This window comes from Podarcis liolepis (genome assembly GCF_965112155.1).
Source record: "Podarcis liolepis genome assembly, chromosome: 7".
Classification (NCBI taxonomy): Eukaryota; Metazoa; Chordata; class Lepidosauria; order Squamata; family Lacertidae; genus Podarcis; species Podarcis liolepis.
Window position 1 is genome coordinate 66961894 of NC_139561.1, and position 141701 is coordinate 67103594.

General features: G+C 44.8%; 7 protein-coding genes and 3 long non-coding RNA genes across 17 annotated transcripts; 3 read left to right on the plus strand and 7 right to left on the minus strand.

Moving 5' to 3' along the window:
- Nucleotides 1-4739: 4739 nt before the first annotated feature.
- PIGV (phosphatidylinositol glycan anchor biosynthesis class V) lies at nt 4740-22394 on the plus strand. Of its 3 annotated transcripts, XM_083511967.1 has the most exons (5): nt 4740-4897; nt 5947-6042; nt 11590-11749; nt 16162-17334; nt 21054-22394. In XM_083511967.1, exons 3-5 carry the CDS (start codon nt 11645-11647, stop codon nt 21354-21356), a joined length of 1581 nt encoding a protein of 526 aa, XP_083368093.1. In that variant the 5' UTR covers nt 4740-4897; nt 5947-6042; nt 11590-11644; the 3' UTR covers nt 21357-22394. The 3 variants fall into 3 exon arrangements, with proteins under 3 accessions (XP_083368093.1, XP_083368092.1, XP_083368094.1); XM_083511966.1 differs by lacking the exon at nt 5947-6042 and having other exon boundaries at nt 4753-4897; nt 21054-22392; XM_083511968.1 differs by lacking the exons at nt 4740-4897; nt 5947-6042 and adding an exon at nt 5176-5200.
- LOC310710861 lies at nt 4849-10335 on the minus strand. Its single transcript, XR_014528283.1, has 2 exons — nt 6874-10335; nt 4849-6826 (listed from the first exon to the last, which is right to left on the minus strand). It is a non-coding gene; the product is annotated as an uncharacterized lncRNA (long non-coding RNA).
- Nucleotides 22395-23687: 1293 nt separating the features above from the next.
- ZDHHC18 (zDHHC palmitoyltransferase 18) lies at nt 23688-57301 on the plus strand. Of its 5 annotated transcripts, XM_083511994.1 has the most exons (10): nt 23688-25915; nt 32808-32968; nt 39294-39443; nt 41872-42009; nt 42402-42450; nt 43364-43466; nt 45758-45867; nt 48465-48564; nt 52270-52365; nt 55642-57301. In XM_083511994.1, exons 1-9 carry the CDS (start codon nt 25650-25652, stop codon nt 52309-52311), a joined length of 1119 nt encoding a protein of 372 aa, XP_083368120.1. In that variant the 5' UTR covers nt 23688-25649; the 3' UTR covers nt 52312-52365; nt 55642-57301. The 5 variants fall into 5 exon arrangements, with proteins under 5 accessions (XP_083368120.1, XP_083368119.1, XP_083368118.1 ...); XM_083511993.1 differs by lacking the exon at nt 52270-52365 and having other exon boundaries at nt 23688-25923; XM_083511992.1 differs by lacking the exon at nt 52270-52365.
- LOC310710864 lies at nt 33879-38121 on the minus strand. The gene is made up of 2 exons (XR_014528286.1): nt 35111-38121; nt 33879-35072 (listed from the first exon to the last, which is right to left on the minus strand). It is a non-coding gene; the product is annotated as an uncharacterized lncRNA (long non-coding RNA).
- On the minus strand, nt 49348-68465 carry LOC310710838. Its single transcript, XR_014528256.1, has 3 exons — nt 68158-68465; nt 56485-56601; nt 49348-49700 (listed from the first exon to the last, which is right to left on the minus strand). It is a non-coding gene; the product is annotated as an uncharacterized lncRNA (long non-coding RNA).
- Nucleotides 63461-68156, plus strand: SFN (stratifin). Its single transcript, XM_083512042.1, has one exon. It carries the CDS (start codon nt 66670-66672, stop codon nt 67408-67410), a length of 741 nt encoding a protein of 246 aa, XP_083368168.1. The 5' UTR covers nt 63461-66669; the 3' UTR covers nt 67411-68156.
- A 26671-nt stretch (nt 68466-95136) lies between the features above and the next one.
- On the minus strand, nt 95137-104521 carry GPN2 (GPN-loop GTPase 2). 2 transcript variants are annotated; one of them, XM_083512016.1, is made up of 7 exons: nt 104387-104401; nt 103652-103701; nt 101962-102399; nt 100087-100243; nt 98758-98918; nt 97238-97368; nt 95137-95842 (listed from the first exon to the last, which is right to left on the minus strand). In XM_083512016.1, exons 3-7 carry the CDS (start codon nt 102376-102378, stop codon nt 95770-95772), a joined length of 939 nt encoding a protein of 312 aa, XP_083368142.1. In that variant the 5' UTR covers nt 102379-102399; nt 103652-103701; nt 104387-104401; the 3' UTR covers nt 95137-95769. The 2 variants fall into 2 exon arrangements, with proteins under 2 accessions (XP_083368142.1, XP_083368143.1); XM_083512017.1 differs by lacking the exon at nt 103652-103701 and having other exon boundaries at nt 104387-104521.
- A 3439-nt stretch (nt 104522-107960) lies between these two features.
- On the minus strand, nt 107961-116005 carry GPATCH3 (G-patch domain containing 3). Its single transcript, XM_083511969.1, has 7 exons — nt 115619-116005; nt 114505-114932; nt 112742-112922; nt 111759-111818; nt 110361-110482; nt 109953-110080; nt 107961-108257 (listed from the first exon to the last, which is right to left on the minus strand). Exons 1-7 carry the CDS (start codon nt 115986-115988, stop codon nt 108044-108046), a joined length of 1503 nt encoding a protein of 500 aa, XP_083368095.1. The 5' UTR covers nt 115989-116005; the 3' UTR covers nt 107961-108043.
- Nucleotides 116006-117834: 1829 nt separating this feature from the next.
- On the minus strand, nt 117835-122893 carry NR0B2 (nuclear receptor subfamily 0 group B member 2). Its single transcript, XM_083511332.1, has 2 exons — nt 122175-122893; nt 117835-119139 (listed from the first exon to the last, which is right to left on the minus strand). The coding sequence occupies exons 1-2, from the start codon at nt 122695-122697 to the stop codon at nt 118880-118882; spliced, it is 783 nt and encodes a 260-aa protein (XP_083367458.1). The 5' UTR covers nt 122698-122893; the 3' UTR covers nt 117835-118879.
- Nucleotides 122894-124549: 1656 nt separating this feature from the next.
- On the minus strand, nt 124550-137704 carry NUDC (nuclear distribution C, dynein complex regulator). The gene is made up of 9 exons (XM_083511331.1): nt 137326-137704; nt 134736-134813; nt 131915-132118; nt 131386-131472; nt 130896-131009; nt 130348-130542; nt 129711-129794; nt 128947-129065; nt 124550-125985 (listed from the first exon to the last, which is right to left on the minus strand). Exons 1-9 carry the CDS (start codon nt 137419-137421, stop codon nt 125934-125936), a joined length of 1029 nt encoding a protein of 342 aa, XP_083367457.1. The 5' UTR covers nt 137422-137704; the 3' UTR covers nt 124550-125933.
- Between the last annotated feature and the right edge of the window lie 3997 nt (nt 137705-141701).

Genomic DNA, 141701 nt, shown 5'->3' on the forward strand with positions numbered 1-141701 from the left:
AAATGGCCTTAAAACATCTTAAGAAGAGAAGAAGGTAATGACATAAGAACAGCCATTAGTCACCATTAAAAACCTTGGAGAATAAAAAGTTAGTTTAATTCTTGTAGCCACTTTTCTATTTAAAAACAACCCAAGTAAAATAAAATCTAGCAAAATGCAACCATTTAAAAATAATAATACATCCATTAAAAATGAAAAACAGGTAAGATAAAAGGAAGTGGCACTAAAATCCCTGCAGGTACAGGTCACTGATGGAAAAACTAGCTTAAATTAAAAAAATCTTAACCATTTTTTTGCAAGACAAGAGGGTTCCTGATGATTCTCCAGTGGGGGGGAGTTCCAAGTGTGTCCCACCACTGAGAAGGCCCTGTCTTTGCACTCTTTTGCCCATGTATGGACAGGACAGTAAATAGGTTTCTTATAGCTGATCTCAAATGTCATGTACAGCTTTAGATGTCTTAAATCAGGATTGGGGAACCTTTAGGCCTCCAGATGGTATTGGACTTCAACTCCCATCAGCCCCAGCCAGCATTGCCAATGGTTAGGGATGATGGGTGTTGTAAACCTGCTGTGCTAGCAGCAGCCAAATTGAATTCTAAACTGGGAGGAAACTGTTTTTGCACAAATTCATCCTGATTTGTGGGATATCTTGATATATCTACTGACCACAATGCCTCAGCCATTTGCCACTGGTAACAACATTCAGATCTAGTTCTCTAAGTACATCATATGAGGTGTTCTTCAGGGCCATTTCATCCATGACATTTTCCTATACAGGAAAGTGTTTTTTTGTGTGTGTAAAACCTTTGCAGTTTCACATATTGGCATGGTCTATTTTGCTTTGAGGAAATAGCTCAGGATGTTACTTGTCTGCTTCCCAATGTACTCTCAGCCAGCTCAAAGCTTGTGACTTGATATATAAAAAATGCAAGTATCCCTAAATTTAAGGAAAGGCAGCTCCACTCTGCTTTCTCAGCCTGGAAGCTTTTGGTTCTTGGAATGTTTCTTGTCTAAGTATATACCGTATTGGTTGGAATAGAAGCCTCACTTTCCCCCAAAATTCTGACCATGAAAAATTAAAGTGTGGCTTATATTTGTGACCTTATGGTATGCAGCCAGGAGCTTGGGGCAAACAGCGCCAGGAGTGCAGAAAAGCAGCACCCACCCTGTGCGTAGTCCCCCGTTCTCTCCCCCAAGGCTGGGAAGAGAGACAGAGAGAGAAAGGGGAAAGACCACTGGTAAACCCCCCGCCCCAGTATGCAGCCAGGAGCAGCAAGGAATGGAGCGTCTTATATTCAGTTATCCCCCCCCCTCCAATTTTAAAAGTGCAGCTTACATTTGGGCCAGTACGGTACACCACACATTTAAAGCACATAACTTACCCCCAAATAATATTGGTAATTGAATTATGTTAAGGGTGCTGGGGATTGTAGCTCTATGATGGTTCATGGGAATCTTTGGGGGAAGTCATGTTTTTTAACTGTTCTTTAAGGGGGAAATCCTATGGCAAGGTCTGCTGGAATGATCACTTTAGGATGCAGTGGATCTCCATCTCAGCTGGCTTATTCCTAGCTCAGCTGAGCACAGCCAACATTGTATCTTCAACCTCGTCACAGCTGAAGATGCACTGGCATGAGCATCCAGCTAGGATGGGGCTTGTATACGTCCCCAAAAAGAGACATGATGGGAGTGTAGCAGGGGCTGGACCAGAGGGGGTGGGGTACTTAGGCTGGATCCTAAGAGCAGTCAACTCATTTGTGTGAGCAGGCAACCCAGCATAGACCACTATTTCGTAGGCTTGTTTTCTCTCTGCCAGGCTTAAGCAGAGCAGCAGCAGCAGCCCTGCTGCTGAACAGAGTTTGGATCTGATATACTTGCTTGACTTACACTGGCAGGCTGAATGTCAACTTGCTGTGCATTTGCTTGCTAAATGTATGGTGTGTGTACGCCATCCCAGATCTGAAGACAGGCAAACTAATCCTATTGAATAGAATTGCTGGGGTCTGTCCATGGCATGTTCTAAAGCAGGGGTAGACAAAAATTTGATCTGGATTTGCTGGTAGATGACTTGGGTTAGTTACAGACAGGGTAGGGGAGAAAATCATTGTGCCAAATTTGCACTACCTGAACTTCAATGCAACTGTCTTTTGAAATTTACACTTCTTTGAATTTTGTGATATGCTTCGCAAACAACCACAAAAATGTTTAAAATGAATGAGAGAAAATTGCTTGCACAGAAATGTGTCTGCTAGGCAAAATGGCATACAAACATAATTATATAAAGATAAATGTGCATGAGCATGTGTGCAAAAAATACATTTTCATGTTAAAATAAATACATGAACTATGCAGAAATGGGACAAACTATTTAAGACTGACAAAAATTTAAATCGGAAATGGATAGATTTCTGCATCAGAAAGGATTTCTGATGCTGAATTGTTTGACAGTCTCAGCCACAATATCCCTCCCCATCGCTGCCCTCTGCCAGCCCACCCTAAAATATAAAATTAAAAGAGCTGGGGGGCAATAAGAAATGGAGTTGTATGTGGAAGGATTCTAAGCTCCATTCCATTCCAGTACTCAAAACAAATCCCTAGGTTCAAAATTCTTTAATGTTAGTATGAATGCCTTTTGCACATACTTTCCGTAGGTGGATCTCGGGTTTCTTGCAAAAAAACAAAGTAGATCCAGCAAGCATGAATTCTGTTCATCCTTGTTCTAAAGTCCCAAAGGTAGGTGAGGCAAGAATCCTAAGTTGGAACAGGGAGCGGCAACTCAAATGGAAAAATTAAAAGGCGGTGCATACCATGAGCAAAAGGTAGTTGCTCCACAGAGAAAGAAGGAAGGAAGGAAGGAAGGAAGGAAGGAAGGAAGGAAGGAAGGAAGGAAGGAAGGGGGGTTCATATATCTCCACTGATTGCTTATAAAGGCCCAAGTTGTGCTCTGAGAACCCCAGCCTTGTACTGAACCAACAGTCACAGGACACATGGGAGGTCATCTTTCTGTTGCCCTGTGACAGTTTATAATGGGGTGGCATACTTTTTCATTACAAGGACTGCATTACCTTCAGGGGGGCACAACCAGTGATAGATTGGGCCAGAGAGAAAAGGAGGCGAAGCAATTAGCGTAACTTTTACCTTCCCAAGTGCATCTGGCTGGACACTATATCAGAACAGGATACAGGACTAAGATGGGTCATTAACATGCACTTTGCATGATGTATAAGGTCCCAGGTTCATTCTCTGCCATTTCCTTTTAAAAAAGAACAATTGCCCACTAAAAATCTCCATGTTCATTACTGGAGCAGGCACATTGTAAAGAGAGCCAGTGGGATGTAGTGGTTAGTGTGTTCTACAACGACTGGGAAGACCATGGTTCAAATCTCCAATCTGCCAGGAAGTTCACTGGATGACCTTGAACCAGTCACAGTCTAACTCTAACCTATCTCACAGGCTTGCAAGAATAAAATGGAGGCAGACTATGCATGTTGCCTTGAGCTCATTTGGGGAAAGGTGGGTTATATAAATGTAATAAATGGAAAACAAAGCTAGAATAAATATCTCCAGTGTTACCACACACAAAAACCAAAGCACTTCTAGGCAGGAAGCTGAGTGGAATTCCGTTTTGCTGTAGGCCTCCGTGTCCAATTTGACTTTCTATGCATGCAGATTATGCTATGTGCCGGCTCTCCTCCCTGCCCCGAGATGGTTGATGTCACAGTCTCTTTGCAGTTTCCCTTGTGGATGTCAATCGCCAGCAGCTCGGTACTGAAGCAGAATCCTTGGCTTCCCTGTTTAACAAAAGCTGGTTTTCCTTCACAAAGGAAAGGTTGCATGCCCTCAGCACTCGGATTTTTTAAAACAAAAAATGTTGACAACCCACACCATTGGGGCAGAGTAGAACTAGTCCCATTGCCTGCAACATGATGCTAAACAAAGGAGCGACTGGCTGCCAGGAAATTATTCGTGAGCGTTTTCCCACTCACACACGTGTATTAATTATACACACGTACACGTGCATGCATCTACAGGCACACACCTAAAGAAACTCCAAAGTACTGGGTCTGCAGAAACTGCCTCAGCACACCTCACACTTTTGAGGCACCTTCGAGAGGCAAAATGCTACCAGTGAGAAAGGAGGGGGAGAAACTAGATTTTCTGGAGGAGATAATAATAAGGGAGAAAATGGTCGCGGGGCACAAAGGAGAGCAAAGAGAGGTTTTTCTTGCGAGACAACAGCAACTTTGTTTAATAAATGTGTCAGGAAGAGGGAAGCCATGTTCCGCCCACGGCAGCCCCACCCTGCGCAGCTAAAGGAGTCGGCACCGCCTGGCGCTGAGGGAGCCTTCGCAGCGCCCACCGTGTTGCCCTTAGCAAAGATGGCGCCTCCTCCCTCGCCCACGGACCGAGTCCTCCGCATGCGGCCCTTTCCCTATGCTTCACAAGGCGGCGGCAACCACCATAATTTTTTTTAAAAGTAGAACAGTGTCAACACGCTCCTTATTGCCATTTCCGGTAGAACATCGAAACTATTTTATTTGGTCCCAGTGAAAGACAAACGCATATAGGGCTTCCATCATAGAGATGCCAGGGGCTATGCAGGAGAGAATCGCGGCTAATGGCGGCTTCCAGTGTAGAACCATAGACTTGCAATGGCCTTAAAAAAAAAGTTTAAACGGAAGTCCCGGATGTAAGTCTATGGCGAGTCTAATGGCCCCTCCCTCTCTATGATTTCGCCTACGTTCTGACGCCGGAAGGGCGGCTGCTCTTGGATTACTGCGCAGGCGCCAAGGGCTTCCTTGCCAACGGAAGTGGTTCGCCGCGGGCCGGAAGTGGGAGGAAGAGCGGCTGTGTGTGAGAGAGATGGAGCCGTTGAGTCCCCGCGCTGAGCACTCAGGTTGGGGGGAGAAGGAGGAACAGCGGTTGTCTCCGGGGGCCGCCAGCTGAGGGAAAGAGGGGACTGGCTCCCAGACCCTCCTCTGAGAGGCTCGCCCCACAAGCGCCTCTTTACATGGGCTCATCCCATAGGCTGCCGCTTGCCCTATAAGCTCCCTTCTTCCTGCCGAAGGAGAGATGGGGACACGCCCCCACGCCTGACTCCCCCCTCCCGCCTCTCTTAGCTCTCATCCCCCATGCTGGCCCCCGCCATAGCCGCTGAGTAACCACATCTTGCCCCCTTTTTTGTTGGGCTCCTAAGCAGGTTTCTATGAACATATGAAGCCGCCTTTGAGAGGCAGTGTGGTGTAGTGGTTGGATTATGTTAAACTCTGGAACTCAGTCCCACAGGAGGCAGTGTTGGTTTTAAAAGAGAATTATACAAAGTCAAGCGATCAGTAGCTACTAGCCACAATGGGTATGTTCTGCCCCCGCTCTTAGAGGCAGTATACCTCTGAATATCAGTTGCAGGTGGGGCATGTTGCTGTTGCAGGGTTCCCAGAAGCATCTGATTGCTCACAATGAGAGCAGGATGCTGGACTAGATCTGCTATTGGCTTGATCCAGCAGGGCTTTTCTTGTGTTCTTACTGCTGACCTGGGTTCACAAATGTGTGACTGAATCAGATGTACATGCAAATAAGGCCAAGGGGTTAGTATTTGCTTCCATGCTCCCTCCTCTGTGACCAGTATGGAAATGTAAACTGCTGGCTTTTTACCCGGCTAGGTAAAAAAGAAGAAGCCTTCTATCATAGTGGGCAAGAGATAGAGTGAACTGGCTCACTTCTCAACAGCCTGCTTTGTTTCTGGGCTGACCATGGAGGAAGTGAATTTTCTTCCTCTGTAGCTAGCATAGAAACTTAAGTGGGCTGATGGAGAAGACAGATTGATGTGTCTGTACTCTTCCCAGTTTGCTCATTCATCCTGGAATTCTTGGTTGCCTATGGCTACCAGACAAGTTATTAAATGCAAGGCTTGTGTGAGAGGGGAGGTGCGTTTTTCTTTTTTCACAGTTATGACTTCCAAGGAGCTCAGGGTGACCTTTGTGGGTGGCGCTACCCCTTTTATCCTAACAGCCACACTGTGGAGTAGATTAAGCTGGGAGAAAGGTGAGCTTCAAGGTTCAAACAGGTTCAGATCCCTGCTCAGCTCCAAAGCTATGCCAGTTTACCCTGTCTTAGCCTGGCCTATGTTACATTGCACTCATCTTTCCCTCTCAACAGTCTTGATACTACTTTCAACGTTATGCCAGCCAGACACTATGAAAATGACACTGTCTCTACCTAGGTGTCTTACAGTTTACATTTTGACATAAAATGCAGGGATGGATGATACAAAAATGAGCAAAGGGGAAGCGCCTGAGGAAAATCAGAGCGACAGAGATGTTATATTCTGAGGGAGCTCCTGGTGGTTCATTCCTTTGTTGTTAAACCAAAAGTGGGATAGGACAGAGCTGCTATGCTAGATTCCTGGCAGATGGGTTGCTGTTGTTTTCTGGGAGGAAGAGGGACAAGGTGGCAAGGAGGTGGGTGTGGTTCAAACAGTCCAGCGATCCTGTCAATGTGTTTGCATTATGCCAACCTCCCTGCTTCCTTGCTTACACCCCTCATCTGGTAAGCAACAGTATCCCACTAGCCAAGAAACTAGCCTAGGGGGGTCTTGCCTGTCACCTTCTTTACGCAGCTTTAGGTGTCAGGAAAAAAACATTCCTCTTCTTTGGCTAATTAAACAGTCTATGGCCTTTTAAAACTGGAGGTGGGGGCATTGTTGTTGTTATGCTATGTATTTTTATATTGTAAACCATCCTTTGATCTTTGGATGAAGGGAAGGGTAGTATAGAAATGTAATTATTAATAATAGTGGCTTTGCCTCAGATGGTGAACTGTGTCTACTCTAAACCCAGGATTGCAGCTTTGCCTCAGATGGTGAACTGTGTCTACTCTAAACCCAGGATTGCAGTTTGTGTTAGAGGCAGATGCCTGCAAGTTAAATACAGTGGTACCTCAGCAGCTTCTTTTTTGTCAAGTCTTAAAATCTTAATCTGTCTTTACTCACAGTAGTGGAGGGACAGGTTTAATGAAGCTAGGGTTGTTAGCTAGGCTTTCCTAAAGAACTCTGTTTTCATTAAGAACTTCAGAGCAGGTGAGATTGGGAAGCAACAGCAAATAGAAGCTGACCCAAGCTGAAGAGCAACATGGGAGAAAGCGTGGGAGGCAAGAGAAGATGGTGAGCTTGTGTAGATGTAAGGAGTAAGAGATTTGGAGTAAAGAGAAGATGTATGATCAGAATGGGGGATCGCATTAATAGGGAGGAATAGAAGCCTGATGGTGGTGAAAAGTACAGTAAGAAGCCAGTGAAGCAACTTGATGTGTCTGGGGAGTGGAGAACAATTCTGAATTCTACTCTGTCAACTCCTAGGTATTTCTTCTCTTCTGCTTCCATTTAGTCTTTGAAGACTTGATTGCCCTCATCTTCTGACTTCAGTACATAATGGTCTCCTGTGTTCTCAGGTTTCCATGCATGAGTGAATAAGTCAAAGTTCAGAGGTGGAGTGCAGGTTTTTTATGTATAAGGTGTTAGGTGCCCTGTTAAAAGATCTTGGGCATTACACTTGGGAAGCAATTTTTGCTTGTTAGAGGGTTTCTTGGTATATATGGAAAGTCAGATGGACCACTGTTCTTGTGGTGCTGGGTATCTCCTTGAAAAAATGAACGCTTGAGGAATGTGTGTAAATGATCAAATGAGAAAGCAAGAAGTGATCCTCTGATTGTAGGAGGTAAAGTGATTTGTTTGCATGAATCTGCTTTTTGACCAGCTTTTTAGCCAGTTTGTTTTCACAGCTTTATAATCAATTTGTGTTCAACAGCACATCAAGGTGAGCTCCCTTTGGCAAAGAAGTCATGATGCTGAAATATCTCTTAATTTGTTAGTAGTTCCCCGCTCTCCCTGCTCTGGCTCAGATTTGGCCACCAGCCACCTGAATTATCAGCTTAGTGTGCATTCACATATTAGAACATATTAGAATATAATGAGTCTGGCACTGGAGGTTCACAGGCCATGTTTCAGTCAGTGTAGCAAGCACCAGGAAATGTGAGCAGCTGCCTGGATGAGTGGTAGTCAGGTGGCAGCCTTTTTGCTTCCTGCTGGTTGGGAGCAAGTGTATTCAGATTTAGCTAACCACCAGCACAGATTGTGCTGTTGCTCTGTGTTATAGGTCATAAAATTAGCTCTGGGAGGCCACTGTGTTACTGCTCTTTGGGATCATGGCCACTGTCTGTGCTTTGGGAAAACCACTTTCAGCCTCCGTTTCCCATCTGTAAAACAGGACTAATAGGGTCACCGAGGGTATGAAGCACTTTGTAAATTAAAAATGCAATAGAGATATAAAAGAGCATGGCTTTCAAAGAATGGCTGAGAAGCAGAGTTAAAAAGAAAATATAAAATAAGTGATCAATATTGCATAAGTTGCTTATGGTCAGTCTGAAATGATGTCAGTCAAAGACATGCTTGAAATTATACCCCAAAGGTAAAGCAGCATGGCTGACACAAGTGTGGTGCATCCTTAGTTTAGCAACATTACAAACTCATAAGAACATAAGAACTCTGTTAAATTAGAACCAGTTAATCCAATAACTCTCCCACTCAGGAATTAATGTTTAATTTGGAGCAACAGGACCAGTGGTACTATATATGTGAATGGATGCTGGCTGGGCCCTGACTCTTCGCTTCCAAATGTATTAATATATACTACACCAAGATCTTAACAGCATGTACTGAAACTGAGACAGCTATTTTTCACTAGTTCCAAAATAGGGAGAAACCATTTTTCCGTTTCTAGAGGGATATTTGTTTCAATAAGTGCAATAAAATAAAAATTTGAAAAACAATGCAAGAGAATGGAGATGTCTTCTAAAAGTCAGGTAGTTGTTTATAATTTAAAGTGAGATATAATAAAATAACAATACAATGAAACATAACTAATAGCTATTAAAAGTAGCAATAAAATCAGGAGCATACAATGAGGCCATTAAAACACTGGAAAACAAAGAAGACTTCCCCCTTGGTGCCTTAAAACCATCAGATTTTATGCCAGACAAATGGACAGGGGGAGAGAGTTCCACAGATGATGTGAGCTTACTCTTCCTGGTAGCCATCCCCACCTCCCCTCCAAAGATGGAGGCACCCAGAGCTGGCTCTGTGGTGAAGATGTTCATGATTATGCTTTGCCTTTCTGTGCAGAGCAGTTACAGTGCATGCAACCTCGCTCCACTCCTATGAAACAACATAAACATTTTTTTTAAAAAATCCATACAAAAACCCTGGTCAAAACCAATTGTTATTAAAGCACAGAAGTTTATTCCAGCCCAAGAGCCTTCGAGAAAGGTGCACAATTCACACACAAATCAAATATTTCTGTAGGTTTTTGTGGGGGGTGGGTGGGGAATGTTTTAAAAAACCTTTAATCTCAGACAGCAAGACTCATTTCCATTAAAACAGGTATATGTTGAAATGGAAACTCCTTTTAAAGAAAGAACCTCTGCAGAGACTGGGTCCAAAAAAAGGTGGTGGGTGGGACAGCATTGCAATAAGGAAATTAAAGTGACTCAAAACCAAGGGGAAACAAACTGCATCTTTTCTTTAGTCAAAAGAAATGGGCAGGTGAAGAGAATTATTTAGACTTATTAATAGAAGTATACAGTATTGAGAAATGAATTTTTGAGTTATTTTTAATATCTTAATCTACAGGATAACTGTAAATACATGGAGAGGTGCCTAAATCATTGCTTTATAGAAGAGTTCAATGCGTGCATTGCCATGGATTTTATCAGGGAATCCTGTATTATCACATATCTATAATTTGATTGCCTCAGCAATGCAAGGTGTGGAAAGGTACCAACACAGTGAGTGCCTGGTGCCCTCTGGTGGCAACTAGGCTACAGTGCAGAACTTGAAAACCATTTCATAGTTCCATTTTAAAGGATTTAAAAAAAACAAAACCTGCCGTCTGGCTTTTTAGATTTGCATGCTCTTCTTGACAGGAGGGGATAAAAATGGAGGTAGACTAGACAGGAGTAGTTCGTTATTGAAACCATTGACCTGACTAGAAATAAGAAATGTTGCCAGGCTTAAATTTGCATAAGTTTTTTTATTTAAAAAAGACACGCAAAGATTTTCTCATGTAGTGCTTCAGCCACAGATGACTGCTTGGCTGTACGCTTGGTGGAAAAGCAAGCCTGCTTGATAGTCTTTTGCTGATGTGGTGAGAGGTTTTACTTCCTTTTTCAAGAAGGTGTGTCTTTCTGTCCTTGGGGACAGCTCTAGCTGTTCCATCATGTTGCACAAAGCCTTTCTCTTTCATGCGCAGCAAGTTTCTGCTCTCTTTCCATTATGAGGGATAGGATGGGTATCCCCCACAAGCTCGAGGGATAGCAGGGTGGCGGAGCGCCACCACCCCGTTATTCCCCGACCTGATCTGGAGGCTGCGGGGGGAGAAGCAAGCTTGCTCCTCCCCCCGCCAGCCCCACAAACTCGGGGGACAGCGGGGCAAGCTGTCCCTGAAAGCAGAAGAGGGAGACGGAGCGCTCCGTCTCCCTCTTCTAGCTTGGGGATGGCTGCGCAAACCTGGGGGGTGGAAATAAATTTTTTTCCCTTGATTTCCCCCCCAAAAAACTAGGTGCGTCCTATGGGCTGGTGCGTCCTATAGGGTGAAAAATACGGTATATAAATATAATAAATAATAAATAGTAATAATAATAAAATATATCATTGCCAAACTTGGCACAAGAGTTCCCAAGTTAGGCAACTGTCTTTGTTGGTGTTGGATATTGAGTTCCATTTTGAATCAAATGTAACTTTGGCATGACTTTGTCCAATTTTCAGTGTGACGGGTCCAAACACACAAATTGCTGTATCCATTTAAAAATCATGATTTATTTTTGTTGTTTCGAAGAATTCCCAGGCAGTGCCAGACATTCCCCACAGGTATTTATGTAAAGAGGTTCCTGTTTATGTCTGTCATTATGATGGATAGTGTGTGTGCATGGAGGAAGCGTGCAGTTAAACTATGTCATTCCCTACCACATCACAATGATAACCACCAGGAAAATGGCTAGGTAGTGCGGTCAAGAGTTAGCTTTGTTTCTTTAGCTACAGTTAAAATCCCATCTTTATTCCAAGGAGTTCAAAGCAGCACATGTGGCTCTCCCATTTTATCTGTCTTAACAACCCTATTAGCCTAGAGATGGGGACTGCCCGAAGGTCACCTTGCGTAGTACAGCAAAACCAGAAGAAGGACCTGAGAGCAACAGCAATGCTCCCCACTTGTAACTCCCAGCTACTGATATTCAGACATATGGTGCCTTTGGCAGTGGAGGTAGAACATAGCCACCATGGCTTGTAGCCATTGATAACATTAACCTGCATGAATCTGTATAACCCTGTTTTAAAGCCATCCAAGTTGTTGCCCACCACTACCTCATAGCTGAGTGCAATTTGAACCTGTATCTCCATCACCCAGTGGTTAAAGTCTAGCCACTACATCACACCTGCTCTCTTAGTCCAGAGAATGAGTGTGGAAACCATTATTTGCCTGCTAGTGACCAACATGGTGCAAGTATTATCCTGCGTGATGTTGAATTTATTATTATTGATTTCAGGTTTCAAAATCTCTCTGTGGATTTTCCTGCATGGAAGGGAGTGGTGACCCATTGGATGACCTCCAAGGTCAGAATGCTGCAGAGGAAGGAAGGAGACCCTCATTGCCAAGAGGTGGTTCAGTTTGCAGTGCTTTGCAGAGTGCTCACTCTTTTCCTCCAGGCAAGTCCCCCAACACCAAGCACTGAAATATACAATATCACTGAAATATAACCCGCCTGGCATTCTCAGATCAGGACAGATGACATCAGAAATAAATACTGAGTTCTTTTTCATATGTTTAAAGTTCAAAAGGTAGTATACCTGTTCTAGATAGAGAGGGGTCATACCTAGCTCAGTGTTGGAGCACATGCCTTTCTTCCAGAAATTTGCAGGTTAAAACCCTAAACATTTCCAGTTAGAATGATCAGTGTAGAGAGTTTGGGACAAGTGGGATCCACCAAGGATCTGTATTATGGGGCTGCTGTTTTTTAACTTGCTCATAAATGATACAGGGTTTGGGGTGAGCTGTGTGTTGACCCAAGTATGCCAATGATACTAAAGTATTAAAAAAGGGATTGTGAAAATGATCAAGGAGCTGTAGCAAATCCTATGAAGAGGAAGGATTTCACCATTGGAGCTTTTTAGCTTAGAAAAAGGGTGAATAAGGAGGGGAGAGGACATGATAGAAATGTATAAAAATTATGCATGGCATGGAGAAAATGAACAGAGAGACATTTTTAAAGTACTTTTTCATCAGCACGTAGTTTGTTATTCTAAGGCATTTGCTGCCATGCAATGTAGTGATGGCCACCAACTTAGATGGGTAGTCCAGCTGGTCCGGCAGAGCCCTGGGACCATCTCTAGCCATTGCAGCTGAAGCTTCCTCTGTCTGCTAGCGTCCTTCAATGGTGCAGAAAATATAGTGACTGGGCCCTGTTGCTACAGTTCCCCATCTGAGACAGTTACGTAAATTATTTTAGAACTCCCCCAAAAGGTGTAATTTTTGGAGTGTGTATGAGTACGAATGGCATTCCCTCAGCGAATCCAACAGAAATGCAGCAGGAAGCTTCTTCTGCAGATTAGTTATTTGGATGCACAGAATTCACGTGTTGTGGCATAATAGTGTGCTCTCCATCACGTACTCAATAGTTTGGGAACCAAATGTAAGTCCACAGACATGATGTGGACTACACACTTTAAAAAATGAAAACAAAATATTCTCAATAATCCATATTCTGTTCTGGAGAGCCAATCCTATGCAGAATTTCTGAAGATTAGTAGCTGTGCCTTTGTAATCTCTGAGCAGGCAAGATTCCCCCCCCCCCCCCAGCTATTCTTGTGCTCAGAGGAACATGAAGCCAGCTGCAGGAGCTTTGTCTACATAATAGGTATTTGACATTTAAATTAGGCATATTTTTACTGCAATAGCAAGGGAGGCCCTGAAAAGAGAGCATCCTGTGCATTTTGCCAAAGATACCACTTTTTCTCACAAAATCTCAACCAACTTGTGAACCAGAAGCACTGCTTTCAGGCTGATAGGAATGTTGCTCCCAATTTCTCTGTGGTGATGGCAACCAGAAATTCAGCTAACCTATGTCATTGGCAGTGTAAGATGAGTCTTCACTAGGATTAAGGCATTAGGGTTTTGGGGTGGCTAGAACCAAAATTAAATGCAGCCTGTAGGGTTAAGGCAGCCTTCCCCAACCTGGTGTCCTTCAGATGTTTTGGTTTACAACCCATTATACCTGACCATTGGCTATGCTGGTTGGGGCTGACAGGAGTTGGGAGTCAGCAGCAGCTGAGGGCACCAAGCTTGGGGAAGCCGGCCTGAGTCAAGACTAAAGCAAACAGCACATACAAGTTCTGAGACTTCATACTTGTGTAGGATGAGAAAACCAGGGTAAACTGGAGCCAGAGTAAGCCATTACTAAGAATTCAGTTATGTGAGCGTGAATTGAGGAGAGATGGAAGAGAAACAATGCATTTCTGTGGCAGCCTCCCAACTATGGAATTTCTACCCAAAAGAAGTCAGATTGATACTGTCGCTGGTGGCTTTTGTGCAGGCAGTGAAACACTTCACTTTTTTCCTGGTTCTTAATCATGGCGTTACCGTATTTTTCGCCCCATAGGACGCACCGGCCCATAGGACGCACCTAGTTTTTTGGGGGGGAAATAAAGGAAAAAAATTTTTATTTCCCCCCCAGGTGTGCTGCGCTAATCCCGAAGCTTGGGGCGTGCGGAGCTCAGTGCGCCCCAAGCTTCTGGGTGCCAGCAAGGAGTCCACTAGCCCTGGGAGAGCCACGCGGCTCTCCCAGGGCTAGCGGACCGCTGCGCTAATCCTGAAGCTTGGGGCGTGCGGAGCTCAACGCGCCCCAAGCTTCTGGGTGCTGGCAAGCAGTCCGCTAGCCGTGGGAGAGCCGCGCGGCTCTCCCAGGGCTAGCGGAGCACTGCTCTAACACTGAAGCTTGGGGCGTGCGGAGCTCAGCGCGCCCCAAGCTTCTGGGTGCCAGCAAGGTCTCCGCTAGCCCTGGGAGAGCTGGGTCTCCCACAGCTAGCGGATAGCTTCCTGAAGCCTGGAGACCGAGACGGGTCGGTGCGCACCGACCCCCCTCGCTCTCCAGGCTTCAGCGAAAGCCTGCATTCGCCCCATAGAACGCACACACATTTCCACTTCATTTTTGGAGGGGGAAAAGTGCGTCTTATAGGGCGAAAAATACGGTAACTTCTCTATTCTCTTTGGTTTACAACCTTTGGGTTTAGTTTTGTTTAAAATTAGGTTGCAGGAGGCTAGCTTGGGAGATGGAAATCCATGGCATGTACTCACATGACTCAGAGGCTGAGGAAGTTCCCTGCTGGATCAGAGCAAAGCCCATTAAATCCAGCGTCCTGCTTCACGTAGTGACCAACTAGAAGTTGCTGGAGAGCCACCGCCAGTCAGAGTAGACGGTGCAGCGCTAGATGGACAAATAGGCTAAACTGTTATAAGGCCACCTCCCATGTCCCTGTGTTGTACATGGGGCATATTAACACAGTATGCTGGCCAAAGAGTGTTGCATATTCCAGCCTTAGAAGAACTTGGGGTAGGATGCAGTTTCATCTTGACAGCTACAATGGGATCCTACTAAAGTTCCTTGTAGGGCCATAGGTAAGTTCTGACACTGGGAACTGTGCCAAATACACACACAGTACATGCCAGACAGACTGCTAGCAGGAGAATTCCTTTTTGGTCCCTTATAGCTTGGGCTGGGTATTGTCATCTGGCCAGCCAAACAGCCACAGGGTTGTTGTTTTTTATGGAAAGGCATGACTGCCTTTATTGAGTTTGATTTCATTAGATGTGTGGCTCTCTATGTTCCTTGTGTGCCAACACATAATTGGATTGATTGCACAAAGGAAACCCCTGAGTTTGACATTTCTGTATGCTTCGTCTGGCTCGGCAACTTGGAATGACTTTTCATTTGGCAGATGATCACGGTGCACATTTAGAAATTTGCGGTCTTTGGCATGTTGCTCTTTTCTCCCACAGATTAACAAGAGGTACAAAGCATGCTCACTGATCAGTTGTTTTCCCCCCAGAGCACCTTCATCTTGGCATACAGGACTGCTGGCTTAGCATAGTGGCTAAGTTGCTGGTTCAGATGCCACCTCTGCCATGAACTCATGAAACAGTCGTCGTTTCAGGCCCACGTCTGCAATATGATGATAGTAATACTGGCACCCTTTACTTGGTTGTTGTAAGGATTGCAAGATACCGAGAAGACAGCCTTCTTGGTAGTGGTGCCCTCCCTGCAGAACACCCTCCCTTCAGATGTCAAGGAAATAAACAACTATCTGACTTTTAGAAGACATCTGAAGGCAGCCCTGTTTAGGGAAGTTTTTAAAGGATTGATGTTTTTATTATGTTTTTAGATACATTGTAAGCCACCCAGCGGGAAACCCAGCCAGATGGGTGGGGTATTATTATTATTATTATTATTATTATTATTATTATTATTATTAATTTACTTAACCCACTTCCTTAGTCTTAACAATTATATGCAGTTTGCAGTCTGTTGGAGAAAGTCTAGAAGACATTAAGGGTTGTGTCCAATGCTAGTCCTACTTGAAGTGGGCCCTTTGAGTTTTACTCAGAGTAGATACACTGAAATTAATGATGTGACTAAGTTAATTCCATTAATTTCAGTAGGTCTACTGTTGAGTGAAAAGTGGAAGTTAATGGACATGATTAACTTAGATTCATTAATTTCAGTGGGTCTACTCTGAGTAGCACTTAGTTGGACACTACCCTAAGGAAATAACATTGGTGGCTAAAGAAAAAAGTTCCCCTACTGCTGCATTTGCCCAAGTTGTCCGTTCTCCCATTTCCCCGCTAGAAATGCCTCTAAAACAGCTCATGCATGAGAAATCGCCCCAGACCCAGACGTAATGCCTTCAAGTCCTTGTTTGGGGCAGGGGATGACTTCCTGTGAGGCTTTGAATTCCCTGGTCAGGTTCTGGTCCCAAATTGGAGGGAACATGTTGCTTTGGGGAGGGAGGGGGACAGGACGTTGACTTGGCTGTCATTTCCTATCCTTTCTTCCCATTCTTCCCAGGCCCTTTTCAACCTCCTGATCCCCGACCATGCTGCTGATGCCTTCTCTCCACCCCGTTTGTCTGAGTACGGGTTTTGCGACTGGATCTTGGAATGGCTCCTGGGAGGCCTGTCACGGTGGGATGCGGAGCACTTCTTGTTTATAGCAGAGCACGGCTACGTGTATGAGCACAATTGTGCCTTCTTCCCCTTGTTTCCCTTGAGCCTGCGAGCGGCAGCGGAAACGGTGCTGTGGCCCTTCCAAGGCTTCTTATCTCTCCGCAGCCGCCTGCTCCTTTCTGCAGCTCTGCTCAATGGTCTGTTCTCTGCCTGGGCAGCATGGACTCTGTATAAGCTCAGCTGCGCAGTCCTGCAGTGCCGCAGGAAGGCGTTCCTGTCAGCCATCCTCTTCTGCCTCACCCCTGCAAACGTCTTTATGGCAGCTGCTTATTCAGAAAGCATGTTTGTCCTCCTAGTGTTTGGTGCCATGTGGTGGCTAGAGAAAGGGCAGCATTGGACCAGCAGCCTCCTCTTTTCACTAGCTGCTGGCGTGCGTTCTAACGGACTGATCAATGCTGGGTTCCTCCTCTATTCCCAGACAAAACTCTTTGCCTCCCAGTTGCAGGCGAGGACAGGAACTGGAGTAAAGCCGCCACAGATCTTGGGTCAATTCCTAAACCTGGTAGCTTCCCTGGTGGTGATGTCTGCCTCTGTTTTCCTGCCATTTGCTTTGTTTCAGTTCTGGGCATACCTTCGGTTCTGCAACACCACGTTTAGCCCTGAGTATGCTGTGCCGGACCCACTGTTGCAACTGGCTGCACATAAGGGGTATCGTGTAGCAGCCTCAAATGGTGTGGCACCACCATGGTGCTCCTGGAACTTTCCTGTGCTCTACACTTACATTCAAGATACCTACTGGAATGTCGGCTTCCTCAGGTACTTTGAGCCCAGACAGATCCCCAACTTCCTGCTAGCTGCACCCGCCATTGTGCTGGGCTCCTGGGCAGCCTGGCGGTACATCGCTGCAAACCCCTGGCACTGCCTAACACTTGGCCTGCTGAGAAGAAAGACTAAAGGAATGAATGGAAAGGACTTGAGCAAGCCAGCTACTGGTTTTTACTCTCCTGGTGCATTTGTTTATGTGGTCCACGCAACAGTTCTGTTGGTGTTTGGGACCTTCTGCATGCATGTGCAGGTGAGTTTTGCAGATTCCTGAAGAGCTGTCACATAGTGGGGTGATGGCAACCTGAGCAAAAGCATATCATGGTGTTATCAGTCCAGCCTGGCATAAAACCTTGACCTCTGCTTCGAAGGGATACACACTATGCAGGAGCGAATGCTCAGCAGGAAGTGGCAGCCAATCTCTGACCCAAGACATTCAGACTTGAATTCTTTTAAAGGTGTGCATCTTATTCATTTTGTGTTTATTCTGAAAACTAATCTGCCACATGGCCCCAAGACTTTGGCCTTTCCTAGCTCTGTTAATCTAACATTCCTTAAACTAGAGATGAACCCTAAGTCCCTTTATGTGCTAGGCAAGTATGCTAGTATAGACTTGGCATATATTAGGGTGAGAGACCTTAGGTCATGGTAGAGCATGTCCGCTGCATGGAGGAGGTCCAGGTTTCAGTCCTTGACATATCCAGATTAAAAGAGTGGCAGGTGATGAAAATGACCTGAAACCTTGAAGAGCCACAGCTGCCAGACTACTGGGCTAAATGGATGATAATCTGACCTGATATAAAACAGCTTGCTATGTTCCTGTGCACTTTGCCACTGAGCAGTTAATCTAGCTTTGGGTTAAGTACCAAGCAGAAGTGAAGCAAAGGAACTAGAAGCAGTTAGCTTGGAAAAACAGTGATTCTTAAGTTCGAATATGGGGGGGGGGGAGGGATACTGTGAAATAAGAAAGGTGGTACTCTCCTCCCAGGGAAATCAACAATATTTGAATAGCAGCAGCTGAAATTTGAACTGTGCAGAAGAGAAGACTTCATACTTCTAGGCAGCAGACCTCAGTGATGAACTAGGTTGCCTGAGGAAACAGTGAATTCCCCTGCTTTAAGGGAGCAGCTGGATTATTTAGGCTGTGCAGATGTACGTGGAAAAAGGAGTGGGTATGGACTTTTAGTTAGCTGTTAAAGTTATGAATTGCTTTCCGCAGCAAAAAACTGAGAAGTGATTTACAAAATTGAAATACAAAAGTAAAATGCAGTAATAAACATACATGAACATACTGAAAACACAACCAAAGTATAAACATCCAATCATTGAAACTTTTTAAACACTTAGAATCTGGGGTGAGGGGAAACTGGCCTTGTCCTCGATATTTAGACAGGCCAATAATCACTGATGTGCAAATCTGCCTCTTGGTGGAAGCCAGAAAAATAGGCTATGCTCTCAGAAGGGGCAGAAGGTGGTCTTTGTGTCTAAAAAGGGTGTGGGTACTTCCTCAGTTGACCTCACAGTTGAAATTTATACACCCTTTAAAGATAGGGAACTGCCTCTCATTAGATTTGCAGCCTGATTCTGTCCGTGCTTATTTGGAAGCAAAGCCATAGATTTCAGAAGGGATTACTCCGAGATTAGTGTGCATCTGCAGATTACTGTGTATGGGGCTGGAGCCTTAGGCAGTGGGATTTCTTTCTGACTAAGCATGCATAGGATCTAGTGATATGAGCCCCATCTTATGCTCTGTTGTGGAGCAGCAGCAGAATGAAGTATTGAAGCCTCGACTTCCAGAGGTGATACGTTTCTTCCCTTCTACACCAAAGCAGGCCCTGCTGTTTGCTGTTGGACTACCTTGCCACTAGGTTAAAAAGTCCCTGTGCTGTTCAGCATTGGAACATTGGTCAAGGGGTGCTTTAAGAGTTTGGGATGAATGCTGCGGAGGTGAGGCTACCCTGTTACGATTTTTGGCCCAGAGGCTCCCAAAGTAATGCATGGCATATTGATGTAAAAGAAATGTAATAATATAAAATAGCAGAAACACCAGATACCCACTAATCACACTGGATATCTGTTTGTGAGCTGTATTCATGCTCTTGCAACAGATGCAGCTTCCAGCAATCTATCATTTCCAAGCCATACCAGCTCTCTCTCTCACACACCCAGCCTGTCACCTAGAAACAAGGCAATCTACTACCAATCACCCTTGGGGAGTGCCATCACTCTCAACACATCCCAAAGGAACAACCGAAAGTGGCTGCCCCCATAGGGATGGCTCACTGGCAATGACCAATCACCGACAGAAGTCTCCAAATAAATAGGTTTCTTCCCAGCAAACTAACTACACCTATGGCAAAGTTCTTGCTCTTCCCTAATGGGCTAGCTGGCCAAATATGGCTCCTCTGATAGACTGCTATTCTCAAGGTGCAGCAAAAGTGGCTGGGCAGGCTAAGGTTAGTATTCACCTCCCAAGTGAGAACTAGTGTTCTGTATTGTGTGCCATAATGCTCCTGCTTTAAATTTCAGTCACTGGGTAGTCTTGGGCAAGCTTCTGTTCACTCATCCTTATCTACCGTATTTTTCGCTCTATAACACACACCAGACCATAACATGCACGTAGTTTTTAGAGGATTAAAACAAGAAAAAAATTATTCTAAACAAAATAGTGGGTATGTGATTTTTGTGGTTCATGCTGTGGCCACAGACATGTGATCTGACAGTGAGTTTGGAGTAGCCCAATGCAAAAATCCTGAGGATCCATGTGGATCAATGCTTTGTAACCACGGAGGAGGGAAGGAAGGGGAACCATGGATCCTCTGCTCACGACTGCAGCAGATCTCCCCCCACCCCCCCACCCGCAGGCATTCGCTCCATAACACGCACAGACATTTCCCCTTACTTTCTAGGGGGGGGGGGAGTGAGTGTTATGGTGCAAAAAATACGGTACTTGTCTGCAATATGTGGGTGGTCATATCAGCCTGCCTTACAGGACTTCTTGTAAGGTTTACTAAGATAATGTATGTGGAATGCTTTCGAACGCTCAGGAAAAGCACTATATAAATACTATGCAATTAGTATTATTAATTATTGTAGCATCTTAATAGCTATGGGAGCAGCAGCTCAATGGCTCCTAGCATTAATCCCAGATGATAATTTTTATTGGGATGATGATTTTTAAATTTATATAATGCTCTGTCCTGGTGAGAACTCTGTTCAAAGGGTTGCCATATAGACAGTGGCCATTACCTGTTCCCTGGAAGTGCTTTAAGAGAGAGAAAGTTACAAGAAAGGGGAAGTAGGGAATTCCCCTAGATTCTTGGCAGCAAGAGTTGTCATGTGTTTGCTTAATCACTTCCACTTTTGAGCCTGGTGGTTAGCAGCTTCAGAAGTCAGAGGCATAGTAGAAAAGGCACATGCCAGAACCAAACTTCCAACTGAGTAATAATTTATCTTTCTTCCATAATAAACATCTTTCAAACTGAGCTTTGATCCAGAAACCCATTTTGCAATTGGTTTTCAAAGGGTCTCACTCTCAGCACCCATCAGCGAATCTGCACAGAGAGGAAGCTCCTTTTAAGGTACACTCTCAGCTCTAGTCAGCAGCGCACCTTCAAATGGACTTGCTTTCAGCACCCATCAGTGCTCCTGATCCCAGCCATGTGCCATGCCTGCTAGGGCCCATGAGCCAGAGGTTCCCCAGCGCTGCTGGCTTGATAAACTGATAAACATTCAGAAATTGTAAAGTGGCATGCAGTTACACGTAGAAAGGACAGTATTTAGTTCTTTTCTGGGTAGAACAGAAGATCTTAAATGTTGAGGCTGACCTTGACCTAAACCTGGCAAATTGTTCAGACCACTTCATCTGCATCTTGTGCTTTTTCTTAAAAGGGGATTTATGCTTCTTGGAATTATGTTGAAAGGTCTTGGGCACGTGCACAATGAAATAACTTCTTCAATTTTTTAAAATAGGTCCTTACCAGATTTTTGGGCTCCTCTTCTCCAGTACTTTATTGGTTCTGTGCTCATCTGCTTCATGACTATGAGCCTTTGCTACAAAATGGGAGCCAATCTTCACAGCATGGAACACCCCGCTCAGATAAGCCCTCATTGGCAAACTCTCTTCCTAACTGGAACAGAAATGAAAACCCTGTGCTCACACTTCTGTACAACTGGAGGCAGACTACCACTCTCACTAAGTGCATTCTGGGATATGTACTTTCCTATTGGATGCTGGGGCTGGTCCTTCACTGCAATTTTTTCCCGTGGACATAAGTATGTGGAACTGGGTAAGCTGATTGACTAGAGCAAAAACTGAACATTTTCCACCTTGGTAGTATTGAAGCTAATCAGCATCTACATGAAACTGCTAGGAGAGTTGGAGCTCACCTGTGTGCTGATGACAACAGAATGTGCTAATTCCTTTCTCTTCCAGCCAAGCCAGAGAGAGTATTGAAGTGTTTTGTTTTTTCCTCCCAATAGACACTCAGCATTGTGTAGTTACTGAGCATACTTAGTCCGCAATTGGCTTTTGTCATTCCTCCGCACCTTTAGTGTGTGGAGTTGTCATTCTGTAAACCTTTGGGTTCTTCCACACCTGCTGATATCTCCGTCTTGTGCTTAGGGTAAAGACTAAAGGGGACCCCTGACCATTAGGTCCAGTCGTGACCGACTCTGGGGTTGCGGCGCTCATCTCGCTTTATTGGCCGAGGGAGCCGGCGTACAGCTTCCGGGTCATATGGCCAGCATGACTAAGCCGTTTCTGGCGAACCAGAGCAATGCACGGAAACGCCATTTACCTTCCTGCCGGAGCGGTACCTATTTATCTACTTGCACTGACGTGCTTTCGAACTGCTAGGTTGGCAGGAGCAGGGACCGAGCAACGGGAGCTCACCCCGTCGCGGGGATTTGAACTGCCGACCTTCTGATCGGCAAGTCCTAGGCTCTGTGGTTTAACCCACAGCACCACCCGCGTCACGTCTTGTGCTTACATGGTGCTAAACCACAGAGCCTAGGACTTGCTGATCAGAAGGTCGGCGGTTCGAATCCCCGTGACGGGGTGAGCTCCTGTTGCTCGGTCCCTGCTCCTGCCAACCTAGCAGTTCGAAAGCACATCAAGGTGCAAGTAGATAAATAGGTACTGCTCCGGCAGAAAGGTAAACGGCGTTTCCGTGCACTGCTCTGGTTCGCCAGAAGCAGCTTAGTCATGCTGGCCACATGACCCGGAAGCTGTCTGTGGACAAATGCCGGCTCCCTCGGCCTATAGAGCAAGATGAGCGCCGCAACCCCAGAATCGGTCACGACTGGACCTAATGATCAGGGGTACCTTTACCTTTAAACCTTTGGGTTCTTCCACACCTGCTGATATCTCCGTCTTGTGCTTACATGGTGCTATTTTGGTTATATAAGAAATGACAATCAGGATTAGTTTTCTGTTGGTATATAGGGTGGGGCAAGCAAAGTGATGCTTAATCCAGATAGAGGTGCTCTTGGTTAGAAGAGCTACCACTCTGGGAAAAAGAGTTCAGTCTGTCTTGGAGGGCGGTTCACTTCCCTTAAAAACTCAGGTTCACAGCTTTGGAGTTCTCCTAGATTCATTCTTAGGTTTCCAGGCAGCAGCTGTGGGTAGGACACCTTAGGCTGCTGTGCCTGCGGAGGTTCCTCAAGAGAAGAGATGTAGTCACAGTAGCACATGCCTTAGTTGCATCAAGATTTGGATTACTGCAATATGTTCTACATGGGGCTGCCTTTGAAGTGCTTATAAACTTCAGTCAGTCTGAAACACAATAGTTAAGCCAGTTATTGAGAGCACATTGGTCCCATGTTGCAAGGGTTTCACCAGCTGCTGGTCTGTTTTCTAGGCCCAACTCAAAGTACTGCTCCATTTATGAGTGCTAAGCAGCTTAGGACCAGGGTTTCCAAAGGGCCATCTCTCATTTGAGCTCAACTACTTATTAAGATCAACTGGAGAGATCACCAAGAACTGGAAATCCCTGCCGTTAACCTTTTTTTGTTGGTACCACAAGGTTTGGAATCTGGCACTGATGGAAAAACTAACTCACAGATTAAAGTTGCTACAAAAAGGAACTGAGTTGGACAAATTTCAGGATTTATGGTACATTACACAGACCACCGAGGACAAAAATGTTTGTAAAGCTCCAGCCACACATGGTCAACTACACCTAAGTAATTTGGGCTGACAGATAAAATAGAAACAAAAATCAGCTAATGAATTCTCTATACTACTTTGAACCTGATTATATTATGCAACATTATATGATGAACTGTCTCTTCATTGTTACATATTTTTGCAATTTTATATCAAAATCAATAAAATACTTTTTTAAAAATCTGATGGAGAGTGTCTCCTTTGCATCCTGTCTGTATCTTAGGTGTGTTTGGTGTAGATGCAGAGGAGAGCAGTACCTAGACATTTTGAGGGTGATCTGGCTCACCCCTTGCTGGTTTCCCACCATCTCGTGGAAACTTTTGTTTTCCAGAGAGCACTTGGCCTGCTAAGCTTATAATTGGTTTGTTGACTATCTGAGGAATGATATTTTTAAAGGTTACTTTTTCTGTTGTTTCTTTGACTTTATAAAAAATTATTATTATTATCTTACATTTTAAGTTTTGTAGTAACTTGTAGCAATTATTCCATAGAAATATGAGGTATAAATATTTTAATAAAAAATAATTTCAGTATACATGAAAATGAGCTGCTGTTGGGGATAGATTGGGCACAAGACTGCTATTTATGCATGCACATAACAGCTTTCACGAAACTTTTTTAAAAAAATATGCACTTTGTCTAATGTATATAAAACACTGGATAACAACACTCTGGTGTGACCAAGAAACAGAACCTGAGATGGAGCTAAGACATGCAGATAGGAATATGCTTGATTTTCAAAGGTTTGGATTAGGAGGGACAAGGAGCAGGTTAAGCTCCCCATGGTGCCCTGGAGTGTAATTGCTTTTCACCATCTATGTCAGAGGTAGCAAAGATGTTAGAGTCCTTCCAGCCTAGCCAGCATGGCCAGTGGTTAGGGATGATGGGAGCTGAAGTCCAACATATCTGGAGGACACCATCCTGGCTACACCTGATGTAAGCGAATGGTTGCCATTCATGCCTATGGAAAAAACTTAAGTGGTATACTTTGTGGTAACACTTGTAATGGGTTTGTAAACTGGGGTGGCTGGACTCGACAGGGATCCCATAGTGGTGTTTGCACACACAGCAAACACACTGCAGTCCCTCTCAGACAAGGCTGCATGCAGGGTTCAAACCTGTCCTCTGCTCACCCATCACAATGAAGAGCGTTTTGCCAGGGGAAGCCAGGTATGATTACCATTTGATATTGTAGCCCATTCAGCATGTAAAGTGCAACCTACCAGCTGAATACAACACAGATGCAGATGGTGCGTCACTGCACAGGAGACAAAAACCTTTCCCCCCCCTTTTCCAACCACATATTTGTTTCACTAGTGCAGCAAACCTTATTTGTCTTATATACATTGTGACTTCTGTACAGGATGCAGCATAATTTTCATTCATGGGAACATATTGCTTTGAAGGGATGGTACATAATTCTGTTGACAAACAATACATGTTTACCTAAGTAAATAGGCAAGAAGTTCTGTAAGCTTAAAATGTTTAAAACAGTGCATGATAAACAATAAACCTTTCTGACATACATATATAGCTTCCCTTGTGTGGGAATAAAGGGTAGCATTTAACTAAGTTTTACTCAGAGAAGACCCATTGAAATGGGTCTTTTCTCCATATCTTTAGAAGTAGGGGGAATTATATATGATAGTTAATGGAACCTCCACCTTCAGAGAGTCGAGTACCAGATGCTCTTGGGAACATACAGCGATCAGAGAAAACCGGTTACAGTGCTTTCATGCCCTGCTTGTGAGATGCTCAAAAGGACCTTGATTGTTCCTTGCGGGAAACAGCATTTAAGGGATACTGATGTGTAGTAGCAACAACAACAGACCAGCCTTGTATCTTTACAAAAGGACGCCGCCGGCACTCTGCCCCGCGGTCAGAGTCACTTCCCGCGGAATTCAATTTAAAGAGAGCGGGAAAAGCCTTGAACCCTCGGAAGCCGAAGGCCCGACAGGCCTTTTACTTGCAGACAAAGGAGTTTTCAGTATAGAGCAGCGCGGTGGGTGAGGGGAGGCGAGCGGGGCGGAGTGAAGAAGCGGAGGGAGCTGCCTGCGCGGCGGCGGGCCGTGGCGCGCGCTTCTTTCCCCCCCTCCTGAGGGAAGGCGGCGGGAGCTGCTCAGGCAAGGCCGGCGGCTGCAGCGCGGACTCCAGGCCGGCGAGCTCGAGGGGGGCGCTGCGGTGGGAGGCCTCGGCGGCCAGCGGGGGTGTGCCGGTGCCCGCCCGCCGGCCGGCTCATTCTCCCTCCGCCGCTGCCGCTGAGGGCGGGGCGACGGATCTGCCTAGCGGGTCTCTCCCTGCCTGCCTGCCTGCCGGGCGGTCCTGGCTGTGCCAGAGGCCGCCGCTGCCGCCGCCGCTCGGTGGGGTCTGGACGGGGGAGGCCGGCCGGCGCCATCACCATGAAGGAATGCGAGTACCGGCAGATCCCGCCGGGCACCCCGGCCGCTCCTCCTTCCTCGGAGCCTCCGGCGCCGGCAGCCTCTTCCGTGGCGGCAGCCGCCGCCGCCGCCACCCCGGCGCACGGGCGCCGCCGCAAGTGGGAGGTCTTCCCCGGGCGCAACCGCTTCTACTGCGGAGGCCGCCTCATGCTAGCCCGGCACAGCGGCGTCTTTCTCCTCACGCTCGGCCTCATCGTGGTCACCAGCGGCCTCTTCTTCGCCTTCGAGTGAGTCCGTGAGTGAAGGAGCCCAGGCTGGGGGGGGGGGGGGAACGACACCCAACGCCTCTCCTGCTTTTTGACATTTATTTACTTCCTTGCAAAACCGTGACCTCGCTTTCCAACCCCTTCTCCCAAAGGGGTCGCAGAGTGTTTCCACATAGTCAACCTTTTTCGTTATTGCCGTCGGCAGCAACCGAGCTTAAGGTTAAGCTAATTGCTAGAGGGTGTAACCTGTTTGCGCCTTGTGGCGACTGAAAGGCTGGCCAGGTGCGGCGTGGAATCAAACCTTTTCCTCTAGAAAGTCCCGCTGTGTTCAGTGGGTGTTTCCGCCCACTTTAGGGGTGCATAGGATTGCGGACTAGAGCCCCACTTCGCCAGGCTAGTATCTAGTCCATAGAAGCTTAACATATATAACTGTCTGTGTAGATGTAGGTAAGATTTAGGAGCCACTTTTTGATGGCGTTTTCTGAGCAGTAAACCAGTATGCCCCAGTATATTTGTTAGGTGCTGCAGTACTGTGTTTTGTGTGAAGGCACCGTGCCAAAGCTTTACTTGATAAGACAAGATAATACAGTGGTACCTCGGGTTACATATGCTTCAGGTTACAGACTCTGCTAACCCAGAAATAGTACCTCAGGTTAAGAACTTAGTTTCAGGATGAGAACAGAAATTGTGCTCTAGTGGTGTGGCAGCAGCAGGAGGCCCCATTAGCTAAAGTGGTGCTTCAGGTTAAGAACAGTTTCAGGCTAACAACGGACCTCCGGAATGAATTAAGTACTTAACCCAAGGTACCACTGTACTGAAAAGGCACAGTGAAGTAGGCATGGTTTTTACACTCCTTTTGAAAGGGAGGGTGTGCTTACTTCTGACCCCAACAGGGGAGGGAATTTTGTGATTCCAGTGCCACTGCTGTAATAAAGTTTCTGCTTTTGGATAAGCGCTAAATCCCCCCCCCATTACATTTCTTAGGGCTTAGGGTAGCTTCCCCCCACCCCGCCAATTTATTCTTGCATCAACATTGTGAGATATGTTAGGTGTGAGAAAGCAATTGATACAAGATCATCCTGGAAACATCTGGCAGAGTTCACTTTCTCTCCCACTGGTGGGAGTCCCATTGGCAGCAGTAGCCCATAAAAAGCCCTTAAAATAATGTGTTGTGGAGAGAGGCTGAGCCAGTAACACTTGGCCTCTTCTTACATTCTTACTGCTGGCATAGCTCTCCTCTGAAAATGGAGAAACTTTGCTTGGTGCCCACAGCCCACACAAGAAGCACATCAAAATACTGCCTAGTGAAGGCAACCTGCATTGCATGTTTTAATTGTAAGAAAAAGCATAATAAGAACAGTCACAGTGTTAGGAATACCAGAAAACTGGGGAGAGGTATTGACATCCCTTTCCTCCACCATCTTTCTCAGCCCCCTCTCTCCCATGCCACCAAGGTGTTAGCAGTTTTGTATTGAATTGTTAGGATCCTCCAAGGCATTTTACGACGGATCATAACCAAAGATTAAAGGCAAGATGTACATCATTAAAATAAATAAATGTGCAAGACTTTGGGCTTCTCATCTCACTCAGCCTGTATGTGTGCATGCACATTTGTTCTAATAGGAAAATAAGGGGGCGGTGCTTCTCTTTCCCCACTTTGTCTTCCAAGTGCCCCATGAATGGACCTGAGTGAATCTTTTCACCATTGGTTATTTTAGGCTAACATGAGTGAAGAAAGCTGACTTGACTCATTGAAAGTAAGATCTGAGGTTGGGATGATTTAAGAAGTTGTTTTTCAGTGAATAGCACAAACATTCAAGAAGTTAACTTCAGATGACACCATAGGAGAGACTGCCACTTCTTAAATTTGCTCCAGAGCTTAGGTGGAAATGCAAGACATCATTAGAAAGGGTACGATTCATTGTGGTCTTCTTGCAGAGTAAGGTGCATAATTGTCTATGGGGTAGGGAGAATGCAAAGAGCCACTAGGAGCTACATACATGAAGTTAGATGTTCATGCAAGTGAACGTTTGACTGAGCCCTGTCTGACTTGTGTTCATATTCTAAGCCACTTGTGGGCTGTGTTTGTGTGAGAGGAAACAAGATCTTCTGAAGGCATGTTAGCTCTCTTGCAAAGGCAGGTGGAAGTGAGTCAGGTGTGTATGTGTGTGTTCAGTGTTGTGCTAATGAGTATGATAGAAAGGTCAGCAGTTTGAATCTGTGCGATGGAGTGAGCTCCCATTGCTCTGTACCAGCTTATGCCATACCAGTTCAAGTAGATAATTAGGTACTTCTGCGATGGAAAGGTAAATGGCATTTCCATGTGCTCTGGCACTCATCACGGTCCTCCGTGCACCGGTAGCGGTTTAGTCTTGCTGGCCACGACCCGAAAGGCTGCCCATGGACAAATGCCGGCTCCCTCGGCCTGAAAAGTAAGATGGGTGCCACAGCCTTTGACTGGACTTAACTATCCAGGGGTCCTTTACCTTTACCTGCTAATGCGTAGAATTGAGGCAGTTTTCCAAGATACTGCTGCCACATGGAGACCGCTTGAAACTGTCTCCATTGCTCCATTTGGGGTGTGCTAGCTTGTATCAGGTCTGCAGGGCTTGTCTCCCATTCTGCTAGAGTTGTTTGGCAGCAGTGTGGGGACCATTCAGCCTATTCAGCTGCCATGCATAAGCATTCTCCAGCAGCTTCTATATCAACCTTGTAAATGTCCACCAAAGTGTGTAGGCAGCTTGAGAGCTGGCATCCGGTTCCTTGCTGTCTATGACTAACAGGTGAGTGCTTAAATACATGTCTGCCATATCATGAGAAACAACTCTTAATCTCCTTCTAACGTGCAATTAAGACATCTCTGTTAGACTCTTTACACTGACTAGAGGCTTTTAGCCAGGAATGGGTGGGGTGGGGGGACATACTGTGTACCAGCTTCACGTTGTGGTATCTGGTGTTTTGCCAAGAATGGTATTTGGCTCCCCTGTTAAAAAACCCTTTAAGGGGCGGCATCTTTTGTTACTTACACCCTCTCGGACCACTGGGATTAGCACCACTGTGGAGAAGGAAAAGTAGTGGAGGATTCAGGGATGTATGTGAAGGGCTTATGACATGTCCCTCTGCCCTTGGTTGCACAAAAGAGAAATCAAAGGACAGCTGCAGCAGATGATACTAGTGTTGATCTGGTGTGGCTTCACAACTGAACTTGGGAGATGCATCAGAGTCCTCTAATCCTCTCATGACTAGGTATCAGGAAGTATTTGGGCAGCTTTTTTGTATGTGTTGGGAGTCCGTATGATTATCAGTGCTTATAATAGTAAAGTCCTTCTGCAGTGGGCGGGGGTGTTCTGTGTTTTCCTTATGTAAACGGTGCATTCCCCAGAGTGCTGGTTTTGTCTAAAGCCTCTGCTTGCGTGTCCACCTCTCCTTGTCTTTGGTAGAAATTTAATCTTGGGAGTTTTAGCAGCTAGGCCCTGTTATTCCGTTCCAGCCATTAGGAGAGTGGAGTTGTAAGCTTTGTCTTCGCTACTGCAAAACTGTGGGCCAGTTTAATATGTTTATCCAGCCCATGTGACCTGCACTGTGGATGGATCTTGGTACTGGTGTGATTGTGGCATTCCCTCATTATATGCAGTAGCACTAGCCCCATGCCATCCTGTACCACACCACACATGTCAACTACCTAAACATAAACAGAGACCAGCCGCAGTACCCTAGCTGCCTGTAAATCTACATCCAGTTGTTTTCAGTCACAGAAAACCTTAACCACCTTCAGCTTTGACTTTATATTCTCAGAAGCTGACTTTGCTTCAGAAGACATATTAATGCTGTTCCTTAAGTTGACAAGCTTCCTCTCTGGAATTTTCTCTCCCCCTCCCCTGCTAGATCAAAAGTTGATGTGATTTTGAAAAGTGAAATAGTGCCTTGGAATAACTAGGGGCTCTCTCCTCTACTCATAGCCATGTAGTTTTGCAGATTGGAGGGCTGGAGCTAGAAGGGACCTTTGCCATTCTTTCGCTTGTGTACACTTCCCCTTTCTGCCCACTGTTCAGCGAAATCCATGCTTCTTTTGCCTTGGCTGCAAGGCAGACTACAAGATGCTGGCTGGCAGGGGGGTTTTGTGCTGTTTTCCATTGGCTTGTGCTTTTGGTTATCTGTAGTAGGGGTGGGGATGAAGGGGGAAGCGTGCTTCTTCCTCAGCCAGTGTGCTGGGTTCAAAGGCTGTTACTCCAGAATCCATGCAAATATAAATACGTTATTGTTGAGATGATCCATTTCTGGACCGCCTCTCCCTATATAAACTGTCCTGGACTCTGTGTTCATCATCTGAAGCCCTTCTTTGTATGCCTCCTCGGTTTGAGGTCCAGAGGGTGGCAACATGAGAATGGGCCTTTTCTGTAGTGGCTCCCTGTTTGTGGAACACTCTCCCCAGGGGGGTTTGTTTGACGCCTTCAGTATATACATTTTAGATACTTGGGGAAAACGTTCCTCTTCAAACTGGCTGATTAATATACTACAGCCTGTTAAATGTATCTGTGGGAAAGGGGGGGTATTGTTTTGTTGTTTTGGTTCGATTTTTTACTTGTGTTTTATCTTGTATTTTATTCTGTGAACTGCCCTGAGATCTTTTGATGAAGGGCGATATATAAAATCAATCAATCAATCAATCAATCCTAGTTAGCCTTTGAAACAGCCCTGTTTAAGTAGCTGATAAGCTTAAGTAGCTGCTTGGGATCCACTAAAATCAGTAGGGATTAGTAAACATATGTTATATGTTGCATCCTGCTCGTGATAAACATTTCAGAGGAAGCAGGGCTTGTGCTGAATTTCCCCCCACTGAGCAGGGTTGTGGGGCTTTTAGCTGGTCTCTGCAGCCATGCTTCGAATGGCAGATGCCAAGAAGTGGTAATATTGATCACCAAGCTGTGTGAAATTTCACCTGTTGATTTTCACAGACCAAACTGCCGTTTAAAGACACAGGATCAGACAAGGGCATTTTTCCGTGGTTAGTTGACAAGCCTCTGTCACAAACTGTGCTTCTGCCATAGTCTTAGTATCAGCTCATTCACTGCACCTTCTGCAGCCTTTGTGGCTGTCTTTCTGCCAAACAACCCCAGGCCTTGAAAATCTGTTCTTTACTGAAAAGAACAGAACAGAAATAGTATTAATTTACCTCATGACACACAGCTCACTCCCACTTCTCAAATCAAGCTCCCACCCACCCTGCTTCTCCTTTTAAAAAAGAATGCCATGGTTACCCTTGACAACTCTAGGCCCAGCGTGATCAGGTTCTCCCTCGCTAATTTCCCCCTCTCCCAGATATGGCGACATTTCCTTGGACTATACTTGTGGTCTCATATATTGAAACCCTAAATAAGGATTCAAATGTCATTGCCACCTCTGGATTCAGATGGAGTTACTGTTCTTTTATTTAAAAAATTGTTTGGATCTGGCTTCGTTAACATCAGACGCAACAGTTCCGGTAATCTGGCCACCCACTTTCGTGGACCAGAGTACAGTCGTACCTTGGAAGTCGAACAGAATCTGTTCTGGAAGGCCATTCGACTTTCAAAACACTTGGAAACAAAAGCACGGCTTCTGATTGGCTGCAGGAAGCTCCTGCAGCCAATAGGAAGTCATGGAAGCCCTCTTGGATGTTCGGCTTCCAAAAATAGTTCGCAAACCAGAACAGTCACTTCTGGATTAGCGGCATTCGGGAGCCAAAATGTTCGAGAACTAAGCTGTTCGGAAACTAAGGTACAACTGCATAGCTCAGAGTGGATGCTGGAAGCACAGGGTCTGGTGGCATGTCCACCTTGAGTTAAAGAGCAAGGGGGAAACAGCTGTGCTTCAGCAAGGTGATCCAAAATTGCTGGAGGCAGTGAAGCTTGTTCTAACCAGTGGATTCACTGTGTTTTCCAACACCAAATAATTGTGAACCAGTGTGAGCCAGACAAATATTGGCATTGTCAAGTCTCATGCAGTCACACTGGCACTGGGTAGCCATTGACAAGTAACTTACCTCATAGTCCCTGTTCTGCTTCAGTGAAACATAATAACTGTGGCCTCCCTCACAATATCTCTGTGATAGAAATCTAAAAAGATATTCAACTATTTGTTCATTAAAAATGGAGCTGTATCCATTATATAAAAAACAATGATAAAAGTGGATATATACACAGCAGGTTAATAAGATAAGAGGGCATCAGCTCTGCGACTAAACAGTCTTTAGAAACTGTATCAGGCTTACACTTGAAAGAACTTATTGGAGATGTGTTGAAAAAAGGAGGGAAAAATAAAGTAACTCTAGTTTGTAGATTTGCTTTCTTCAGGATTTAAGGAAAAACTAGATTTTTAAAAAATTGAATTTATATACCGCTCCATACCCAATAACTCCCCCCAGCAAAAAAGCAACAACACATTTTAAAAGGACTGTGTAGTAGGGAAGGATTTACTCCAGGAATAAGCTATGACTGATACAATGATTCTTACCTCATAAGATAGCTATTGCTGTCCACTCTGCCCCTTAATCCAGCCTTGCATTTAGCAATTTGCCTGGCAGGCATAGGTGACCAGGAGTTTTATGTAGGCAGGCATATGAAACTCTGTAAAGGGAAGGGGCACTAGATCAAACTGTCCCTCATCCACTCTGTCCCAACTCCACAACGAGCATGGATGCACAGGCAAATTTGCTTCTTAGCCAATGAGTAATTTTTGTAACTTTTGTGAGCTTATTTGCAAAGCGGTCCTTAATCATATTCTTCTAAAAGATCTACAGAATTTTGCAAGGTGGAATCTGAAGAAGTTATGATCTGTTGGCTCCAGTGGCCAACTAAAAGAAACTGTCCGCGAGTGTAGTGTTTGTGTGGTGAATGGAGGCCCTACTTCAAAAATGTGTTGTTCTTTTTTTCAGCTGTCCCTTCTTGGCTCGTAACCTGACCTTGGCCATTCCCATCATTGCTGGCATCCTGTTCCTCTTTGTCATCAGCTGTTTGCTGCAGACCAGTTTCAGAGATCCTGGTATCCTGCCCAGAGCCACCCCCAGTGAAGCTGCAGACCTGGAGAAATGGATAGGTGAGGTTCTAGTTGTCATTCTTCTACATTCTTGGAAAAATTTTAAAGCTCTGCTCGTGATCTCATGGTATGCAACATCCTCGTTTGAGCATTTTCCTGAGTCTGAGGCTATCATGAAGGGAGACAAAGCAGTTGCCAGATCTTCACTGGAGGGACCCAATGACTTAAACCTTTTCTAGGGAAAAACCGTGGTGACAGTGAGCAGCAGGCCCGTCCTATGTGACATTGCCTTTCCAAAATCTCCAAGAGAGATGAAGCCTGGGGACCTAGGAGTGTGAATTCATTGTAGTAGGAAGCTGGGTCCTAAAATGTTTCAAATAAGGGAATTGCAGATGTCTCTAGCTTCCTGTTGGATCTAACCCTTTATAGGTCACATGACCAATTTCCCAGATGACTCAGCCAGATAACATAGTTCTGTTTCCTCTGCCCCAGGCATGTCCAACCCCCAAGAGTCTGCAATCTACTCCCAGTATAAAAAAAATTGGCAGTGATCTACCCATTGTCATTGTATGGAGGAGGAGCGTGCATGGGGTGGGTGGGTGGGTGGAAGGGAAGGATTGCCCACAGTTGTTGAGCTTTTCTTGGAGGGGAGAGAGAAGAGTTGCTGAGCTTTTTTAAAGAGAGTATGCCAAAAATCCCTAATAGGCTGCTAATTAATGCGTCTAGCGCTAACAACCGCCCACTAGACTTGACGGAGCGACAGAGAGAGGGGGGCGGGGGGGCGGACCTATCTCCCAGGGATCTACCTGTCGATCGCGGTCGACCGGTTGGACATCTGCTCTACCCTACTGCAAAACTTGGGTTGTTTTTGTTGTGACTTCTACTAATAAAAAATGCAATCCTTTATGTGTTGTGATGGTGGCTCACTGAGCAGTCAGTCCAGAGTTACCAAGAGCAAAATGATTTTCCAAAAGCAAACAAGATTTTCCAAAAGATCTCTATGCTTCCTTTTTTGCCAGTGACATTCAAGGCATCTGCAAACATTCCATAACAACAGCAAACAGAATAAAAACATGTCATTAGTACAAAATAGTAGATGAAATCCACCATTAACTAATTCAGTAAACTCATCTTCATATCAAACTGGGCAGACTAGTATAGTGATACACACCAGTCCCTACAACAAATTATATTTAAATCGCCCAAATTGTCAAAAAGATAAATATGAAGTGACCAGGAAAAGAGATGCGAATTTATTGGCTTAAATATGAATGAATGAATCTTTATTTGCATCAGCCATAACAATAAAACAACAATATGGTATACAAAAAATAGAAATAAAAAGTCAATTATATGAAATACATTTTAGCATTTTGAATAAATAGTCAAATAGTGGATCTTATTCTGATTGCCCCAGCTAAAAACCTTGCAACCTTTGCTATTGGCTTAAATATTGTACCAGCCTTCTCATTTCTGCACTGTGGCTTGGAACAAATTCTGATGCAGGCATAGTGAGTGTTGAACTTGGAACTTATCCTGTGTTTTAGCCTTGGTGGTGATAAGCTGTCAGATCATTTCTGCCAATTCCTCATCTGAGCCAGATATTTATTGTTGCTGTTTAGGGCTAGGCAATAACTGATTTTCAAGATTGCAATTTATAACCAGCTAAATATCATGATACATCGATATATCATGATATCTGAAATAAGGAACTACACAGAGGCGAACAGGACAATGTCCTGGCAACTGCTACTACTTAAAGGTCTAAAACTGATAAATGATGATATTATCAATCACATCATGGTCACTTTTAGCAGCAGCCAAGCCAAAATGCATCCAAATGAGACATTTGGTTTTGGGCTTGGCTACAAAATGGTGGTATTCCAGACAATCCAAAGTACGGTGATGAGTTATAGTGAATACAGATAATCTGAGACTGCAAGCAGGCTGCTAGGCAGCAGTCTGATGGCAGCAGAACTATTAACAGAGAGGGCACAGAAGCAGCAAGAGCCTGGCAGCAGTGGCACAATAATCAGCAGCCCGTGAAGCCTCGGCACGGCAGTGGGCGGCAGCAGCAGAAGCAGTGGCAGCCAGTTAGGCCTTGTGGTGGCGGCAGTAGTGGTGGTCTGCAAGGCCTTGCAGCAGTGGCAGAAGCGGTGACAGCCTGCAAGGCATTGTCATGCCGGTGGCAGTAGCAGCGACTTGCAAGGTCTTGCAGTGGTGGCAGGAGATAGTAGCAGAAGCACAGGTGGCCTGCAAGGCCTCGCTGAGGCAGGCTGCCACAACTTCTGCCACCAACTCCCACTACTGCCAGGAGGACTTGCTGGCCACCGCCACTTCTTGCCACCACGGCGAGGCCTCGCAGGCTGCCACTACTATTGCTGCCATCTCCTGTCACTGACGCAAGGCCTCGCAGGATGCCACTCCTGCCGTCACCTCCTGTGACTGCTGCAAGCCCCAGCAGGTTTCTGCTGCGAGAACTCGCAGACCACCACCGCTTCTGCTGCCAAATCCTGTCACCACTGCGAGGCCTCACAGGCTAATGCTGTTACTGCTGCCACTTCCCATCGCCACTGCAAGGCCTCACAGGCTGCTGCCATCACTCTCTTGCAGGCCACCGCCTTTACTGCAGCTATATTCCGTTGCTGCCGTGAGGCCTTGCAGGGTGTCATTATTGCAGCTACCTTTTGTCACTGCCTTGAGGCTTCGCATGCCGCCGCTGCTACAGCTGCCACCTCCCGTCACTGCTGTGTGTCCTTGCAGGCTGTCACTGCTACTGCCACTGCCTCCCATCGCTGTTGTGAGTCTTCGCAGGGTGCTGCCGCTACTGCCATCACTCTTAGCACTGCTACAAGGCCTCGCAGGTCACCACTGCTTATGCCACCACCGCTACTGCCCCCAGCTCCTGTTGCCACTGTGAGGCCTCGCAAGTTGCCACTGTTCATTCTGCCGCCGCAAGGCCTTGCAGGTTGTCGCTACTACTGCCGACACGTACTGCGGTCATGGCAAGCTGTTTCTGCCACTGCTGCTTCTGCCTCCTAGCCTCTGCCTCCTGCCTGCTGGCAGTCCCAGATTATTTGAATTCACTAATGACTCATTGCCCTACTTTGGATTGTCCTGAATACCACCATTTGGTAGCCAAGCCCAAAACCAAAAGTCCTGTTGGGATGCATTTTGGCCTACTGATGAAACCGAGTGTGTGATGATTGATAATACTGTCATTTATCCATTTTAGACCCCTTAGTAGCAGTTGCCAGGATATTGTCCTGTTTGCCTCTGTATAGTTCCATCCTTATTTCAGACATTGTGGTAGTTTGCAATGTTTAGCTGGTGATATTGTGAGGTTTAGCTGGTGATAACATTGCAGTGTTTAGCTGGTGAGTTATTGCGATGTTTAGCTAGTGAGTTATTGCAATGTTTAACTGGTGAGTTGTCACGATGTTGAAAACCAGATATCGCCCAGCCCTTATACACATTGTGATTCACAATATATTGCCAGCTCAAATATTATGAAACAATTATCACAATGTGAACTTCAAACCGGTTTTGGACGATATATTGCCCAGCCCTTTTGCCATTCCATTCCTCTGAAGCAGTTTGAGGGGCAGCTTGTGTGAGTTAAACAATCTTTCTCTCTCTAATTCAGAGCACAGAGGGAAAACAGCTTCTAGCTGTCTGTCATAATTTGTTTCTGGCTGTTCACTTGTAGGTGACCAGGTAGGGAAGCTTACAAAGTTGTTGGAGAGGAGAGGTTACACCAGAACTGACTGATTTTTGGGGGCAGGCACACTAGAGTAAATTTTCATGGAGTAATAACTTATATAAACATTGTAAGGTCACTATTTTATTCAGCATCTAGTCTCCCACCAGAAGTGCATTTAATGCTGCATCTTAAAATTCATTGGATTGGTAAAAGGAGGGGAAGGATGGCTTACTCGAAATCCATATGATCCCAATTTATTAGGAATTGGAAGTGTGAGTTTAAACCAGTCTTTTCCTGTGCCCAAGCTTTGTGATTGAGGAGCCAAATACCTGTTCTCGTGGCTTTACTGATTCTTCAGATACATTTTTGGAGGTTTGTTGACAGGTCTGATGGACATTGATTGGCTTGTTTAGAACTGGTTTTATTTATTGGTTTAATGTATATTTTAAACCGTTTTGTGATTTTATTATATGAAAGCTGGTAAAGAAGCGTATTATAATGTCATCCCTGTTCATTTTGCCCACTAAAATCTAAAGAACTACATTTTGAGTGTAATTCAGTTATTTGCAAATCAATTTATCCAGCAATATGGAACTGTAACTTAAATGACAATGAGGAGCTGTTGTGGAGAAGGAAATAGAGTTGTAAGGGTAAGGAACCAAATACATGGGACAAAAGTCAATTGTCCAGATGCATTTTAGAGTTGTGATACTGGTTGGAGTCTAACTCACATGTAAATGCATATTACTCCTATTTTGTCCCAACTGCAATGCTTTCCCATTTGCTTCTGAGTTCAGTTCAAAGCATGGCATTCACCTTTACTGCTGTAAGTGGTCTGAAGCATGTGTTGCTGTGGAAATGACTTCTTCCATATGTTATTTCCCAATTCCTTAGATCTGCAGGGGAGGTGTGCTGATGAAATGATTTTTAAATGTACAGTTGTTTATAGCCAAGTAGCCTGGATTTGCTTCTGGCTGTGATTTTATGTTCTATGTTAACTGTATTTTCTGAATACAGATTTAACTACTGAAGCTGCATGCCACTGAGAATCCAGCTAAATAAAATGAACTCTTCTGCCATGCTAAGAATTATTGTGCAATAGCACTACAGAAAAAATGTCTGGAGGCTGTGTTCAGTAGCTTCTCCCGTTTACTTAGCTTCAGCCTGATAGTGTGATGCTAGCTGGAAGTGTTTGGATATGAAGGAGATAAGGTAGAAAGTTGGCATATTTTATGTTTCACAGTGGATCAGATTATAGATTTGACTAGCAGCAATTCTATAAAGAAAGCACTTAAAGCAGGAATGTCAAAGATATGCCCACAGATTGTATCAGGTCCTCTGAAGGTCTTAAATGCTCGAATTGTCATCTTTTTGCTGGAGTCATCTTAAGCCATCACTGTGTGCAAAATTTACAAAGCAAGAGTACCTACTTAGAATTTCTTAACAGTTTAAGGCACAACTAATCTGTTGTAAGTGATCCTTACTATTCAGACTTGTCAGTGGTCCACAGTATTTTTACTCTTTTCATGTGTGGAATGCACCTTAATCAAGCATTAGCCACCCCCCTTCCTTTTCTGGCAGAGAGTGTGTTGCCTTTGGCTGCTGTTTGGCAGAGGGGCTCATCTGCCGAGTAGCAGCCAAGGAAACCTCCTACCTCCCTTTCCAGCTCTGAAGCAAGGAAGCAGGCAGGATCTTGCCCCCTTGGCTCTGTATGACTGAAGTGCTTTAGGCACCTTAGGCACACAATTGCCAAAGAATCCAGTCTTGTTGCCAACCTTGGTATTGGAGAGGGAGCCAGGGATTGTCGTAGAGTTGCTGGGACAATCCCTGCCTACCTCTGTAGTTTCAAAGCCTGGAAGTTAGGATAGATGCTGATCATGCTCATTGGGGTAGGGACTGTCTAGCTGCCCTCATTAGTGGAGCAAGCAAAGATGTGGAAGCCTGCTTAAGAACATAAGATGTGCTCTTGCTGGATCAGACCATAGCTGGCCCACCTATTCCAGTATTCTTTGCAAGGATCCAAGCAACCAGCAGACACTAGGTGGCCCACAAAAATTTGGTTGGTGGTAGACCATAATATAGCACCTGCTTGCTACAGAGCTGCAAAAAAATCTCCACAATTCTAAAGCCTCTTACCTGTAGCCAGGGGCCTGTTCTGTTGAATGTTGTAGCCAGGCTTGTAGCACCATAGAGCATAAGGACTGGATATAGGAATCCAAAGAGAAATCCTGTACAAGATCAGGCTGCCAGTTTATCTTTCTAAAGAGAAAGACATGTGAGAATCAGAAAGGTCTGATTCTTTCTGTCTTGAGGTCAGTAATTCACACATCTATTTTCCACTCTGGCTTTTCTTAAATATCTAATTCAAGTAAACTTTCATTTTAAAATACGGTGTATGTTCTGAACATGGGTTGTTTGTTCAGAATCCTACACTTTTTGTATGAGTTATAATATTGTATAGACATGAGGAACAATGCATATTTAAAAATTAGCCTCCAAAAGATGCACTGCAAAAATGGATTCTGTTTCATACCTGTGGCGTTTTATTGTTCAGATGGCATGTGTGTGAGTTGCGAGTTCTGCTTTTGGACAGGGGACTCAATGAGAAGATGGTCACATTCCCTCCATCCCTGTGTTCCCTTCTCGGATGAGTGTAATATGTGGATGTTTTTGCCTTTGCAGACAGCCTGGGCACTTCAACCTACCGCCCACCTGCCCGCACCATGGAAGTTGTTATAAATAAATACATGGTGAAGTTGAAATACTGCTATACTTGCAAAATGTTCCGTCCTCCCAGGACCTCCCACTGCAGTGTCTGTGACAACTGTGTAGGTAAGTTCAGAAAGAGTTGCCTTACAGGCTGTCAGGGTTGCAGTTCTTACCTAATCTTCCTGCTTCACTGAAGGCCAGAAATGTGTGAATTTGAGGCAGTGTGTCTCCTCTTCCATAATCAATCTCAGCTATGCCCCAAATGATGATATTTGAGTCTGGGTAGGCATACGAAGAGAAGTATTGTCTATTTGCAGAGTGAAGAGAGGGCTGGTCAGGACTTCCATTGGCTGGTTGATGGGCTTCATTGTGCTTAACAGATCGGATAGGCTTCATTGACTGTTGCGCCTCCCCACCCCAATTTTTATTGTACTCCCATCTCCATTTTCCTGTTTTTGCTGCTTCAGTAACCGTCCCCCCAATGCCAGACTTCAAACGTGAAAGCCTCAGTCTTGGAAGAACAATAATCTCTTGTTCTAAATTGCTCCAGGATTCTCTCTTGTGTACATGCAACAGATTAACCAAGCCATTTCTCTAGTGTCTTGGAGGAAGAATACATGAAACACAATACTTGTAGAATTTCTAAGGTGTATGATGTTCTTTTTTATGTAAATTGCAGTGACTAGACAGTACTCCCCTCACTGAACACACACATACACAAAAATACATGCATTTTGAAAGCAAAACATTGGTTTCCTTGATATAGGATTTAAACTGGCACATTGCACTGATTTGGGGAGCATCCTCTTGGAGAAGGGGAGATGTATATTCCTGGGAAAGATTGCCAAGTTCTTAGACATGCTAGGATCTGTTGAAGTAGTTATGGAGAGGTGACACAACAATATTGAGCGCAATGTAACCTTGCTGAAAATTCAAGGGACAGGCAAGTTGCAAAAATATTTCTGCTTTAAAGAAAATTCAGCCCTAAATGCCTTCCATTCCTGGGCTGTTTGTAATGGTGAATTTTTCCTTTAGCAGTGGATTGTAATAAACATTAAAGGGCATATCAAGACATGAACAAAAGCTGTGGATACGCCCACATTGTTAACTCTTGCCAGGATGTATAGTGCTTCAGGGGAGGGGGAGGTCTCTGGGAGACAATCAGTCATGAAATGGATTGCTGGATGCTTGAATTGCGCAGTTTCTTTCTCCCGTTCTCTTTCTATATATGCTAAGGCAGTCTGATGAGTATACCTTCAAGAATCCAGTCTGAAAACAGATTTCCTTCCTCAGCCAAGTACATGTATAGTCATGTAGGTTATAGAGAGCAATTACAAGAACCAACTCGAAGGAAGTGTAATGTTAGGTTGAGTTGCTGGGCAGCACAGAACAACCATGTTCTGGGCAGGCTATGGCCAGCAGCCATTCAAAGGCTTTTCAGTAAGACATATGTTTTATATTCATCCAAAGATCTCAAGGCAGTTTGCAGCATAAAAATACAAAATAAACAGTATTCTTTGTGTGTGTAAGAGAGAGGAGGGTGAGGAATATAGGATCAGGGACCAGATATTACAACATGACTAGTGTACTTGTTTTTGTACAAGTAAGGCCACAAATCCTTGCTTTGGGAGTCTTTAAATGCATATAGATGTGGTAGTGCTGCAGGACAAGGAATATAATTTATAACAGGATAGATCCACGCAGTGGGCACAATGGCTAAAGGAAGACTTGGAGTTGGCTTTTCCACAACCAAGCCAACACCTGAATGTCCCCCGAAAGGTCAGCCCTCAACAAGGTTATGTGTGATACAATCAGAAGCATCCATTGATTTCAGACAAAGTGACTTAAAATGGCCACAGCCCTCTCCTTTTTTCTTTTTTTAAAAATCAAGTTATTATTCTCACTATGTATATGTTAGAAGAGGACATGGTCCTAAGAGTGGCCTCCAGTATTATTATTTTTTTGCAGTGCATTTTACTTGAAATATACTTGAAATGCTGAAAATAAAGCTGCCAATATAATAATGCTACTATACAAATCTATTGTGTGACTCCACTTGGAATGCTTTGTACAGTTCTGGATGCCACACCTAAAAAAGGATGTTCTAGAGTTAAAAAAGGAAGCAGAAAGAGGCAACCAAAATAATCAAGGAACTGGAGCAACTGCCCAGAGAGGAATGCTTACAACTTTTTAGGTTAGAAAAAATGTCAACTTTGGGGGCACAAGATAGAAATGTTTAAAATTATGCATAGCGTAGAGAATGAGTACAGGAGTGAGTTCCCATCTTCTCCCTCCCTCAAAATACTAGACCTAGTGGGACATCCAATAAAGCTGAATGATGGAAGATTCAGGACAGACAAAAAAGAATATAGTACACAATATAAAGTGGAATTAATGGAATTAACTACCATAGGATGTAGCGATGGCCACCAACTTAAAAGGGAATTAGACAAATTCATGGTGCTGCTATGCTTCTTTTGCTTTTGTTTTCCTTGGGTGTGTGGTATGTAAACCACCCTAATATTATCATCTTGTTGCCTTCCCCCCACAGAACGGTTTGATCACCACTGTCCCTGGGTGGGCAACTGCGTAGGGAAGCGAAATTATCGATACTTCTATGCCTTCATCCTCTCCCTCTCCTTCCTGACAGCCTTCATCTTCGCTTGTGTCATTACCCATCTTGCCCTGCGTAAGTACAGTTTTAATAAAGTACTTTCTGAACCAGAAGCTCTTCAGCTGTCCCTGTAGGTGTCTGGGTGAGCACATTTCCAAGCCAGGATGCTTTTCAATGCACCATGCCACCAATCTCTTTGGATGGAGGGAGAATTTACAACACCAAGCCAACTGTAAAGTGTTATTTAAAAGCTGGTAGAACACAACATTTTACATACGTGCATTATCGTGCTAAATTTAGGCAAACCTATCCAGGATAGCCCAAAACTTGCCTCACTGCTTCAGTCTTCCTGAGAACCTGGGCTTCCAGAAGGGTTCTGTATGCTGTCAGTGTCACGTGACCTCTTGCATGCTTGAAATATAAAATGGCTTCGTTCAACTCATTCCTCTTTTTGCTTTGCTTTGCAGGCTCCCAGGGAAGTGATTTTCTCACTGTTTTGAAAGCAACACCAGCAAGATATCCTTTCACTATCGGCCTTCCTTCCCCCCTCCCCTCCTTTTTTTGTTGGGGACAAAGAAAGAGCCAGTTTAGCATAACAGATTCTAAAATCTAAAATGTCCTTCAATGTGTTTTCTGAGTGGGTAAAGCAAGAAACAGCCAAACTCTCATGATCACTCACACAGGGAATCTTCTTCTAGCAGGCAAATAAAACTTTTGCTTTGGGGCTCGATCTTTGTTAATCATCTCTTTTTTTCTTTTTGCAGAATTGTCCACATAATTCTGCCTAACAGCTAGGACTGATACAAAGAATGGCTTCATTTTGTAAAAATTTGACTACGTAGCCCCGTGTTTTCAATCGTGCCCAATCTGAAAAACAAATTCTCAGTGGCCCAAAGCAGAAATAATATACAGCCCTGTGATGTGATCAGACTTCCCTTGATGCAGCTTGCCTGGTGCCATGTTCATTTCTTTTTGGTGTCAAATGGAGACCTTTTACATCTTCATTTTAACCTGGCCTGTGTGGCTGTTCTGTATGATGTACAGCTTTACTTTGTTGCCACCATTTGTTGTTAGTTTCATTTCCTTGTTTATGGGTTTTAAATTTTAAAAACCTGCTAATTTCTAGTACCTTTAACTAATCATTGAATCCTTTAAAGGACTGAAAAGCTGGGTATCTGATATTGCATATAAATAGCTAGAGATATCAGAAACTGAATCCTGGTCCTCTTGTAAAGTATGTTTCTTGTTTTAGTGAACTACTTATGATAATTATCAACCAGTTTTTTTGTTCATGCCACCTTCCAGAAATATGCTGAAAGTGGTTTGAGGGGTGGTAAACTAAAGGAAAAGATGCTTGTCTAGGGCTATTTGGGGTGAGTGGGTTCTCCACAATCACATACTGATGTTCCTTCCTTGACTCTTCACTCACTGTGTTGGAATTGGTGGTCTGTTTTTTCTCAGTATGGTCTATTTTTGGCCTCTCAGGGTTTCATACTTACTTAGTTGCCTCCAACTTGACAACCAATGAAGATGTGAGTATATATTTTTTCCATCTCCGTTCATCAAATAGAAGCCCAATCACTCCTTATTAGGGTTTTAAACCAATTCCATAATCAAGTGGTGCTTGCTATCCACTATTTCTGTCAGATTCTCATACAAAATCCATCTGATTTCATCAGGACAACTTTTTAATTGATTATACTAACTTCTTATTTGATGAGATATGTTATAGTCCTAATTCATGACTGGGGATAAGAGCAAAGCAGCCCTTTATGCTTCTAAAGACTTTTATTTTATATTTGAATTTGTTAGTTGCTCTTATATTTAAAGTGTTCAGACTGGCTTGCAAGAGAACAATAAAATTCTATATTATGTAAGACTTTAATCAACATATGGGGAACAAATCATTGTCATGCACTCCTCTATTGTGGAACTCTCTGCTCTGCACCTCAATAGATTTCATATATGTAAATGGGGAGAATACAGAGTAAGGCCTCTTAGATCTCCAGCATATCTAAGAAGGTGGAGAGGTAATGATGCAACAATGCAGCACCAGGGCTCTCTATGATAGCAAAGTGTCATTGTGTGATTTATGTGCTTGTCAGTACAGTGGTACCTCGGGTTACATACGCTTCAGGTTACAGACTCTGCTAACCCAGAAATAGTACCTCGAGTTAAGAACTTTGCTTCAGGATGAGAACAGAAATCGTGCTCCGGCAGCGCGGCGTCAGCAGGAGGCCCCATTAGCTAAAGTGGTCTTCAGGTTAAGAACAGTTTCAGGTTAAGAATGGACCTCTGGAACGAATTAAGTACTTAACCCGAGGTACCACTGTATGTACCAACTTTCATAATAGAACATTAAGATGGTACAAAAATGCAGATGGTGCTCTCCACTGAATGGTTATAAATTGTGCAAAAGTCAAAGGATTGTAGGAGACTTTCAGCAGAAAATGTATTGTATAGATGACACACACACACATGATTTCAGTTGATGTACTAAACAATTGCTGTGTTGTGCATTTTGAGCCCTCTTAAAAAGTTTAAGATTCAGCCACTAACTTGTCAAGAGAGGGAGTAGTGTTTGCATGAAACCCCTTCTTTGCTTCCCTCTAACCAAACAGTTGAAAGTCCCATCCTTTGGATTAGTGTGAGAAGATTTGTTAGCATTAAAATATACAGTTGTTTGTGATGGAACATTCACAAATAAATGGTGTGTGCTTTGAACTTGATATCTTTAAATTTGTAAATTTTCACTTGAATCACCCATGCAACCATTTTGGCTCCCAAGGTCCAAATTTCCCCACCCATCTGTCAGTCATAGGAAGTCATATGACTGAGCACTTGGTGGGGCCACCCATCTGTCAAAATCCCTGGGTGCTTTGCAAAACTTGTGTTCTTCTCTTCTAAGCCCCTATCTCAGACTCTTAAAAGAGGGAGATTTGTAAAGGGTTCTGCTAGTCTTCTTCCTTCTGCCTTTAACTCCCCAATCTCAGAGGATTAAAAGGGGAGCAGGAGGAGACTCACAAAGCTTTTTGCCAGTCTCCTCGTGCTTCCCTTTCTAAGGCTCCAAGATGAAGAACTTAAAGCAGGAGGGAGACTTACCAAAGGCTTTAAGACAGCCACAGTTTTCCGATTTGATCCTCCAGAAGCTCAAATGGGGGCACAGGCTATTTCAAAGGGTGTTTTTGCACAGACTTTAATCCCCACTCAGATGTTGAGCGGGGATTAAGTCCTGCTGCCTGCTGGGAATAGGATAGCACAGCCAGTGCAGGATTAAACCCCTGGTGATGTCTGCTAATGGGTGGGTGGACCTAGCTTTAAGAAAACGACATTGCATGTGAAATTAGCTTAGCCTGGTGGGAGTAGCAACAACATCTGAGGAGTGCCAGTTGCTTCCAGCCTTCCTGTAGAAGAGTGTTGCGGAACCTGTGGTCATCCAGATGTTGCTAGACTCCAACTGGACCCCTTGACCATGCTGTCTGGGGCTGATGAGAGTTCAACAATATCTGGAGGGCCACATCTTCCTTGCTCCTAATGCAGATAGATCATAGAAATTACCTAATCATGTTAACTAAAGGCAGCTGCAAGTTCAGTCACTTTGCATTCTGTGGACAGTTGTTTTCTTCAGAAATTCCTTCATTGCTGAAGTGTGCTGGCACTTCTGTGATTTACTGATTCTTGTTCATGTAGTCTATCTGCTCCAGACCGTATATGAATGACTCCAAGATGACTCCAAAATTATTTTATAGAGCATCCCAACACATGATTTTCATTATCTCCTGCCTCCCTTTCTTTCCCTAACCGTCTCTCTCTTGGATTGTAGCTCAAAGGAGCATGGTCAAATAAAAGAGGCTCTGAATTTGCCAACCCCTACAGCCATAAAAGTATCTTCACCAACTGCTGTGCAGTGCTCTGTGGACCATTCTATCCCAGGTAAGGGCACTTGCTCCAGAATACCTGCTCCTGAATCATGTTCAAGTTAGGAGATAGATACTGAACAGCAGTATGAATTGATGTGTGTGTCAATATTGATTTGATGGGTAAGATATCACAGAAACCCAAAAGACAGGGACTTGCTAACTTGCCTAATTTTGCTTCTACGTTCGAATTGTAAAGTTGAGAGGGATGTTGCTGTAATCTGCCATGACTGGCTTCTACTGCTACTCTGTGCTACTGTGCATGTAGGGAGAACAAAAGGGAGAAACAACCAGTGTGTCAGGATCACACAGGTGGCCCATCACCGTGAGTAAGGAAGAAATGGGCATGTGCTTCCAAAGGTGGGACGTTAACTGCAAAAACTATCTATACTGCTCAGAATGATATCTGCTTCCTCCTTACAGCTTGAGAGAGGTTGGTCACATTCATGCATAACACAAAGCTGAGGTTATTGGCTTAATAAATCATACTAAGCACAAAGTGCATGCAAATCAATTGCTTCCACCTCGTTCCTCCCCTGGTGAGAGTCTTCAAACACAGCACAAAGGGGATGGTTTGGCATTGCCTCTAAACCCAGCATTGAGGTTAGTTTTGTCCTAACAAACAGCGATTGCTCGCCAACCTTAAACCATGGTTTGTTGTTGGTTTACTGGTGGTGGCTTGTTAGGATGAAACAAACAATGATCCTGGGTTCAGATGCAACACTAAACTGTCCCCTTCATGGTTTGTTTACTTGCTCATGCCAGGAGAGGAGTGAAGCAGGACCGATTAAGTTGCATGCACGATACGATTTGTTAAGCCAAGAACTTTTGCTTACCATTATGTGCACACATGTCTGTTGAAACAACACAGAAACACATGCTCCTCTGCAAAACATAGACTTGGAAAGAAGGAGGAAATTAAAAGAGATGGCGGTGGGGAGGGCTTGGGGGACGAGACTTAAACTAAAGGCAAGCAAGAAATTAAATGTTGAATGATGCAGAGCTCACCTGATATATTTTTGCACTTGAGGCATGAAATTCAAGTTCATCCCCTTTCTCTGTCCTCTCTCTGCCCCTTAATATCACACACAAATTGCCTCCTTCAGGCAGCTTTTCCACTCAGCCTCATGACAGGCCCAGCCCTGGAAAGATGTCAGATCTGTAGTGGTCTGAATTGCAAGTGCTATTATGAGCATTTGACAATTGCTGCTGTGAGAAATCTCCACTGAGTAACATTCTTGTCTGTCTAGCACACAGTTCTTCTGTATTTACAGATCCAAGTTTAATCTACCTGGTGCCTCGCTGATAATCCTAATTTAGCAATCTTCATGTAGTCACAAGGGGGCAGAATTGGACAAAATGAAGTGCAATTATATCACTAGCATGTGGTGTTTATGAGATGACTCCTTGAAGGAATTCATGAAAACATAGACAGGAGGACAAGTTGTCAGCAAAAGGTTTTCCATGTACAGGGTTTGAGAAGGATGATTTGGGCAGGACCTTTTGTTTCTGTTAAGTGGTTTCTATGGTATCCTGAGAAAAACTGGACATCTATATGAGCTATAACTTTTCCACCGGGCGTTCGGCTTCCAAAGAATGTTCGAAAACCAGAACAATTCTGGTTTTCGTTTGTTCGGGAGCCAGAACATTCAGCTCCCAAGGCGTTTGGGAGCCAAGGTTCCACTGTAGTTGAAGAGCTCTTTCAGCTCAGCTTATTTTTTTACAGTTACTTTTTGTGCGACTTTTATTTTGGATTTCTCAGCTCATGTCTTCAATATATAGCACGTCCACATTGTTCCCTCTCTGAAACTACAATGGGCAATGAGCTGCTCTCATCATATGGGAGTCTGGTCTTTACAAAACTTACTCAGAATTTAGCCATGATTTAACAGTACTTCCAGTAGACAGAACTCCGTACCATCCAAACCACTTGCAAGAGACACACTAAGTGTTTGATGGGCCTTGGACTCTTCACTAATCCCTTCCTGGATGGAGGAATTTATCTGCTTCAGGCCTTCTTGAAGGGAAAATTCAAGGTTTTTCTTTATGAACATTCACCTAAATTTTTGACCACATGCCTTTGTATTCCTTTTTAAACATATTTATCGTTGTTTCAAAAACCAGGAAGAGAAGACGCAATTAAATATAATAAAGAAGCATACTTTTCACCATCCATAATGCAAATCTTGATCTCCCCACCCAAGGGGACAACTTTGAAAGGAACCACTCACCTCTCAATTATCTGACAACATAATGACATCACATTTGGCACATGAGGAGGAGAGAGTGACCAACAGGACTGAACTTATGCACCAGCTGATGCACAAAGAGTTCCCTCCTCCTTTATGTAGAGCTTGGGGACATGAGAGTGTTCCCTGCAAGGAATTCAGACATGCACTTGTACCAAGTGGGATTTAGGTTCTCTACCATTGCACTAATGCATAAATGATGCCCCTGATTTCATGTTTGTGATCCAAATGCAGATTGGAATTCCCACCTTATCCACAAACATGCATTGACAAGGTGAAAAAGTGCTGCTGCTCATTTGGTTTAGCATTGATTACCAGACTGACTTCCTTCCCTGTTACTTGTTTTTCTTTTTCCCCACCCTAGCCTAATAGACAGAAGAGGATTTATCCAGGCAGATGCTGGGACCCCATCCACTCCTAAGAGTGAAATTCCTTCCTTTGGAACGAAATCCGATGCCAGCATGGTATGAGCCAACCCTTAAGCAGTCCTATGCCTATGCCTACCTCCAGCCGGTGCCTCTCCTCCATTTTACCATTTCCTGGGCCCAGGAAGGACAGCCTTGTAGGGCGGAGCCTCCAAAGTTCCTACTCAAAGCACATCCCCATCGCCTTGTGCATTGATTTTTATTTGGTTTCATTTTTATACAGTGGAACTTAAATTGAACACTGCGGACTGCTGCAGTTAAGCCTCTAGACAGGGCCGTCTTTTCACAGGGGGGAAAAGAGTACTGGAGCCGCTTAGAGCAGAGAGTGCCTCTGGTTGGGAAATGCCAGCTTCTTGAAAGCCATCCATTCTCAGAGGGTCTTCTGCAGGGGTTGGTTGAAAAGGATGTAGTAACGTGCATGGAGTTAGTACAATGAAGCAGGGGGAAACCAAGGTATCATCCCTGAAGCTATACTCCGGGTTATTTTTGAACTTGCTTCTTGGGTAAGGTGGACCGCTCTGCATAAGGGATCCCACCACAAAAGATAATTGGTGCTGCCCTAAGTTGTAAGGCAGAGAGCTGAACCATTTGAGGACACAGCACTCCATGCCCTAGCAGCAAGTGGTGCTTGCTGATCTGGTTTGCCTGGCTCCCACCGATGGGAATGAAGGGGGTGCAAACAGTTGAAGATCCCTAAGAAAGATCCTGAGCAGATCTCCTTGATCAGCAGACAATGATTTCTCACTTTGGGAACTGACCAGGAGTTGTCCTTGTTCGTTTCAGTTGCATGATTGCTGTGACAAGAGGATAAACACAGCCCAGTGAGGTTCTTTGTTTAATGGTTAGGAAAAAAATGAAGCAAGCCAATCTGAGATTCTTAAGTGATGTGAATAGAGATGAGACATAATTCATTGATGTGCATATGGGTGAGAGAGCTATGGTGGGGGTAGGGGTAAGGAAATCCGTACACAGGAGACCTGTTGACCAAAGGCTATTTTCAAAGAGGAATTTGGAGGGATATCTTCCTGCGTACACTGTCCAAAAATAAGCTTGTTTCCTGTAGGAAGTTGAGGCCATTCACTTCGATTCTTAACCAGTGACATAAAGACCAATATAACATGTTTCTTCTTACTGAAGATCCTCTTGCAGTGCCTCCCATCTTGTTCTGCTGAGTCCTTATGCATATAGGAAGGTTAAAATATGTTAGATACTTGAAATGTGTTTATTAAAAGCTGCTGGATATTTTTGCACATATTTTGTAGGTTTTTCTAAGGGTTTTTTAAAAAAGTGACTTTTTACTATACATAAACCTGTGTCACAGGTTCTTGGAACCATGTTAGATATATAATTATTATTACAATGTTGACATTTTTGTATCAAGTAATTTACATACACAAAGATCTCTAAGCCATTATTTCCTAGACTTCACCAGTCCATAGGAAAAGATGGGGAGCCCATAGCACACATTACGGCTAACTAGATTCTCCTTTCTTATCCCTATAGACCTGCAGAAACTAGGGTTTGTGGAAAACATGGTAGGATCTCTGGCTCAAAGGGACAATTAAAGGGACATGAGCATGCCTTTCCCTGCCTTGCATCTACAGAGAAGCAGGAAAGGACAAACATTGCATTTTTTAAAAAATAAAAATTTGCATAATTGAAGTCACCTTGTAGGAATTTGTGCTAATAGTTAGTGACTGAATTAGCAGTTGGATAGTGAATAAGTCAGATCTTTCCTTCCAACGCCATTCATGCTGTTCAGGGCCATGTGTTACATCCATCAGCACTTTTGAGTAGCACCACCCCATTCAGCAGAATGTCCTTGAGAGCGATCAGTTACAACAAACAAGCACCTGGCAGACTTCACCCACTGGCCACGTAGAGGATTCTTGTAAGGGTTTCTCAGACGGGCAGCAAATTACCCAGCCCTGTAAAGAGGTATGTGTTTTGTGAAGAGGAAATTAGCATCCTCCACTCTCCATTAATAAGAGTTAACTGACATATTGTGGTGGGAGTAGCCAACTGTGTGTCCTCAAGATGTTTTTGTACTATAACTCCTATCATCCCTAACCATTTATAGGGCTGTCTGGGGCTGATAGGAGTTGGACCTAGAGGTTCCTTATCCCACAAGTTCCTTAACTCTGTTCTATGCTTCCCTTGCTTTTCTTATTAGTTTTGATTGTTCAGACAGCATAGTCCCATTCTAATGTGTTTGCCTGACAAATCAGGAGAGTTACAATGAGAAAGCAAGAAGCTCATATAATCACGTTCCTTTCTAAAACTTGGGTTTGCACTTAAGACAAGCTCAGGTACATACTGGACCAGGGCCATACTGGAACATTCTGCTGGTGTCTAAAGACTTCCACACCATTTCCCATTCAATCGGGTGTGTGTTTGGACTACATGATAGACACCCATCTCTATAATAGGGCTGCTTGACCAGTATATTTATTCTGATAGGTAAAATTTGGCTTATTCATAGTGCAGATCTGAAGGGTTTCGTAACTGATCGGCCTCTTGGAGAACCTCTGAGTATGATTTATTCCCTCAGGAGGTATGACAGGTCTTGCAATTCTCTTCTGCTAAATATAGGACCCCAAGATACTATGGGTTTCCTAGCTAGTCCTCATCCTGACATCTGGATGCTATTGCAAAGGCTATTCCAAGTGTTGTGCTGGCTGATGCATGGGACAAGCGCTTGAACTCATGTGCCACTTAGGCAAGTGCCAAATCCGTTAATATTAACAGTCATGAACCTTGATGTTGAAGGCAGCAGTGCCCCCCAGTTGTGCCCTGCATCATGCCAGAGATGTTGTCAGCCTGTGCTGTTCCCATCGCAGCCACATTAACAGTCTCATCTGTGAAGGGTGCATTTCCAAAGGATAGCCTTGCCAGCAAAGCAGTTTTGGTTGGCCAATGGAGCCCCAAATGTTTCTGGAACTACCTGCTGAAAAGATAGCAGCTTTGCTTTCCAAGAGTTGATCTTATTTGGAAACACACTCATTTCTTGTACAACATTTCCGGAACAGAATCAGAAGTGCAGGAGGGAGAGAAGATTCCTGGCTTCCATAAGCCAGGCACACTAATCATTGTTCGTCCTAGATTGCCCACTTATTTACAGAAGGGTGGCCTCATTCAGTTATCAGGGAAGGATCCTGTTCTTGTTGAGGGAGAGCTCATGCCACCCTCCAACACCATCATATTTGTAAAGCTCAGGTGGGGAGGGAGGGGACAAGGACTTGTAGCAGTGTTACGTCTGTGTGGGGAGTTTCTTTTGTTATTTGCTTTTGTAATAAAAAAATTATTTTTAAAGAGCTAATTGCTTTGGATTTTGTGTTTGCATTTCCTTAATGCTAGATTTAAGAAGCTCAAGCTCAAGCTCCTTCCTATGCAAGAAGCTGAGCTTGGGCAAATCACTGGAGGAAGAACACCTGCTGGTTAAGATGGTTGCCTGGATGCTGACACTAGAACCCAGCAGGCATAAAAGCAACTACTAAGGGCTCTCATTGTGGTTGAGGATATACATGGGGGCTGGGGATCTGTGTACTGTTAATTGCAGTGATTTAGTAGTGTAGAGTTTCAAAGTAGCCATAACTTAACCTGGCCAATCCCCGCACAAAGCACGTTATGCTACTGATGGAGGGCGCCCATGCTCTTTCTTTCTCTCTTCCCCTTTCCCTCCCCCAATTCTACTTCCCCAAACCTGAGACTGCCACGGTGCATAATCTCTGGTGTCTTCTCTAGGAGGATGCCTGCCAGGACTTTGCCATATCTTGCACTGCCTGATGGGATAACCCCATCCCACAGGATGGGTTAGCACTGCTCTCTGAAGGTTAGCTGGTAAGAACGCATTGGTTTTTTCCCCCTCGCCCTCATCTGGTGAATCATCTCATTGTTGCCGCATGAATTGCTTCAAGCCTGGAGCCCATCTATCCCTCCAGTCTGTGTGGCTGTTCTCATTTTGTTGTGTGCCCTACAACCCATCCCACCAATAGCTTAAGCCACGTGAAGATCTGTGAGGCCTGTGTGACAGCAAGGTAGCCTTGAGGGATAGGTTAGGAGAACCTTGAGCAAATGAGATAGATGTTCATGGTACCTTCTACTCTCACCTCCCACGGCAGGACTCCCTGTGGCACCAAAACCATCATTACACATGTGGAAGTTTTCCAGGCAATCTTTTCAATGTGATGGGAACATGTTTTCACACATAATCTGTTTCTTGCCATGTATGGGCTACTGCCAGATGCCTGGCTTACCCCAGTGGATTTTGAGACTACACAGAAGGCAGGAAATGTCTTCACAAGCTTTTTTGGCAGGTCTTTACACTTCTGTATGATAGCTTGGAGGACTAAAAATGAAAAATACCTCCCATGTACTAGTTACTATCATGAAGTAGTCAAAACTAGGGAGAAATCTCTTGTTTGTGTAAATCAAGTTATAAATTAAGGTAGGATTGTGGTTGAGCCTAACAGATGTCATGATTATGCCATGCACAGTTATTTCCCAAAAGCTGGGACCAGGGAGATGCTTAAGCCAGACCCGGGGGTGGGGGTGGGGTCCAAGTCCCAATACTGCCAACTCCTTATTGCAACTAGTAGCAGATTATTATTTTTATAGTAGGCTATCAGCTCAAAAAAAATTGGGGGGCAGAACAAGGGATGATGTCCAGGATCATCAGCCTGCACCTACCTTGTTTTCATAAAGGATCTTTTTGTTCATGGCAGGTTAAGGTGGGGACAGGGTAGAAAATATCACCACTTAGCATTTCTATATAACTTTTTATATAGTATGTGAAGAGCTTCACATTATCTCTGTTTTTCTTATGACTACCCTGTATGATCAGTCTTCTCCCTATATTTCAGGTGGGACAGAGGCTGTGTGTGGGTGGTTTGCCTAATAGACCCACTCTCACATTCGAGGTGACAATTGAACCAAGGACTTCTTGGTTTACAGCCCAGTCTCTTAACCATTACCCCAGCTGGTGTGCAGGGTATCCACACCCAAATTTTTAGTGAAAAGCCAGAATCTAATCTGCTATCTTGGCTCTGCTCTTTTAATGGCTGTTGCCCCCACCCTCCCTGGTGCTCTCATTTTGTTGCCATCTCACGTCCTCCAAAATGAGGCTTAACCGTATCACATCTGTCTGTGCCCTGCTGGTAAGTAATTATGAGGATGCTTTGTTTGACAACAGTGTTGAATAAGGTGTGCAGGTGTTCCAGAACTCTGCTTCTCATTTGATTCAAAAGAGTATATTGATGTATGGAAGTTCATTGTCTTAACTTTGGGAAGTTCTGAATGCTTATATTACAGATAGATGGCCTGAGGTCTTGAGATGGACTAAAAATATGGATGTCCTGGAATAAGAGATATCTAGCAGCATTATCACTCACAAACAGTCTCATATTTTAATGTCTGTTTGCCTGGCTTGAATTGGTGCTGTTGCCCAGCCTCTAGGTTTACTTGTTGTGACTGTTCCATGGCAAAAATAGTCATAGCTTCCCAAAGTCTTTGATTTATATTAGGGATGGGCAGGGAGAGGGGTCTGACTCTGGAGACTCTTACCAAACCACACCACCCCTCGCCAGGAGTGCTTTGCACCCTTCCTTAAGTGTCTTTGCCTTGAACTCTGATAATACTTTTTCACTTGCCTGGATGAAGGATAGTGTGTGTGACGTGTTTGGAAACAAGCCTGCTGCACAAAGGTAAAATTAACATTCATTGCTCCTTCTGGCCCTGCTCATTGCTGTCATTTGCCCCCTCAAGCTTGCCTAGGGCTGAAAAACAGGTTCCCCACCCCTAGTTTATATGCTACCCTTGGTGAAGAAATGCATGTTAACCACCCACTTGCCCACCTCACTTTCTCCTGTCTCCCATCAGCAAAAACAAATCTGGAGAACCTTCCTTCTATCTTGCTCTCTCTTCATCTTGCCTTCCCCACTCCCCATCACTCACACAGAAGGGAGAAAGCTGTTGCTGCCCACTTGTCCTTGGCAAGAGCAAGCAAAAGGAGCAGCAGCTGGGGCAATGAGGGTTCTGCTAGCCGATAAAGCGAACTGCTTATTTTGGGCTTGCGGCGACAGTTCTCTCCTTGCTGGAGTGCTGGGCAGAGCAGAAGAAGACTGAGCACTTGGGTTGAGCTGTCCAGCCATCTGCCTGCATTCACTGCTAGGGAAAGGGTGGGAGGTAAATTCCAAGTAGAACCCATCCCAGGCAAAATGCAACTTGCTTCCATCTGTTCCTCCGCAGCCTGAGTGCTCAGCAACCCAGCAAAGCCTCTCTTCACACCAGGGGCAGCCAACGTGGTGCCCACCAACAGCTGTTGGACTGCAGCTCCCATCACCCCTAAACATTAACCATGCGGGTGGCAGGTTGGAATCCAACAACTTCTGCAGCTTCACATTGGCTATTTCCTACTTAATGACTGTTACTGCATTTACAGTATTGTATGATGGGGGCAGTGTGAAATGAAGTTCCTAACCATCCTGCTGAAAGTGGGCCGTGAATGTGTCTGAATGGAAGGCTCCATCAAACGGTCCTTTACCACACTATTTCTAGTGCTGAGATGCACCATGAACTTTGGGACACTTCTCTCTTCTGATGTGGCAGCAGAAGCTGTAGCTAAAACAGATGCCAAGGGAAGTGAATTAAGTGACTTGGGAGGCAACCTGACACACTTGGCTTCTGCCTGTATTTTGCTATCCAGACATTATGAGAAGGTCTTTCCTTGCCTGTCCTTTTCTTACACTTGCATGCCCACATGAAACACTAATCAGAAACCCTTTTTTGTTTTTTTTGTTGTTTTGTAATTACACTTAACTAATCAGGATCACTTTGAAATCCCTTTCTTTGGTAGTCTGAAATACCCAACGCCTTCTTTTCCTGACATTTCTCACCTGGGCATTCATAAAGTTATCCTTACCAGAATGGCACTTGTTCCACATTTACCCAAACTGCACTAATTTCCCAGGATCTTCCCCCTTCCTCCTCTTTAGCTTGCCTGAAGGCACACCTACTCCTGTGAACATCCTTTTTTCTATCTCTGGTGTTTCCTTTTACTAATCCTATCTCTTTCTCTCTCTTTTTTCCCCCCTTCCTGCACTGCTTGGGAACATCCAGTGTGTCCGGGGCACAAAAGAGATTTTGAGGACCCTCTGCGCCTCGTGGCAAAACCCAAGGCAACCCCAAGAGGCTCTGTCAAATATCTGAAAGTACAGCCATTTGCCACCACCTGTGCCTCTCTACCCTCCAGGGCTATCTATTTATTTATATTTAATATATCGCTGCATCTCTTCCCGTTTCACAGCAAGGATAGGGAGATGCCACATGCACAAGGAAAAAGCTACTCCAAACCCTCAGGCAGAGGTTGCTCCTGCTGTCTGTAGGGTTCGAAGCTTAAAGCCATACATGCCACCTGCTGTGAGTGCAATAACGGGAGTTCCTATTTTTTTTGTGGGTGGGGGGAATGGACTCTAGCATCTAAGCACATAAAGGCCAGGGAGAGTTTTTATCTAGTCTTGCTCTGCAGAAAAGATGTCTCAAGGCTCCAGAGATTGTAGGAGATAATTGTGTTACTTTTCTAGTCAATTGAAGGCACCCACCTCTTCTCTCTCCCCTCCACCCCGATCTGCTTGTAATGTCAAGAACTGATGTGGTGTCTTTAGCTGCAGCAGAGCAGGGCCCATTAAGCTGTGTTTGCACTAGCTGTTTAATGTGCTCCCACTTGATGCAGTTGGTCAAAACTTGCATCTGTTTGAATGCAATGTGGTGCATTAGAACTGTGAACCAATACCCAGGGCTCTGTGTGTCTGTGTGTGATGTGATGTGGTTCCACAGGAGCATTAAAAACAATTTTGTTTTAATGTGGTAATGGATGCAGAATTCCTGTTCCTGAGAATCATATGCTTTTTTTCTTTAAAAAGGGCAAGTTCTAAACCTTAATTGTTACAAAGATATGCTTACTATGTGTAGGTGCTGTTTCTGCCGAAATTTCAAAGCCAGAAGGGTAGCAGACTTGGATTTCCAATGACTCAAGGTGGAGATTCGGTTCTCTACATCACCCTTCACTCCTTCCCATCACTGGCGAAAAAACAGAAATATGCAAATTTGTTAAATGATTATGTAAATAAGTCAACTAGCATAATTTATACACTGCAGAATTTAGCTTTTCATGATATAGAACTTTCTTTTCTTCTACCTTCTTAAGCACAGAGTGGCACACAGCCCTGCTATATAGGATGCTGTGCCTAACCCCTGTCTTGGGCTGCCCCATGAGGATGAGCGCAGCCAGGTCACCCCTGCTGAAATGCACAAATGTAGCTGATACAGCCTGCAAAGCAGGATTTTGCATAGGCTGTGGATTAGAAAACCCACATCTAAGCTGCTTGTTCAAACTTTTGAGTGTTGGGGGAAGGTGCACACTCCTTGGGTGTAGTCAGATAGGAATTTGTACCTTCCGGCATTTTAACTTGCTAATAAGCTCACTTGTTTTTAGGATTCTTTTAGATCTATTCCCTCTCTTTCATCCTCCACACCAAAAATAAATAAATATACCATTAACAGTATTTTGTAGTGCTTATCTAACAGTTCCTGTACAGAATTCTGCCTTGCCTCACCTTTTGCAGGTAGGTGAGGGCCAAGGAGCAGGGAGGTTGTCAGGTGGCTCTATACAGAGAGCAAAACCAAACCCTTTCAGTCCCTTAAGTGTAGTTGTGTAGGGTTTGAAATTCAGTTATGCCTTTCACTTTTGTAACAATAAAATTTCTCCTATCTTACTCCATGACTGTCTGGTTTTTGTGTTTTAATTGATGGAAACATCTTCTTTGCAGGACTGTCCATTTTTCTTTGCTGCCTACTACTGTTGCAGTGCAGTACTGTATACACCTAACTCTGCCTGTGATCTTGCAATCACATGGTGTGACATGGTGGACTGTGTTGCAAACAGCAAACTCTTTAGACTTAAATCTGCAAAGGCTAGATGGATAAAAATAGCTGGTACGAGGCAGCTTTGTATGATATTCTCTCTCTCTCTCTCTCTCTCTCTCTCTCTCTCTCTCTCTCTCTCTCTCTCTCACACACACACACACACACACACACACTTACTTTGCATTGTGTACCACAAAGCTGGGGAACTTGTGTCCCTCCATCTGTTGCCTGTCTCCAGCTCCCATCATCCCTGCTCGTTGGCCAGGCTGGCTGGTGCTGATGGGGGCTAGAGTCTAGCAACATCTGCAGGCTCACAGGTTCCTCACCCCTACTCTACAATGTAGAGAGGCTCCTGCACAAATGAGAAAACGTGGTACAGGAACTGACAACTGTGGTGGATTTTTACACTACATAGAGCATTTTTATGGTACAAGCAAGACAATGTCACTCCATACTTATCAAGTCAGAAGTGTTTCTCATACTCTAGGACAGGGGTCTGCAACCTTTAAGACAAAAAGACCCACTTGGACCCGTTTCCGAAGAGAAAAAAAACTGGGAGCCACAAAACTCGTCATTGTAAAAATAACTTTTTTGTCACTTTTTTATTATTTCTTTGTTTGACCCCTCAGAATTACTCCTCCTCATAGAAATAAACGTTAAATTAACAAGTTACCTTTTTTTGTGTGTGTGTTCTTCACTCCCCTTCAAAACAGTGACCAGCGTACATGCCCAGTGGCATAGCGTGGGGGGTGCAGGGGGGGCCGGCCGCACCGGGCGCAACATCTGGGGGTTAGGGTTAGGGGGTGCAAATCCACGGGTTAGGGGGTGCAAATCCACAGGTTAGGGGGCGCAAATTACTTGCCTTGCCCCGGGTGCTGACAACCCATGCTACGCCACTGTACATGCCCCCTTTCAATGTAGTGACCAGCGTACATGCCCCTTACAATGTAGCGGGCAGGCGGGAAGGTGACGTTGGGACGGTGCGTGACTAACGCACACACTACCCCCATGCGACGTCACAGCCAGTACAGCGCCCGCCACAGTGGGGAGTGTCGGGGCACACAATGCGCCCCCTCCCCTCGCTAGTATCCGCCCCGGAGCCGCGGCAAAGGTGTAAAAGAGCCACATTGTTATTTAAATGTTGAACCAAGATAATCAGTACTTAGGTGTTAAAGAAGACCTCTGCTCTGGGTTGCATCTGCTCTCTACGTACTCAGACAGCCTACTTTACCTTTTTATTTTGCAGCATTTATGTTGCTGTATGTGCAAAAATATAAATTGGCTGAGGGGGGCTGAAATCTGGTAAGGATACTGGAAAGTCTGACAACCATTCTGTGTCAAGCTTTCTATGTTCAGAACCCCCTTCTCTATATATTTTTGTTCTGACATTTTTTATTTTTAACATGCAGAGTTCTGGCACCCTTTGTGCTGTAGCCTTGTTTTTTCTTGGTGCAGAGTAAATAAATAAAATAATAGTAATAATAATACCCCACTCATCTGGCTAGGTTTCCCGAGCCACTCTGGGCAGCTTCCAACAAAATATTTTAAATACATTAAAACATCAGTCATTAAAAACTTCCCTAAACAGGGCTGCCTTCAGGTGTCTTCTAAAAGATCGTTGTGTATTTCCTTGATATCTGGTGGGAGGGCGGGCGCCACTACTGAGAAGGCCCTCGGTGCTGGACCTCACTGCCCAGGCTGAAAAATGGGAGTGGAGACACTCCTAAATGCAGCCCTGGCACAAGGTTGGAAAGTAGACAGCATGGGCACTTCTCTTTCATGACGGCAGCATGCTCTGTACTGTTTGGAACACAGGCACAAAGACCCGCCCAGATGTCTGACATTCCAGCCTGTCATAGTAAGTTTGAGCCTTTCCTTTCTAGCAGGGCTTCCCAAGCTGTGGTCTACAGCGTGGCTGTGAAGAGTTCAAATTGTAATACAGCGAAATACAACATATGAAATAAAAGCAGCAAGAAAAATACAAACAGTAACATGCTGCACCTGTGCTCGGCATTTGCTAAAGTGGTTCACCCAGGCCCTCAGCAATTATCGAGTACTGGAGTCCATGGGAAGGTGGGGGGGGGGCAGGGAGGAAGTGTGGGAACATTCATATATCTAGTTATTTACAGCATAAAGTAAAAGTTGCTTACGGTTTAAAATATGACTCAGAGGTGGCTGGAGTGGCAAGGATAGTGGAGGGATGTTTGTGGGCCAGAAATCTTGTGCATATTTCAAACTTTGGGTTGCCTGAGGTTAAGCATGTGTTTCATAGGGCAGGTGGGTTTTGAAGCGATAATAGGCACCAGCCAGAGCCCAGTTGGTAGCATTTATCTCAACCCTAGGGCAGCCTTTCAGGCCTCTAATTGGACAGACACCAAGCACTCGCTCTCACACACAATAATTGCCAGTTAAGTCACTGCTGTCATCACACTGTGTGTGTGGAAGGAGACAAAAAGGCTCTAGGTTACTCCTCTGCCTTAGGAAGTCACTGTCCATGGAGGTTCAAATCTCTCATCTACTATCTCTTAAAGCACCCCCCCCCAAATAATCATGGTAACTATAGTTTATGCATGACAGCTACAATTCCCAGCATCCTTAACAAACGACAGTTTTTGTTTTTTGCGGGGAGATATGTGCTTTTTAAAATATGGCAACCCTAGGATATTGACCTAGCTTACAGCAGGAACGGGTAGCCTCTTGCACCCCAGATATAGCTGAATTACAATTCTCCACCATCCTTGAGTGTTGCCCATGCAGCCTGGGACTGGTAAGAGTTGGAGTTTAATAACATCTGGAGGGGTGTGAGCTCCTCACAGAGGCTCCCCTTAGAGGCTTTGGATGATCAAAAGCACTTTACACATGCTAAGTATTGTTCCCTGATGTGGACTGCTGTTAGCCCTGAGAAGATGGAACCGCTTTACACAGTGGTAATATACCTGCTGGGGTTCCTCCCCAATTTATTTATTTTTTTACATCCTGCTTTTAGGCTTTCTGGAAGCAGCAGGTTGACCATTGCTAGGAATGTGAGCAATAGCCATCTTGTATGAGCTGAAAATGCTTCTTGATGGCTTAGTCATGACATCAGTATGCTGACCAGCAGCAGGCAAACCCCTTAGATTCAGAGCTGACTCAAGAATCATGAACTTTCTTGGTGAGTGATTAGAAAACACTCATCTGCTTCCCAAGAGTTCTCGCCTGGCTTGCAATGGCGCATTTGCACTGATGGTACTAGCCACATGCACATTATATTGTGTTCTCTCCTGGGAATTGTATTCAAGCACCCCCAATGCCAGAAAACTGCTTGGAAATTCAGCCCCCCAAACCAACATAGCCACAGACGTTGGGGGCATTGCTAATGCCAGCAGAAGCACTGTGTTTGTCATGAAAAAGTGCCACACAAGCATATAATTAAGTGTCCTGCGATTCTGCAATCTGATACAAGACACTCCCTTAAGAACCTGCAGGAATGTGAGGAGGTTGCAAGTGTAGCTCAAGAACCACCTTAGTGCAGAATCTGATAGCAGACGCCCACAAGGTTATTTTGTTTTCCGGTGCTATTGCTTTTTATAACATTTCTATTACCACCCTTCCTATAAAAGGCTATGTACAATCAAGCAATGAAAACACAGGGACCCTTGATAAGAAACACAGCCCCTCCAAGTCCTAATAGCTTTGCTAGCTTGAGGAAATAATTCACCGTTTGCGAACAGTTTTAATTTATTTGGATTGGAATCTTGGGGAAATACCCTGTCCCTAAAAAGGCCAACTTCCTTGCACAACCAATTAGCAATATATGGATCTGAGTCAAACCCATGACAGCAGCTTTCTAGTTTTTCAGGCAGTGTTCCCTCCCCCCCCCGCCCCTTCATCACTTGCTGCTTTTTCAACTGAAGAGGGTCAGAAATTGAACCTGGGGCCTTCTGCATATAAATCAGGTGGTTTTGGCATATAGCATATAGCACTCTTCAAATACTTGGTATGCTGTCATACTGAAAAAAAGGACAAAGACTTGTTCCCTGCTGCCACAGAGGACAGGCCTAGATCAACTTACTGGGAGGGCAGGTTTCAACTGAACATGAGAAAGCTCTCGGCCGAGCAGTTTGCCAATGGAACCAATACCTGGGAGCGGATGGGCTCTGCCTTGCGGAGATATACAACCAGCCACCTGCAGAGCTTTACCTAGAGGTTGGCAAGACTGCCCCCCCAAACACCCCAGAAACCTGTCTCCAGCTATCTGTGAAAGACTGTGAGCTTAGATAAGAGCTGGGAGCTGAGTGGTAAGAGCAGGCATAGGCAAACTCGGCCCTCCAGATGTTTTGGGACTGCAACTCCCATCATCCCTAGCTAACAGGACCAGTGGTCAGGGATGATGGGAATTATAGTCTCAAAACATCTGGAGGGCCAAGTTTGCCTATGCCTGGGTAAGAGAAATGGCAAGACAGTATGATGGTAGACGTATATGTGTGTGGCGACGCAATGCCGCCATCACAGCGAGATCAAACACAGGAGAAGCTTGCTTCAAGTACTTGGGTCGCATAAAATGTAGCAATTTCTAGTGCAGCTATTGCAGTAAGGTGATTTTTTTGGGGGGGGGGAGCGCCGATACAGCTCCTTGCCAAGGGCACAAGGGACCCTAGGTTTGCCTCTGGCCATCTGTAAAAGGCTGCTCTAGCTCTGGATCCCCTGCTTTGAGCAAAGGTTGGACCAAATGATTCACAAGGCCTTCTCCTTCCAGTGCTCTGAAAGTGGACACCCCTCCTACAGTGCTGGTTGGTGCCCATTGTGATTGCCGGGGCTGAATATGGGGAGCCCAAACAGTAGGTGGCACCAGAGCCAATAAGGGGCAGAGCCACCTAATTCTGGTTTTGTCCCCATCCTCCCAGCTGAGTTCTGCTAAAGCAAAATGAGGCTGGGGAGGAGGACACCCCCTAGGCTTGCACAAAGTCAGGCACGTGGGCTGGCTGAGACTAGAATGGAAGTTGGTGGGGCTAATGGACCCGATTCCACTATCCTGCTACAAGGCTGTCTGGGTGTGTTCCGGGGCTCCTAACCCATTTTCCTCCCTCACCTTAGGAATCTCCCTGCACCACCCAGTCGCTTGAGTTGAAAAGAAAAGTGCGGTCTGTGTCGCCATGCTAAGATGCTACGAGGGAGTTTTGCTCAGACCACATAACGTAGATCAGCAATGAGTCACCCCTGGTGGAACAATTCACCTTCTCAAGCTGGAGCAACTGAGCTATCAGCCGCACCCATCCTCTCCTCATGCTAGCCTGGGATGTATCACCCTAGGCTCAAAAAACACTCAGCAGTGCAAGGAATTTGTCATGCAGTTGGGCTTTCTCCCGTCTGTCTTTTTGGCAGTGTCAGAAGAAAGGAGAAGTCTTTCGGCAAGTGGCAACAGGTTTAGTTCTGAGAGTGAAACTTTTTCTGTACTTTCATGGAGACAAAGGCGGAGCACGGTAAAGAAAAGACGAGAATGTATGGGTAATGTTTGTTGGAGTCTCTTTGTAGCTATATAGAAGGTCCCAGGTTCATTCCTCAGCATCCCCAAGCAGGTCTGTGAAAGACTCCTGTATGAAATCCTGGAGAGATGCTGCCAGTTAGTGTAGATCAGTCAACATGGTGTCCTCCATATGTTGCCGGACTATAAGTCCCAGCATTCCTAGCCATTGGCTATACTGGCTAGTGCTAATGGGAGTTGGAGTCCATCAGCATCTGGAGGGCACCACATTGGCTACCCCTGCTGACTATATTTTACTTTATGTAGCCAGTTGGTGTATATGGAGCTAGACTCTGTATATGGCTGAATCCTGTGCAATGCTGTACAACATAGGCACCAACTCCTTAGGGCTGATGTGTCTCCAGCCCCCTCCATATTGTTTAGCAGGGGGCTCAGCCCCACTCCCAATATCAAGGGGGCAGAGGAGGCTGAGCGCTGAGCCAAATGTGGGGCAGCATCAGTGGCAGGCCACATTTGTGGTGGGGAAGAGAATGTGCTTTAAATATACAGTGGTATCTCGGAAGTGTAACGGAATCCGTTCTGGAAGTCCATTCGACTTCCAAAATGTTCAGAAAATAAAGGCACAGCTTCCGATTGGCTGCAGGAAGCTCACGCAGCCAATCGGGAGCCGTGGAAGCCTCATCAGACGTTTGGGTTCCAAAGAACATTCACAAACAGGAACACTCACTTCTGGGTTTGTGGCGTTCGGGAGGCAAAACATTTGACTCACAGGTCATTCGCAATCTAGGGTACGACTGTATGGTGTATATGCAGCCTTAGTGATCTGAGTACGGCCTCTCTCAAAATGCAGTGAGCCAGTTACAGTGGAACTTCGGTTCTTGAACATAATCTGTTCCAAAAGACTGTTTGAATTCCAAAATGTTTGAAAACCGAGGCGCAAAGGGCTGTCTGCAAATTCAACTGAGAAAATTGAAAAACACGTAGCGGATGCTGTTTGACTTCCAAGGCGTGTTTGAAAACAGAAGCATTTACTTCCAGTTTTTCAGCGTTTGGGTTCTGAAATGTTAGTCAACAGAGACATACGAGAACCGAGGTACCACTGTATTCTGCTGCATTTGGGGGTCCCTCCTGGTGAGTTGGGCCCTGGACCTCAGTCCCAAAGTCCTTCCCTGACAGCACCTGCAGTTGCTACCAGTCAGAGTAGACAGTACTGGGCTAGATGAACCAATAATTTGATTAACTACAAGCAGCTTCCTAAGATAGGTGTGTGAGATCCTTGGCCTGTGATGATTTGTCGTGGCTGACTCACATATGCCGATCATCACATGAGGTTGCAATCACCGAGTGTGAACATGTGTGAACAGATGCCACATCCGCACCTCTCCGAAGAGGAGTCCACTCCTCCCTGTCAAACTGTAAAGTGACTGTTAGGTGTGGCAGGTGCTTCTTGGAGATATCACAGAAAAAGAAAACGACTCCAGCCAACAAGCTTGACACCTTTGAGCTAAAGCGTGATGTCTTTAGGTGATTATCTGTATTATTGTCTTCCTATTAGCTGCAAGTCACTGGGCTAAGGAGATTTGTGTTCTATCACATGCAGAGTTCCTTGAACTTGGATCTCTATGTAAACTTGAACAGCTGTGTTAAAAACCAGAAGAGTTAGGAGGCTGGGCTATTAGGGCAAATGGGACAGTGCCCCACCAACCTCAGTCTGCCAATAAGCTTCCAGTGTCTTAGTCCTGTGCTGCCAGCCATGGCAGAGCTCAGCAGAAGAAGCCACCAGCCAGCCAAGTCTCAGGGGGGTACTTGCCTGGAGACAGAGGTTGCATACAAGGTCCAGTCCTAAGGTCAGGAGTATCTTAGTTCACGTAGTCAAACAATCCAGGGGTCAAGAAAGCCAAGGGTCCAAGGTCACAAGAAGCAGCAAGGTCAGGCCAGGAACGATGAAGGTTGTTTCCCGCAACTGACTAAGGCTGGAAACCCTGCTTAAGAAAGCTGGAGCCTGCTGGTTCTCATCAGGAGCAAAAAGGCTGATCAGCAGCAGGTGGAGTCACTTCACCTTTGGCTCCTTCAGGCTGCTGCTCAGCAGGGAAAGCTGACTCCTGGCCCATGACATCGACTGAGTTTCTTCCAAAGAGCATCAGCCTGGAGAAGCGGGGTGAGCATAGCCATATTTGACTATCTGCACATTCTTGCAGGTGGCAGTGGGATATGTGTCTAGTGGGAATATGCCATTTTGAGTTACAGGCAACTTATCATTTACGCAGGGGTTACATTCCAATCCACCGTGCATTTAAGTGAAATTGCATATATTTGAAACACCATTGGAAAAAGCCTGCAAACACCCTGTTCAGCCCCAACCCTGTCCCTTTCTGTGACGTTTTGGGGTCACGTCCGTGTTCGACATGGCCGCGCACAGTTTGCACACACATATTGAACACACATAAATTGCTCCAGATAGCCAAGTATCGTCCGCCCATGACTTGTCTCAAAGAATCCTGGAAACTCTAGTTTGTTATGGATGTTGGGAATTGCATCTCTGTAAGAGGTAAAATGTAGTTCCCACGGTTCTTTGGGTGGAACAGTGTACTTTAAATGTATGGTGTGTAGGCAGCCTAAGGCACCTTCCAATGGTCTTATGTTCCTAAATGGTAAAGCTGTTCCTGGTTAGTACCGCTTCAGTTTGTAGGTGGCTTATTTCCCCCCACATATTTGAATACTGCTCTTTTCCCACAACCCCCCCCCCCACATAAGTCAAACTTATGTATCAGGAAGAAGGCCAAGTTTAATGCTTTCTGTGTGCGGGAGGGTGGGATTCCTTTTGTTTAATGGCAGAGTATCCAAACATACACCCCTTCTCCTCTGCTGTGGTACATTTCAGGGAAAGCTCTTTATTTGTTAAAATAATTTACTATATATACTGCTCTCTAATTTAAAATGGCTCACGCAGCCATAAAATCACAATAAAAATCCAGTTTAAAAGATCAATAAAACAACAACAGTATATCAGCCACAGTAACCGCTGTGGTCCTGTTCCATTGATCATATAAACTGGTCCCATGTTTGGAAGGGAGGCAATTTCACATAGTCAGTACTGGGTGTGTAGATGCCACACATTTAAAGCACACACAACAACAATTCTGGGAACTGTAGTTTACCCCTCACAGGTCTAGGATTCCCAGCACACTTGGAAAAACTACAGTTCCCATTATTTTTTGGGAGGATGAATGTGATTAGATAAATAGTAGGCATACTGAAATCCCCTGGAAAATACTGGCTAGAGAATTCTGGGGATGGACAGGGGTTAAGATTGGGACTTGTGGGTCAGGTTAGGTTTTTGTGCACTGCCCCCTGGAGGGGAAGAGACGCTCTTTTATTTGAGCTCATGCTCTGTGGCCCATTTTTGTCCATGATGCCTGTCAGGAGGACAAGCGACCTCTTGCCTAAGAGGTCTCAGGGTCTCTCTGTCTGTCTGTCTCTCTCTCTCAGTCTGCATCCCTGGGCAGGTGAGCATTCATTCACCGTCTTGCTCAAAGAGTGAATCACTGCCACTTTCCTTTTAAGGAGAGGCTGCAGGAAAGGAAGTGGGGGAAGGGCAGCTCATTGAGCGCTTCTTCACCACGCCTTGTTCTTGCTCCAGGCTGAGACGCCAAAGCCAAAAGCCGATCCCGGCAGCTGAACTCAGCAGAGACTCTTGAGGGCTCTTCGAGTAGCTGCCTGATATCTCTCCTTGCCCAGCACTCCCTTCCGTTGCCCCCACGATGGCCAGGAACCACCAGGTGCAGAAAGCCAAGCTGGCTGAGCAGGCCGAGCGCTATGAGGACATGGCTGACTTCATGAAGGCAGTGGTGGAGGACGGAGCTGAACTCTCGAACGAGGAGCGCAACCTCCTTTCCGTCGCCTACAAGAACGTGGTCGGCTGCCAGAGGTCTGCCTGGAGGGTCATCTCCAGCATCGAGCACAAGACCGAGGAAGGCGACGACAAATCCCAGCTGGTCAACGAATACCGGGAGAAGATTGAGAAGGAGCTGAAGGATGTCTGCAACGTTGTCCTGGGGCTGCTGGACAAGCACCTCATCAAGAAAGCCAGTGACCCAGAGAGCAAAGTCTTCTACCTGAAGATGAAAGGTGACTATTTCCGCTACTTGGCCGAGGTGGCCACTGGGGATGACCGCAAGCAGATCATCGACAACGCACGGAAAGCTTACCAAGAGGCGATGGACATCAGCAAGAAGGAGATGCAGCCCACTAACCCTATCCGGCTGGGCCTCGCCCTCAACTTTTCGGTCTTCCACTATGAGATCGCCAATGCCCCAGAAGAGGCCATCAAGCTAGCCAAAACCACCTTTGACGAGGCCATGGGCGACCTCCACACGCTCAGCGAAGACTCCTACAAAGACAGCACCCTCATCATGCAGCTTCTCAGGGACAACCTCACATTATGGACCGCAGAGTGCTCAGGAGAAGAAGGGGGAGAGGCTGGTGAAGAGCCAAAGAACTGAACTTTGCAGACTGCAGAACGACGGTAACTCATTGTCTCCCCTGCAACCTCACTGTCTCTCTCTCTCCCACCCGTCCCACTTTCCCAACCCATCCTATTTTTATAAGATTCATTTTCTCCAGCTCCTGGGAGCTCCAGCTGGATTTTTATAGCAAAAGGGGACTGATCCATGTGCAAATGGGACTTCAGCATTTACCTAACTCTCGTGTGGCAGCTTTTTGGAGGGGCATCGCTATTTCCTGGCCTCTGTACTTCCTGGTATGTGACCTCTTCCTGCAACCCAGAGCTCCTTGCTTTGTATTAACTCTTGTATCTATCTGGTCAGCACCTGGTTAACACAAGAGTCTTCCTGACCTGTCATGGAGGACAGAGATATCTGAATGTATATGTGTGTATACATATATTTAGTGTTTAACTGTGGAAGAAAGAATTTTTTTGTTTTGTTTTGCGTGGTAAAGTTGCCAAAGTAGCAGCTGAACAGAATTAAGCAAGAGTTGTCACCTTTGCTTCTCATGGCCCCCCTTTTTAAAAAAATAATCTGCTGGGTTTTCTCACTCAGGGCATCCTGTTGTAAGAAGATGGAGGTGGTGGGCCTTTTCAAGGGTAGTGGGGGGCAGGCAGGATGGGGGGGAACTATTCTGAGCGGGTTAAGAATAGCAATCTCAAGAGGGCCTCTTGTTATCATGGTGTTACTGAGGTGGTTTGCTACAATCTTCTTCCCCAATAAAAAGTTCACTTTCACACCTACCTTTTGTAGTTCTGGTCTTCACTTTCTTTCTCCCCGCACCCCAGACCCCCTGGGCAGTAGGAGGGGGAATGGGGTGGCACCCAGAGGGTTCCCCAACCCTTCTTGCTGGCATGCTGTGGGATGGGGAGAGGAGATCCGGGAAATGCGCAAGCCTAAGCAAAGCGTGCGGAAGACAGGTTGATGCACGTCAAGGCAGCTTTTCTGCTCCTCTGAAATCTGAGGTGCTCCTGCAAGCTTCGGGGGAGGCGGGAGGAAAGGTTACGCCTGAAGGCAGAGCGGTGCAACCTGAAGATGAGGTTGGGCCTTATCTGGGAAAGAAAGAGGCCAGGGTGGAGTTGCAGAACCACCCTGGGGAGAGGCAGCCAGGGACAGGAATGGCTTTGATCTGGGCAGAAAAGGGAGGCTGCTGTTGCTTACCTACCCAGGAGAAGAGTGTGCCCTTGCTTCTCACTACCTGCTGCAAATGTTTCTCCCTAGGTCAGGTGACAGAGGAGACAGAGCTAATCCCACCAATGGGATCCCTCCCACCCCGCACACCACAAAAAACTGCTTCAGACTTTGGACATTCAGGGAAACATTCTGCTTGACTCATGTGCCAAGGACTCCCATTGCCATACAGAAAATTGGTGAGGAGGGCGCATGCCTTAGGGCAGGGCCATGGCTCAGTGGTACAGAGCATGTGTGTTGTGCACAGAAGGTCCTGGGTTCAATACTTGGCATTCCCAGGTCAGGCTGGGAGGGAGATTTTGTCTGAATTTATGGTTGAATCCAATGCTAGTCCAGGCAAAGTAGACCCATTGATGTTAATGGACCTAAGTTACAGATGTATTGATTTCAGTGAGTTTAGGTAGGACTAGTATTGGTGACAACCCAGAGTTCCGGTGCAGGGCACACACTGGCCTAACCAATTGGCTCCTCACAAAAATGAGAATGGGACCAATAGTTTAACCAATATCCTTATGGACTGAAAGTGTGGCTGGCCAACTGCAATTCCACTTGCAGCTTTCAGCAGAAGAGGAATAATTTTGTAGAACTTATGAGTATGGATGGGGAAGAAACACAATCCAATTCACATTTAAAACCAAGCTTACCTAATTTATACTTTCTGAAACAATGTGTGAACCAAAACACAGCCATCCTTTTAAATTCGTGCAAATTTTGCTGTGGCAAGTTATATTTGCAAAAATACATTATATTTGGAGAAAATGCTTTGTATAAATGTGCATAAAGTATTAGGTACCAAATTTGCACTAAAATGTTGACAATTTTTCACGAGGGCTTAAAAAAACCAACCACTGCAAACTGATGTGTATAAGGGAATTGAACTAACGACTGGAAAAATGAGAAACTAAACAACACCAAAGTTGAGATATCCACACATTCCTCCTTATCTGCTATTAGCACTCACAAAGGAATCCTTGATAACCCATCCACCCACCCCCAAATCCCACCATGATTCCCTGGAACACAATTTGAAAATCAATGTTTGATAATAAATTAAGCCAAACCTTCCACTTTATTTCTGGAAGAAAGGGTTTATTAAACTGCATTGCCTCTATCACAGGGCGGATGAGCAAACCTCTTGTTCTCAAATCTCAAAAGTGATTTTTCTAGTTTTCACGGAACCTGACAATGTGTTGCCAGTTTCTACTTCCAGTGAAACTGGAGAGGGTGCGGCTCAGACTGCAAGCAGCCAGCAGCTGGGGCTGTCTCCTGTGGCATTTCAGTAGCTTAATGCTTTTCCCAGGACCTTGAGAGCTGCTGCAGTGCCACTGATTCCTGCAGCATGGCATGAGAAGCTTGATCTCCAGGCATGACCAGGAAAGACTCCTCTCTGAAACTCTAGGGCAGAGCTAGCCAATGCAGTGCCCTCCAGATGTTGCTGGACAGCAACTCACATCATCCTTGACTTGGCCATGCTAGCTGGGGCTAATGGGTGTTGGAATCCAACCATGTGAAGGGCACCACATTGGCTCTTCCTGCTTTGGAAATTTGCTGCCTGTCAGTGTAGACAATACTGAGCCAAATGGCCCAATGGTCTTGGCTCACTATAAAGCAGTTTCTTACGCAGAGATTTGGCAGGCATTTTACGTGGCAGGGCCAAGCTCAGTAGTACAGCTGTGCATTGCATGCAAAAGCTCTTGGGTTCAATCCCTGCCATCTCCAGATACAACTGGAAAAGACTCTTGCCTGAAACCTTACAGAGCCACTGCCAGTCAGTGTAAACCAAACTCGGGGCTTTTGTGGCCCTCTAGGTGTCGCTGACTACAATTCCCATCATCTCTGATCATTGGCCATGGTGGCTGCGGCTGATGGAAAATGGAGTCCAACAATATCTACCAAGTTCCCCACTCCTAGTGCAGACAATGCAAAACTAGATGGACTAATGGCCTGATTCAGTATAAGGCAGGTTCTTATGTTTTCCCGGCATAGCCTGGAGTTTCTCAGTGCAGGAAGGAGTGGTATTTCAGCAGCTTACACACCACTCAGATGGGTAGCAGGCCATGGTATCCCTTTACAGACCAGTTCGGTGTTAGGGAACACCGAAGTGGAAAATTCCACTTCTGCCTTCACCAATACTCCTGACCTACAGCCTGGTGCAAAAAAGCAAAAATACATCAATGATGGACGTGGACTGGAATTGAATTTTGGATGCAGAACACTTGGTATGCATTTACTGAATTTGCAGAGTTTATAAATATGAAAATTATGTTTGGCAAAGAACACCAGCCCATTTTTCATACACAAAGGGAACCTGCCAATCCCGAATTTATAAGCTGTGCGGCCCCTCCACATTTTCAGGCTTCTTTTGCACATGAGGCACACAATTCACTAAGAAGATCAGTTGTGCAATCCTCACTGAAGTGAATGGGAGCTGACTGAGAGCACGGCTCTGCACCTGCTCGTTTCATAGCACCTCCCATTCATTTTAGTGATGCTTACAGAGAAAAACATGCCTGTCTCTTGTGCTCCATTTAATGCAAGAGGACTCTTGGCTCATGGGGGAGGAACATAGAAAGCTGCCTTATACCAAGCTGGACTATTGGCTAATCTAGCCCAGTGCTGTCCCAGTACACTGGCTGGCAGTGGCTCTCCAGGCTTTCACATGGGAGCCCTCCCCAACCCTGGAGATGCCAAGGACTGAACCTGGGACCTCCTTCTCCAATGCAGGCCATGCAGCTTACATAGAAAGCTACCTTATATCATTTAGCTCAGTATCATCCCTCCAGGGTTTCAGAAAGGGGACATTCCCAGCCATGTCTGGAGATGCAGGACATTGATCTAGGGACCTTCTGCACCCAAAGCAGATGTTCTACCACTGAGCTACAGCCTTTTCCCTTAGAGGCCAGTATGCCTGCAGACCTGCTGCTGCTCCAGGCACAACTTATCAGCTTGCTTTCCCTCCTTGCATTAGCTCTCTCACCCCCCAAGGTACTGGGACAAGGGAGTGACTTGCAGGAATGTGGGAAGCATCCTTTTAGCATGGGAGGGCATCAGTCACCTACAAGACATCTGGGATGAAAGCCAGCAGGGTTCTCCACCCCACTCACCCACATTCAGCTGTTGATGGATTGTGAGCTCTACCCAAAGGATTACACTAACTTCAAACGAGCAGCGCAATCCTATAAATGTCTACTCAGAATGAAGTCCCACTGGCTTCAGTGGGGCTTATTCCCAGGTAAGTGTGCACAGAATATGGTGGTGGCCTAAAAACAGCACTCGTATGTATTGCCACTCCTGATGCACAAACTCAAAAACATGTAGACCATCAAGGACCGTCTACCCTCCTCACCGCCCCCCCACAAACTGTCCCCCCCCCCCACATTTAACATTTGGAGGATAAGGCTATCAGGACCCACAATGGTTGCTGGGAATCACAAGTGTGTAGAATGCTGTAGCTCAGGCCCGGCTGGCAGGCTTCCCACAGGCACCTGGTTGGCCATGGTGAGAAACAGGATGATGGACTAGATGGGCCACTGCCCTGGTCCAGCAGGGCTATTCTTGCATATTCACTGCCTTGGCTACCTTACAGGGTTGTGAGAATCACTGGGCCAATTCCCTGAGCTTACATATATACACATTCTGCACTTAGACCAAGCAAATAGCAACAAAATAAATGGAATGAACACCCATGTTACATCAATGATGCTATTTCAGCATGGGGACATTATATCCAGTAGAGAGTTCTTCCATCTTTCCATTTACTATACCTCCATTAATTATCCACTGTCCATATTATGTTCTCCAAATCACTGCTTTCCCACCCCACCCCACCAGTCTGGATTTCATCATACCAGGGATACTTTGAAAAGGAGAGGGTATGAGAAATCCAGATTGAGGGAATGGGAAAGTGTGGGAAGGCCGTGATTTGGAGAAGAATGTCATATGGACAATGGATAATTATTGGGCAACCATCCAAGGATCATATATGCCAGTGGATGTGACCTGAGGCAGAAGTCAGCAGAACAAAGAGTACTAATTTGACCTTTCTCTATATGTAGGCTAGTTTCTGTGCGCACTTACACACCCCTCTCCATCCAGGCAAACGAGAGGCATTATCAGAGCCCAAGGACACCTTCCAGCCAGGCAAACACACTCAAGGGAGGTGCAAAGCAGGTCTGGCGAGAGTGAGTGCAGGTAGGGAAGGGTGCATAGCTGTCAACTTTCAGATTTGAAAATAAGGGATCAGCAGCCTCACCTGTCCCGGGGACAGTCTACGGGAAATCTAACAATCCGGGATAGCAGCGGAAAGCAGCGCTGGAATAAGGGAATTTCCCACCAAAAAAAGGGAAGGTTGACAGCTGTGGAAGGGTGTGTGACATGGGGAGAGTCCCAAGAGCCAGGTTGACAGGCTTGGGGGGGATGTATTTGGCCCCTGGGCCTGAGGTTCCCCACCCCGGCTTTAAACTACACATAAAAGCATCTCTGCATTTTCCTCTGGGTGACTTTTTTATTCTCACTAAGTGTTGTAGCCAACTAAGTTTTAATCAGAATAGACCCATTGAAATCAATGGACCCAAGTTAGCCCTGTTCATGAACTGCAATGGGTCGGGTCTGAGTAGGACTAGTATTGGATATAGCCACTTCCCTTTGATCATTTAGGACTGGGAAGCAGGGTGCCTCATAATGATGCAATCCATCGGGAAGTTCTATTGCACAAGACCTCTTCAAACGAATCAGAGTTGGGATACAATATGCCTAGAGCTGCCATACGTTCAGATTTTCCCAGGCATTACCAGGATCTAACAGGCGGAACTGACGGCTGGGAGGATTTCCGAGAGGTGGCACTTTGTCCTGGATCTTAGGCAAGTCAATCGACAACTTTCGGGGTGTCCTGGTTTTTACTTTTTGAAATATGGCAATCCTAAGCATGCCCAAGTAGGAGAACCTTCTGAAGGATCATGCCCTATAGCTCAGACCTCCTGCTGCAGCATACTTAATAGTGCGCAATAAGATCTACCCCCTGAGGCTTTTGCCTCTGAATTTCTGACATTCACCAGAATATACGTGCTAACATGTAAGCTTCTAGAAGCCATGAGTGTCAAACGTTAGACCAGAACCACTCCCACAGCCTCGTTGGAGGAAGAGGAGGAGGAGCCTGAGTAGCTGATGCAACATTCCCCCAATCCTCGTGGCTGATTCAAGCGGCGAATGCCCTTGCTCATCAAACACACTTAATTGCCCAGGGAAAATGAGCAGGGAACATTTCACAAGGCTATAGTTGCTGACTCAGTGCATTAATAGAGATGGTACTTAATTTGGCATTAATCGTGGGCCCACAGCTACCAGGCAGGAAGGGTCATGTTTCAGTATAGTTAGCACAAGGTGTGGGATATGGTGTCTTTACCCAAGCAAAATCATTGACCGTGCACTTTGAACTGGTAGGACTCATACTGGGGCTGAAGGAAAGATCTCAAAGCAGCTGATGAACAATTTTGATCTTCACAGCACTCCACAACCCATTTACTCATTCATTTAAATATTGTCTCAAGGCACTGGATGGATCCATAGTAACCCTCCATCCTCACTTAGCCTCCCCTCAGCCCAATGAGGGCAGTGGGGGAATCCTCTATCTCGTCATTCATGTGTTATATAGCTAGGGAAACTAAGGCTGAGAAAAAGCAGCTACTTGCCCAAGGGCTGCTCAGCGAAGATGGGATCTCTGAACACAAACTTCCCAACCACATAAAAGTGCTAGAGCTTTTTGCTAGCCCTGCCCCTGTCCTGTTGACAGCCCACATGGCATACAGGAAGTAGAAGCAGATTTTCTCAATGCAGATCTCCATGCCAGGAAAAAGTGTCTTAGCTGCTAAACTGTATTACAGTATATGTTCATTTCATGTAATAATTCCCAGGAGCCTTAAAAAAAACTACAGTTCCCAGGAATTTACGGAGGGAAATGTGCTTTAAATGTATTGTGTGTACCCAGCCTAAAAACAAAAAAAAGGTTGCCATAAAGGGAGGGCCAGCCCGAGCATTTAACAAAATGGACTGTCTTAGGCAATTGATGCTGGGGATGAGGGCCAAAACAGAAGTCCCACCCTGCTGTTCTTTCTGAGGCATCCAGCCATTTCCCTATGTTGTCGCATGGCCTTTCCTGGACCCCCTAAGCTGGTCTCCTGCCCAAGCGCCAGTAGTGGCTGCTATCCTGTCACTACTGTTGAAGTAAAATTGGATTATTGTTCCTGGTGGCTTCTGCTTGGGGAATGGGGATGGGGGTGCTATCTTGTCCTTGCCTCAGGTAGCAACATGTCTTGGGCTGATCCTGGAGTCTGGGGTGGGGTTTGAGAGACACAATATTTGAGAAATAGTGGTGCTGTTTGAGAACCACATTTCTCCCTGAGCATGGTTTTTGGGGATCCCAGTCAATTGTTGAAAGACAATGGAGTGCACCTCCAGGGGCAAAGTCAAGCCAGTGGAGAATCACAGTGCCTGCTGTGGCTGCAGAGACTGGTAACTCGTAACTGCTGCCACCCAAGTTGTTTTTCCTGTGTTAGCAGCACTGAAGTGACCTCTCCAAGGCGTAAGCCTGGGCAGTGTGTACGGAGGTTCTGGGCTGCCTAGATGATAACACCCCCTCTCAACCTCACTGATGTAGTCCAAATGAAAGCAGAGAAATACATTTGGCACCAGCTTGGCTGCAGGAGTTGCCATAAGGTGGTGTACAGGATGCCACCCAACCATCTTAAGAGCACCAGATTCGTGTACGGTTTACTCCTTAGCCTTTTATTCTCCCAAAGATGTTCTGCAAAACAGTGGGTATAGATTTTCCCTCAGAGTTCACTCCTAAAGCCTTTCTCATGGATGAGTATAGCTGCAAGGCAGCAGAAGTTTAGGATCAGAGTTTTCCTTCTCCTAGATGGGCTACCTTCCCAGGGCGACAAGCCCCATCTGCCCCTCATTTCCCTCTACAGCACATGCAGAAACCACATTCTTGACCATTGGACCCACTATTGGTCTTGTCCACTCAATCTGCTTGAGCATGTTTTGGCCTGCAGGCGAAGACCCTCACAGACCAAGGGTTTGAGGCCCATTGGCTACACTCACCTAGTTTAGTCAGCCAGTCAATGCTGTTTCCCTGGGTGTGGCTGCTGCCACAAGCTGACAGCTTCTAGGAGCCACAAGTGAGTGCCGAGTGCAGGGTGGAAGCAAAGGTGGAAAAACTACCCCAGAAGAAGCATGACATGTCCACCACCAGAGCTATTAACACCCCAAACATCCCAGTCGATATACAAATGCAAAGTGTGTCAGTTCAGCTCCACCTCTGGAGTAGTTTGTGAAACTGCTGCAGGTTATTTGCTCTAGGGCCTGTTTTAATTGGGAGGAGGGCAGGGAGGAAAATACTTACAAGAAGGAAAGAACAGGTCTATAATGCTTTCAGCAAGAAACCAATAGATCCCCCAAAAGCTCCAACTTGAGTGTCTGGTTATTAGCTTACTCCTCCCTCCTGCTGCTGGACCTTTACCAGCTGCATGCCATGAAGAAATTGAGGAGGCAAAGCTTCCTCACCCACCCTAATCACTGGCATATCAGGAGAGGGGGCCCATGTACCTTGTGTCCAGTCCTCTGTTTGAAGGGTTGTCTGGACCAAGTCTTGTTGAAAGATAAGGAACGCCTAAGAAGGAAAGCTACCAACATGAGTCTGACCAAACTGCGGGAGGCAGTGGAAAACAGGAGTGCCTGGTGTGCTCTGGTCCATGGGGTCATGAAGAGTTGGACATGACTAAACAACTAAACAACAACAAAAGAAGGAAAGGGGGAGAGGAGGTGGAGCTTTGAAGTTGTCTATCAGTTCTGAGCATCACCTGGACAGGCACATCTGTCCACAGTCTTCCCCACTATGGAGAGATGCAGTGCTGGCCCAATACATTTTAGCACCTGAGGTGAACCACAAAATGGCGCCACAGAAGAAGGGCCAAGTGAAGATCTACATCAGGCACAAGCAGTTGCCTCACTTTGCCTCATAGGTGGACTGGCTCTGGTGAGATGGATACCATTTCTCTTTTATTTGTATTAAATATTTCTAAATCTGTACCTATACGTGTAAATGAGTATGTGCATATTTTATGCAACTCCCCCCCCTCCTACAAACACATTGTACATCACTCAAAATTATTTAGGTTTTTCAAACTCCTTTGGCTTGCCAGCACTTATGCCTTGAATAGCTGCCTAATATGATTAGAAATTCAACAGGTGAAGCCTTCTCCATCGTGAAGCTGTGGTGAGCTAGAAAGCGGAACCTAACCTGGCAGAAATGTTGTGGTGAGGTGCCCCAGGGAATAATTGCTGAACAGCTGGAGGACAAATAGCAGGTAAACCTAAAATGGCTAAAATACTTTAATTGTATCATTTCTTACTAGGCAACTGGTTAGAATGCAACTTGCATACTTATATTGCCACACCTAAACGGAGTAAAGTTAAACATTCAGGAACAGAGCCTGAAATAAGCCTGAGGTAGTTAGGCCCTTATAATCCTTGTCTCTACCCCAGGCTACACAGCACTATTGCCAGAGGCAGTGGCGTAGCGTGGGGGGTGCCAGGGGTGCCGACCGCACCGGGCGCAACATCTGGGGGGGGCGCGAGTCCAGAGGGAAGGGACAAGTTCCTTCCTCCGCCGGGCTCCCCGCCGCCACCGCCAGCCTTGCGCCCTAGCGCGCGCGCCCCCCGCCGTCGCTGTGGCTGCGCTCCGCTCACTGCTCGCAGGAGGAGCAGCCGCTGCAGCAGCGCCGACGCCGCCACCGACGCCTGGCCGGGCACGGGCAGCCTCTGCACCCTGCCGCCGCCGCCATCCCCTCGGCCGAGCCACAGGCGGCGGCTGCTTCTGCCTCCATCCTCCTCCGGGCAAGCAGCGTTGTTTGCGCGGCAGCGCCAGCGGCAACTCGCAGGTTAGGGGTTGGGGGGGCGCAGATTACTTGCCTTGCCCCGGGTTAGGGGGCGCAAATTACTTGCGTTGCCCCGGGTGCTGACAACTCACGCTACGCCGCTGGCCAGAGGACTTATTTCCAGCCATGCAACTGTTTTAAAGCACAAGCACCTCTGTCGGGAAAGGAGTTGGCAACCCTTTTGACACACCCTACTCTGATGGACTTGGAAGATACATCATGAAAGCAGTGAGCCAGAGAGCACTGGGTGGGTTAATGCAAAGAACTGCACCCTTGCTCGGCTGAAGCAAGAAGCAGCTTGGATCAAAGAACTTAGCACATTCCAAAACGCTTCCACACCCACCTCCTCTATTCCTCTGGGAATCAGGGAAGCTGTGCAGCTCCTGAACTGGCCCCTGTCCCATTTAATTTCTCCTGGGTGGAGCTTGGCAAGCTCAGCTGTGCTGGGGTTTCTCACTAGTTTCAACTTGAGTGATTAATTGTAGCCAAATCCAGTCATGCCACCTTAGGGCTATGAACTGTCTAAGCCAGCAGAACAGAGCCTGGGTGCTCCATGACATGGAGAGGAGGCCCAGGCAGCAGCTGCAGCGAAACTGGGTGGGTGACCAGGCCAGTGTTACTCTCTGCCTTTAAGATGCTCCCTCTGCAGTATGCTTCCAGCAAATACCAGTTGCTGGAAACAGCAGAAGGGGAGAGTGCTCTTTCATTCACGTCCTGCTTTTGGGCTTCCCACTGCGGCACCTGGTTGTGAGAACAGGATGCTGGACTAGATGGGCTAACTGGCCTGATCCAGCAGCGCTCTTCTGATGTCCTTGTGGGCTTTCTGTCCAGCTGTCTGTTTCTTCTCTGTTTGTACTTGGACTCTGATAATGCCTCCTGCTTGCATGTATGGAGGCTAGAGAGCAGTGTGCATAAAAAATAGCCTACTGTACAAAGGTAATATTTACATTTGTTGCTCTGTTCACTTTTGCCTCTGACCCTACCAACCCTGGTCATGTGGCCAGCCTCTGGCTGGAAAAGGTTCCTTGCCTCTGGAGTGAATGAATCTCAGCTTGAGGGAGCAAGAGTCTGGCTTGCAAAAATGAGAAATCTTATGCTCTTCCTGTGTTCTCGTGTTTGCACAACAAGCAGAAATTAAGCAGCAGGGCTAGGGAAAACGTCAACTGCTGAATTTCTGCTTTGTACAGAGAGGTCTGCACAGCTACTGGCCCACCAAGCTGATCACAGCTGTGTACAGTAGACGCTTGGGTTGCGAACGTGATCTGTGTGGGAGGCATGTTCGCAACCCGCAGCGCCGTGTCTGCACATGCGCAAAGCGCGATTTGGCGCTTCTGCGCATGTGCAACCGCCGAAACCCAGAAGTAACCTGTTCCGGTACTTCTGGGTTTTGGCGGGTCCGTAACCTGAAAAAATGCAACCTGAAGCGTCTGTAACCCGAGGTATGACTGTACTTGCACCTGCCAAGTGCAGATTTAGAAATATGCTGCTGTTTTTGCAATCCTAGGCAGGGAGCAAAAAAAGAAGGTGGTTTATTAAGCACCCAGAAGGCTACTATTAGGATTGCCAGTTAACCAGAGGGGGTGGGGAAACTAGCTTGTCCTGTTTCTCTGCCTCTAAGAGAAGTTTGGGCCCAGAAATCACCAGGAGGAGCTTCCAGTGGCCAGCAGCAAAGCATTCAGTTGCTGCAAGCTATGCTGCCATTCAAGAAACAGCAACACAGGCTTGTTCAAAAGTTGGCAGCCCTAGCTGCCAAACGTAGCTGGTAGGCTTCATTTGGCCTCATGGGCCACAAATTGTACAGGTTGTTAGTGATAGAAAGACAGACAGACAGACAGACAGATAATACAACTCTACCAAGCCTACCCTCCCCTAACCGGTCCAGTTCCTGGCATGAAAACAAAGGGATAGGTCAAGTTTTAATTCAAGGATGGGGAGCTGGTGGCCCTCTAGCCCTTGTTGGCCAGAGTGGATGGGAGCTGGAGTCCAACCACATCTGGGGAGCCACAAATCCCCCAGCCCTGATTTCTGTATGTCCTGCTGCTTGAATGCACAGGAGGGCAAGTAAAAGAGGGGGGAAAAGGGGGGGGTATTTAGTACTCCCAGTCAGATATGATGCTTCTGGTCTAATCATTTAGCTGGTGGTGATCCAGTAGTGGAAAACAGAAGCACAAGCAAGGAAGCATCACTCTGAGGTTTCTAATGGAAAGGGGATCAGAAATTGCTGGTGTTCACTTATTTGACCCATATCCAGAAAGGAAATCAATCCAGTGAATATGATCAGTACTGGTTGATATGTAGATGATTACACCCCTCCTCCCTTCGTGTTTGCTTTGCATTAAAATGAATGGGGTGGAATAACATAATGACAATGCGACGCAATAGCAACATAATTTAGGTAATTTATGTAATTAATTACGTAAATTTGTCAATTACGTAATTTCACCATAGTGAGCAGTGAGGAAAATAATGTTATTTTTGGTGGAGGATGAACTACAGTGAAACAGAAACAGTGCTGCGTTCAATGAATACAGGGCAGAACAACAGAAAAGAATGTGTTCTTTTATTCCTAACAGCGGGATCTTATCAGAAGTGTGCCTGCACAATGGGTGTGCCATTAAGGTCTCCCAGCTCACCTTGCCTACCCTTGGGTGTGTGCTCAGCTATGAGCTTGGCTGCTGTGCCACACCAAAACTGGTACTCTGCTTTGTCAGTCTTCACCTTTCTTTCATAGTGTTTGTGGCTTCAAAGTGTGTGTACTCAGAGGCATCTATTGCCAATCTCCTGGTGCAAAGCTGCCTTGTTTGTGCCTTGCTGGAACGGATGATCCCAGCACATTCCATGATCATCATAGCCGGCTATGCCATCCATATTCCAGGTTCATTTGTCTGGAAGGAGCCCAGCCAGGTGGGTGTGGCTGCGAGCAAACTCAGCGTTAAATTTTGAGCTGGGCAGTTGCTGTGCAGGCAGAATGGATGAATGAATGCTAAGCTTAATGGGGCTCTCCTGAGGTCCCCATGTCCCTGCCAGGCCATTATCCCTAGTTAGGGCTGCTGTTGGACCACTTAGTTCTTTGTTTTATGGTGTTCATAAGAGCCTGCTGGGTCAGGCCAGTGGCCCATCTAGTTCAGCATCCTGTTCTCACAGTGGCCAACCAAATGCTTCAATGGGAAGCCTGAAAGGAAGACTTGAGCACAACAGTACTTTTAGAATCATTCAGTTGACAGGGTTCTCAAAGGTGATCTCATCCTGTGGTCTTCAACTGGTCAGGACTTGAGGTCCACCTGTGATCTCCAGCCTGCAACATGAGCCCCACTTTCACATCTTCACTTGTTTTATACATAGGAGCAATGATAAGGCACATAATTAACCAGGCTTTGGGGTGATTACATTCTATGGCTTTTCAAATGTGTTTGCGGGAGGTGAGCTCTTGGCTTGTTTTTGTTTTACTACATATTTTGTGTTCTCATCTTGTATTTTTATGTTGTGAACCTCCCAGTTATCATTGGATGAAGGGTGGTATACTACTAGTACTAGTACTAGTACTAGTACTACTACTAGTAGTAAAGAAATAATGTAGGGGGTTTGCTTCAAAGAAAGCCTGTAATTGGGTTGGAGAATAGTGGAGCTGATGTGATGCAGGTATTCAAAGGGCCCTGGCATCCAATGAATCACCGTGACTCCCATTGTTCCTTCTGGGCGGGAGTGGCACAGATTAAATGGGTTTGAGCACTGGGTGGGGCAGGTGTGCTTGTGTCAGAGAGGGTTTCCATGCAGTGTCCCAAATACTTCTGCTACGAAATCTTTCAGAACACCTCATGTTCCATGCTGGATTCCAGTGCATGCCTATGAGTCAGCAATACCTGCCTGGGATTTCTAAAGGCTATGATGGCTAGACAATGGAACCCCAGTCAGCAAAATAGTGAAAGGGACGCTGAGTATGTTCCTGCTTCTACGCCCACTTTGTGGGAAAAATGGGGTCAATAACTGTGTCACACTGCGAGGGGATAAGCATTGGAAGAGACGTTGGAATGAGGCCTGGCTGGTGTGGATCAGCACTGCTTTTGCATGGAGAATATTTTTATTACATTTATATTCTGCATTTCCTCCTTCTGCATTACCCCTTCATGGATCACTGCCTTGCCGTGGCGAAGGGGCTTGAATAACTCAGAGAAGCTATGAGCTATGCCGTGCAGGGCCACCCAAGATGGACAGATCATAGTGGAGAGTTTTGACCAAACGTGATCCACCTGGAGCAGGAACCGGCAAGCCACTCCAGTATCCCTGCCAAGAAAACTCCATGGACAAAGACAACAGGCATATAAAAGTTATGACGCTGGAAGATGAGCCCCTCAGGTCGGAAGGCGTCCAACATGCTACTGAGGAAGAGCGGAGGACAAGTACAAGTAGATTCAGAGCTGATGAAGCGGCTGGGCCAAAGCCGAAAGGACCCTCAGTTGCGGATATGCCTGGAAGCGAAAGGAAAGTCCAATGCTGTAAAGAAAAATATTGCATAGGAACCTGGAATGTAAGAACCATGAACATTGGTAAGTTGGATGTGGTCAAAAATGAGAAGGCAAGAATAAATATTGACATCCTGGGCATCAGTGAACTAAAATGGACGGGAATGGGCGAATTCATTTCGGATGACCATCACATCTACTACTGTGGTCAAGAACCCCGTAAAAGAAATGGAGTGGCCCTCATAGTCAACAAAAGAGTGGCAAAAGCTGTACTGGGATGCAAAAATGATAGAATGATCTCGATACGAATCCAAGGCAGACCTTTTAACATCACAGTAATCCAAGTTTATGCACCAACCACTGGTGCTGAAGAAACTGAAATTGACCAGTTCTGTGAAGACTTACAACACCTTATAGAAATGACACCAAAGAAGGATGTTCTTCTAATTATAGGGGATTGGAATGCTAAAGTAGGGAGTCAAGAGATAAAAGAAACAACTGGCAAGTTTGGCCTTGGAGTTCAAAACGAAGCAGGGCAAAGGCTAATAGAGTTCTGCCAAGAGAACAAGCTGGTCATCACAAACACTCTTTTCCAACAACACAAGAGACGACTCTACCCATGGACATCACCAGATGGGCAGCATCGAAATCAGATTGATTATATTCTCTGCAGCCAAAGATGGAGAAGCTCTATACAGTCAGCAAAAACAAGACCTGGAGCTGACTGTGGCTCAGATCATCAGCTTCTTATAGCAAAATTCAAGCTTAAACTGAAGAAAGTAGGAAAAACCACTGGGCCGGTAAGATACAATCTAAGTCAAATCCCTTATGAATACACAGTGGAAGTGAGGAACAGGTTTAAGGATTTAGATTTGGTGGACAGAGTGCCTGAAGAACTATGGATGGAGGCTCGTAACATTATACAAGAGGCAGCAACTAAAACCATCCCAATGAAAAGGAAATGCAAGTAAGCAAAGTGGCTGTCCAACGAGGCCTTACAAATAGCGGGGGAGAGAAGGCAAGCAAAATGCGAGGGAGATAGTGAAAGATACAGGAAATTGAATGCAGATCAATGCAAAAGTGGAAAGGACCTAACAGAAGCAGAATACATCAAGAAGAGGTGGCAAGAATACACAGAGGAACTATCCCAGAAAGAAATGGATGTATCGTATACGCCAGGTAGTGTGGCTGCTGACCTTGAGCCAGACATCCTGGAGAGTGAAGTCAAATGGGCCTTAGAAAGCACTGCTAATAACAAGGCCAGTGGACGTGATGATATTCCAGCTGAACTATTTAAAATTTTAAAAGATGATGCTGTTAAGATGCTATACTCAATATGCCAGCAAATTTGGAAGACTCAGCAGTGGCCAGAGGATTGGAGAAGATCAGTCTACATCCCAATCCCAAAGAAGGGAAGTGCCAAAGAATGCTCCAACTACCGCACAATTGCACTCATTTCACACACTAGCAAGGTTATGCTTAAAATTCTACAAGGCAGGCTTAAGCAATATGTGGACCGAGAACTCCCAGAAGTGCAAGCTGGATTTCGAAGGGGCAGAGGAACCAGAGACCAAATTGCAAACATGCGCTGGATTATGGAGAAAGCTAGAGAGTTCCAGAAAGACATCTACTTCTGCTTCATTGACTATGCAAAAGCCTTTGACTGTGTCGACCACAGCAAACTGTGGCAAGTTCTTAAAGAAATGGGAGTGCCTGATCACCTCATCTGTCTCCTGAGAAATCTCTATGTGGGACAAGAAGCCACATGACAATGGTGGACAAGGCTAGAGGCAAAGTGGCCAAGGAAATTAATGTGGCACTTTGAAAAGTAGGTCACACACACCAAGCATGCAAAAAGCCAGGTGCTTCTATCTACTCTCATGCACCTCTGCTTCCAGGCAAGCAAGAGTCATGATCATGCTTCAAGGACATATTTCAGCCAGGCAAAAGCACCCAGGAAGGGGGCAGGTCCAGTGAGGGGTATGGATGGGGAGGGTGGGTGGCATATAGAAGGACATGGCTTGGGAAGGGTCCCAAGAGCTAGTTTGAGAAGCCTGGAATGTCACATTTGCCCTCATGCCTGAAGTTCCCCACCACTGTTCTACATCCACACACCCTCTCTGTCCTCCATGCAGACAAGCAAGAGGCATTATCAGAGTTCAATGACACATTCCAGCCAGGCTAAATCAATAATGGAGGGTTCAAAGCAGTATGGGCCATGGCCTAGGGAGAAGCAGGCATGGCCAGGGAGAACTAGAGGGAATTTTGAGGGCCAGATAAAAAGGTCTGGAGGCCTGAGGTTCTCCACCTGTGTGCTAATTACTACACCATACTGGATTTCTCAAAATAAGGGCCCAGAATATCTAACCTTTCCAGTTCGAAAGGATCTTGGCTAGCAGAACTGAGAAAGGCTTCTGCCCCAGATCATGAAAAGCCAGTAAAACAAGAAGTCAGTACTGGCTACATAAACCAGTGGCTCAGTATAATGTGGTTATATGAATACTGAGCAGTGGTGCACTTAGGTAATTTTAGGACACATCCATGCTAGATAGTTAAAGCACTATAATGCTACTCTTAAGAGTCATGGCTTTCCCCAAAGAATCCTGGAACTGTGGTTTGTTAGGGGTGCTGAGACTGGTTAAGAGATCCCTATTCTGCTCACAGAAGGTACCTTTCTCAAAGTGCCCTGCGAAGAGGGATTGACTGTTAAACCACTCTGGGAACTGTAGTGCTGTGAGGCGGATAGGGTTTTTTAACAAGTCTCAGCACCCTAAACAAACTACAGTTTGCATAATTCTTAGGTGGAAGCTCATGGCAGTTTAAAGTATAATGGTACCTCTGGTTACGGACACCTCGGGTTACAGACACTTCAGGTTACAGACTCCACTAACCCGGAAGTAGTACCTTGGGTTAAGAACTTTACCTCAGGATGAGAACAGAAATCGCTTGGCGGCGGCAGCGGGAGGCCCCATTAGCTAAAGTGGTGCTTCAGGTTAAGAATGGTTTCAGGTTAAGAACAGACCTCCGGAACGAATTAAGTTCTTAACCGGAGGTACCACTGTAGTGTGGTAGTGCTTTATATGCATGGTGGTGCAGTTATGGCCTTTGGATTAATGGGGTGTGTGTGCCGCTGCATGCATGCATGCGCATGTAGGTGAGAGAGAGATCACTCTTTAGATGGTAATGTGTGTAATTTCTGTTCAAAACATAAGCCAGCCAGCCCTGTGTATTTGGGAGCCCTCCTGCTCAGGCTTTGGACTGGGGCCCTGGACTTTTTCTTCAAACTCCTGCTCTGTGTTGGCTCCTGCCTGTCTACTGGAGCCATCTGTGAACTGGGCCCAGGAACTCAATGTTCCTTTCTCTCTTGTTCACGAAGCCTTTAAGTGTGACTCTTGTGGGGCCTGAGCAACTTCAAAGGGCCGTTCTGGACATAAATGAGGTATGAAAAAGCACAGTTTGTACACCAGAAAGTACAATTCAGGCAATAAACTCAAAAGATGTAAATTACCTCAGGGATGACAAATTTCGAAAAACAGTTGTGTTTTGGTACTCATTGTTTCTGTAAGTGTGAATTAAGTAGTTTCACCCTGAAGTGCAAAGTGAATTTAATGTCTCACCCAAGCCTCGTTACGTTTGAGCAGCTTGGCCTGTTTCTTGACTTGGGGTGGGGTGGGAGGCCTTTTTATGGCAAAATTTTGGACCACCCGTGCCCCATTTTGTTCAGCCAAGCAGCATCTTGGTCCTCTTTGCTGCAGCATCACAGGAGGTGCTTGCAATTGCATGATTCGTTCCTTCATTTACTGGCGGTCCTACAGACAGCCACACCCATATTGGAGGGATGACCTAAATGCCTTGCTCCAGATTGCTGAGCTGTCTTTTCAGTGATGTAACCGGAGATTCTTTTGGCATTTCGTTACAACTTTCTTTCATGGGAGCACCTGTCTCTTAAGTCTTTTGTCTGATATAATGTCGTGGGAGGCAGCTCTGCGTAAACCTGGACCTGTTTGCCCTGTTTGCAACACCCAGGGCACAGCTCAGCCTAGTCCCCTCCCTGGAGTTGTCATTGGAGTCACACTTTAACCCTTGCAATGCTCTAATTTCCTCCCAGTTTAGAAGTCACTATCACAAGTGCTTTTTCACCATCTCCACCTTGCAAAAAAAGTACGATCCTCTCCATAGGCACCCCCCCCCCATCACAGTTATCCAGAGTGACCTATGTATGATCTAGGCCAGACAGCTATGACACCAGCTCAGCCAAGGCTGTCTTTGTAGAGAACATGAAGCTCTGAGTTTGTTAAAATGTGTTGGCATCTTTCCTGACAGCCAGTGAGTCATGGGGAATTAGGGCTGCAGCATTTTCTTGATTAATTAATTGGTTAAACACACTTTTATCAGATTAAAAATGTGCCACTTGCCTAGCAATTACTACTCAATGGAAAACAGCTCAAAATCTCACACTGGACACTTGTTACTGCTTCCTCTGGAATATAGATATAATAGAGAAAATCATGCGTAATTTGAGATTTCGACAAGGACCAGAACCTCCAGACACGTTTTATATGATTTGGCATTCCATCATTTTTCAAGACAACCCTTGTCACAATCCTGGGAAATCTAAAACTATGCTTGATGTTCTGATAAAAGTTGATAGTCTTTACTTTGTTATTTAACTTATGTGCAACTACTCATTCTATGTGTCTGCTTTATAGTTTTGTACGTCTTAATTTTCGTCTGTTATAATTGTTACCTTTGTTTTATATACATTATAAAATGAAACAATAATAAAACACTTTACCAAAAAAAAAAAAAGTCTGATTGGGCAGCAAATCCCTTTAAAGAATAAGAATAAGAAGTTATATTTAAACAAGTAATTACAAAACTCCGGATGGCAAACAGCATCTTCAAAGAACCATTCTGTGTTGTCTTTCACACAGGATGGAAAGCCTGCTTATACTCCCCCTTGAGCCATTTTGGGACCATTTGGTTCCCCCTCAAAGAATGGGTCTGCTACTAGCACAAAGAAAGAAAATGAAATAAGATCCCCATACGTCTTTTACCCTGGTCATTAAATGCAGAACTTTTGTTGCACAAGTATGGGTAAGCTTTGGCCTGCCATATAGTTGTTGTTGGACTCCAGCTCCCATTAACCCTAGCCAGCATGGCCAATAGTCAGGGATGGTGGGAGTTGCAGTCCAGAGACCTTTACAGTAGTTCATAACATGTATTTACTTATTATTTATAAAAGCATCCCTATACTTCCCTCTCATAAAATATCGGGGGGTGTGTGTGTACAGCAATATAAAAACATTAAAAAATATTAAAACCTGTACAGAAAAATAATTAAAATGACTGGCTACTTGAGAGAGTAGCAGAGGACATGTGACACTTGATTAACTTTCATTATACAGGTGCTCCACAGTAGCAGAAGAACAACACCCTTCAGATATGGAAGCTTGCTTTTTGAACTTGGTGCTGGAGTTTAGTCAAAAACATGCCAATTTTATTCTGAGGAGAAAGCAGCCATGCAAGTTCCCAATCTGGATCATGCTCCCAATTGGAACTAGGCCTCAAGCCTGTTTCCCACTGAAGAGCCATCCATCTATGCTGGCATTTGATTGATTGAGTTTACTTATATGGTGCTTTTCCACAGTGAACTGTGCCCAAAGCAGCTCACAGCAAACATTCAAAAATATAAAAACGTTGAAAATACAAATATGCAAAATACATGTTAGTAAATTCAAATGACAAAAATCAACAATTGAACAAACACAGAATATTACAAAACAACAACAAATCAATGTTTAAGTACATAAATACAAAGTAAAGTGAGAGTTAAGCAACAATAACTTGCAATCTACAGCAGCTTTGGGGACAAGTACCAGCCATTCACTGGGAAATGGTTCAGGGTCTGATTCCATTTGACTTTGACACACACACACACACACACACACACACACTGTTTTTCCTTCAAAACAGAAGTGGCGCAGCTTAAATATGTGTTGTTGTTTAAAGTCTAAATTAACATGCAGTTTGGGCCGTACATTGATCTTAAACATTGTGATGGATGAGAGATGAGGTACACATGCATGTAACATATCTGTATACTGTGTAATATATGGGTGCGTAAAAAGATTTAGAAATGTAGAAGGATTGGATGTAAGAAAATGATTGGAAGCCAAAGTTTATAACTCTAATTATTTCTATTGGAATGTTTCTGCCTCATCATCACCACTCAGATCCATCAACTGTCTGCTGCTAAATCCCATGCTGTGGAGGCCACACAGCAATTTTTATGTTAATTATATTAAATTAGAAGTAGTCTTATTTAATTAACCTATGTATATCACCCTTGGAAATACACCCACAAAAGTTACTAGGTCTGCATAACATTTTATTTGCTGGTTAATAGACTAGTAGCCCACATTTCCATTCTAGCCATGGAAGAGGGGAAGTAATATATTTGAAGCACATCAAACATACGTTTAAAGCACATGGCTTCGCACAAAGATTCCTAGGAACTGTAGTTTCTGCCACAAATAGCTACAATTCCCAGTATGTACCTTAACAAACTGGTTCCCAGGGCTTTGGAGGGAAAGTCATGAGCTTTAAATGTGCATTGGATGTGCTTTAAATGTATGCTGTGGATCATTTGCCCTCTCTTCCACAGTCAGCACACAGAATTACAGGCAACGACCTCTTAGCAAGCTGGTTTTTTAAAAAGGTCTTCTACAAGGTGACTGGTGGAGGAGGGACAGTGTTCTATCCACTATCTCTACCAGGCTGTTGAACCCTACACTGATCATGCATTTGTATGTTATTTTTATTAATACAGTCAAACCTTGGATGTTGAACGTAATCTGTTCCGGAAGACCGTTCGACTTCCGAAATGTTCGACAACCGAGGTGCAGCTTCCGATTGGTTGCAAGAGCTTCTAGCACTCAAGAGGAAGCCACGTCAGACATTCAGATTCCGAAAACGTTTAAAAACCAGAGCACTTACTTCTGGGTTTTCAGCGTTCGGGAGCTGAAACTTTAAAAAATTGAGCCGTTCAAGACCCGAGGTTTGACTGTATATGCATTTGTATGCACACTTTCCCACAGTATATGCATTTTTGTACACGTTCCTTGGCTGGAGAACTGTACTTCAAAAATTGGAGAAAGTGAATTTTTAAGGATGGCTGTGTTTTAGTTTGTGTGCTGTTTCAGAAAGTGCCAGCTAGGTAAGTTTACTTTTAAATCTGAACTGAATCAAATTTATCCTCCATTCCTACAGAGGAGGGACAGGACAATCTCACTTTGAGCAATCACAGAGAGTAGCAACAACCCACTCACTCCCCTGACTATAATTCCTGGTCACCTACCCTGAACCAGACACTGCTCAGGTCCTGTCAACTTTCCCCCAGCAATCTGTTTAAAAGCTGCTCTGCCACATTTTTTAAAGAACCAACAATTTTGTTCCATTCTGGTTCAAGTGGACCTGGTCTCTTTTGTACAGGACCAGCTTGTCCCCCTCACAGAGCTACAGTTCCCAGCATCCTTAACAAACTCTAGTTCTCAATATTCTTTGGGGCAGGGGGTATATGCTTTAAATGTGTAGGGTGCACACAGCCTGAATATTTAAATCAAAATGAGGCCTGCTGCATTCAGGGGCCTTCCTGATTCTTCTGCTGAGTTGGGCACTGGACCTCTGCCCCCAAATCCTGCCTCTATGGCGCCAATGACACAAAGGTACAATGCAGCACATTGCCTTTCTTTTCACATAATGCAGCGATAGCCTTTGAAGCTGTTGTTAAAATGATTACACACCTGAAATATATCTTTAACTATAAACAAGGGAGGTGGCTGCGCTGATTGCTATATTAGAATTGGGGTGTGCGTGCATACAAGCACAGCTCTACTTTATGTGAAATTAAATTTCTGTGAAATTAAATGTTGGGAAGGGCCATAGCTCAGCGATAGAGCATCTGCTTTGCATGCAGAAATTCCCATGCTCAAATCCCAGCATCTGCAGGTAGGACTGGGAGAGGAGCCCGTCTGAAATCCTAGACTGACTCAGGGTAAGGCAGCTGCCTCATCTTTGGGACGGTACGTTGATTCTCAAAAAGCTATGATGCTGAGGGTCTTCAATGAGTTAACAGGGAACAGCTGGAGCAGAGTTGCCCAATTGCAAGATAGACTGTAGCAAGCCAAGGAAACGCTAGAATTGCCACGGGCACCCAGAACCTCAAAGCCGGTCTAACGGCTTCTCGGCTTCTCTCGAGAGGCCCACAGGGCGATTGGGCTTGCTGAAAAAGCCGTTACTAAGCAGTTTGTGTAGGGTGGAGGAGCGGGGCATCTCATCACGCAGGCTACCAAACAGCTGCCGCTTTGCAAACAAAGCTGTTTGCTCCAAGAGTGGCGCTTGGGTGGTAGATATGGAAGAGGAGGAACAGAAGGGTGAACGTTGGGGAACTGAAGCAAAGAGCAGGTGGAAATCAGCTGCAAAGCTCCACCTTGTTCCCATCTGGGGCAGATTCAAATATCCCATTCTAGCCCCGGTCTCCAAGCATTTTCAATTTACGTATTTGTCCACATTGCAATAGTTTACAGGTGATACATACCAAGACTGGCTGACCAGTGCTGGGCCACGACTGATTTGGGAGGCCATGAAGGTTATAACAGCTTCCCTTGCAAGTTTCATCACAGTGCAGAACTTTGATCCCAGTTATTTGGTCTTGATTTAGAGACTCTTTTCTTTTTACATTGTGATGGCTTTGAAACATCCTGTCAAGCCTTTTTTGTTTCAAACACTTCTCCAGGAGCCTTTAATTACACTATAATAACTCATGGATAGGCACTAGTATTTCACAATTAGTTGAACCGCACTAAAGGGCATTGAAGCACATTAGCTACGTATAATTTTAATACATTGGCAAACAAGTGGCAGCATTCAAAGTATGATAAGGAACAGCAATATAATGACAACACACTAAAAGTGCAGTGAGGTGGAAATAGGAGTCTATTACAACTCATTAATTCATTAATTCATTTCAGTAATATATTTGTCACTTTTCAGGACCAAGCCCACAAAGCAATCTACAAAGGCAGCTAAAACAATATAACCTTAGGCAGAGTATGAAGCACTGTGTGGATACAGACATACAGATAGCTGATACTGAATTAGATTTCCAGATTCTCCTAAAGACAAGCAACAGCAAAAAGAACTGATGGGCCCAAATGAATGTTAACTCGAAGAGAGTTCCAAAATTGTGGGGACACCACCATGAAAGGCCCTTTCTCATGTGCTTCCCAGCCTGCTACTAAATTAATATGCTACTGGGATGTTGAACCTAGGAAGCCAATTTCAGGGCTGGGAAGGGCCATAGCGCAGTCCCTGGAATCTCCAGGGCTGGGAGAGAATCCTGCCTGAAACCCTGGACAGCCGCTGCCAGTCAGTATAGAATAATACTAGCTGGATGGATCAGTGGTCTGACTCAGTATAAGGCAGCTTCCTGCATTTCATGTCTCCCACTTAGAGCTCTTTCAGTCTTTATAAGGGGTAGGCCTTGACTTTGCCAGCTACTGTTACTTTACTGCCCACATCAGCTGCTGATGAGCCCAGTGCACAGGGGTGGTGTGTCCCGCTGCCTTGTCCTGTTGCTGCCACTTGTGCTGCCCACCTCTGCCAACTCTAGAGAAGCGGCGCTGGCATTGCCGCCGATTTTGAGCAAGACCTCATCGATTTTGGGCAAGATCTTACACACGCCGCAATATATGTTGCACAATATTGGTGTGGTCTTGGCCAAAATTGGCACTAGCACTGCAGCGGAGGTGATGGGGCAGGCAGGGTGCTTATACTGTCTGAGCCAGGAGCCTCACCCCACCTAATGATTGTGCTGGCCCTGTCAGCACATACCCTGCATAGCTCACTAAAACATGGAGGAGGCTCAAAGGCTGAGAGCTACTGAGGCCCAGCCCTGCCCCATCACACCTGTGAACCTGCCACTGAGGCTGGGAGAGGGAAGAGCCCCGGCCTTCTTGCAGAGATAAAAGGCACTTGGGGAGGAAATCTAAAGCGCCATCTGAAGCAAGGGCTGTGTCTATAGAACAATGTGCAAATCCCATAAATGGGAAATTTGCAGAGGAGGCAGCGGCAGCAAATGATGCCAACACCTTTGGGAGCCTTGGCTGGGAAGAGCTGGAGGGCTGGTCTCTGATGCTCACCCACACCCCATAAGGCTCCCAAGCCAAGAGGTTTCCCCGTGCTGTCACACCTAGGCATGGACATGCAACGTAAGGCGGTATGCCACCTGAAGCCTCAATCATGCACAGCATTTCCGTGGTGATGATGCAGGCTGCCTCTCAGAAAGAGTTGCCACTGGTGTGGAAAGGAAACACCGTGTGTGATCCTGGGGAGGCCCAACAAAAGCGGCACAAGATGGCTGCAGTCATCTTGAACAGGAACACAATATGAACAGGAACACAATATGGAGTTGCCTCCTACTAAGTCAGACTACTTACTAGTCCGTCCAACTCAGTATTGTTTACAGCAGGGATGGGGAACCTGGCTCCAGATGTTTCTTTGGACTAAACTCCCATCATCCCTGACAACCGGCCATGCTTGCTGGACCTAAAGGGAATTGGAGCTTAAAATCATTTGGACAGCCATAGGTTTCCCATTCTGAGTCTCTGGACTGGCTGTGGCTTTTTTAGAATTGATTTTTCAATTTTTTTATTTGATTTTATTTCTATACCACCCTTTGTCATAAGACCTCATGGCGGTTTACAGACTTTGGCTTGCTATGTCTCCTGTCAGGGCCTCCTTCAGCATCCCTCCCCCGCTCTCCATGTCCTTTCTTTGTGCCAGTTGCTTTCTTACCACACTTCCCTCTCAGGCCCAATTTCTTATGCAACTTTTTCACACAGTAAAGTAGCTGTGAGTTAACAGAAAAGAGTAATTCCCTCCTGCCATTCTGGGACCGTATTAGTGAGCTGAGGTATCATAAGCATAAGGACAAAAGGGAAGCCAAGTGATTTCCAGAAGCTTCTCCTGAGGAGAAGCTATTGGGTTTACCTCAGCAACTATGTCCTTAATCCTGTTTCACCTCATTGGTGTCAAGGACAAGAATTCACTGACTCGGCAAATACTTATAAAGAGATCCAAAAATTGCTTACAGCATTAACAATGATTATATACAGGCTTTAAAAAATATCCACAGTAATACCCAAGATCTACATTGAGACCAGAGGGCTCTTATCAGCAACAAACACTCAGAGATTGTAAAAACTGCAGCCTCTGCCATGTTAGAATAGATCTAGCAAGGCAAATGTATCTGTTCTTACATGCTTAGTGTTTGACTTTCCACTCTGAGGTATGATAAAACACGTGATTGTAATGATTTCAGCAGGCTGTGTATGTCTCAAACACATCAACAACCGAATTTTTATTTTTTAAAGTAAGACTCAAGACAGTTCTGCAGGCTTGCTTCTCCCCCTCCCTTTTTTTTTGTTAGGGATCCCCATTCATAATGACACGGACCATGAGAACAAGCCTAAGGCCATCTTTGTCCGCAAAGTTTTGTGCTGGAGACTAGTTTCAGTCCTAGGCACACCCAGCAGTCCTCCTACCTGTTCCTTGCAACAGCAACCCCTTGTGGCACCAGTAAAGCTGTACTCAGTTGAGTGGAAGAGATGCTTCTCCGGCAGGAGCACTCTTGCCAGATCCTTGCTGGAGGAAGCCAAAGTCCAACATCCTGTTCTCACAGTAGCCAACCAGATGCCCATGGGAAGCCAGCAAGCAGGACCAGAGTCCTGTGATTCCCAGCAACCGGTATTCAGAGGCATACTGCCTCCAACAGAGAAGGTAGAACACAGCCATTGTTCACTTGCAGGATCACCAAAACTCACATATGCCCATTCAATCACTTTGATATGAAGAACAGGCATTCTAACAGGTGCCACAAAATACCCATTAGTGCTGCAGGACTGAGATAAGCTGCACCTGCTAGAATTCTCTCTACACCATTTCCAAAGGAAGGCGCCAGCATACAACAACCACATTACAGCTTATCAAGAATTTCAGTTCTTTCACCTGCAGTTTGAATCCTGGTAACAGCTTCCTGGCCCAGTGTGATTTGAATTGTGATAATGGCTTCCTTTCCCACTATAGGTGTTAAGTGATTTAGCAAAGTTTGATAATCAATTATTGCTGTGGTCATGGTGCTTTTTTTTTGCTTTCTTTAAAGCTTTACCTAGTAAAATTTACTATAACTGTCAGAGATTTTATTTTATATTATTCTATTTCCTTTCCATCTGAACTCACTGTTCCCACCCCTCACCCCATGAAGTGGGACTCTAGTCCATGAAAGCTTCTTCTGTACAATTTAGGCCACAAATATCTAAAAGACTGCCTGCTTCCCTGCAGACCCCATTTTGAGTATTAATACCAGCAGAGCCCTCTTGGTAATTCTACCACACACAAATGTTTGGTGGTTGGAGTGGTAGCTCAAGAGAGAGCATTCTGTGGCAGCTCCTAGGTTAAAGAATTCCCTCCCAAAATAGGCATGTCTGGCTCCTTCATTATATAGTTTCCATTGAATGCTAAATGTATACCCTCTTTACCCTGGCCTTTTGACACTTGAGAAATGTTTACAGGACCCACTCTATTTCTGTGACTGCAACTTGTTATCAATTGCTGTTAATATTAAATTTTACATGGCTGCAACTGGTCCTGAGACCTTATGGTAAAGGGTGAGTAAGAAATTGAACGAAATAGGAGTAGTAGTAGCAATAATGATATATTTAAAGGTGTCTTAAGTGTACAGTGGTACCTCAGGTTAAGTACTTAATTCGTTCTGGAGGTCCATTCTTAACCTGAAACTGCTCTTAACCTGAAGCACCACTTTAGCTAATAGGGCCTCGCGCTGCTGCTGCTGCACCGCCGCTGCGCGATTTCTGTTCTCATCCTGAAGCAAAGTTCTTAACCCGAGGTACTATTTCTGGGTTAGCGGAGTCTGTAACCTGAAGCGTATGTAACCTGAAGCGTATGTAACCCAAGGTACCACTGTATATTGTTTCTCTTCCATGCAGTTATTGTGGGTGGGGCAGGAAAGCAATCCTCATACCAAAAGAAGAATACCAGACGTGGATATAGACACATAAGTCTGAAACAGAGTGTATGGGTTGAGCAGTCCCTCCACCAGAAGGACTCTCCTAGAAGGCCAAGGCCAAAACCTGGCATTTACAGGGGGGGGGGTCACAACAAGTGGAGTCAGGAGGCTTTGAGGGTGCTCCTGTCCCTAGTGCCCAGCATCACTGCTTGTCATCTCCACACTTTGAAATGCCAAACAGAGGCAGAGCATTGGCAGCCGCAGAAGAGAAGACAGTCAAGCTCCTATGCAATTGTACAAAGTTAACAGAATCCCATGCTTCTCAATAAAACAACAACAGAGCGGTCACACTGACAATCTTTGGTGCAAACGTCTTTCAGGCAGCAGACTTCTATTACTTTTGCCATTTCACCGGTCATCTTCTGTGCCTCGCAACTGCCCATACCGCAGCTCACTGCTAACTTGTTTTTTTTGCTGGGGAGGCCCCTCTTTGTCTCAAGCACAGAGGCTCCCAAGTACACCAGAAAGAAAGTTATTGTGTGGGAGGAACCTAAAGGCACAAGCTGAATCTTGGTAGCCCATATCTTGCAGGGTACTTCTTCAGCTTCAGGTTAATACACATGGGAAGCCAACTTGGATGGGAGGAGCTGTCCACCTGCAGTGGACAGTTGCAGCAGGCATGCTACACATCCATGGTTTCCTGCTCCACAGTTTTCTCCTGCGGCTGCACATACTTCTCCTGGACTGCTAATGTGCTGGTTATATGTGAGTTAAGGGGAAATAAACAGCAAGTGGTGGCTGATGCTTAGAGTGTGTGTGAGAGAGAAAGGAGCACAGATCTCTGTTTGACTGCTGGCTGACAGTGCAATTAATGTGAGGACATTCCATCCAAAAGGTACAGTATCGGAAGCAGCAAACAATACAAAAAGGAATTTGAGCTACACGGAACAAGAGTGGGAGAAGCAATTTGTCTCGATCAGAGGTGGCTACCCGGCAGCCCTCAGGCTACGTCCAGCCCACAAAACAATTTTATCCAGACCCCAGAGGTGCTCAGATTTTAATCAAAGAGTGGTAAAAAGTTTGTCCACAGCTCATAAGAAATTGTTTTCAAAAGCTACGAGAAAGAGAGTATTACATCATCTTTGGGCTTTTGCTCTGCTTACTGCCCTAAGGGTTAGAAACTTACTCGTAAAGCCTAATATCTGACCGGACATGCAGAATATGGAGTAATAAACCACAGCTTATGGATTGCATCCATGCTGGCAATCTCACATGCAGGATGTAGGTGGGTGTATTTTGGTGCTCCTGTATATCAGCCTGGTATCACCTACATTGGTTCTACATGTATTAATTCACAAAGCCCTAAAAACGTGGGTCCAAATGCCCTTAAGGACTGCCTGATTCCTTACTCTCTACTTCAATCATTGAGATCCTTCAATGGGGCACTTCTGGTGGCTCCTCATGCCTCTGAGTTTCGGTTGGCCTCTACTTAGGGACTGGGCCTTTAGTGTGGCAGGACCTGCCTGTGGAACTCCCTGCCAGTAGAGGTTCATCAGGAATCGTCCATACCTGTATTCAGCTGCCTTCTGAATACAGGTCCTGCTTTGCTTAGACAGGCCTTTCCAATATGAATTTTTTTTTCTTTTTCACCAACCAGTATTTGCTGATGTTATAGTGAAGTTTCAAATGATGTTGCTTTCACTGATTTTATTATAATCTTGCATACTGTATACTGCCTTGATTAGATTGTATGAAAGTGTCGATTATAAATACTTCAATAAAATAAAAATAAATGCTATCAATATTGACACAAATATAGCTTATTTCCACAATCACAACACACCAACTGGGCTGGAATTGTAGAAACAGGCTTATTCATGCACACTGTACAGGTTTGATTCATAGGTTTATACAGTACAGTGCTTCAACAGCTTTATACTATGAGGCAGACTATAAATTTGTTAAATGAATAAAATAAATAAGTAAAACTTCCATCTGATCAGCTACCAGTGCCAATGGTAGTGTAAACTGACCCTCAAAACTGCAATATAGTTATGGGCATGCAGATTTCCCCAGATGATTATTTCTTGGGATGCATAAATAAGACTCAGTCTTGCAGCAGGGAAGGGTAACACAATAAAAAAGGATACGATGTGAAGTGGAAATCGGCTCCCACTGCTGCAGACATCAGGGCTTGAAGGCTTCTGTGCTCTGCGTCTCCAAAGCAGTAGCCATTGGCTTTGTCCACCGCCTGCATCACACGCTGCATGCTCTCCTTATCCTAGGAAAATGGACACATTAGGGGCTGAAATTAATTTCTCTTTCATGTTCCATGATGCTACTCACTGGGCCGGTTAACACACGGCATGTACCATCACTTGATTTCTCACCACTTGTGATTTCTCATCACTTGGGACTCCACCTGGTTTGGGTTTGATGAGATATGGAAGTTCTACCTGTGGATTTTGAATTTTAGTAGCTCATTCACACATGCCGCAATCATCAGGTGATGAAAGAAGAACATGTGAGCTGGCTTACAGGCAGACTGCAATCCAAAGATCATCTTTCAATATTCCCTTCCCTTTCAGAACTTTTTTGGTTCACTTCCAGTTTAGCTGGATTCCCCATCAAACTTCCATGATTCTTGCTCTAATATAGGCATGCCTTTCACAGATAAGCAATGTCACATGGTGCTTCCTTATATGTATTTTTAAATCATTTGCCTGTTAGTTCCATGCCCTAGCTCCTGTATTAACAGATGTTTTCTTTTCAGCATAACTGAGCGTAAATACATATATTCATTTATATAGCATATTAATACATGTGGGAGTTTTACTTTCCTAGTGACAAATAAAAGCAGTCCAGCTCCTTTCTATATTTTTAATTCTCTTTGATCCTCTTTGATTTCAGCATCACTCTCCAATCTGGCTAGTATATGCAAACGCATTGCCAAATTATCATCTGTTTCTTCACTTTCTGGAACATAATTTAAGCAAACTTCCTATTTTAAAGTTAGCATATAGCAGTACTTAGCATTATTAAATAGTGCTTTAGAGCACAATCAGATACTCAGGTGCAAGCTTCACTGAGTGAAAGAGGGCTTTCCTTCCAGGTAACTGGGCACAGGATTGTGTATTCGCAGGTAATTACAAACATTATCTCAATATTTTTTACAGTGGAAGTGGGGAACCCATGTCCCTCTAGATGTTGGTGAAAAACAACTTCCACCACCCCTGACCATTGGCCATGCTGGCTGAGGTTAATGGGAATTAGAGGCCAACAACATCTGGAAGGCCACAAGTTTCCCACTCCTTCTTTACAAAAATCCTGAGTCTGAAAGACAGAAGCTTGCTTAGATCTACCAAGTGAGCTCATGGCAAAGGCAGGATTTGAACTGAAGGACTCCTGGCTTCCCAGTCCAGTGTCTTAGCCACTAAACTATATTAGACATTTATTTCATGTAATTTAATAAAACACATTATTATTTAATGCTACAGCAACAAATTACAGCCAATATCTGAAATGGAAAAGCCTATAAAATCCAGATCCTGAAAGACGCTGTTTACATTTTCCAGCAGGAAAAGGAAGTAGTCCAAACAGAACCTAAACTGAATGGCTGCCTGCTCCCCAAATGTCAATTATTACTTTCCTGCTGATTTGGCTTGGCTACCTGGACATTGAGAGGGACAAAGGAAACCAAGCTGTAGTCTTCAATCACTTCCACAAGCTTCTTGTTCAAGTGTTGGTAGTTCTTGAAGAAAGGATCTGTAGCCAGGTGATCCACTAGATAGGACAAATCAAGAACCTCTGTGTAATAATCGAGATTGAAGGCTGCAAGACAAAAAAAGACAAGTCTCTAGCAAATTCAGGAACAAAAGGTGCAGATAAAGCCAAATCACATCACTCCCTACCCATAGGCTTACAATCTAAAATAGATATGCTATGCATATATTAAAGGCCATTAAAGAGTTGGGAAGTCCACTGGAGATCCCAGTCTCCTGTTAATGCCAAAACTCAAGTTTTAAAAGTGGCTTCCTAAACATATAAAGAGCTACCTTGGGAACCTGGGATCCTGCAGAGATTGCTGGACTCCCAACTCCCATCAGTCCCAGCTTGTATGCCCAATGATCAAGGGTGATGGGAGCTGTAGTCAGCAGCACCTGGAAAGTCTCGGGTTTCTCTTCTCTAATGTAGTGACTAGAATCTAGCCCAACAGTGGGGAACATTTAGCCCCCGAGACACTGCTAAACTACAGCTCCCATCAGCCTCAGCAAGCATGGCCAATGGCCAGGACTGATGGGAGTTGTAATTCAGCAATATCTGGAGGGTCAAAGGTTCTGCACTCCTGGGCTAACTCACAGCAGTCTTCTCTAACTGGAGCTTCTCTCTAGGGCAAGCATGGGGAATGTCAGGTATGGGGATCAATTGAGGTCCTCCAGGTCTCCCTATCTAGCCCTTCGGGATCTCCCAGGCCACATTCTCTCTCCAGCCACACCCCTCAATGGCCTTGCTTTGCACTCTCCTTGTGTGTTTTTGCCTGACTAGAATGGGCCCTTAAACTCTGACAATGCTTCTTGCTTGCTTGGATGGAGGATAGGTGGGTGTATTTAAGTATGTGTAGAAACAATCCTATGGTGCAAAGATAGAATTGACGTTCTTTGCTCTGCTCGCTTGTGATTCTTGCCCAACCACCACTAGTATGTAGCTCCTGGAAGGTTGCTTAGAAGGGTATGTGGCTCTCAAGCTGGAAAAGGTTCCCCTCCCTTGCTCTAGGTTAGAGGGCAATTGTCTTTTCCAGAACCTGCTGTCTCCGTTTCTTTTCCCTGGAAAGGTAGCAACCAAGCATGTAGGGCAGGTGCTTTAACACTGAATTATGGTTCATAATTCTCTCAGGCTACAGGATATGATTATTCACAACTTCTCACTGTCACTTAGTAAAAGGTTACACCCGTCTTCCCCGTGGCCGTTCATTCAAGGACCTCCTACTGATGGCTCTCACCCAGTTTCCCATACTGCTCGATTAGGTCCATTTTGGAGAGGACGTTGATGTGGGGCAGTTCTACGTGCAACATGGTGGAGAGGGAAGTGCAGAGAATGGAGATGAACTTGCCAGGGTCCGTACAGTAATGAGAATCCACTAAATGGACAGCTGCCAACTGTGCAAAGAAGAAACAAGAGAAGGATGAGAATCAGTGTTGTGTCAAGTCTGGGACATCCTGACAAGTTAATGGAGACAAGTAATCGCTTAAGGCAGAGGTGGGGAACGTGTGGTCCTCCAGAAGTTGCTGAACTACAACTCTCAACATCCCTGATTATTGACCATGCTGGCTGAGGCTGGTAGGATTTGTAGTCCAACAACATATGGAGGGCCAAAGCTTCCAAAGTCTCATTGTCTGATGCAACTGATAAATATAAGTAATATTACATAGTGACAGTAGTACCGGTTTAGGAAAACCATTGTAGTGGAAGTTGGGTTGCTTACAGAGTAAGTAAAGAAATAGCCCTGTTTCCCCTCTAAAAGCCCATAAACCAGCTGCATTGAAGCCCCCCACCCCAGAATCTTGCAGGAACATGATCCTACCGGAGAAGCCAGGGATTGAACCTGCAACCATTGGCATGCAAAACAGATGCTCTACACTGAAACAAAGCCCTTCCCCATGTAAACTACGCTCCATCCAGTTTACCAAACAGCAGGGTAGGGTGGGGGGAGGTTATCCAATAATGGTCTTTAGTCTACAGCTAGACAGCAGCAAAAAAAAGAGGCAACTGCACCTTAACCAACTAGAGATCATTATTTGATATTTATTATTGTTTTCCGTGAGGTGACCAGTCTGTTGAACCTAGTGGTGTTCAGAGAACAGCTAGAATGGGTTATCTCATTCCTGACATAGAGGTTCCATCTTGTGCCTCCACCTAATCAATGCCTATACAGTCTCTGTGTAAGATTATTAAGAGGTTTAAAGCCAAGTGCCATCATTACATTAAAATCAGAGAGCTGTACCTTTTCATTTTCATCTGATATAGCTACTTTAGTCCTGATACTTCTCTGGAATCTGAACACTATAGGAGGTTGGATGCAATTAAGCCAGCTGAAGCTAAATCCAGACATGGTGGGTGGTAGATTTTTTAAAAAAAATCTTCATAAGGTGTAAATGGCCATCAAAACTGAAATAGGGAATACAAGAGCCCATGACACTTAATCCTAAAGCCCAATTCACACATGAATCTTTACAGCATGGTAGCCAGTCAAAAACATAGCTGCATGGAGGCATCCAAGCTATTCAGATGACAACCACCCCTTTCAGCTCAGGCAATTTTAACCAATCAATACAATCCACAGAAATAAAGGAGTTGCAATTGGGTAGTTTGAACCGCCTGAACCATTTCACTCAAATGGCTTGCCACGTGAAAATGAGTTGTAAAAGGCTACTATGCTACATAGAGCTAATGTGCATTGGAGCCAAATCTGGCTTGCAGTTTGGCACCAAAGGATGCTCTCGCTCCCAATACCCATTTTCCATGCAAAATTCTACCACCTAACATTGTTTTATTTTTCTGCACCAGGGGCAGGAGAACTTTTTCAGCCTGAAAGTCACATTCTCTTCTGGGGGGGTCACATGCCAGGGGCAAAAGTGGACAAAGCAGCAAGTGTGACTTTTACCTTGGTGCATTAGGCTAGTTTCAACACACTCTCACCCACCCTCTCCCTTTCTAGGCATGCGTAATACATTATTAGAATTCAAGTGCACATTGCCGCCAAGCAAAAACTGAAGCTTAAAGAAGCTTAAAGAAGAGGTGGTGCAGTGCAGGGAGAGCCCCAAGGGCCAGATACAAATGCTTGGAGAGCTGCCATCCCTCATCTCACCAACCATACCCTGAAGTTCCACTTAGCAAGCTGAGCAAAGATGTTTCTCAATGAACTATGATGGGTGCAAAGCTCCACTTGTCCCGGGCAGTCAAATAAGAAGTAATGCCCCTTAAACTGGGCCAGTTTCTCCTGCAGCCAGTCCAGGTTGGCCTCCAGATACTCCATGCAATAGATCAAGCCACCGTTGGGTCCCAGTTTCAAGTTCTCCATTACATCGGCCAAGGTGATAAGTTCTGAGATATCCACAGCGCACTGGTAAGGAATCCCTTCATTGGCTGGGTCCAGGTTCACCACAGCTACTTTGCGCCCAATTGCAGAAAGAAATTCCTGCATGCCAAGACAGTAAGTTGTTTTCCCTGAACCAGGAGGCCCAATCACTGCCTGACCAAAGGCTACTGTGGACTGCTTCTGGCTGTACGACATGATGCAACTTTTGTTCTTTTTCTAAAAAAAGACAGCAAAATGTCAGAATATATGGACCATTTCACACAGTATTTAGGAAGCAAACATGGGTTTGTTATCAAGCATATTCTCAAGGAAAAAACTGATCCAATTCTGATCCAATTGGTGAGTGTACTTCCATGACTTGTTTGCTACATTTACAAATTAAGGGCACTTCTAAAAAAAGAACCCCAACAACGGAAGTGTACAGCTGAAACAAAAATATTTCTAAGGTAATTATCAGGTAACTACTGACTTACAGAGAGACTGATACAGTAATGAGAGCAAGGGTAGCCAATGTGATGACCTCCAGATGTTGTTGGACTACTACTCCCATTAGCCCCAACCAGTATGGTCAGTGGTCAAGGATGAGGGGAGCTGTAGTACGGCAAGATGTGGAGGGCACCACAATGGCTACCCTTGATTGTAATGTTAGACCAGGGATGTTCAGATATCTGAATTCAAATATCCAATTGGGCCCCAAAGCAGTTGATTCTTACTCTGACACTGTTGACACAGTAACTTCCTCCACTGCACCTGAGGCAGCAGGATAGTTTAGTGAGACTAGGACAGACCATGCGGTCAGTACACATACAGTTGTTAAGTCCTCCAAAGGAGCAGTATTGTCAGGGGAGCTTCGGAGGAGGAGCTGCTGGAGGGAGAGAGAGACTGCCTATGCTGCCCCTCCAGCATCTGCTGCCTGAGGCAGCCACCTCATTTTGCCTAATGGTAGAGCTGGCCCTGCCGGTACTGAATTAAGATTCAACTACCAGCCCAGTCGGTACTTCATGTACTTCTGTACATGAAGAGGGCAGAGTGCACCTTGTCCTGTTGCCTCAGGCAGCAAAATATCTCAAGCTGGCCCTAATTATAGTACTGTGCTATTCTGAATGAGAGTACTCCCCTATGCTGGTGCTTTCTGCAGGAGTGTGCGAAGCTCCTCTACTTCTAAGAGGCTTAGTGGGGAAATGGAGAAATGAGGGGCAATTTGAATAAACTGCCTCGGCCCAGAAGTCGTGCATTTTATGGCTAGGATGGGCTTGCAGAGTTGTGCATGTGATTGAGGGGCAAGAACTCAGAGCTGTGCCTGGAAAGGAACGGCATTGTTAAGATAGGAGGGCTCCTTTCCATCATAATCAATCCCTTCTACGCTGCCCCTAAATAAGTTGGGGAAGAAATAAACAGAGACACAGAGGGGGCCAGGAGAGAAGGAGAATTAAGAAGCATTCAGAGCAAGCGCAAATGCATCTCTCACCTCCCGAGCAACTGCAACACGGACTTTTTTCAACAACACACCTTGACTCTCTGTCACAGAGATAGTAAAAAGGTTAGAGTGATGCGCAAAGTCTGAACATCGGCTAAAAAACAGATAGCCTTAGCCGTAATCACTCCACTCATTAAAACAGTCTAACTGACTTCTGGTTCACTCAGGTCTCCTCTGCCCACCTCTCCATGGTGGCTGTCAGAGCTGCCAACTGAATTTATTGGGGAAACCTCTGATTGTATGGAGTGACCAGTGTGCCTCTGTGCCACCTCACACAGCAAACTCAGGCCTTGTTTGGTGTGGGAAATGTGGTTTACCACCTACACTTCAGTTTATTTATTATTTTTGTTTTGTTTTTTCTTGTGGCATTTAAAATTGCGATGTGTGTCCACGGAGGTCAACAGAGCACGAGGTTTCTGCATACAAGAGGCACTGCATCTGGGTGACAGAGAGAAAGGGGGACCCTTTTTCAAATCAACATTTTCCAGACAACATTAACCCCAAATTAGAAACAATTCCACTCTTTGCTGCTTTCTTTGTTCCAGGGTTGATTAATTGGGGCTTAGGCTTTGGGCATGATTCTTGCATTACAGACATGATTCTTGCATTACAGTCGGACTAGATGACCCCCGGGATCCCTTCCAACTCTAAAGTTCTATTCTATGATTCTCCGTTGACTTCTATGGGCAGTTCCCAATGGATACTCCGAAAAAACCAGAAACAAACCTGAAAGGTTCCTCTGCGGGCAACAGGATGAGCTTCCCTACAATTTTCTTCCTTCTATGGTACAAGCACCGTCGCTTTAGTGCTTGGCGCCGCCCAGGCAGCTTTGGTCGCACCGCTGCACGTTCTTATTTCAATCCGGAGGGGGAAAGGAGTGAGAAACGAAGGTTCCGCGCGTATTTTTTCGAACATGGGACTCCATCCTTATTAACTAAGCGGCGAGCGCCACTTGGAGGGCAGAAGTTGACATGACTAGTGTTTTTGGCGTTCTCTCTGAAGACGGAGGTGGGGCATGGCAGCCATTATAGAGCGCGTGGTAAAAGCCGTGAAGTTTGGAAGGAGTTGCTATCCTTTGTTTACTGGAAAATGTGAAAATGATGAAACCAAATGGCTATGGGAATATGTTGCATTTCCAAACACACTGTGGGTAACCAGTCATCCTCACTTCAATGTATTCAACCCCCTTTCTCCCCACTCTCCATGACCATTCGGTGGGAATAATTGTATTCTAATGGGACACCTTTTTGAGACCAGTGGCATATTTGGGAAATGTAAGACACTCATGGGCACCACCAAATACTTACATCACATGGGAGTGGGTGGGATTGTGATGCTCAAAACCTGATACACTTAACAGGCAAAATATCTACTCTCTCCAAAACCAGTGAAACATAATGACAAAGCAGGCAACACCTCCAGAAGAAAAACCACTGGGAAGGATAGGTGCCCAAGGGCACGCCATTGCAGACCCCTGCAATAGGCACTCTGTCATTATTTAAGGCTACATCCTTGGCTCTTAGGCAGGGTTGACTTTTTGCCAGCACTCACTAGGGCTTAACCTCCAAATTTGCTGTGGAGCTGTGCAGCAACTATGCAAATAAGAGAGCCAGTGTGGTGTAGTGGTTAAGAATGGTAGACTCGTAATCTGGGGAACCGGGTTCACGTCTCCGCTCTTCCACATGCAGCTGCTGGGTGACCTTGGGCTAGTCACACTTCTTTGAAGTCTCTCAGCCCCACTCACCTCACAGAGTGTTTGTTGTGGGGGAGGAAGGGAAAGGAGAATGTTAGCCACTTTGAGACTCCTTTGGGTACTGATAAAGCGGGATATCAAATCCAAACTCTTTTTCTTCATTATCTAAGCATGGGTAGAATGTCTTCCCATCACCCTGGTCAGTCATGTGCAGAAATGGCTGCCAGGACCAGTATGAGCTGACTTCTGGGATATATTTGAAACCCAACGCTTCTCATTTTAGAAATTAAGCAGCGGGTGAAAGATACAGACATTGCCTTCTGCAACAACATTGTAATTATTGTTTGCAAGCTTTAATCATTGGTCCTGATTTTATCATGCAAGGTAAAAGCCTGGCCTGTTGTTTTCTGAAGCTCTACATGTCTTGTTATACTACAGTGCAGGGGTTTCTTTATGCTTTGCAAGCTTATTTCCCAATAAATGTTTTCTTTATTCACCAGTTAGCACCAGCGGTGTGTTCCCCTCTCCACACACAAACAAGGCGCAAGTGCAAAATGTTAGTGGGATAGACATAATATATGCCTGGGGGCGAGAGAATCTTGAGCTCTGGAATGCTGAGCAATTGGTTCAAGGCTGAACTCAATAAAAACACAGAAATGCACTGATTAGTGGAAGGTGAACTGACATGCATCTGATCCATAGATCATGTTCCAAAGTGGTGAGAGCTGCTGTATGGAAGAACTTGACTTTCTTCATAGAAGCCCAAAGGGTTGTTGGCAAGGACAAAATGAGAGCAGCAGAACACACCACACAGGCCACTTTGAGGAACTTGAAGGGCAGGATAAACCATAAAAACCCATTAAGGTTATCCATGGTGGCTTTAGGATGCTCACCACCACCCAGCACAGACCTGGAGCAGGGAGACCTGGCCTCAAATTACTCCTCAAATATGGATCTCATTTTGGGAGTGATTCTAAGGTCTCATGGGGTTGTTGAGACAATACAATGGCAAAACACTGTGTATGCTTCCTTGGAAGAAGTTCTAAGAAATATTATAGACCACGTTATTTTACTACTCCCAGTCCAGCAAGGTTAAAACCGCACCACTGATAAAGTTGTGGATATTTCTGTACTTATTCATCCAGGAGTCCCACTTCTCTCTACTCTCCACAGCAACAACATACTCCCCCCAACCCTTACAAACACTGCTTTCCTCTCTTATTTCTTGCTTGGAATGGTTCTCTGCATTAGAGCAATGGGAGCATGGAGGACATTATTCTTGATAAAGGCCATTGGTAGCTAGGCATGATGTAACGCAGCACGGATCTTGTGGCAACCCAAAAGAAATACAAGCAAGAACCCTTTAATTTTAGCTTACAAGGAAAGGAAAGGTGCGAGACTGGTTTCACTATGCCCAAATCTTAGAGACTTTTAAAAAAGACAAAAAAATTGGTTTCCAGGTGGAAAAATCAAAACTAGAGACAGAATTACTTGAACCTAAGACGAAAGTGCTTTCAAGAATGTATAACTTGCTGCTTAAGTGGAATACTCAAGATGAGATAGTCAAATCAGCTATGATAAAATGGGCACAAGACATTGGGCACAACATTATGTCTGAAGACTGGGAAAGGTTGTGGACCACCGGTATGAAATTCACGGCATGTAGTGCCTTAAAGGAAAACATTATGAAAATGGTATACAGGTGGTACATGACCCCAGTCAAACTTGCAAAGATATATCATTTATCTGACAATAAATGTTGGAAATGTAAGGAGGCTGAAGGAACTTTTTTTCACCTCTGGTGGACATGCCCGAGGGTGAAGGCTTTTTGGGAAATGATCTATAACGAGTTGAAAAAGGTGTTTAAATACACCTTTCACAAGAAACCAGAGGCCTTCCTCCTGGGCATTGTGGGCCAGAGAGTGTTAAAAAAAGATAGAACTTTCTTTTTATATGCAACCACAGCAGCAAGAATTCTTATAGCCAAATACTGGAAGGCACAGGAGCTACCCACGCTGGAAGAATGGCATTCGCAGCTGATCGACTACATGGAATTAGCTGAAATGACAGGCAGAATCCGAGATCTGGGAGAAGACGCAGTGGAAGAGGACTGGAAAAAATTTAAGGACTATTTACAAAAACATTATAAGTTACATGAATGTTGAGAATTTGCTAAGTGTTCTGGAAAAACATGCTTCAGTATTGAAATTGGTAAACGATGGAAATTAAGTTAAGATTTAGAAATGCATAAATTGTGGACTATATAACTAAATGAAAACACAAAAACATTTGAAATAAGGTATTAATTTGCTGTTTATTTTTATTGTAAAGAAAGCAGGGGATGGAGGACGTGGGGAAGTCTGGTTGATTATGAAAATTGATGTGAAAAAGTGAACTTTTTTCTTTCTTTCTATAATTTCTTTTCTTTTCTGTAAAACCGCTTTTGTTGTGCTATTGATGATGTATTTTCTACCCTGGAAAAAAGCAATAAAAAAAACTATTATAAAAAAAAAAATAATTTTAGCTTACAAGCACCAGGATGCACCCATATTGATAAAAAAACCCCTAAATAATAAATACTAAACATTTTGCCCTTTATTTGGCAACTTTTGTTAATTAAAAAAAAATTATTTGCAAAAGCAAACATTGCTGCAACATAGTCCGAAAGCCATTCCTGGCTAGCAGCCCCTTCATGAGGAACTGGAATTGTGATGAACACCATGCATGGCATGGCCAAATGCCACATCTTGGCGATGCTTCATACTGATTGGTAGCTGGCGCCGGAGCAGCTGCTCTTCTGCATCCACAGGATATGGGTCATCATAGATGGTGGAGATGAGGATGCTGTTGTCCCCACGAGGCTTCTTGGGCTTGGTGAAAGTCTGGAGCTTCTCACCATGGTACCTACAGAAAAGCAATAAAAGAAAGAAAGGTTCCATCAGGCACAGGGAGAGAGACTGGACTGCAAAGCCCCTACATCAGCTTTGCAGGAAGACCACCAGGCTCCTGCCTTAGTTATCATCTACAGCAGCCATTCTTGGCTGTGAAGCTGGAAGACCTGCTCTCTGCCATGCAGGTCTTTTCTCACCTGGACTGGTGGACTGGGAGGGCGGGGCCCTGGCTGACTCCAGCTAGAGGCTGCTGAAAAAGCCAAAGACTACCTTGACTTTCTCTTACTACAGAACCAGATCATCGAGCCTGAGCTTTTACAGCCATCACCTGCCATGAACTACCACCAGAAGGATTGAAAGCAACAGCAGCAGATTTGCTCTATACTTATATTTTATTTGCTTGCCAATTATGCTATTTTAAAAGTGTGTTTTATATTTGATTTCCTTTAGTAATGTTTCCTTTTGAAATGTTTAAAGTTTTTTTGTTAACTCTGCTGCATTGAATGTGCATTCTGTAGTTGACCTCCTTTGTAATGTTTTACTGTGAAATGTTTTAAGATAATATTTTAGTTTTCTGTTAATTATGTTGCTTTGAATGTTTACTTTATATTTGACTTTCTTCTCTAATGTTTTATTTTGCGTTGTTTTAGTTGATGTTTTAATGTAGGTTCTAAACAGCTTTGAGATTCTTTTCTTAAAAATATAAAGCAGTACAGTATTGAAATGAAATAAAAAATAAAAATAAAAATAGAGGGATGAATATGGGACTGCAGGGCCTCTACATTAGCTCTGCTGAAAGACAAGTAACTTTTGACTTCTCCTCTCCTAGAAACGCATGCTGCAGGTCATTACAAGAACTCTAGAAAAGATTGCACTGACTCGCTTCCCCAGTCCCTTTGTCATTCACAGGGTACATATGAGGGCAGGGACTGTCCTATCAACCTCTGTAAGTTGCCCTGGGAGCCTTTTTTGGCTGAAGAGTGGGATTAAAATGCTTTAAACAAAGTCTTCAGAGACACAGCAGAGTGAACGGGAATTTAATTTGACCATATGTTCGTGGAATCCATGATCAGAATTTAAAAGATGAAAACTTTGCTCAGAGCAGATGCAAGATGAGCAAGAGGCTTACTAGAAAAGGTGTGTTAAAAAACAAAACACAACAGGCCTGAAGAAATGTTCTTGCTTTCATGAAAGATGTCCATGGGGAAATCATTCTGAAATGCTACAGACAAGGAATTCCTCACTTGAGTTATGATCTAAGTGTTTGGCTCATGAGAGGGCTGTGAAAACAGACTGGAAAACATGGAGGCAACATTTGCCCCAAATTCCAGTGTTTTGTGTTGAGGAGGGGAAAGGGGTGAGAAAAGAGCAGAGTTCCTGGGTCCTAGGTGGCTGCCTGTTCTTACCATCATTTCTAGTCACTCTCCCTTAGCCAGTGTACTGTAGTGGTTAGTTTTGAACCAAGACTGGAAACAACCAGGTGCAAATCCCCCACAACAAGTGTCTCTTAGCCTAACCTATCTCACAAGGTTGCTGTGAGGATAAAAGGGGGAGAGGAAGACCCATACATGCCACCTAGAGCTCCTTGAACAAAAGGTGGGATATAAATGTAATAATAAATAAATATTATTATATTTATTTATTTTATATAGGTGGAGAGGCTGAATGTCTCGACTGCATGTATTTTAAAAGGACACTCTTCACTTACCCCAAGCCCCTCTTGCATTTGGGATTCTGGCCTTCGTTGTCTAGTGCTTCAGTCATCCCTGAGTTGCTGCTTCCCAGCCCAAGACCCTCAGTCCAGCCTTGCCTCTCCATCACTTTCCTGCCGATACCCTGGGGAGGAAAAAAACATGTTACTTTAGAGATTATTCTATCAATTCCAGAACAAAGAGGCAATTGCTGAGGACACCTAGCACTAGAACCAGATTGAGAATGATTGGCACCCCCCCCAAAAAAAGGGCCATTATCAGCAGAACCAATACAGCACAACAACCCCCTACCCTTTGTATTAAAAGTACTAACGCAGTTCAGATCCCCAGGCTCTTACAATAGGGATTTTTCAAATCAAAATAAGTTCAGACGTTTCTATGCTCTTCCATTTTTTTATTCTTACCTTGGTGTATTTTTCAAAGTTTCCAATTTGTTGGCTCAGAACAGACCCATCTTCCAAACCATCCCGGAGTCTCTGCTCAAACCGCATCTGGACCAAATCCCGAGCATCCTTGTCACCACCATCTGGAATGAATGGAAACCCTGTTATCATTGTCTCCCCATGAAGACCTGAGCTTAGTGGCAGAGCAAGTGTATGCAGAAGGCCCAGGTTCATCTCTGTTTAAAAAGAGAACAGGCAAAAGATCTGGGAAAGGACTATAACAGAGACCTCACAGAGCCACTTCCTGTCAAGTAAATAATACTGGGCTTAGGTGGACAAAGAGCCTGAGTGTAAAACAGCTTCAGATGTTCATAGGTCCAGAATCTCTTTTTTAAGAGAGAGACTGTAAGAGCAACCACCACAAATTCTTCATTGCAGCTTTGCCACCTTAATATAGCCACCACATTTTTTAACTGTTTCTGTCACTTTCTGGCCTGTGATCAAAATAAATATTGACTGATTGATTGAACTGTTTCTGTTATACTAAGCGCTGCTGATTTTTTGTTAGTTGCCTTGAAAAGTGGCATATAAACATTTTAAACAACAAGGGGCATTGATAGCATAAAGCGAGTCCTTCCCCTCTCAGTCATCTTTAGCCTTAGCAACCACAATGAGAGACTAATACCTGTTATGCTGGGCTCAAGTAAAAGCTTTGCAAATTTTACTAATCTGGAACAGTTTCACTTGCTTGGGAGGAAGTGGGAATCCATTTTGGGGTGAATTTGTTGTCATTCATTTTTAAAAACCAAAATTATGAGGTAGGCAATTCTAAACAGGGATTGGAAGGGGTGGTGGTGAAGAAAGGAACTGCTTCCTGTTCAGAGGTTGGAGTAGGAAGGTGCCAACCAGGGTAGAGGAGTACGTATGATGTTGCAAGCCAACCTGCCACCCTTCAGATGCTGCTGCACTACAATATCCAACACCCATAATTTGTGGCCACACTGATCAGGGCTGATGGGAGCTGTAGTCCAACCTCTGGAAGGCACCAGACTGGGGAAGGCTATTAAGCCCACATACTGGGGCAGGATAGCAGCTATGACGATTTGTCATATTACAACTGACACTAGAGCAGGTTCTCTGAAATCTGACCATAGCATAGCAGGATGACTAACACAAACACACACAAGCTCCAGCACCTTGTGAATTGCGTCTGGAAGACTGAAGGGTGCCAGTGGAAATGCTGGAGCCCTAGTACAATATGTTTGTGATGCCCCACGTAGGCCAGGAAGGCAAGCCAAGTAGTTGCAGAAGCTAAAGCCTCCAAAACGCATTAACAGCAGCCTCAAGTACAGCATGAGACACTAGTTTAGGTTCTGTCCATTCCTTGCATCACAGATCAACAACCCTTAGCTCACGTACCTTTATCATAGTAGATGCTCATGTCCACGTCCCAGTCGTCCGCTGTCTGCTCATCAAAATCTGCCAAAAGAAAGGTTAAGACATCAAGCAGGATGTATTAGCTCATTGCAGATGAGTGTTACATTAAGATCATCCTCGCCTTTCCCACATTACGGTCATGCTCCTCTTTCACACCCAAAGACTGCAGGATTAATTCTATGCAGGACATGATGAACACAGATCTAGAGTTCAGCATCCTAAAAATCTCAGCCCCATTCCTCCCCTTTTGTACAGGGATTTATTCCAGGACAAGCAGCTCTCACTAATACTTAGAGATGGGGAGAAAGCCCTCTCTTCAGAGAGCTTACTGCAGACATAACTATTAACCCCAATGTAGCTTTGAAGATTCCCCTTATAATCACCATGACCTAATCTATTAGGTCCTCTTGACCACTTCACCAATTTAGCAAACATGCTGAACTGAGGATAGAACTGCCCTGGATAATTCTTTGTAGGGCCTACTGTAGCAGCAGCAGCAGCAGCAGCAGCGAAAAGAACCTTATTCTTGCCAGTGCCATCTGGGTTTTCATGCTCTATGTTTAGGACATGGGGAATAAAGGAAGAGCAGAGGCCTCGTGCACCAGGAAGGCAAGTAAAAAACACACAGTGGTCAATGAAAGGGGGCAGGGAAAGATATCAGTGGACTTGGACCCTTGGAGGATAAACAACAGAACAGCAAGAGATATCAGGGGAAGAAGTGACAGACTCCAGTAGAGAGCAAGAGAAGAAGTATGCCAGGAAACAGTATGGCTATGTTCTTGATATTTTTGCAGAAAAGTGTTTCAGACCAGTCCCGAGACATTTTCATGTCTTATTAAAGAGGGGTTTTGCAAATTGTCTATCTGGAGATGGGCCGTGAGTTCACAAAGACTATGCTGATGCACACTCTATCCCAGTTCTCAGCAACAAGGCAGAATCAAACCCAGGATGTGTTGTTCAGTTACCTCCTTCCTCTTCTTCTTGCCAGTACTGCGCATCTGTGTAGAAGACCAACCCAGAACCCCCCTTCTCCCACTTCAGTTCAATCTCCTCCTCAAACAAACGTTCCTTTGTGCGCTCCTGGCTGGTGACATCCTCATGCAAAGCCTCGTGCCGCTCCCACTCTTCGCATCTGTCATCGTCATCCTGTAGCAGAAGGGGGGGGGGGCAAATTCAGCAAAGGTTTAGGCCAGTTTCCCCTCATTGCCCACTTCCTCAGTTTCACTGGGCCTAGTTGTAATAAGCTCACTGCTAAGGGCCTGCTCAGACAGAACTCATCTTGAACTTCTGGAGACGGAGAAATTAGGAGCACAGAAACATAATAGACTGGTTTTTAGAAGCTTATTGTATGTATGATTATGGACTCGCTATAGTTCTGCCAAGACCCTTCATTGTGAAGGGCACTGTTTTTAAACATTTTTTATGGTTTAATGAATGCCATAAAGTTATCATTATGCACCCAGCCAATAGATCCAAAATGTGGAGAGATCTTTAACAAGCAGTAAAAGGTTTTTAAGGGACTGGAACCAGGCTGGGTAGTAACAAGATCTTATCTGTTGGTCATCTCATCTCTATTGTTAGTATCTTACTTGCATTCTTTTACCATACTTTCCTCCCATCACCCTTTTCTCTACCATGCATGTGTATATACAATTTGCATCTTAAGAGACCATAGGTTCCTTTAGTGCAAAGCAGTCACCCTTGGCTATGAACTAGTTCAGTGTTTTTCAACCACTGTTCCGCGGCACACTAGTGTGCCGCGAGATGTTGCCTGGTGTGCCGCGAGATGTTGCCTGGAGGGAGGCGGGCGAGTCGGGCGGCGAGAGGCGGGGCGGCGAGGAGAGGCCGCCCAGTGCGGGGCTCTCGCCGTCTGCCTGCCTGGCTGCCTGCGAGCTCGGCGGGCAGCGCCTCCGTCCACAGCGCCCGCCTCGCGGCTCTCATTCCCTGCCCTGCCAAAGCTCACCCAGCCAAGCCGCGCTCTCCTTCCTGCCTCGCTTTGCTGCCTCCTCCCCCCCCCACCCCCAAAGCTTGGAGGTTCCCCGGCAAGGGGGAGGGAAAAAAATTGAAACTTAGACTTTCGTGCGTCCCTCCCGGCGTGACGCTGCGCGCTGACGTCACGGGGCTGTAATGGTGGTGTGCCTCGAGATTTTTTTCATCAAACAAGTGTGCCTTTGCCCAAAAAAGGTTGGGAAACACTGAACTAGTTTTCATATTAAACCAGTCAACCCCCACCCCCTTGCCATAGCCTCAGTTTGGTTACAAAGTATTTTCCAGTTAAGCACCTACCCTGCAGTGTGATGGGCTAATGGAACTATACAGTTAGAATAAAAGCAAGCTTGGCAGAATGAATAAGGGGGACATTACAAAATGTCAGAATTAACAGTTTTGATTCTCCCAGAAGATCATCAATTCTGAGGTTTTAATGAGTAAAATAAAATTTTCAGCTAGAGTACAAGAATTCCAGCACAACTTTTCTACCTAACATTATCATTATGGGTAGCTGCTACCCTGAAGAATGGGAAAACCTTGATTAAAAATGCAGTCCATAGGCTCATTTGTGTGGGTCACATTAGTTTTCAGATTCATAAAATGACATATTTCCCAACTTGTAAGGATGAATAAGTATTAGCACATTTCCTTCTTCCTTACAAAATAATATAATTACATCTCTAAAATATCTATAAGCACATAGCATGACATTGTGTAATTAGAAAAAACAACTACTTACATCATCCAACTGAGCTTCTGCTTCACTCTCAGGATCATTCAAGTATCTCTCTGCCATGCCATTGCCTTGATTGGCCGTGCTCACTCTTGATAGGTCTCCCCCTTCTGTTATCTCCTCTCCTGAAGCTGTGTAAACTCGTTCCTCTTCTACAATAGTCTCGGTTTCTTCATATGAAAATGGTACATTTCCATACCTGCGAGAAGAGCCAGTTCTGGGAAACTGCAACCGCAGCTTCTTGATAGCACGAGAAGGCATCCTGCAGGCTTTAATGAGATCTAAAAAGACACTCAAAGGAGTTCCCACATTCCCACAGGGCATGAAAGATGGTGGGTTTAATTCAGGAAGCCGTTTTAAATCATCCTCAGTGAAAGTTTCATTTGAGGATGTGCGGAGCTCCTTTTTAGTCTTATAGGAGAGCGTTTCAGCATCTGTAAAAATTATAAGCACAAGGGGCAAGAAAAATCACTTAGCAGTAATCCACCAACTTGTATTACATCAGTATACCACTTACGGTACATATCTTTGCTTCAGCCTCATTTTATTCTCCCCAGCCAAAAGGAACAAAGTGTTTCCCAGAATGACAGCAGAGTCCATCTATTACAGCAAACACACATGAAAAGTCTTATTCTATTTACAAGACAAACAGTTCTGATGTGGCCATAAACTGTACAGTGGTACCTCGGGTTACACACGCTTCAGGTTACATACGCTTCAGGTTACAGACTCTGCTAACCCAGAAATAGTACCTCGGGTTAAGAACTTTGTTTCAGGATGAGACCAGAAATTGTGTGCCGGCGGCGCAACAGCAGCAGGCGGCCCCATTAGCTAAAGTGGTGCTTCAGGTTAAGAACAGTTTCAGGTTAAGAACGGACCTCCAGAACGAATTAAGTACGTAACCAGAGGTACCACTGTAATGGGCTAAAGCCAAATTCGTTAGATACATAAAGACACCCTCTCATTGACTTGTAAATGGCGGGAGGAAATGAAATCAATGGGCCCAAAATGCTATAAAACGCAGTAAGTACCATCCATAATGCTTTTATTCAAAGCTCAAATGTATCAAAGGTAAATGCAGTGACCACTCCCAGCACCTCTCCTTCTTGCCTCTCAGTACCTTTGTCAAAGGAAACCCGAACCCTTCGTATAAGGCACCGGCCGGGCAACGTCTCTCCCTGCGCGTCGATCCAGCGCTTTCCCGAGTACATACGGACCAAGCGGCGGGACCAGCCGGGCTTCACCGCCACCAGGCAGCAGCAGGTCGGGCCTGGCCGGGAAGGAGCGCTCGGCCCCTCTATGCGTTCAGGGCGATGGCGGTAATGGAAGCAGAGGAAGCCACCGGCCTCGATGAACTGGCTGAAGTAGAAACGGAGATCGGTGGAGCGAAGCTGGGCCGGAACGCAACTGATAAGGCAATATCGGCCGCCGGGCTGGAGGGAAGGATTGTCAGTGGTGGGGACCGCCATCTTGCAACACCGGAAGCGCATCACGTGAGCTGGAGCCGGAGTATGACCGTGTCAGCGGCGCAAGGTAATGGCGTCACGCCAGGCTCCTTTCCCGACGATGCCAATCATAGACCACAGAGATGAAAAGGGCTAGGCACTGTTAGAGTCACGTGCCAAACATAGACGTGCCAATGGGTAGAGCGACCCACTAGTCTCTATGATCCTGTCTTCGATCCTAGAGATATTGCTTCGCTAGCGCCACCCTTCTGGTGGCCAGGACGGAGGGAGCTCGAGCTTGCTCTTTTCATCGTCTCTATGGTCCCTCTCCAGTTAACCACATGATCTTGAGGCTGAAGTGTGGCAGCGGCTGGACCCTCTTTGCGTCTGGCGTCCACCTTTTAAACTTTCATATTGGAGCTCTAAATGGTGGCTGCTACGCACATTTTTTTTGTCCTTTTAGCAGCTGCGGAACAGGCTGAAATTCGACAGGTGCAGCTTCCCTTCACCCTCATCATGGGAAATGGTGCAGCTGTTGAATTTCTGCCTATAAATAGGCACAGGAGTCCTGCCACGATGGCGGGGGAGCATCTCATAGTTCAATTTAAAAATATAAAACTGCCACTGATCAAATTCCTGGGTACAGATTTAATTTTGTAGGGAGTGGGGAAGAAACTACCCAGTCATTCCCTGGCATATACTTATAAATTAGAACTAGCTACACTTTCTTTTTCATAGTGTTAGTGGAGAAGCAAGAAAAGCATGCCATCTTGCCACTTCTATTGGCTTGGAGGAAAGTACAGCCTGCTAAAAAAGTGTAGAACTTTAGCTTAAACATATGCAAAACACTTAGAAAATACATATTTTTACACTTACAAACTTGAAATTGAGTTCCTCCAGGTCACTAGTGTGCAGTCAAACCTCTGCTCCCAAATAGCTCCATTTTGGGATGTTTCAGCTCCCGGACGCTGAAAACCCGGAAGTAAATGCTCCGGTTTCCAAATGTTTTTCGGAAGCCGAACATCTGACATGGCTTCTGCTTGAGTGCACTAAGCTCTTGCAACTAATCGGAAGCCACACCTCGTTTGTCGAACATTTTGGAAGCCAAAAGGCTTCCGGGATGAATTACGTTTGACAACCGAGGTTTGACTGTATATGGTAAGGTTACATTCAGTACCAAGGGCAGCAAGTTGGCATTCTACTAGTCAAATAGATACATAGTATCTTTCAGAGACATTCAATATGCATCTGCAATGGAAACACACAATGAAAAAATTGGGTGTCCCGTGGTACAGCTGGAAAGTACACAATATGGAAATGGGAAGAGATAACTAAGCTACTCTACCTGTGCTTGAGTGTGGGGATAAGTTAGATGCCACCGTCATGAATGATATGTCACCCAAACTGCTTAGATGTACCTGTGCCAATACTGTGCTGTTAGAATCATGGAGTCTCTCTCCTTTCAGCGTGATTCATATAGGATAGCTCAGCACATGGTGATAGCATCTTTTGTTGGAAATATAATCACTACAGACTCTCAGGAGACATGCAGAACCTGGCACCCTCAGCTGTACATATGGTCTACTTTATAATGCAATCAGGTTCTGTTATGATTTTTGATAGAAAAGGAGACGGTGAGCTGGTTTGCAGTCATGTAGTGTGGACAAGCAACATGCTGTAGTCAACTATGGTGTCTCTACCGATGAACATTTGGTGAAGGATTTGGGCAGCCTAAGTGGAACATTTGTGGATGATGTGTGAATTCCAGAACAGACATATATTGCTCTAAAATTTGATAAGAAACAGATTTGGATACAATATCTTTATTATCCCTTGGTGTTAAACTATTGATCAGCCCAAATCCCTCCAGTCTTCAAAATGACATCAGCAATTGTCCAAACTGCAAAAACATTTTATTCATTGTTGAGGTGTTGTTGTTTTTTAAAAAATAATAACTTAGCACATCTTATTTTTACATACAAATTACAAGAAAGCATCCATCTACAAAATACTGACACCCAAAGTTTATGCCAAGATGGTCTCATCCCGTGTACTACAAACTGGAGCAAATGGGCACTACATGTGAGGGTAGGCTGGAGTCTAGCGAAATCAGGGAGGGCAGCTTTTATATGGATAGTGTGATGAATAGCAGGCAAGAGGAATTACGGTTTCTGAAAGCTGTTCTGAATGTCATGGCAAGCAAAGGGTGAAGAGAAATAGACAGAACCACCAGTCACAGAAACTATGTTCCAACTAAATACTTTGGTTACAGGAACAGCAGCTCTCAAGGCTGGGCTTTAAATGGTAGTATGATCAGGCCAGGACTTTGCAGGCAGTGGACTAGGAGTCCACTCAACAGATTGGGCTAGTGCTCCTCCTCCCAAACACAGCAGGACTGGCTCATCACATTCTGAAGAGATTTAATACATAATACAATCTAAAGCAGAGAGGGGCCGCCTCCTGTAAAACCATTGGAGCCCACAGACTAACATTCCTGAACTGCACCACTGATTGTAATCAGGGCCAGATCAACACATTTTCCTGCTGTAGATGAAGGACAAAATGCTTGCCCACCACCTTTCTGCAAAAAGCAGCTCATTGGATTAGCAGTTGAATCTTATTTCAGCACTGGTGATGGGACAAGCTAGTTTAGGGGCACAGGATAGCCTGAAGGGCTCACAAAGCACTATATTTCTTCACTGTGTCCCCACCCCCCACTTGTTGCCTGAGATGGCTGCCTCACTCCCTAATGGAAGGCTGTACGTTCCTTTGTATTCTACGATCTGCCATCCAGTAGCCCCTTTGTCTGAAAAGTCATCACTAGGAGGCAGGCTCTCTCTCCCACTGCACAATCCAGATGAACTGCACACTGCCACTTGGAAACTGGAGCAAAGCTGAGCATGTGGTGGGTGACCTGGGAGCCAACCCCACTGGAGTCACTGTGGCCAAGGGAGCTCTCTCGCCAGCATCATTTCTGTCAGTAGCTCCAGAATGTCTGCATTCCCAATGACCGGTTGGAAGAAAAGGGCAGTGAGGAGGGCAGGAGGGATGGATTTCAGGGAGGAGGAGATCAGCAGGACATGGGCAAAACGGCCTTGGTCCTCTGGGTGGAGAAAGGTCATGACTTCTTGGAGTGCTCGCTGAGCTTCTCGCTGAAGGCTCTCAATGTACGAGGAAGCCTTAAGACCAGGCACGTCTGGGAGCAGAGAGAGAGGAGAGAGAAGAGGAAACTCAGATTATTCACAGGCTCTGTGAAAATGTCAAATGATTTGAACACTTCAATACTGGGCCCCGTCTGCACTACACATTTGAAGCAGCATCATACCACCTTTAAACAATCATGCCTTCTCTCCGTGAATCCTGGGAGCTGTAGTTAAGGGTGATGGGAGTTTGGAAACCACTATTTCCCCTCACAGAGCTAAAATTCCCAGAGTTCCCTGGGAAGAAGGATTGACTGTTAAACCACTCTGTAGCTCTGTGAGGGGATTAGGGGTCTCCTAACAACACTCAGCACCCTTAACAAACTACACTTCCCAGGATTCTTTGGGGGAAGCTATGACTGATCAAAGTGTTGTGATACAGTGCATTGGGCCCTAGAAGCAGGGGGGAAATGCAGAAGAAACAAAGGGCACTCAAGTGGACTCACTTGGATGATTTCATCAGAACATTGTTGCTGGCTGACAGGGCTCTTGTTTTCGCCACCAAGCCAATTCAGAATCAACATGCTCTAGAATGCTTTCTCTACCTTGAAACTCAGAACCTAATCTCTACCAGCTGTCAGTAACTCAGGAGCTTAGAGTGGAGGGTTTCATGAAGGCTACAAGCCTAGCTATCATTTTTTGGAGAAAAAAATGAAGTGCTGTGCTATAGTGTTTAGAGCAGGAATGGGGAATGTGTGCCAGCCATTTCAAGAAACAGAATTCAGGCACTCTTAAGAAGCAACAAATTCTCACCCTTAATTTTTTAAAAACCACACTGGGGCAGAGTAATTTGGTCCAGTAAAACTTCATGGGCACAACCCTGTGTCCTAAGCCAAGCAGCAGTGGTTAAAATGCCAGATTAGAACCTGGGAGACTAGGGTTCAAAACACCTCTCATCTCTGAAGCTCACTGGGTGATCTGGGACCAGTCGGTCACTATCCAATTTACCTCACAAGGTTGTTGTGAGAATAAGGTGGGGAGAACCATATATACAACCCTAAACTTTCTAAAGGAAGGACAGGATGTCAATGCAATATCCAGTGTTTGGCATACTTATAGCATTTACTGACATTAATGGGCATGACAAACTTAGCACCATTAATTTCAGCGAATCTACTCTGGGCAATTTTTTCTCTCTCTGAGCAAAACTTAGTTGGCTTCAACCCCAAGTTCTTGAAGCAGGTAAATTGGGTGCAATCTAGTTCCATCTTACCTCATACTCAGAGGAGGAGCACTGAAATCAATAGACACGATTAACTTAAATCCATTTATTCCAACAGGTGTGCTCTATGGCATAGTTGGATACAAGCCCGCTGTGTGATTTTCCCTCTCCCTCCCCCATGCCCGTGACTGCGCAATTGTACATCGGTAAACAACAGGATTTTAAAAACAAGCACTCTGTGTATCTGCTACTCTCCTCTTCAAAGGAAACCAACTCAGCAAAAGCAGCCTGGAGCTCTCCACCACTTTGTAGCAGAAAGGTCTGTGATAATCTTTTGCCAGTGAGGATTCATCCAGACCCTAGGAAAATGCTCTTGCTTAGAATATGAACTACTTGTTCATTTCTAGCATGAAAACCTAAGGTTGCACTGGTTCCTTGATAAAAAGAAAGTTAGGATCAACTAAAAAGGTGGATCCATTTAATTAACCAAAAGATTTTGTTTTCAAAAAGCCACCAGAAACAGGCATGTGTGAAGACTGCATTTTGCAAGCACCATCTTAAATGAAGCAGTCTCCCTTCTCTCATAGATGGAAGAAGTTCTCCTTTAAGGTTATGCTTCTTTTGATGCATGGATATTATCAAGGAAGAACAAGTGGGACACACAACCAAATGCTGCAGCATGGGTTCCCACCAGCCATGGGCTCTTAAAAACAGCCAACCAACAAACCTCAATTCTATTATTTATTTATATCCCACCTTTTTCTCCAAGGAGCTCAAGATAGCAAACATGGTTCCCCCCCTCTTCATTTAATCCCCCACAATAACCCTGTAAGGTAGGATAGGCTCAGAGGCAGTGACTGGCCCAAGGTCACCCAGTGAGCTTCATGCCAACTGGGGATTTGACCCCTGGTCCCCCAGGTGCTAGTCTGACACACTTACCACTGCACCACATCGTCCTTTCTCCCATGCCCTCTGTCAGTCAGGGCTCTGTGTTCCCTGAGCATAATTACTTCCCACTTGAATGTTTCAGGGGTCCCACTTGAGCCTGTCTCCCTCTGGGTTTGTTTACTTCTGCAGTTTAAGGTTCTCCAAAGTCCGTTAATCGCTCACCTCTGGTGAGTAGGTGGTTCTGTTTTGACTGCGCAAGGACCCACACTTGCAGAAAAGAGTTTGCTACTGGTACACAGGATGCTTCTTGTTTCGGAAATATTTTTAAAATCTATTTTTAATGTATTTTTGATTATGCCAATACTGATCTTATTTGTAAACAATTTTTATATTTACTGTCACTCATTAATTTCTTAAGGATGGGAGGATGCATCTTGCTACTGTTTGGACTCATGCCTCAAAAAAGTCATGTCTATTTCCATCTCAGAAAAAAAGACCCGTAAGATACACACCACCAGGGCTGATGCAGAACCCTCAGACTTCACATCTCTTTGGTGGTTGTTTGTGATTTATATGTAATTTTATTTGGTGACGCTTTATATGCTTTGTGTAAATACGAATCTGTATCCCACCATGGAATATTTTACATAATCCATTGTTTCTTTAGCTTTCTTTCCCCGCCTTGTATTTTCATTCTCTTTGCACTTATGACTTTTTTTCATGACATATTTTACTTTGATGTTTTTTGGTATTTGTAACTTTTATTACAGCTTTAACAAGAATCATTTTTTTACCCCTATAATTGGCTAAAAATGCATTATGATGAAATGGATTCAAAGTTCTTGACTCAGAATGCAGTCTATGGAAAACACATCCCTAACATGCACTGTTATGATTCTGGCCCTTTTATTCTACTGTCAATGAAAAGCAATGGCCTTTACAAAGGGCTCCTTTGCTATGTGAGGGTCCAGCGGCACTTACCGGGGTTGAACAGAATTGCACCCTTCAGATAGGCGTACTCTTTAGGGCTCAGGTCCAGGCTCCAGAAAGAGTTCAGGCTGCACTGGAGACGCTGAACGCTGGCCAGGGTGGGCTGCGCCCTCTGCAGCTCCTGCCTCTTACACGGGCCATCGAGGAGGATCCTCTCCAGCATGCTGGGCGCTGGGGTCTCCATCACCTCAAAGGTCACCATCTCCTGGACCAAGCCCAGAAGGAAGAGGGGAGCCCAGCAGCTGTCCAGCAGCAGGAGCTGGTCTTTCCAAGGCAGGAGCTGGAAGGAAGGCAAGTTCTTCATGAAGCTGATGGTCTTCACCAAGACATCAGACGCCGCTTGGCAGGTGGCTTGAGGGGTCTGGAGGCAGACGGTGCGGCGCTTCTGGCACAAGCAACGCTTCTGGGAAGGGCTGTGGCTGCCCCTGTGATGGCTCAGGTTCTGGCTCAGGAGGGTGTAGAGGATGGCGTTCTGGTTCTCTTCGTGGTGGCAGGAACACCTCTCGTACTCCATCTCCACGTCGGAGGGCGGCTTGCAGGATCGCTGCTTGGAAGAGCAAATGCTTTATCTGGTCCTGCTGAGCGTGTCCGGTCCCGTTGCAGAGCTTCTTGGCACTTTTATGCTATAGGGACCTGGCACCTTCTCTTCGCTTCACACCCTCTTTCTGTCCTTCCAGCAATGGTGGCTGTTGCTTCTCAGCTCTGCTTATAAGGCCCCTGGCAGGGTGAATGAAACCACCCCCCTTCGGCAGCCTTGACCTTCCTTTGACGAGTAGCAGCAGCTCATTGAAAAACAAGTCTGTCCCAAAGTAATTGGTTGGGCAAGCAGCATCTCTACGTGGCACAGAGAAAAGGTTTTCTCAATGAAGGTGCCAGCCAGAGCCAGGAGACTCAGAGGGCTGCCTTATCTGGATTGCCCTTATCAGTATAAACAAAGTCATTAACCCAGCCTGTACCAAGGCACCAAGGCTTCAGGTGTGTAATCAGGTTTCAGGATATGGCAGGGGTCACTGCCAAGGAGTTCACACAACACATCCTGATCACAGCCCAGTGGCAAAACAGCTCATAAAATTCTAACCTTGGATCAAGCAACCTGGAAGTCAAGTTATCTGCAGATTGTTTGTTTAACTCAGACAGTTGCCCTTTGCTGATAACAAAGGAAGGGGGTAAGGGAGGTGGAGGAGCCAGTAAGTTACTACTAAAAGAAAAAAGGGCAAGTCTGGGTTCCACATGAGGCTGACTCAAGTGATTTTGCTGCTCTTGGCTGAAAATGAATGGTGGTCGCAACTGCATCTACAAGTGTCGGGGAAAATGAGTGTCCGACTGCAGCCCCCTCATTCTATACCAGTGAAAGCCATGCAATGTTCATGGCTGTGATGAAGTCTTAAACAATTGAAATGAAAATGATTACAGTTAATAATAATACAGTTCTTCTGTAGAATAAAGTGTTTGGAGCCTTGTAATGTTTAAGCAACATACAGTTGAGCAGGTAAAACACAACAGCAACACTACTCTACAGCATTAGGAGGGGCAGCTATTGAACTGCTTGGTCACTTTTACTCATTTACTCGTTTTCATTCTAAATGCACTGAGCTCTTGGAAGGAAGACATGCACCTCTCCCCCTTGTACCCCAGAGGTTTTGGTCCTATGAGGCTCGTCACACCTTGCTAAGTCAATGGATAGAAGACAGGATAATCAGACTTGCAAGGAAGAGAAACACATTTCTGCAGGCACAAAACAGGTGAAAGCTTTGTGGTGTGCCAGCCAGCAAGGGTCGGTAGACAACCAAGGCCATTCCAAGGTTCAGAGGATGACAAAAGAGCACAATGGCACAGGGACACTGTATACTGTTGCCTCATGGTGGAAAGTCGAACAGTCATGGGATGGCCACAGGGCGCAAATGAATGGGGTCAATGGCCTGTAGTCAGCTTAGGAAAAAGGGGAAAGGTTGCAGCTTGCACCACAGGGAGCACGGGTGGAACAGCCCACTGTCAAAGTATGTGAGGGGTGGCTGACAGCCTGGAATTTATTTAAAATGACAGGCTACAATGCTGTACATCAGTCTATGTCAACCTGGTGCTCTCCAGGTGTTCAGAACTATAACTCCCATCAGCTGAAACCGGCACTGCCTTGAATGACATATATTCTATGCCCTTGCCTATATTTTATTCCCAGTCACTGCTCTTCCTTCACTGGAAGAATGAGGGTTCATAAATACTCTAATTACAGTTTAGGAAGGTATGGACCATTTTTTCTTCAATATTCCATACCTTCATAAACTCTGTAAGAGCTGCTAGCTACATTCTGGTGGCTCAAAAGTTATTCTGGTAGATGGATAACTGGAATATAGTCACATGACACCACATGAAAACATCACCTTTTTATTTATACATGCAGAATACAAGCTGTTTTTAAAGCAACCACCACAAAAAAAGAACATGCAGAAGGCTCTTGCTTGGCATGTCCAACACCGAAAGGGGAATGTATGTGGAGTCGCTTCAATGAGGTGGACAGCTGGTCTCTAACAAACCAGAGATCTGTCTGCCATCCAACATGTGTCTGTTGACAGCAGAAAAACCTTGCCTACTGCTAGTTTTAGACACCAGCATTGTTTGTATGGATCAATTCATTTTAGCTACAACAAGAGTTGAGCAAGTCAACCTTTTTGAAGTAACTGATCACTTAACAGACCCTTCCTATTCCTAAAAAATTGTTATGTAAGGCCAAATCACCAGCAGTATTGTAACAGGAAGGATAAGGAAGTCATTCTGAAGAGCAAAAACCTCTAATATCTGGGGCAAATATACACGATTGAAGCTTTGAAATGGGTCCATCAGGGCCTGGCAGAAACAGCTGAGTGACAGATCCAAGTGGAACAACATGTAGGACTGATATACCAGATTCTGATGTGGCCTAAACAGTTTGATATTCCTACACGCCACCCATAAGCCTAAACAGAGATGCAAAAGCCATCTATCCCTTTTGCCTCCAAGCTTCTGAATGTAACACTTGAAATACTACGGTAACTTCAGAGGTTATAGAAAGCTCTGACAAGCAGATACATGGGTGCTTTGTGAAGCTGCTTCTCGTGCTTTCATTTTAACGTCTAATGGGAACTTTCTTGAGTGAAGTGCTTATCACTCCAACACAAGCTATTCTTTGCGAACAATGGTGCAAGTGCAACAAGCATGAAACACCCGTGGATCAAATTTGTCAGTAGTTTTTCTTGCGATGTCTGAAAATGCTCAGTATTGTTGCACTGAATTAGAAGTCTGCAGGGGTTGCTTTGTTTGTAGAATGAAGGCTGCAGGAAGATTTTCAGCTCTGATTTCAAGAGCAGGAGCTGGGAGAGTAGAGGATGACGAAGGCTGAGTATCTCTCTTGCTACTTAAATTATTGTATTTTAAATGATACTTCCTAGACACTAAGCAAGAACCAAGGGACAATCTGATTCCATCAAGTACTCCCTTTTCCCATCACTCCTTTCTCTCCCTGAAATATTCTTTCCTGTACAAAGGTAAAATGGGCCTTAGTTGATTGATACTGCTGTTGGAAATCCAGAAGCATAAGCAGTGTGCTACATGGATTAACCAGTGCAGCTCTTTTTACACAGAAAGTTCACTCTGAGGTGATGTGAGCAGTCCCAGGGCTGGGTGAAACGACTATACTGTCCTGCTGATTTATTTTCATTTATATTTTATCCTAATGAGTTTAGAGGAGGGGAGGGGAGAAGAAAAAGGCCAACCATATCAGTTGAATTTTGCTTTTGAGAAATCCATTTCTGGATGCTGTTCCATGAACCTGTAAATATGAGAGAAGTACACATTAGTTGAAAAAGCTAGGAAAGAAGGATCAGCAAGGCAATGTTATGAGTACATGAAAATCAGTATTGCCCTCCCTAGGACCATGTACCTACTCTGAGTTTCACTTGCCAGGTAAAGAGGAATTCACTTTAAAAATCAGGATTGTGTTGCTGCTTTCAGCATTTATTTATAGCTCTTGTATGCTACTGTACACTCAAGACAGTTTATAAGAGTTACAGTTTTGGTTGACAGATGCTTTGTTTTTTAAAAAAATTACATTGTTTTTATTATGGTTCACATGCCTTGTGTTTTATTGGTTGATGTTTTACCACTGGGGGTTTGGGGAATTGCATCAAGCTGAAAACAGATCCCACACTTTGATGTTACCAATTTTGGTTGTTGCATATCGTGCCATGTTTGAGTACATGTGCAGTGTTAGGGAAGATGCCCTCAAAGCTACATGATGTCAACTTCATTATGCAGTCTAACCAGCTGGCTCAGGGAAAAGGCCCACCTAGTCCAGCATTCCATTCTCACAGTGGCCAGCCAGATGCCAATAAGAAGCCCATAAGCAGGACTGCAGCACAACATTCTTTTCCCCACATGTGATTCTCAGCAACTGGTATATACTTGTGAAAGGGTCCGTTTTGTGAAGGAAAACACACTACTGGCCCCTGGGCCATTATCTGAAAAATAAAGCAGCCTCTTAAATGCAGGCAGCTGTCATAGTGGTTATTAAGGTCATTAAGCTACTGTAGGACCACCCTCCACCCTGTCTTGGAACGTCACAGGTGACCCTGATATTATTATGACTCTGACTGACTGTAGCCTATGATGCTGCCTTAAGTCTCCCATTAGCAGTATCAGTAATATTGCCCCATAACGACGTACTGCAGTTGTAAATGAGGAATGACAAATTAATCTAACATGCCCTTGGGAACTATTAGCTTCAGTTCAGACACGTAGCACCTGGCTTATAGAAATGAGTTTTCAAGTCTATGCAAACATCATTTCTGTTTGTGCAATAAGAACACCATGGACTGAAGGGGAACCTTAGAGAAAAACATGTTTAAAAGTCAGGCTTCAGATCTTTCTGGAAGATTTGCTCTGACTTGGGTCTCTTTACCACCAAAACCATGCCAGGAACACTGCACAGAAGTATTCAATCTTTTATGCAGCACTTAGCTCATGCCCTTGTTTATTTTGGTGACAAATCTGTTCTTTATATTATATTTTTGCAATTCTCCAGTTACAAATGAAAGAAAGAATATAAACACATTAACATTCAAATGAAGAGAAAATGTGGTGGTGGTGAAACAATATATGGAAGGGGACTGAAGGGAAAAGCGGGTTAAGGTGCATCAAGCACATGAAAGATACAAATGAACGATGATTCTGCAAGTTAGATCTTTATACATTGCCCAATTGATGGGATGAAGTTCAAAGCATTGCCTTAAAGTCACTCCACTGAACACATGCGGAGTCTGGCAAAACAGGCAGGTAGCTGGGTGGTTTGTGCTAGTGAGCAATAGCAAAGAGATTGTATGCTTCCAAGTTACCAGGTTTCATACATTTGTCACCTGGCAAATCATTTTGGACTGGCAATCTTAAAACTATCAGTCTGTATTTGTCTAGTAGCCACAGGCAGCAAAAAACCGTGCATGGGTGATTGAGTATCCAGCAAAGCAACCAGGTAGGCTGTCAGAGTATAAAAATCATTGCCCAGCATAGAAACGTAACAGGATGCCCATCTCTCATTTGCCAGCCACCAGCAGGCTAGTAACTTTTGTGGGATTTTTTACAAGACTGCTACAAATCCATTCTCTCAGAACCTGTTTGCTTATTATACTATTAAATGTACATCTAATGTGCTATCTTGGATAAGAAAGAGGACACATTTACTAAGTGAATAACTGCACATGGTCTACTAGTGTATTTGAGGGTTGTTTGGCCCAAAGTCAATGTGAAGCAGCTAAACTATTATTTAAACCAGCCTCCTTACCATTACAGCCATTAGCAGCAGTGAAGGGAAAATAGGATTCATGGTGGAAATCTTGAACAAGGCCCTGTTTTTGACTTGGACATATATTTGAGGAAAGTACAAATTCTCAGCTCATCAGCAACACTAAAGACTTCTTCTGAAGCATTGAACGAAGCTCTACAGGTAACACAAGTAGATGCCGCTGCATTTGATGCTTGCCAATATTAAGACAGTGCATAGCACCTCAGTTCTACTCAGAGCAGACCCACTGAAATTTATAGTTCTCAGCTGGTCATACCCATTAATTTCAGTGGAACCATTCTGAAGCTAGGGATGCTGCTATTGTGATCAGCCTCTTGTTCTGGCTTTGAAGCACATGGCGATTACAGTCACACAGCACGTAATTGTGCCAAGCAGAGATGGTACTGCCAGGTAGGTAGCTGTGTGCCCTGTAGTTACCCTCTTTCCAACCCAGAGAGCAGGAAGCATCACCCTGCATGGCCTTAACAGGATAATTACTCACAGAAGCATATAGGCAACCTCTGCCAAACAGGGCAATAAAGCTATAAATGAATGTCTAGCGATCCATCTATTGCTGGGGTGAAAGAGGTTAGGCAATCTGGCTCTGAGGAAATTATAGTTACACACCACGTAATTGATAAAAGCCGAGATGGTACTGCCAGGTCATTAGTTCCTGGACAGTGCCCTACCCCCTGGACCTAGAGCTGAACTAGAGCTACAGGTGAGCCATTTCTCACCAACAAGGACTTCTTACATTCATTGGCCACCAAGATGTGGGTTGGTTTGTGGTGCTGTTGACTATACGGATATTTTACTGATTTTGAATTTTAAACTATCAAGGGTACAGGTAATTTGGTGGTACAGCAATGCACAAATGCAGATATCTGTGCTCAGAGAGCGACCCTTCATACTTCCCCCTCATATTCCCCATGAGACACACAAACTGGTCTTACTCACTTTTTCAGGATGTCTTGCTTCTTCTGCTCATCAGATGTGGGGAGCCCCATTGATTTCTGCCGCTGGTCATACATCATTTTCTCCACCATGCTGCGGGTTTCACTGTCCAGATCTGATAACTGGTTGCAATGGGAACAAAGCAATGTGGTTTCACCATGGTGCTGGGAATCATTGAGATTCACGCCCCAGCCCTTTCCTTTTCAGCACTTTCAAGCTGCTGCCTTCCTGGCAGCATGCATACCAAGGATCTCTGAGTCACGGGCTGAGCAGCCAGAACCATTGCTGGCAGCAGCATATAAAAGAAGAAACCTGTGCCTCTTTACGGAAGCACACCAACCTCTGAGCACCACAGGATTGTGTGTAATGACTTTGTGTTCTATGAGTTCACCCACTGAAGATGGCACAAAAGTCTTGACAATTTTTAAACCAAGGAAAAGTATTCATTGTGGGAAATACATCGGGAAAGGACAGTGGTAGAGCATCTGCTTTCTATGCAAAAGTTCAATCCATGGCATTTCTAGGAAGGGCTAGAATACTGAGCTAGATAAACCAATGGTCTGATCTGACAGAAGACAGCTTCCTCTGTTCTGACCCAGTGAACACTATAAAATGATGAACTCTCCAGATGAATAGTATATGTGCTTGTTCCATGAAACAACAAGCTGTCACTCATCCTTTTAAATAAAAAATTAAGAGCATGAAATGATGCCTGTCGAAAGCCCACAAGCAGGGCATGACCACAACTGAGCAGGAAAAGCACTCACTTTTGAGTTCTCTGGGTTAATTTTCTTGGTGTTAATCTCTGGGTCTGTTTGGACTAACTTGTTCCACCATTCCATCTTGTTGATCTAAAAGAAACAAGATTGCAGAATGAAATGTTTTTACAACCAGCGGTATTCATTAAAGTTGTTAGTCTAGGCTAGGGCAACCCAAAGTAATTTACAACCAAAAAGGCAGTAAAGCCAAGAGGAAACAGAAACAGATTTTAAAAATATCACCCACTTCTAAAAGGCTGCAGACAGTTTAAGACCAAAGGTCTTGTTATAGGGGAATGTTTTTGCCTAGTGCCTAAATATATACAATGATGGTGCCAGGTGAACCTCCCTGGTGAGAGCATTCCACGGAAAAGAGTACCTTGTCTGAAAAGCAGGGGATGAGGGAGGGGACGTGGGATGGAAAGGGAGGTGACCAAAGATTTTCAGATAACATCCTGGCCTTGTGGCTCACTGTGGCATGGTAGCCCATTTGATTTGGATGATCAGACAAAATAAAAAGTAGTATTCCGATTGCCAGTTCAGTTTTTGAAGCTCCTCTTCAACTGGACGGAACAAGCAGCACATTCAAGAATTTACAACTCTACCCAAATTAGGCATGAAAATGGCCTGAATCTTTTGCTGTTACCTTCTCCAAATGCACAGTGACTATTTTCCCATCCTCGATCAGCCATGAACTCTCCTCCACCTTCACCTCGTTATATAAGTCTTCATCAATCACAGGTGGGTGGCCCTTTAGTCCCACCTTCAGGTGCCGTCTCTGTATGTCGACCAACATATCCTTACCCTTCAGCCTGAAGTTGACTTTAAATGGGACGGCCAGCTAGATAGGAGAGGGAGCGAGAGGGAGCATTGAATCCACACTTATAAACCTCTGGTACAGACAATTTGTTAACCCTTACTTGCGGCAATCTATTCCGCCACAGATGCTATATCAGGTCTCCAAGTTTTTTCTTTCTGGAACTGATTCTGTGTCCCAAACTAGTATAGTCTGAAACAGTCATTAATTAACAAGACTGAGATCCAGGAACAACAACTCCCAATGTTATTCACCTCCCGTCTGTATTTTTCCCCCTTAACAATCAATGCAGGACATACTTGTCTTTTTATGACTATCATTAAGTTTATCACCTAGTTAAAACATCTCATGTTCTTTTTAAAAAAAACTATACTTACATCCAGTTCAGAGAGGGTCTGTGTCCACCTGTAGTTTGGAAGGTCTGCCCCATTCCCAGAGTTTGGTTTAAGCTTGCCTTTGTCCTTCTCATCTTCTTCCTCCTCATCTGTATCCTAGACAAAACACAGCAAAAAGTAAAAATACTTCTTAGTGTTCAACTTTTAGCAAGCCAAATTCATGTAGTCTTTTTTCTGCCTGTTGTATCTTCTGTATAATTGGTGGTTCAGAGGTTCTGCATGAACCTTCTTGAAAGATTATCTTGCTCATGAATTTAGTTTTGAATAGTTCTAAGGCCTCAACAACTCCTATGTGGGTTCTTTGAAACAAAGCAATCCAGAGGTTCTCCAGAGGTTCACGTGTATAAATATTCTATTCTGGTAAGCATATTGTGTGAGCATCCACAACCAAAAACCATCTTAAACCAATGTAGGTTTAAGATGGGAACCAATATCTGTTCACAAGTTTCAAAAACTTCTGAGAATAAATTACCTGTTTGCTGGACTCGGGAGATTCTACTGGATTCTCAGCAGGTTTGGAAGGGATACCTTGGGCCTCATTTTCTTTCTTCTCTTTTTTCTGTTTTAGAAGATAACAGTTGAGAACTACAAACATCTGTGAAATGTTATTTACTGTTAATAGAAGTAGCACCCTGCCCCTTTGTTAGTTCAAAGCGGCTGGGGGGGGGGAGAGGGCTTTTTGCTACTTTTTGCTACTTCAAAGCATTATAAGTAGTTGTGATGATTTTGCCTTGTGGAACATTGTGGGGAATTTCCAGATACAGAATATATAAAGGTCTGGGAAGTGCTATGGCTTACAACATAAGCAAAGAGAAGGAACTGATTAGAGATATTCTAAGACAGTATCAAAATAATTCTATAGGAGTTGATGCTTTCATGGTTGGTTAAATGCAGTCTTCAATCAAATGGAAAGCCACTGATAACCTATCAAGCCAGACATAAGCAATATACTTGTTCTTCCATTACAGTGAAGATCCAGTTACAACAAATGGGATTCACACCTGGTCAATTTCCAGTTGCAACCTTTCTGCCTCCTCCTCAGTCAGTTCTTTAATCCTTGGCTCACTTTCTTCCTGTTTTTCTTCTTTGGCAAGTTTTGCAGCACGCTCTGCTTTCTCCCGCTTTTCTGCCTCTTGACGGGCCTTCTTCTCTTTCTGTGCTTTCAAAGCCAGCTTGTTGTGGCGACTGAATGTCTCTGTGATTAACTGAGGAGACGAAATAAATCCTGTGAAAAACTAGTTAAGAAGCAGCATCCTGCAGTAGATAAAATGGCTTTATCTTTCTCTGTGGTCTAACTTAAGGTGGGCTCTTCTATCAAAGGAAGGGACTGCTTAGTATCAATTCCACCCCCACCCCTCCAATTTGATACAGGTGATAAAGGGGATCAGGATTACTTTCATATCACTTTCATATCACTTTCAAGTTCTATCATCAGCCAATATATTATGGGGCTGGACATATGATGTGACCACCATTAGCTATAGAAAGGCTATTAATTAATTAAATTTCTAGATCACCCTTCATCACAAGATCTCAGGGATGTTCACAGAATAAAATACAAGATAAAATACAAGAAAATAATTAAAACAGAAACAACAAAACAATAATGCCCCCTCCCCACTAACACACTTAGAAGGCTGTAGAATATTAATCTGCCAAGGGCCTGACTGAAGAGAAATGTTTTCGTCTGATGCCTAAAAAGATATACAGTGGTACCTTGGTTTAAGAACAGCTAAGTTTATGAACAACTTGGATTAAGAATGCTGCAAACCCAGAAGTAGGTGTTTTGGTTTGTGAACTTTGCCTTGGAAGCAGAACATGTTCCGCTTCCTGTTGAGTGTAAATTGAGTCCCCCGCTGCTATGGGAAAGCACACCTTGGTTTAAGAATGCTTTGGTTTAAGAACGGACTTCCGGAACGGATTACGTTTGTAAACCAAGGTACCACTGTACTGAAGGAGCCGGGTGAGCCTCCCCGGGGAGAGCATTCTACAAACGGGGAGCCACTACAGAAAAGGAGGCACGTGAATAAGGGCCTCAGATGATGAATGCAGAGCCCGGGACAATTTGTATGGGGAGAGGCGGTCCCTGAAGTAGAGGTCTTGAGATTCCTATCAACTAGGGAGCTTTTCTTCCATCAGGGCTCATTAAAAAAAGTTACTTGCAGTAACTTATCAGCCCTTTTTCCAAGAGCCCAGAGTTGGAATGACAGGAATACCTTTGCCCACAATTCAGGGAAGAGAGAGAGAGAGGGGTGTGGGGAGAGAAGAGAGACTGAAGGTCAGGGCTCTAATATGTTTGCTGCAAGAGGTGATGTAGTCATCTGACTGCATAACAGACTGAATTTTAAGAATTCCTGCTGCTGGGTGACCTTCACAGCTGCTGCAGCAACTAAAGGCCATGAACAGAAGAACTGACATTGGAACACATGATCCAACGTGCCCTTTGGACAGTGACATGTTGAAGACTTGTGCCTACTGAAAAAAACAGATTAAAATCTTGTGTCTCACATTTTTAAAAAATAGAAGCAATCTTTAGATAGTGTGTAACTTAGATATGAATTGAGAAATCTCTGGTTCCATCCATAATATGGAATCTGACTTGTTAGCATAGACTCTGGTAGCTGTAACTGAATTGTATGTTTCTACTGACCTCCCCCCTCTCATTTTATCAACTTTTTAAAAAGCAGAAAAGCATTCCTCTGTAACATGAATTCCTGTTTCCATGTCCCTAACACCATTGTTCCACAATGTCCACTGGCTTCTTGCATTCATCAGGATTCTGCCAGGTAAAGAAAAATCCAAACTCTTAAATCACTCAACTTTTCTCCACTTTAAATATTAATATTCCTCCCCTCCCAACATATGCAACACAAAAGAAAACCTTGTTGCAATAATCCCACTTCCACTTCTTATATTGACTCGAGAAACAGGCTTGGATTGAACTTCTAAGGACAAAAAGAATAGCCTGACATGGAAAATGTCTCAGAGAATGGAAGGGCAACCTGTAGCGTTAATGATGCATAGAGGGATGCAATATCTCACTTCTTATACAAGGCCTCATTTAAGACCTCAGTAGTTTAAAAAAATCCTCCACATTTCTATGTAGATTGATTTTATTTAATCTAATTCCTTGTTTTTTTTGGGGGGGGGGATATACAGATTTCTCTGAAGTTCTTACATTCACTAGAAGATTAAGTAAGAGTTGTCAAATTCTAAAGGTAGGCTATGTCATATGCTTCCCCTCCTAAAATTAGCAAAGGAACTAAATAATCACATAGCATCTAAGATCACCAGCAGCATTTCTCACATTGTTAAGCAAACTTTTCTGTTGGGGGCAGGGGGAAAGCTACCACTGCAGAAGTGGACTTTAGTGCTTTTCTAGGAGTGAACAAACAGAGCAAGCTGGAATTATTGATCCATTGGTGTCTGTTGGAGTTAACTCAGTACGTCTCAGCATGCTTGCTTTTGAAGCTAGCCTTTGTTCAAACAGCAGCCAAAAAAAAAAAAAAAAAAAAAAAAAAACAAAAAACCATCACAACCAAACAACCTCTCCACTCTCCAAAAAGGTTGTTAGTAGTGTCATCTGCAGATGTGTATATGCTCCTGGCCTTTCACAACTGAGACGTGTGTTTATTGGGACCCACATTATACCTGTGACTGCTCTGCTGTGGCTGTTTTTAATTCTGAATTTTAAATTGCTGCAACCATTCCTGGGACCTGCTGGTGAAGGGCTGGTGGGAAACCCAGCCAGATGGGCGGGGTATAAGTAATAAATTATTATATTATTATTATAAATTTAACAACAACTGATAAACAGAATACCTTCTCAGCAGCACCCTCTTCTCCTCCTACAAAGAAATCAGTCTTGCGCCTCAAGAAGCTAAAAAAGGTGTTCACAAGCTGTAAGGAAAGGATACAATATGTTTTCAAGAACTTGTTCCAAACTCCACAATGAGGAATATGCTCTTTAAAAATTCAATGTCTCTTACAAGTGATCTGATTTGTAAAAGAGCTCCCAATATTGTTTCAGTAGCAATGCAATATATGATATTAATGGCTGCTAATAATATTTCACTATCAAACTTTGCTTTCATGATGTCAAAATGCTAAATGCCTTCTTACATACCTTTCTGTTCTTGTTAGGTTATACATAATGGGAACTGAAGCTCTCAAAGAGGATGTGCAAAAACAAAATATGGCAAGGAAGAAGTTGGCTAGTTGGACAAATAATTTTGTTTTTAATTCATATTTTTTCCACAATATATATATATATAAGATTGACTGCCACTGCAAGATGATGTGATGGCCACAAACTTAGTCAGCTTTTAAAAAGGATTTGGCAAATTCATGGAGCAAAGCACTATTTACCATAATGATAGCTAAATGGAAGCTCCATATTTCATAACAGCAGGAAACCCATTGCCCTCCAACTGTTGTTAGATACCAATCCCCATCAACCCGCAGTGTGATTTGCTTTATTATCAAGCCCAACAACCCAGAAGATGGAAAACTACTGTTTGGCTCAAAAATCAATAATTATCTAGAAGCTAGCTATGGTCACAGTTTCTAAGGACTTCAATAGGCTAAGGTCCATGTAACCTAGGAACCAGCAGCAAGGCAGATGTCACTTAGGTGCTTACAAGCAGAATGTGAAAAAGGCTTTCTCTCCAGCATAAAGTATTCCGATACTGGCTCTATAGAGCAGAGGTGTGGGGCCAGTATCCCTCTAGATGTTACAGAACTAAAATTGCCACCATTTCTGGCTGCTGGAGTTGATGGAAGTTGGCACTGCAATAGTTGACGGATCATGGGTTCCCCACCCATACAAAATATGGAGCTTCCATTTACCTATCATGGCTAATAGTAACAGGCTTTTGCTCCATGAATTTGCCAAATCCTCCTTAAAGCTATCTAAGCTTGTGACCATCATCCTATAAATTTATTTTGGAAAACAGTTCTTTTGACCAGTCCCACACCTGTTATTAGCCAACTTTATTAGGTGACCATGCGTTTTAATATTATAACGGGAAACTGTTTTCTATAGAGGTCAATATAAATGAAACTGGAAACTTTTGCTTTATGAAACTTAAGTGTATTACAATGATGTCCGTACATGTGATCTTAACACCTTTTGCTGTCTATGGCACACTTAGATCAACATTTTATGTATCCTTGAATGGCAACAGAAGTTGGATTCTTGTCACGAAATGGATTTTTAGGGTCTATGCTGTTATCTTTCATTAAAACACAGGAGTTTCCTATGTCATAAATCAGCATCACATAATACTGAAGGGTGGTCTTATGCAAAAAGCCTACTGTGTTGTCTAAACAGGTGCTTTCTACATTGCACAGAAGCACATACAGGCATTCCCACACTTATGCAGAGAATACTTTCCGGACCTCCACACATATAAGTGAAATCATGTAAAGTGGGGAACACCCTCTAAATGCCTATTTCCCCCTGCTCTCCAATCCAGACCAAAATATCTAAAGTTGAAGCTCTGGGGGCAGATGGAGGCTGTGCAGAAAAGCAACTGTCAGGCTGGGAGGCTGAACAGCCTAAACAAAGCCCAGTTGTGCCTCCAGTCTCTGCAGGGCATCCTCAGCTTTCAGTGACATCCTCTTCGGGCTCCAGGGAGGGTCTTCTCACAAGCCACGAGGCCTCTCCAGCTCTCTCCTGCCATTTCCTGGTAGGATTAAAGTTATTTATTTATTTCCTGGCACTGTGCCTATATGCAGTTGCAGATGGGTAGAATGCACTAAGAGGTGTGTGTGTGTGCGCCTGTATTTTGAAGGTACCATTTCAAACTTTTTCATGGTGCTTATGGAACTCTCCCAAGATCTAATGGAAGGCATTCACACATTTCCATTATGTCGAGCAACAAAGTGAGTACTATGCTGGCTATCAATGCATCTCCTAAAGACAGGCTACAAGTTAGATGAACCATAAATCTGACCTAGAAGAAATAATAAAACAGTGTCAGAACACAGTGGGTTAAAATAATGGGGGGGGGGGAATCGACGAGATGTTGCCTCCCTCTCCTGGAGCAACCCTGCAGCCCTCACCGCACATGTCCAAAAGAATTGCTCCAGAGATTCCCCACTTCTCTGGAGCATATTTGGAGGAGGTGTGGGGAGATGCAGGGGAGGGAAAGAGGAAGGTGAAGTCATCCAATTTGGTGGCCATCAGTTGCATTTCATGGCAGGTGTTTTTAACATGCGGGCAGCAGCTGTCGCCTGCTGCTCTTCACCAGCAAACGGTACTCGGAGAGAAGGGAAATCATGAGGGGGAAAGGCGGCTGGGCCAGCGAAGGGGTTCGCGAAAGAGAGACTCCAGGAAGGGAGACCGTTAAACGGCGGAGCGGGAGGAGAACTCGGGATGAAGGGCCTCCCTTCCTGCCCTCCATCTTACCTCCCGGACGCCGCCTTGGTGCTGCTGGGCCATCGCGAGCAACATGCCGTCGAAGCGCTCCTCGCTATCCGTCCCATCCTCCCCGCTGGCCCCCATCGCCCGCTTAGCCGCTTGGCTCTTATTTCAGCTTCGACCACAGACGCTCCGGCCTTGCTCCTCTGTTACCAGCACGCTCCGTCAGTGGCGCCCCCGGAAGCGGAAACAGCGCGCACTCGCCGAACCCGTTCCTCGGCAGGCTTCTGGCCAACCGCCGGCTTCTCTGCGTTAACTGGCAAGCGTTTCGTCCAATCAGAGATAAAAGGGAAGGTCAGGGGACGAACCGTTGGTGGCGGTGTTGGGCTCCGTTTGGCGTCCGTTTCCGTGGTTACCGTTTTCCGATGCGCGCGAAGGACGACGGGAAGCTCTAGAAAGCTCTCGTTCATTCCGGGCGCGCGCGGAGTCTAAAGCTCCCACGTTGGTCGCACCGGGGCTTGGTGTTTATTTATGGCTTGAAATAACGATTTAAGGCGGGACCTCTGTGCTCGTTTACCTTGGGAGTTCACGCCATTGAACTAAATGGGGTTTACTCCTGAGCAGGCGTGTGGCGTTGCGCTGTAATCTGTGGGTCCCCAGATGTTGTTGAACTACAACTCCCATCACCCCTAGCTAGCAAGGCCAGAGCTCAGGGATGATGGGAGTTGTAGTCCAACAACATCTGGGGACTCACAGGCTGAGAACGGCTAAGCCTTGCTTGCATGCGTTTTATCTGTTTATTAAAGTTGCATCTTGACGTTCCTCCAATAAACCCAGAGTGTCATCACAACAACCCTGCGAGGTATTGTAAGTGGAGATTTAACTGGCCCTGGCCCAAGGTCGTCAAATGTGCAGTGTCAAGTTTCACTGCACATTTCAATCCAGGGCTGCTCACTGCCTCGCACAACAAACGTTAAACGTGCTTTGAGTCTGATGTTCTCCAGCTCTTCAGTTTTCGAATTCCTGAATATTGTATCTTTAAAAGCAACAGGGAGGTAGTTAAGTAATGTGTCCTTTTCAAAAAGAAGGTGGTGGTGGTAGGAGATTAAACACACCCAGATGTACAACTGAAATGAAAATAACGTATGCCCATCCTGGCAACCACCAACACCACCTAGTGAGTTTATAGTACAGTAAATGAAAGATTAGAACAGGGTCCCCGTGGTTTGTAGCTCAGTCTCTTAGCCACCATGCTATGCCATAAATAAATGCGTACTGTACAATAAATGTACTTTAGCACAATCTTATTCATACTTGCTCAGAAATGAGCCCTACAGACAAGGTGTTTAGGATTGCAGACAATTGCATCTTCATGTCATGAGCTTCTAGGTCAGAACTAGGGTTCCTGTGGCCCTCCAGATGTTTGTTGATCTGCAACTCCCACGCTCAGTGACCATGGGTCATGGTGGCTGGGGCTGATGGGAACTGGAGTCCCAACAATATCTGGAGGGCCAGATACTGTTTTCCATTTTTGTTGTAGATGGAAAGACATGGAGTGCTAGGAATCCACATCTTTCCTGGCTCTCTCCAGTCTTGTGATTTTGCTTTATTTCAGCATTAGCATTCAGGGGCTCCTTTGATCTTCAAAGCAGGATAAAAACAATCCATCTGGGGAAGTCCACCTAAAGCCCTTCCTATGGAGCAATCAACAATGCAGGAAATTGCACAAGGCAAGGTCATCAGAAAGAAACACCTTCTATTCCGCAGACTTCAAGGGTTAAAGTCCATCGATTTAGGCCTAAAGCCAACTTTAGTTCACAAGCGGTCATTCCCGTTTGTAAAAGTTAGAAGATATGTGCAATTTAAAAAGTTGCTAAGAAATGTACAGCCTGAATCTAACATGTTTACATCCAAGTCTAGTAAGTTCACCTCAACTGTTTTACCATGAAATTTCCTTGGTTATACCTTTCCCCAGTAAACCATTGTCCCTCCAGAGCTCCTATTTTTGTCTTTTAGATTGTGTCTTTAAAAGTCTTATACCACTAAAGCACACTCAAAGCACATTCTTTCACTCAAAGAATTCTAAGTTGGTCTCTAAGGTGCTACTGGACATTTTTATTTATTTATTTCAACTGCGTCAGACCAACACAGCTACCTACCTGAATCAAATAATTATGGGCATTTTAAGGGCTGAAGGGAATCGTAACTCTGTGAGTGGTAAACCACAGTTCTCAGGATTCTTTGTGTAAAGCCATGTGCTTTAAATGTGTGTTAAAAGTATGGTGCATACACAGTTGATGTCTGTGTGTTGTGTGTTATTCCCACAGCAACTTCAAAGTTTGCAAGGCAAAATGAGAATGACATTGTATACAGCTTGGGTTCACTTGGAGGAGGTTTTAAAACTGGAAGAGATATAGAAACAGATAACCAAAATGATCAGGGGCCTAGAGAAACTCTCCTGTGAAGAAAGGTTATGGCTTTTTAGCTGGGCGAGGGCAGGAGAACAGGACAGAGGTGCATTCCATTGTGGAGAGGCTTTCCATCTCAAGACAACAACTCAGGCTAACCCAATGAAGCTGAATTGTGGGAGACTCTGAATAGAAAAAAGGAAGTTGTTCTTCATATAGGGCACAGTTTAACCATGGAATTTGCTGCCAGAAGATGTAGTGATGGCCATGGGAAACTTTGAAAGGGGATGAGACATACTCATGGAGGGCAAGTTGAGGAGTGGTTACTAGTCATCATGATGGTTATGTATTGTTATACACCACCCCAATCTCCACAGCATTGTGAGATTCCAGGGATTCCAGGCAGTTACTCAGGGTTCGTGTGTTTCCTTTTGGACAATGAGGCACAGCAGAGACTGTGGTGTCTTTATGATATATGGTTTATTTACACATATATACAGCCTGAGCCTACGATGGAGGAGTTCACAGCATTCACACCCCAAGAGGTTCTGGCTTCTCCCATAGCCACAGCAGCCTCAGACTAAAGCAGACCCCAATCATTGCTCTCAGACTCCCTCTCCAGCCCACTGCTTACTATCGGTGTTGCTTAACTCATAACTACAATCCTAAACACTAACCTAACACTGGCATTGTCTTTTAAACTAACTCTCAGTTGAGGGAGGGAGGGAGCCAACTAATTAGCACATGCGATTTGTCCTCGATCCTTTGTGTTGCCCAAACTATCACCTCAAAAGGTAATAAGCCTGACTAAATTAGCTTGTAACACTTGTTGATTCCCTATGATTAAAGAGGTATCTTGATACACAGCCCAATACACACAGGTCTTGATTAGATTCTAAAATGTGGGAGTCTGACACATAGTTTTAACACACAGGCCTTAATTAAATTCTAACACTAGCTTGATTCGGAACTTAAGGTGTCTTGCACCGACAACTCATAGCAGTATTGCATTCAGGTCAGCGTAGAATCCCTCTGTGTACCAGTTACTGGGGAACATGAGTGAGGAGAGTGCTGTCGTACTCAAATCAATTGTGCACTTACATAGCCTTTTGGTTGGCCACTGAGAACAACATCCAGTAGAGCTCTTACGTTCCTTCCCTTAGGAAAGTTTGCTGCTGCTCACCAATCCTATTACTTAGAAATTCTAAATAAAAAAAATCCTTCCAGTAGCACCTTAAAGACCAACTAAGTTAGTTCTTGGTATGAGCTTTCGTGTGCAAGCACACTTCTTCAGATGGTCTTTAAGGTGCTACTGGAAGGATTTTTTTTATTTTGACTATGGCAGACCAACACGGCTACCTATCTGTAATTAGAAATTCTATTTCACCTAATGAGATTTATTATTGTCTTAGTTTGCCCTGCATGCCTCTCACCTATGCTGCAGGAAAACAAGGCTGTAGAAGTAGTCATAGCCATCGCTCAGCCTATGAGTTACCACAGCACAAACAGGCAGGTCTCGCTCTGCTTTTCCCGATACAAGGCCACCATGGCGGACTGCCACAGATGCAGTGCTGTCACCGAAGGCCAAAATGTTCAGGAACCGCGGCCTTGGCTGGGCTTAGCGCAAACAGTCTGCCATGTCCTGCAGCTATGAAAACAAACAGGCATGATGGGAATGGACTTTAGCCCTGTGTCCAGAGTGCTCCTTTTGCTTGAGCTGAAGTTGGCTGGGTCAGGTGGCAATGGTGGAGTTTTCTAGGCACAGGAATGGGAAAAATCCAACTGGGGGACACACAGATAATGTTGACCTAGCATTCAGTTCAGGTAGAAATTCCCCGCCTGTGCATATCTAGATAGGGGTTAGAAATTCAGGCTGTTTTTCTGTTGGCACCAGAATTACACATTACAGAGGACACTGCCCTGTAAGCAAGGTTTTTGCCATTACCAGGTCAAAATGCGTCAGCTGGACCCTGATTCCACTGACTAAAGTGCATCAGGTGAAGGTTAGGACTGTCC

Bases quoted from the DNA above. Each gene is read 5' to 3' on its own strand.
- NUDC (XM_083511331.1), bottom strand. From the start codon at position 137,421: ATGGGGGCCAGCGGGGAGGATGGGACGGATAGCGAGGAGCGCTTCGAC. The intron at 131,010-131,385 runs GTAATTTATTCT...TGTTTTGTCTAG, and splicing joins CTCCCGAGTCCAGCAAACAG to GATACAGATGAGGAGGAAGA. The intron at 129,066-129,710 runs GTGAGTGCTTTT...CATTGCAACCAG, and splicing joins TTAACCCAGAGAACTCAAAA to TTATCAGATCTGGACAGTGA.
- ZDHHC18 (XM_083511993.1), top strand. From the start codon at position 25,658: ATGCGAGTACCGGCAGATCCCGCCGGGCACCCCGGCCGCTCCTCCTTC. The intron at 32,969-39,293 runs GTGAGGTTCTAG...TTGCCTTTGCAG, and splicing joins AGACCTGGAGAAATGGATAG to ACAGCCTGGGCACTTCAACC. The intron at 39,444-41,871 runs GTAAGTTCAGAA...TTCCCCCCACAG, and splicing joins TGTCTGTGACAACTGTGTAG to AACGGTTTGATCACCACTGT.
- PIGV (XM_083511967.1), top strand. From the start codon at position 11,645: ATGACCTCCAAGGTCAGAATGCTGCAGAGGAAGGAAGGAGACCCTCAT. The intron at 11,750-16,161 runs GCAAGTCCCCCA...CATTCTTCCCAG, and splicing joins TGCTCACTCTTTTCCTCCAG to GCCCTTTTCAACCTCCTGAT. The intron at 17,335-21,053 runs GTGAGTTTTGCA...TTTTTAAAATAG, and splicing joins CCTTCTGCATGCATGTGCAG to GTCCTTACCAGATTTTTGGG.
- SFN (XM_083512042.1), top strand. From the start codon at position 66,670: ATGGCCAGGAACCACCAGGTGCAGAAAGCCAAGCTGGCTGAGCAGGCC.
- GPATCH3 (XM_083511969.1), bottom strand. From the start codon at position 115,988: ATGCGCTTCCGGTGTTGCAAGATGGCGGTCCCCACCACTGACAATCCT. The intron at 111,819-112,741 runs GTAACTGAACAA...TTCTTTTGGCAG, and splicing joins GCAAGAAGAAGAGGAAGGAG to ATTTTGATGAGCAGACAGCG. The intron at 110,081-110,360 runs GTAAGAATAAAA...TTTCCTCCCCAG, and splicing joins ACTTTGAAAAATACACCAAG to GGTATCGGCAGGAAAGTGAT.
- GPN2 (XM_083512017.1), bottom strand. From the start codon at position 102,378: ATGTCGTACAGCCAGAAGCAGTCCACAGTAGCCTTTGGTCAGGCAGTG. The intron at 98,919-100,086 runs GTGAGAGCCATC...TTTGTCTTGCAG, and splicing joins CGAGCAGTATGGGAAACTGG to CCTTCAATCTCGATTATTAC. The intron at 95,843-97,237 runs GTATCCTTTTTT...ACATATAACCAG, and splicing joins GCCGATTTCCACTTCACATC to CACATTAGCAGTCCAGGAGA.
- NR0B2 (XM_083511332.1), bottom strand. From the start codon at position 122,697: ATGGAGTACGAGAGGTGTTCCTGCCACCACGAAGAGAACCAGAACGCC. The intron at 119,140-122,174 runs GTAAGTGCCGCT...CTCTGCTCCCAG, and splicing joins TGCAATTCTGTTCAACCCCG to ACGTGCCTGGTCTTAAGGCT.